At 44.1% G+C, this 135,550-nt stretch overlaps 27 protein-coding genes and 2 pseudogenes across 32 annotated transcripts; 16 read left to right on the top strand and 13 right to left on the bottom strand.

Moving 5' to 3' along the window:
• Positions 1-2,445: 2,445 nt before the first annotated feature.
• Positions 2,446-8,735, bottom strand: LOC127784111 (O-fucosyltransferase 6-like; annotated as a pseudogene).
• A 2,065-nt stretch (positions 8,736-10,800) lies between these two features.
• LOC127784142 (uncharacterized) lies at positions 10,801-19,543 on the bottom strand. 3 transcript variants are annotated; one of them, XR_008019446.1, is made up of 13 exons: positions 17,723-19,543; positions 17,524-17,631; positions 16,568-17,428; positions 16,445-16,491; positions 15,275-15,486; positions 14,444-14,562; positions 14,159-14,368; positions 13,382-13,639; positions 13,125-13,257; positions 12,664-12,821; positions 11,828-11,970; positions 11,427-11,707; positions 10,801-11,125 (listed from the first exon to the last, which is right to left on the bottom strand). XR_008019446.1 is itself a non-coding variant. In XM_052311337.1 (12 exons), exons 1-12 carry the CDS (start codon positions 19,256-19,258, stop codon positions 11,039-11,041), a joined length of 3,813 nt encoding a protein of 1,270 aa, XP_052167297.1. In that variant the 5' UTR covers positions 19,259-19,543; the 3' UTR covers positions 10,801-11,038. The 3 variants fall into 3 exon arrangements, 1 of the variants encoding a protein (XP_052167297.1); XR_008019445.1 differs by having other exon boundaries at positions 11,427-11,970; XM_052311337.1 differs by lacking the exon at positions 11,828-11,970 and having other exon boundaries at positions 11,427-11,510.
• A 648-nt stretch (positions 19,544-20,191) lies between these two features.
• On the bottom strand, positions 20,192-22,452 carry LOC127785057 (F-box/FBD/LRR-repeat protein At5g22660-like). 2 transcript variants are annotated; one of them, XM_052312478.1, is made up of 4 exons: positions 22,374-22,452; positions 21,407-22,257; positions 21,123-21,278; positions 20,192-20,673 (listed from the first exon to the last, which is right to left on the bottom strand). In XM_052312478.1, the coding sequence occupies exons 2-4, from the start codon at positions 22,232-22,234 to the stop codon at positions 20,449-20,451; spliced, it is 1,209 nt and encodes a 402-aa protein (XP_052168438.1). In that variant the 5' UTR covers positions 22,235-22,257; positions 22,374-22,452; the 3' UTR covers positions 20,192-20,448. The 2 variants fall into 2 exon arrangements, with proteins under 2 accessions (XP_052168438.1, XP_052168439.1); XM_052312479.1 differs by having other exon boundaries at positions 20,556-20,673; positions 21,050-21,278; positions 21,407-22,437.
• A 6,981-nt stretch (positions 22,453-29,433) lies between these two features.
• Positions 29,434-31,375, bottom strand: LOC127784135 (probable cytokinin riboside 5'-monophosphate phosphoribohydrolase LOGL9). The gene is made up of 5 exons (XM_052311327.1): positions 31,059-31,375; positions 30,834-30,931; positions 30,683-30,713; positions 30,261-30,575; positions 29,434-29,747 (listed from the first exon to the last, which is right to left on the bottom strand). Exons 1-5 carry the CDS (start codon positions 31,284-31,286, stop codon positions 29,616-29,618), a joined length of 804 nt encoding a protein of 267 aa, XP_052167287.1. The 5' UTR covers positions 31,287-31,375; the 3' UTR covers positions 29,434-29,615.
• A 7,594-nt stretch (positions 31,376-38,969) lies between these two features.
• On the bottom strand, positions 38,970-44,882 carry LOC127784134 (nitrate regulatory gene2 protein-like). Its single transcript, XM_052311326.1, has 4 exons — positions 42,751-44,882; positions 42,523-42,668; positions 41,707-41,930; positions 38,970-40,573 (listed from the first exon to the last, which is right to left on the bottom strand). Exons 1-4 carry the CDS (start codon positions 44,381-44,383, stop codon positions 39,814-39,816), a joined length of 2,763 nt encoding a protein of 920 aa, XP_052167286.1. The 5' UTR covers positions 44,384-44,882; the 3' UTR covers positions 38,970-39,813.
• Positions 44,883-62,563: 17,681 nt separating this feature from the next.
• Positions 62,564-65,562, top strand: LOC127785329 (uncharacterized). The gene is made up of 7 exons (XM_052312763.1): positions 62,564-62,790; positions 62,876-63,008; positions 63,714-63,817; positions 63,914-64,085; positions 64,178-64,318; positions 64,400-64,494; positions 64,589-65,562. Exons 1-7 carry the CDS (start codon positions 62,684-62,686, stop codon positions 65,265-65,267), a joined length of 1,431 nt encoding a protein of 476 aa, XP_052168723.1. The 5' UTR covers positions 62,564-62,683; the 3' UTR covers positions 65,268-65,562.
• A 127-nt stretch (positions 65,563-65,689) lies between these two features.
• LOC127785330 (auxin-responsive protein SAUR36-like) lies at positions 65,690-66,413 on the bottom strand. Its single transcript, XM_052312764.1, has one exon. It carries the CDS (start codon positions 66,285-66,287, stop codon positions 65,835-65,837), a length of 453 nt encoding a protein of 150 aa, XP_052168724.1. The 5' UTR covers positions 66,288-66,413; the 3' UTR covers positions 65,690-65,834.
• A 771-nt stretch (positions 66,414-67,184) lies between these two features.
• Positions 67,185-67,969, bottom strand: LOC127785035 (auxin-responsive protein SAUR36-like). The gene has a single exon (XM_052312456.1). It carries the CDS (start codon positions 67,734-67,736, stop codon positions 67,308-67,310), a length of 429 nt encoding a protein of 142 aa, XP_052168416.1. The 5' UTR covers positions 67,737-67,969; the 3' UTR covers positions 67,185-67,307.
• Positions 67,970-70,634: 2,665 nt separating this feature from the next.
• Positions 70,635-71,567, top strand: LOC127785033 (auxin-responsive protein SAUR36-like). The gene has a single exon (XM_052312454.1). It carries the CDS (start codon positions 70,912-70,914, stop codon positions 71,335-71,337), a length of 426 nt encoding a protein of 141 aa, XP_052168414.1. The 5' UTR covers positions 70,635-70,911; the 3' UTR covers positions 71,338-71,567.
• A 923-nt stretch (positions 71,568-72,490) lies between these two features.
• On the bottom strand, positions 72,491-73,494 carry LOC127785089 (auxin-responsive protein SAUR36-like). Its single transcript, XM_052312512.1, has one exon. It carries the CDS (start codon positions 73,067-73,069, stop codon positions 72,635-72,637), a length of 435 nt encoding a protein of 144 aa, XP_052168472.1. The 5' UTR covers positions 73,070-73,494; the 3' UTR covers positions 72,491-72,634.
• Positions 73,495-75,242: 1,748 nt separating this feature from the next.
• Positions 75,243-75,666, top strand: LOC127785135 (auxin-responsive protein SAUR36-like). Its single transcript, XM_052312555.1, has one exon. The coding sequence runs from the start codon at positions 75,244-75,246 to the stop codon at positions 75,664-75,666; it is 423 nt and encodes a 140-aa protein (XP_052168515.1). The 5' UTR covers position 75,243.
• A 430-nt stretch (positions 75,667-76,096) lies between these two features.
• On the bottom strand, positions 76,097-77,193 carry LOC127783836 (probable pectinesterase/pectinesterase inhibitor 32). The gene is made up of 3 exons (XM_052310988.1): positions 76,908-77,193; positions 76,481-76,811; positions 76,097-76,376 (listed from the first exon to the last, which is right to left on the bottom strand). The coding sequence occupies exons 1-3, from the start codon at positions 77,191-77,193 to the stop codon at positions 76,097-76,099; spliced, it is 897 nt and encodes a 298-aa protein (XP_052166948.1).
• Positions 77,194-78,773: 1,580 nt separating this feature from the next.
• LOC127785101 (auxin-responsive protein SAUR36-like) lies at positions 78,774-79,461 on the top strand. Its single transcript, XM_052312523.1, has one exon. It carries the CDS (start codon positions 78,971-78,973, stop codon positions 79,394-79,396), a length of 426 nt encoding a protein of 141 aa, XP_052168483.1. The 5' UTR covers positions 78,774-78,970; the 3' UTR covers positions 79,397-79,461.
• Positions 79,462-79,594: 133 nt separating this feature from the next.
• On the top strand, positions 79,595-86,186 carry LOC127783529 (auxin-responsive protein SAUR36-like). Its single transcript, XM_052310718.1, has 6 exons — positions 79,595-79,861; positions 80,089-80,163; positions 82,414-82,494; positions 82,571-82,639; positions 85,112-85,194; positions 85,496-86,186. The coding sequence occupies exons 5-6, from the start codon at positions 85,172-85,174 to the stop codon at positions 85,950-85,952; spliced, it is 480 nt and encodes a 159-aa protein (XP_052166678.1). The 5' UTR covers positions 79,595-79,861; positions 80,089-80,163; positions 82,414-82,494; positions 82,571-82,639; positions 85,112-85,171; the 3' UTR covers positions 85,953-86,186.
• LOC127783530 (auxin-responsive protein SAUR36-like) lies at positions 81,125-82,034 on the top strand. The gene has a single exon (XM_052310719.1). The coding sequence runs from the start codon at positions 81,339-81,341 to the stop codon at positions 81,759-81,761; it is 423 nt and encodes a 140-aa protein (XP_052166679.1). The 5' UTR covers positions 81,125-81,338; the 3' UTR covers positions 81,762-82,034.
• On the top strand, positions 83,758-84,186 carry LOC127783835 (auxin-responsive protein SAUR36-like). Its single transcript, XM_052310987.1, has 2 exons — positions 83,758-84,044; positions 84,183-84,186. The coding sequence occupies exons 1-2, from the start codon at positions 83,758-83,760 to the stop codon at positions 84,184-84,186; spliced, it is 291 nt and encodes a 96-aa protein (XP_052166947.1).
• A 1,297-nt stretch (positions 86,187-87,483) lies between the features above and the next one.
• Positions 87,484-88,227, top strand: LOC127785158 (auxin-responsive protein SAUR36-like). Its single transcript, XM_052312579.1, has one exon. The coding sequence runs from the start codon at positions 87,635-87,637 to the stop codon at positions 88,058-88,060; it is 426 nt and encodes a 141-aa protein (XP_052168539.1). The 5' UTR covers positions 87,484-87,634; the 3' UTR covers positions 88,061-88,227.
• A 3,577-nt stretch (positions 88,228-91,804) lies between these two features.
• On the top strand, positions 91,805-92,500 carry LOC127784266 (auxin-responsive protein SAUR36-like). The gene has a single exon (XM_052311461.1). The coding sequence runs from the start codon at positions 91,917-91,919 to the stop codon at positions 92,337-92,339; it is 423 nt and encodes a 140-aa protein (XP_052167421.1). The 5' UTR covers positions 91,805-91,916; the 3' UTR covers positions 92,340-92,500.
• Positions 92,501-93,752: 1,252 nt separating this feature from the next.
• Positions 93,753-94,518, top strand: LOC127784265 (auxin-responsive protein SAUR36-like; annotated as a pseudogene).
• A 1,140-nt stretch (positions 94,519-95,658) lies between these two features.
• LOC127784264 (auxin-responsive protein SAUR36-like) lies at positions 95,659-96,491 on the top strand. The gene has a single exon (XM_052311459.1). The coding sequence runs from the start codon at positions 95,771-95,773 to the stop codon at positions 96,194-96,196; it is 426 nt and encodes a 141-aa protein (XP_052167419.1). The 5' UTR covers positions 95,659-95,770; the 3' UTR covers positions 96,197-96,491.
• Positions 96,492-97,509: 1,018 nt separating this feature from the next.
• LOC127784267 (auxin-responsive protein SAUR36-like) lies at positions 97,510-98,306 on the top strand. The gene has a single exon (XM_052311462.1). It carries the CDS (start codon positions 97,643-97,645, stop codon positions 98,075-98,077), a length of 435 nt encoding a protein of 144 aa, XP_052167422.1. The 5' UTR covers positions 97,510-97,642; the 3' UTR covers positions 98,078-98,306.
• A 2,759-nt stretch (positions 98,307-101,065) lies between these two features.
• Positions 101,066-101,874, top strand: LOC127784262 (auxin-responsive protein SAUR36-like). The gene has a single exon (XM_052311457.1). It carries the CDS (start codon positions 101,229-101,231, stop codon positions 101,661-101,663), a length of 435 nt encoding a protein of 144 aa, XP_052167417.1. The 5' UTR covers positions 101,066-101,228; the 3' UTR covers positions 101,664-101,874.
• A 515-nt stretch (positions 101,875-102,389) lies between these two features.
• Positions 102,390-103,290, bottom strand: LOC127784263 (auxin-responsive protein SAUR36-like). Its single transcript, XM_052311458.1, has one exon. The coding sequence runs from the start codon at positions 103,028-103,030 to the stop codon at positions 102,605-102,607; it is 426 nt and encodes a 141-aa protein (XP_052167418.1). The 5' UTR covers positions 103,031-103,290; the 3' UTR covers positions 102,390-102,604.
• A 1,091-nt stretch (positions 103,291-104,381) lies between these two features.
• LOC127784619 (auxin-responsive protein SAUR36-like) lies at positions 104,382-110,802 on the bottom strand. Of its 3 annotated transcripts, XM_052311963.1 has the most exons (5): positions 110,613-110,802; positions 107,661-107,727; positions 107,528-107,582; positions 105,265-105,352; positions 104,382-104,956 (listed from the first exon to the last, which is right to left on the bottom strand). In XM_052311963.1, exons 1-5 carry the CDS (start codon positions 110,618-110,620, stop codon positions 104,500-104,502), a joined length of 675 nt encoding a protein of 224 aa, XP_052167923.1. In that variant the 5' UTR covers positions 110,621-110,802; the 3' UTR covers positions 104,382-104,499. The 3 variants fall into 3 exon arrangements, with proteins under 3 accessions (XP_052167923.1, XP_052167925.1, XP_052167924.1); XM_052311965.1 differs by lacking the exons at positions 104,382-104,956; positions 105,265-105,352 and adding an exon at positions 110,328-110,403 and having other exon boundaries at positions 105,359-107,582; XM_052311964.1 differs by lacking the exons at positions 104,382-104,956; positions 105,265-105,352 and adding an exon at positions 110,328-110,403 and having other exon boundaries at positions 105,359-107,727.
• A 239-nt stretch (positions 110,803-111,041) lies between these two features.
• Positions 111,042-111,572, bottom strand: LOC127785160 (auxin-responsive protein SAUR36-like). The gene has a single exon (XM_052312582.1). The coding sequence runs from the start codon at positions 111,513-111,515 to the stop codon at positions 111,093-111,095; it is 423 nt and encodes a 140-aa protein (XP_052168542.1). The 5' UTR covers positions 111,516-111,572; the 3' UTR covers positions 111,042-111,092.
• Positions 111,573-112,049: 477 nt separating this feature from the next.
• Positions 112,050-113,146, top strand: LOC127783834 (probable pectinesterase/pectinesterase inhibitor 32). Its single transcript, XM_052310986.1, has 3 exons — positions 112,050-112,335; positions 112,432-112,762; positions 112,867-113,146. Exons 1-3 carry the CDS (start codon positions 112,050-112,052, stop codon positions 113,144-113,146), a joined length of 897 nt encoding a protein of 298 aa, XP_052166946.1.
• A 2,798-nt stretch (positions 113,147-115,944) lies between these two features.
• LOC127784976 (uncharacterized) lies at positions 115,945-117,739 on the bottom strand (the record flags this gene model as incomplete). Its single annotated transcript, XM_052312406.1, has 4 exons — positions 115,945-116,080; positions 116,935-116,988; positions 117,369-117,418; positions 117,503-117,739. Coding segments are annotated over 4 exons (405 nt in total), but the record flags the coding sequence as incomplete, so codon positions are not given.
• Positions 117,739-118,554, top strand: LOC127784975 (auxin-responsive protein SAUR36-like). Its single transcript, XM_052312405.1, has one exon. The coding sequence runs from the start codon at positions 117,936-117,938 to the stop codon at positions 118,350-118,352; it is 417 nt and encodes a 138-aa protein (XP_052168365.1). The 5' UTR covers positions 117,739-117,935; the 3' UTR covers positions 118,353-118,554.
• Positions 118,555-119,696: 1,142 nt separating this feature from the next.
• On the top strand, positions 119,697-120,500 carry LOC127784971 (auxin-responsive protein SAUR36). Its single transcript, XM_052312399.1, has one exon. It carries the CDS (start codon positions 119,859-119,861, stop codon positions 120,372-120,374), a length of 516 nt encoding a protein of 171 aa, XP_052168359.1. The 5' UTR covers positions 119,697-119,858; the 3' UTR covers positions 120,375-120,500.
• Positions 120,501-135,550: the final 15,050 nt, after the last annotated feature.

Raw genomic sequence — 135,550 nt, 5'->3', positions numbered from 1 at the left:
GCGACGCGCGCGGCTATTAGCTGGAGGGCGTGGCGTCTACTAGTGGCAGCGCAGCGTGTGATTGTGTGAGAACTTTTTTTTTGGGTTTGGGCGGGGGGCAGGAGGAGCAGGAGTCGTGCCGAGCGCGGTGGGCTGGCATGGCGTCCGATGTTACGGATTACCTGGTCCCTCCCGTACGTGACCGCACATTCGCATCCATCCTACTACTGTGTGCCGTGATGACTGTTAAGCTGGGAGCGGCATCAGGATTGGGTGCCTTTGCTGGCTAATTACAAGCTCACAACGCCATGTACTACCAAATGATTAAGGGATGGTTCAAATTGGTTATTTCAAACCATACCACCTTTTAAATAAAGTTGTCTATCCATTTAATTTTTTTATCAATCTTTAATAAATACATAAGAAATTCAGTTAGAACTTGACAATATTACTAAATTGCTAAATCCTCGGAGGAAAATTTATTTTGGTTACGATCTGCATAGTTCGTAACTCTCTTTCTTCGTGCATGGCTTCAATGATGAATGGTTTTCACGAGTACTACTACTAGTAGTACTAGCTTTTTATCCCTGTGGCTCACAGTGTGAACCACTAGTTTCAGTAGTTACAGTGTGTGAAGCACTTGTTCCAGCACTAGTTTCCACATGATTCTCAGTTTCCTTGCTCATGCTCTAGGCATGACGCTGGGCGCGTACTGAAGAAAGTGTCGTCAAAAAACAAAGCACGGCAAACTGCAACCTGTCAGCAACTCAGCATTGCAAAGGATCCGAGGCACGCAGATGCGTCGTCAATAGTAAAATTTAACATCACGACCAAACTCCTAGACACACGGTCACAGTCACACACTTGACACGATGAACAAAACACATCCTCCCAGAACAACACACAGGTTATCAACTGGCTGTCGGGTTGAGCCTGAGAGAGTGATGAGAGAGATTCCTGGCCAAATGGGCCGTCCAAATCTCAAGGTGAACAGCATTGCAACGGTAGTATAGGGTGTTTTTAGATTAGGCGTAAAATTTTAACGTGTCACATTGAGTATTATATAAGTTGTCGTATGAGGTATTTGGGCATTAATAAAAAACTAATTACAGAATCCGTCAGTAAACTGCGTGATAAATTTATTAAGTCTAATTAATCTGTTATTAGCAAATATTTATTGTAGCACCACATTGTTAAATTATGAAGCAATTAGGCTTAAAAGATTCATCTCGCAAATTAGTCGCAATCTGTATAATTAGTTATTTTTTTAGTCTATATTTCATATTTTATACAGATGTTCAAACGTTCGATGTGATAGGGTGAAAAATTTTAGGGTGAGATTTAAGTAGTGAGTAAAACTCTCTCTTGGTTTTTCACCCGTCTCTTTTTTTATACTGCTCCTAGGACTAATGGTACACTTATCCAGCTCTCTCACAGATGAGATGAGATGACAGCTCTCGCCGTCGATCGATCACGCACACGGAGGGCTGGATATGGACGGCTCCTTGAACGAGCCACTTCGCACGTGACGGATGCCGACGAGGCATCGGGATCTTGTCTTTGGATGAGCCAGCTCCACTGGATTTGGATTCGGCCGACCCGGCAGAGCTAGCTACAGTTCGGACGAACAGATGAACGTTGGTGTTTGTAAAAATCGGTGAATTATATTACTACGAAATGTGAATTAGCCGTTTGAGCTTGATAGCGTCCCTGTTTTCGTCACCGAGCATACCCGTTATGGCCTTCACGGAGCACCAGTTATCAGGACAATACAGTTATCGTCGTTATCATGTACGATAACCTTCTCAGCTTTTAAAATCACGTACGGTATACTTCGCGGTATCCATCAAATTATAGGGTGGTGATAACCCCATCTCAAATGATGTGATAAACCCTGCTTCGTGCCGTATCTTTTATGAACACTTTAACAGGTTAAGCACTCAAGAGTGTTCAATTTTTTTTCTCTTTTTTTCTTTTTCATTTTTGGTTTCAGATAAAAAGTTTCTGGCTTCTATGATTGACATTTGAAAACTTGCTAATGCACTGTTGTTGATGCTCCTTTTGATTCTGTAAGAAAAAAAAGCTGCATTTCCATTTAGCCATTTAGGCGCTTCTGCTTGTTGCCAGAGTTGGGATCCTAAGCTAGTGGCCAAATGGGCGAGAGGTGAATGGAATCCTAGTAGATTGCAGGCAGCCGGCCAAGCATTTGTTCTCCAATTCGTTTTGTTCTCTGCCTGGCCTGACTCAAAGCGCTGAGCGATGTATTCTTGAATTGTAGAAGTACAACGTACTCCCCCCGTTTCACAATGTAAATCATTCTAGCATTTCCCATATTTATATTGATGTTAATGAATCTAGATAGATATATCTATGTATCTACGTATGCATCCATCACTCTCACATTTTTACAGCATTCTCTTGCAGAGTTGAACAAAAAAGTGAAGACTCTTTGACGACAGGATACTGTTGGCTCCTTTCTCTCAATAAATATTACAAAATGTTAGTGTCACGAGCCCAAGACAAGTTTACACTTTACAGTAGTTCGTCATAACAAAGAAAATGATTCAAGATGGGAGAAAGAAAACTTGGCCCAATGAAACTAAAAAAAAATGAATTAAGCTGCTGCACAAACAAGTTTCCATGATATACAAGCATGCTGCTACAAAGTGTGAGAAAATTACTAGCCGACGACGCTGGAGAGTGGAGACGCCAAAAAAAAAAAAGAGGCCAGCCTTATTGAGCTAGAGGCACTGCGGCAAGAGGTGTTGATGTACAGGTCCACCTCAAAAATCTATGTACACCAGCAACTGCAGGTCTAGCTACTTTCAGGCGTGAAATCCATCAATTGCTGGTTTGCTACCACACACAACAAGCGTCCGAGAAGTTAAATCTACATAACTTAGCTAAATGTCTTCTAGCTAGATGCATAACTGAATTAATCCGAAAGGATTTCCTCCAGCACAGAATCTACTCTGCTGGCCAATGAATCATCTTCAGCTTCCATGTCAATCATTTCTCCTATCCCTGAAGGATCATCTTCAGTATCAGGTCGATCCGCCTCTTCATCGGTATAGATAGGATATGTTGGCCCACCAATAGGTTTGTTACTTATTTCAGTGCTGTTAACAGTTTCTCGGTTACTTCTGGAATCCGATCCGACTACAGACTTTATGCCGGTCTTTTCGCATATACAGGCAGCAGGGTTGGCATGGAATTCACCTCTTCCAGGCGTAATTTCCATGGGCTCTCCAATGAATCCTTTCTGTATTGTTTGTACCTGTGAGGAGAATGCATCCCATGAAATATTTGACCTATTCATAAATAAGGGATAGAGCTGTTTAGCACTTGGCCTGATTGTTCTCTTGTGGCCAAAATATCTCCTGCAGAGAGCACCAGTAGATAGTTAGAGCTCGATGAACTAAAATAAATAAAATATCCAAATGGAAAGAATTGATGCATCACCTTCGCCCAACAAGAATTTTGGCCATGTTACCGTTGTTGTTAGTTACAAAAGCATCACTTCCATCACAAACAATAAAATCAATTGCCGCCATGCGAGATGAGTGTGCCAAGAATGGAGTCAATTCCTCTTCTGTGGATAATGTTTCTTTGGTATGGTAATTGGGGAAGAGCAATTTGAGGGGTGCTAAAGTGTCTTCCCCTCCATATATCTCACCGGAAGCAACATAGATATGGACATCACTTTTGTAGCCTAATGCCCTCAACATTAGCCCTACCTCCTCAGGGGTTAGTGGGCATCGACCTTGCCTCCTTCCTTTCTCTGGGTCGCCTATCTGAAATGTAGAACACAAATTGGTAACAGGAAACTTTAGCTCACTTCGAAAGTATCTGCTGCATGATATTGTTCATACATGCAAAGTTTTCCATCGCTTGCGAATGGAGCCTAGTTCTCTTTTCTCCTTTTCTCCACCACCATAATAACACCCAGAAAAGGCAAGCATGTCAGGTTCAAACCTGCCATCAGGATAGATGGTGCATGCTGAAAAAAAGAGCAAAATGATGCATAGTGCAAGAGGAAGAGTGTACATATGAAATGTTATTTTAGTCTCTACTTTCTCTTCAATTAATCAACCTCTATAATTTTGCTGTTCCATACTAATTCTAACAAAGTTAAGCGCACAGGTCGGAGCTGAAAACCACCTTATAATTTTAGCAACAATAGCAGTATTTTGGTCATTAGAAGTTGACACTTCATTGTGCAGCAAAAAGAATGGATCAAACAGGTTAATTTTGAACGATAAGGAAACCTGCAGATTGAGGACAGCTTTATCTAAGCATACCTCAGGTGCAGAGCAATAAAATGTCTGCTCTTCTCTCGCATTCGTTTTATTAACTTTTCACCCAATTCTTGTATTGGGTCAGTAAATCTCAAAGCATGATAGTTGACTCGGCAACGCAGTTTTTGCAGGTCCTTGTCCAGCTTATTTGAGAGCCTGTAATCATATTTAGTCAGGCGAATGACCTGAATAACCAGCGAGAAAGTGGTATGAGCTATATGGCTGAGGATTTTTCTGAACTTCAACCACAAAAAGAGCTAAAATACACAGAGAAGCATGAAGAACAAAATGCATGTATAAGCTATAAACACGGAATGAAAGCACTCTCAACTTCCAACATAGACATTCAGTAAAAGTTATCAAGGTTCGAATAGTATCCAAGTATCTGATCTAGAATGTGGAAAGGAACAAACGATAATTTCACATAAAATTAATATAGCCTAGTAACAAAGACTACTACAGAGTCACAGGGTCCACGACTTACATGTTTCTTCAGGAGTGCAGGTAATACACGGTTTAAGTAACATTTTGGAGTGCATTTTCGAGGGACGCGCATTTTATAAGGTTTCACAGCTTTACCCCCTTTTTCTGGAGGTTCTTTGATAATATTGACATCCTTTGCAAGAAATGAGATGAACCAGTTGATATCAAATATTTCAGAAAAGTTGCTGCAGCAGAGAGCATTCAGAAAAGAAGTTAATCAGTTCAACTAAAATATGCAATCACACATAGAGGATCATGAATTAAAATTTGGAGGTGCTCTATGCTTTTATACCTTGAATCTTTCCAGAAAGATCTTTGATCCAATTCGGGAACAACAAGCGTTGCATTTAAAATGCGTGCAGCGACAACAGCATCAACTATCTAGAAATAAGCAGATGTCATGATATATCTAATATGGAAAAAAAACATAACTACTTAAGAGTTCCAAATAAATGTAGAACCATGGCATTACTGCAATGCTGTTCAGTTTCATCCATAAATGGAGTGCAAACTACCAACTCCAAAGTTAGTAGCTTCAGAAACAAAGAGATTTGGTGTGGCTCAGCGTAATAGCTACTAAATTTCATGAACTTCACCACTTCTAGTTTATAATTCTAATTCATTGTCAGAACCTTGCCTAGTGTATACTGCATTTTATCAAAATAGAGAAGCTTCCCCAGTGCATGATAGTATACTTATACAAAAGAGAGAGATGCATCTCACCCCTGTTCTCTGCTGATTGAGACCTCCACTTGTAACAATAATCAAATATCGATCCGGCTGTGTGGTGACACTGGAATCTAGAAGACATTAGAAAGGCAATACCTTTAGGCAGAGGATAGAATCAACTCATTCCAATAAAAAGACGTTTCGACTATTTCCAAAGAGTAGCATGAATTAAGCACCGATACAAATAAAGTTTTACTTATCATTCACATATAATAAACGATTACACAAAGTACACAACATGTTTGATGTGCTATACAAAGTTTAGCAGTCAATTAGAGGCTTAGTGCAGAGAAATGGCTCACCAAGGAATTTTCCGCTAGAGTTACTGCAGCCAAAGAAGTTGCTAGCGAGCTTTGAACCCCATAGGTCAATTGGTGCAACCCTTTCATTCCTCTACATTTTGAGAAAAAATAATTAATTGATCAGTCATCTGTTATAAAAAATCAAAGCTAACATTCCCTACGCAGACATTTCAAGGCTTGAAGCCCATCCTACCTCTTCACTACTGCTACTTGACACAGTGACAAATGCTATAAACCTGTATGATCCAATTTACTAGGACATTTTTGTATTGAACCAATCAATATCCGAACTTATATTCTCCACAGATCAAATAAACACAAGTCTAAACAGCTCTCAGCTCTGGTATTGAATATACCGGGTTATAGAACAAGCACATGATTAAAATTAAACTCATTCATTAACAATCCATAACACACACACACACACACACACACACACAAAAAAAGCAATTCTAGCCGGAATGCCGGAGGAGCCGCCGCTCGTGAGGCCGTCCATTTCGCCTCCAGAGGTGTTCGGCTGTGGACTCGCGGATACAGAGCGAGAGAAAACATCATACCAAGGCACCAGGCTGCTTGGATGGAATGAGGGGCAGGGAGGGGGGGGGGGGGGGGGGGGGGGGGGGGGGGCGCCAGAGTTTCCGTTCATACCGGGCGGCGACGGGAGCTGCTGCTCCCGAGGGATCGTCGGGAGGAGGAGGCGAGGCCGAGGTGGTCGGTGAGCGGTGGCACGGAGAGGGAGAAGGAGACGAGCGAGACGGCGAGGAAAAGCAGGAGGAGGGCCGCGCCCGGCAGCGCAATGCGGCGCGGGAACTGGTGCTGGGGGTGGTGCTGGCCGCGCCGCCGCCACTGGCCCATATCCGGCGGCCGGAGAGCTCAGGGGAGGAGCGGGGCGACGACGACGGCGACGAGAGGGTCGCGGGCGGCCGCGGTGGCGCCGGCGACATAGATCAGAGGCGGTGAGCGTCTGTCGGGAACGGGCAAATTCTTATATGGGCCCAACTTATTTGGGCCTGAGGAGCCCGCAATCCCCTTTCGGCCCAATGTGGCATTCCCTTTCCGGGCCTACATACATGGGCCCCACGGAGGCAGATTTTCAAACTTTAACCCGTAAATCCATTACTGGACTTGAGAAATTACTACTAGCATTTTTTTTTGAGAAATTACCCCTATGAAGGCACACATGGCGTCGCCTACCACTGAAAAAATAATTAGCCGTAAATACGAGCACCCATGTCAAATCTAGGATTTGAACCCGGGTGGGCTGGTTTCACCACAAGGAACCTAATCAGTTGAGTTATGCTCACTTCGCTACTACTAGCATTTTGACAGCGATTAATATAGAATAAAACAAAGTATGGAGTAGCAGATAAAAAGGATTTAAATCATGAGACATATATATATTTCTTAATGTTTCTACGGCCTTCACAGACTAGGAAGGCACAGGCTTGTACCCGAACTCACCACCTATCTAAGTCAAATTTCTCAATACAGACTGAGATCTTGAAAAACAGTTTCACCAAAGCGATAAATCTTTCATCACGTTCTCCACATTTGATTTTGACAGTCTTAAGGCGATGACACTTAAATGGCAATATTTCCCCATACGAGTACGAGAAAGGTGGTGCTTTTTCCTTGCAATACTCGCACTCTTTCTGCAATATAACAAAACCAAATGTTTCATTTAGTACTAAACAACAGTTGTAAGCTCATCAATAACACAACCATCAGAAAACACACATTGCTTAGTTGCCCTTGCACGGTTATAAGACGCAGAACAATTTACGTACCTCACGAAGTTCCACACAGAGCTCCTCTAATATTGGTGATTGCTTAAGAACACAACGTAGTGGATAAAGGTCAAAAGCCATGCACCAGTCACCAAGTACCAAACATTTCAAGTTGTTGAAGACCGGGCATGTCAGTAAGCACCCCTCGAGCAAAGCCTATACACCCAAAAAAGAGAATCAAAACCTAATTTTAGGTTACCTATTGTATCAATGACGATAAAACGAACAATAGTAGTCTAGACATAAATGAAAACCAACTTAAGATGAAATAGTCAGAGTAGTTTGTGCAAACCTCTCGTAGCGGAGCTATCAAATTTAGGCTTCTAGCATGTGAAAGAACACCAAGGATATTATACTCAATATGATGCTCACCGCTTAAGTCCTCATCTTCATCTTCGCTTAAGTCCTCATCTTCAGAATCTTCAAGGGGAAAACCATACACACTGACAGAAGCTGTTGTTAAGTACGGTAAGTACTCCAGTATCGGTGAGCTCTTGCATTCTACGCCATCAAGGCACATCATCAGAAGATTTGGAGTACGGATCCAAAATTTACAGTCCATCATACAGTTGACGATCCGCAGATGCTTGAGTGAAGTTGACGAGATCTCTGTGAACTGGATATTAACTTCCAAAAGCTCCAGATTTTCCAGGGCGGGGCACCCGCTGTTTAATGTCCCAAAGTGACAATCATGTAACACAACATGTTCGAGCACCACCTTAGTCAGATACGGAGAAGCCAAGATGAGATCATGGCAACCATGGATGAAATAATCCCTGACGCTCAGCGTATTCAAGAACAGGGACCTTGCGTTTGACAGCATAGTTGAGCCACGAGACTGCAGAATCGTCAATCCAGCAAGAACGAAGACGGAAAGAGCGCAGGGGCACGCTGTCGTCTAAGAGATGCAACGCGTGGTCCGTGAACCTGTCGAACTGGGAGGCGTCGTGGAAGTCACTTACGTCGATGTCGAGGTAGGGCATGGAGACCCAGAGGTTGCGCCACCGCCGCGACAGGAGGCTGGTGCGGGCGGCGTCTGGCGCGGGCAAGAACGAGAGGACATGGTGTACGAGATCATCGGGGAGGCAGTCGAACCCGCTGGCGCTGGCGCTGCCGGCCGACGTGATCGCGGACTCGCTGGTAGGCGGAGACGCCATGTTTGCTCGTGGGCGGCATTACGTCGAGCACGTCGCCTCCATCTGTAGATGGGAAATTAGCAGGAGAGAAAGGAATGGAAATTTTGTTAGAGTGGGGAGGAGAGTAGGAGACAGAACCAATCAATCGAGAAAACAGATAGGCTTTCCGTGTACGTAGGGCAGTATTGTGGGCTTTCCTTTCTGGCCCAACATAGTGGTTTATTTTACTATGTCTTCGTCCCACGTGGTAACGATGTGGTGCTTACGTGTCATTTTAATTCGGAAAAAAAAAACTATAGGGCCCATGTGTCAACCAGCCAAGTCAGCATGGGACCCACATGGACCCCCACATGTCAACAACAAACCCTTATTTACTCCCATCTATCTACCGGCCGAGCCCGGACATGGGCGGCACAGAGAAGGGCAACAACAGGTGGCGTCCGATGGGAAGAGAGATGAGCTAGCGCCTGGTGGTCTCCTTCCTAGATGCGGCCAATGGCCTCCTTCCCCTTCTTCCCTCTCCTTCCCCAAATATGGTGGGTGGCAATCGTTGTCATCGATCTTGCCGACATGGCGCCCGACGGAGTGGGCGGCGAGATGACATCGACGGCACTGGACCACGCCACCTCTCCACTGCCGCACAGCCTCCCGAGCTCAACGAGGCCATGGTCGATTCTGGAGCGAGCAACGAGACTGCTTCGTGGTTGCCCTTGACTAAGAGCCGCCGTCTTGCTCCTCTCCCACGCTTGGAGGTGGCGACGAGCATGTTGGAGGTGGTGTCAATGACGACGGATTTGGACTTGGAGGAGCTGTCGACCTTCCAGAACCCCTCACTGGTCTCCCCGCCTCCCCCCTCTCCGCACGGTGAAGGTGGTGTCAACGACAACGAATTTGGACTTGGAGGAGCTTGCTAGCCTCCCCGCCTTCTCCCTCTTTGCGTGGTGTAGGTGGTGTCGGCGACGGTGGATTTGGACTTGGGAGGAGATCGCCGGGCTCCCCGCCTTGTCCCTCCCCACCCCCTAGCGGGGCGACCCTATTGACTTCGGCTCACCGGCAGAAAGAGGAGAGGTAGAGAGGGTGAGGTGGAGGAAGTGGGACCCACTGTCCTATGGGTCACACTATTTTTATCTTTTTGTTTGATTGACATATGGGTCCCGCATGTTTTGTTTTATTTTTTATTTTCAATTTTTCTCCTAGTGCCACCGCCATGTAGGCAGCATGTTAGTCAAATCGGGGGCAATACTATTGAGGGATCTCGTTCGCAGTGGTTTTGTAAGTTGAGGGATCCGTTTTATTTGGTATTTGGGTTGAAGAACAAAAATCGAACTCGCGGACCTAAAATGAACTTATTCCTACTGTAAATCTCTTAACTTTTTTTAACATACCACTATAAATGATTTCTGGTCTTGTACAGTGTACACCACTATATAGTTACAAATGAGCATTATTTTGTCTTCTATCACTTCAATTAGGCTTTTTTCTCAGTTATTGTATCATTTAGTTCAGCTGCGACCGCATTACGTTCCAGGCACCTTGAAAATGAACGTTATACAATGTACAGCAAAGAGATTCCGGTAACCAGCCATCGTTCAGCTGAATAACACTATATTAGCTAAATCAGGGAGAATGCATGCATTAGCATGGGAGTAACAACTTGTGGTTATATATAAGATAAATTGAGAAATCACGCTCAGCAAAACATGCTCTCAAATAAAGGGCATATGATAGAATCATTGCTAATGAACTATGAATCTCCGTGCCTTTTTTTTCCCCAGCTATTCATATCTTCTGTTTTAAGATGGAAGCTGCTCATATGATCTAAACTAATAAATTAATTACTATTGGCAGTAGTGTGAACAAGGCTGACACTGAGAGCTAGCGTTAGACAAACAAAAAGGATGTGTTGAGAAACAAACACTGTCACTTAAAAAACAGTACTACTAACGCATGGCTATTAAAGAGGAGGCGGCAAACAATATTTTCTCTCGAGCTAATGAAACGCTACTTGTGAGCTAATGAACCTTAGGCTCTAATTCGACTGAAACTCAGTTAAGATAAAACGACTGAATCCAAAAGCTTGCAGTAACGTAAGTACAATTCCAACATTTCATAGAATTTCCAAGGAGCAAGGGAAAAATTCAATATTTTCTTTCAACATATTTGCCAATCTTGTGTCAGGGAAAAGATCGATGAAGAAAGCGGTGTGTGATTGGCAGCAGTAACGAAACTTGACGATGGTGTATATGTACTAGTATATACTGTATACAAGTTCTCTGTATGTGCAAAGGCAGAGGAATTGCCAGATCGGTGCAAGGGTGTCATAGCTACTTGATGACCTCATAGACAAGGACTTCAGGTTGGATGTTGATCTCCCTGTAAAGTTCTAGTAGCTCTCCCCAGGTATCTACTGTCTGCAAATGGGCAAACGAAATATTCAGATCGGCATTAGGAGAAGATTAGGATTTCAAATTCAAAGTCTACATGGCTCAGTTATCGAAAGATATTTTACGAGTTATTTTATGTAGTAGTAACTAGGTAAGGAAAACTCTCGTGTTGTACAATAATACAGCTAGGTTCACCATGACAACTATTATTTTCACAACAATATGTATTCTTGTGAAATATGGTGTGGGAAAGTAGCCAGAGTGGCATATCTACGAGTTCAGAGTCAGAAACGATGAAAAATTATGGTTGGGAGGGGTAGTTAATTACCTTGACCGTCGTAGTGTCATACTTGAGCCACTTGTCGTCCTGGTCACGAGCAAAGCAGACATAACCATGCTCAACGTAGCAAATCTGCGTGGTTGGACAGATAGCAATGTTAAGCTAACTGTATGCACATGAAGTAGATTTTCAATACATGATTAGGCTTCTATAAGCAGATAATCCCACAACCAGTCTAATGACAGGATGTGTTGAAACAAAGTAGCAACATAATGTGTAGAGATTACAAAACATGGTTGAGGAATGGTATGCCGATGTAGCCGTTATCTCTGCAATCGATGCATTCAAATTGATGAGACAAATCGTTATAAGATATGGATGGAAATAAGAGTACTCCAAATATAGAAATGAGAAGAACATCAGGCATTTAGTTGGTCCCACAAGATTACCTAGCCATGGTACTTCTCCAATGCTTAATCAATGATATGTTCCAATTTAAAGTTCAGCAATATATCGAGATGACAGTCCATAGAAGTAATAATCCACTGTGTTGCTTCCGCTCCCTAGTATTCGCTATATGGACTATATATTCCTGCTCAAATTCTAGTCTTCAAGTCACACATAGGATTAATTGCCACACTCACTGCTAACATTTGGCAAGTTGCAGTGAAACATGTTAAATTAATATGTAACAAGCTACTGCCAAGGTATAATGGTGCCTAATCACTTCGACTTTTCACCTTTTAGAAAGTTGATAAAGGTTTATTAGAAAACATGGAAAACGAGAATGTGTTCAGCTGCCAGTAATACCATTTCTCTGAACACAAATTAGATAAGTACCATCTCTAATATCCTGAACACAAATTAAATAATACTCCCTCCATCCCAAAATAGCCATATTTCTATGTGAAAATATAAATAATAACATTTCCTAGAAGTATTACCTATTTTTTTTCTGAAAATATAAAAAAAAATAAACACCTCTGTATGCTCTCTTTGCTCAGTATCACTACCCAAAATCTGTGACAACTAAGAATTTAGATACAACCCAAACATCTCAAAGAATCCAAACACCACCAATAGTCAAGAAACAAAATAGCACCTCAATGTATAGAAATGCTGCATAAAACTCCTGAAAAGTATGCAAAACAATCAATGCACAATGGTTTATTGTTCCCCGTCTCTTCCGGATTACCTTAGTACATAATAATTATTTTGCGAATTATTGTTTTCAGTCCAGTGACAGTTCAATTCAGGACAAAAAAATGATTTATTGTGTACATACCACTGAGGCAAGACGGTACTTCGTTGCAGAGTGACCACCTATGTGAGGAAGTGTAACACCTTTGTAGAGAAGTGTAATGTCAAGGGGAGACCCAATGCCAAACAATGCTTCAGACAAGATAGCCTGGCTTCCATCGCTACCCAGCCAATCCTTCATAACTGAAACATGGTAGCAACAAGTTACACAATAAAAGGGGCATATGAAAGTAACACATGCAAAGCAATTAAAGGTGAATTTACATTTGTTTCACGTTGGTTTTGCTACTTCTGAAGGACAAGTATCTCACCTATTGCTTTTGTTGGGAGAAGGGTTCACACGAAGCACATTACTAGGCTATTTACAACATATTCTAACTTGCAACAAACAGAATAGGTTTGTTTCAAGTGTAGTCTCTGTATAGGGTGGAGAAAAAGAAGTGTGTAACATTACATGCAAGGCACTATTTAAACAAGAAAATTCACCTATTGTGAAGAAGTGTGGTCCCTTTGAAAGAAAACAACCAATTTGCTTGACACTCCCAGAACAGTTATTGCATCTTCTCTCCCAATCGGACTGATAATCCATTAACATTGGAAGCTCATCAAAGCAATTGATCTGAAGAGGACCAAGATAAACTCTGTCAAGTGTCAATACTTAATACATTCAAGAATATGCTTTCACGTCATTATATCCACTAATAAAATGTTGAAAGACTAGGAAAATACAGTGTGTGACACACCTTTGTGCTATGAGGTGAACTTGCGTCAAGTTTATGGAAAAGCAAAATATATTCTTCCCCAAACCACTCTCCACATCTGCAGCTCATAAGTTGCTTCAATCTTGTCCCAAAAAGACCAAGTGTGTACCATACACAATGTCTGCAGGGTGCATCTAATACAATTCTCATTGAACCAACGCACACAGAATTCTCAAACTTATCCAGACTCCGAAGAATAATAGCCATTATTTCAGATGCAAAATTTCTTCCAGCCTGCAACTGACATATTGCCCCAAGTTTAACCTTGTGAAGAAGGAAATATTTTTATGCAGCATCAAATATAACTAGAGGAAGGATTCAGATAAGTCTCCTAGGGTATTCCAACACTTCTAATTTATTTTTTTTAAAAAAAACTCAAGAAGAATACAAGTGAAAAGCGTGAGAGCAATACATCCAATTTTTTCATTCATTTTTTTTGTAAAATAACATCAACATGCAAACATAAAAGCAAAAAAAACTAAAATAAAATTGATTGCCAACATTGAAAAGGAAAATAATTAGTTTAAAGACATGGTTCTTGAGGTTAGAAATGTTCTGTTTTATGAACTGGAAACTATATTAAATCCATATTTAGCTAGAGAATAATCATATAGGTCTACAATAACCATAAATTAAGGGAAAAAATATTGGAAAAAGGTAAGGAAGATAAAACAAGATAAATTAGCAGTTAATCTCCTATGATGCCAATTGTTTGAATGAATTGGTCTATGAAGCTATAAGATGGTATTAAACACGTACCGTTTGAAACATATTGCTATCATTTACGATTCCACACAAAGTGGTCTTCACATCAGTTAGCAAAAGAACCGTCTTAGAATGTTCATTTTTCTCCCATGCAGAGAAGATCCTATATAATTTTTCAGCAATGCAGAGGTCCTCATGCACTATGTCAAAGGTAGATCGCCCCCTTAGAAATTCATTCCGGAAGTGCCTCAAATTCCACAGTAACTGTACGTGTTTACAATGAATTAGAAAAAAAAAAGTATACGGCAATGTATAAAGTCTGGTACAAATTTCAGCTACCTGTATTATCACATTCAAGAAATACAGATCTTCATCAGCATTGTTCTTTTTGAGATCATCAATGCTTTTTTGGTAGCAGGAAATGCTTGCAATTTCCTCAGTAGAGTGGTCAAATTTTCCTATTATAAGATTGCCAATCAGAAAAAAAAAATTATCTTGCTGCATTACTGAACATAATTCAGAATCGCTAACAGAATGTCTTAGTCTAAGAAACAAATGACTATACTTTTCATAGTAAATGGTAACATTACAAATATCATCATTTTTAATGTCCTGAAGCCGCTGTAGTACGTTTGGTACAACAAATGCACAGAACAAAGAAGATCTAAATCCATTAAAGATGGGTTGCATTGAAGAAGGTAATTACAAGAAAGCAATAATAAGCTCGCTGATAACAATAAAATGACATCAAAGTAAAACATAATATAAGGACTTTTCCTGTCAAACCTAGGTGGGGTCAATAGGTCAAATGGTCTTGCCCTCTAGGTAATGCAAAATGTTGCCTACAGTTTACCTGGATTAGACTAGATACTAGATAAAGAACATGTGCAATGGATCTGTAAAGACATTTCACACATAAGAGAGCGTTGGCAGTTAGATTAAGTGAACATGCATCCTTCAATTTCAATCAACTGTGCCGAAATTCCAGTAGCTTAGACAGTTTGTTTTTTATAACACCAAACTAAAATAAAACCAAAATGGAACCAAGTTCACATGACATCGATAATCTATTGGTTATCTGCTAAACTGGAATATTGACAGCACTGTGCTACAGCTAGAATTTCTACACATGTAGCAAAGTTCCTTTCGTTTCAAATGAAATATATGTACCTAACAAGTGTGAAGCAGTGTTTGCTGCACTGTAAATTTGGCCACTTAAACTGGGTAGAGAAGTTCTTTTCAGGCTGTCACATTTTAGATCTGCCTCCGTATTACCTGGTGTTGCATCCAGCTCGTTTCCATATTCCACCATTTCAGTTGGTGAATTTGACTTATTTTCATTTACTGTGGCACCATAGTCCTCATCTTTAACATGTGCGTCACTGCACCAAGGAAAAACTTTTGAGCTCTTGTACGTATTGGAGAAACAAAAAATGATAATCAGTAACGATACTAGCTATTTTTATGAATCTATCAGAGATCACAAACATGAAGGATCAAGAGGACCCAGACACAGTAAAAACACAATGATATAACGAGATGCAGCATTTTTAGATCATAAAGATGATATAAAGAAACGATGGTCTCTCACACGCGTGTATTTCAAAATGTAGACTGAAGAAATAGTTGTCATGCTGATCTCCAATCTCTATAAAAAACAAAATATTTCTTTATGTTGTCACAGAATTATGCACCATCACTAAATCGGGTATAGAATTACAAGATAATGAGGAAAAACAGTTCACAATGTTCAAAATACCTAGTAGCTTTCTAGACGGAAATTGACTGACACACCTCTCCTTATTTCTAAAATACTTGTTAAATTTTATCAGAGTGATGCTAATTTACAAGCTGACAATATGCATTCTTAAGTGGCTTACACAGTATGTATTCTTTAGTAGCTCACACACTGATAATAACCATCATCAGTTGCCCTTTTCTCTATTACATGGATCATTTGCACGTGCAAATGTGGATCTTAAAAATCCCATCATTCCATTGGTTTCTGAAACACATGCCCAACTGACATAGCATGTTCCCTGCTAAACAATATCTCCACATAACATGTTTCTATTTACTAACTATTGAAGTAGCCACATTACATGCACTTGTTCATTCTGAACATATGCTAACTTTAGAAACAACAGGGAGGTTTTCCACAAATAAAAAATGGGGAAGTTACATGGTTCAGTAAGTGAATCATTAGTGAAAAAAATACAAGTTTGTTGACATATTGGGCAATACATAAAAGAAAACAGATTGACAGTGGACAGTTATTAACTGAACTACTCTAATGGAACAATAATCCTGCTTGATAACTAAAAAAAGAAGCATTCATACCTTTGTTTATCAATTACATCTGTTGATGTGCCGTCTGAGCATGACAGCTGAAAGGAATTTCAGATGTTAGCACTTCAATTAAAGTTACTTAGCAAATACTATAAATATAGGAAAATAAACAACCGTAGTGTTCTCTGGTTTTTGGTTGGCTTCATCTTCCTGGACCTTGTTTGCCTGGGAGAGATTGGAGCCATCTTTGATATCAGAATTTCTGTCAGGGGCATCGGCAGTGTTAGGAATTACTGCATCCATATCATCAGCATTGTTTTCAGGAGCATCGGCAATGTTAGGAATTACTGCATCCATATCATCGGTATTGTTTTCAGGGGCATCGGCAGTGTTAGGAATTACTGCATCTATATCATCAGCATTGTTTTCAGGGGCATCGGCAGTGTCAGGAATTACTGCATCCATATCATCAGCATTGTTTTCAGGGGCATCGTCAACATTAGGACATACTGCAGCATCTCTGCCCTGGGCATCATCAATGCCATGACATACTGCATCAGTATTAGAAGCATTGCTACTGGAGGCATCAACAACATTAGGATGTATTGCATCAATATTAGCAGCATTGCTGTCAGATGCATCAGGAACATTGGGACATATTGCATCATTGTCGGCAGAATTGTTGTCAAGGGCATCATCGACATTAGGAAGTATTTCATCAATATTAGCAGCATAGCTGTCAGGTGCATCAGGAACATTGGGACATATTGCATCATTGTCAGCAGAATTGTTGTCAAGGGCATCATCGACATTAGGAAGTATTTCATCAATATTAGCAGCATCGCTGTCAGATGCATCAGGAACATTGGGACATATTGCATCATTGTCAGCAGCACTGTTGTCAAGGGCATCATCGACATTAGGAAGTATTTCATCAATATCAGGAGTATCAACATAAGGAAATACAACACCAATATCAGCAGCATTAACACTCTCACTGGCAGCCTTTTCACTCATGCGTTGCAGAAACCGTTCCTGTAAAGATAGTTGTAGATTTGTAGATCAGTACATAGTAAGAGTGAACAGATGGATAACTACACATAAACAAGAGCCTCCAGATATAAACATACCCATATGAAAACCATCACATGGGGTAAGATAACTACACGAAAATCCAGAACAGAGATTTCAAGGAAATCATGCCACAAGTCCCGGATTTCAGCACAAGCCTCATTAAACTGCAATGTGAAAAGTTTAGGCCAATAAATATAATTGTCAGAGCGAGAAAAATGCTGAAACAAGACCATGCAAAAGGGAAGATTGTCAAACCTCGGTGCTTAAAATGTCTGCGGGGGCATTCTTCAGCTTTAGCTTGATCTTCTCAAGGATTTTAATTCCTTCTGTGCATTTGTTCTCTCGTATTTCAGAAAATGGCCTTTGATCAGTTACGGCAGGTGGCAGAATCCTTTTGAAATGGAAGACATATTGCTCCTCTGAATCTTTATAGACAGTCATGTCATCCGAGAAATGATCACCCCGAGATGTATCGGAAATCAAGTTTGGATCTAAAACAGACAGCAGCTTCGGCCAGACACTCCCTTCCGGGTGCTTGTTGCGCATGTGTTGCAAGAGCGCATCAGTGTTCGGGATCTTCTTGCCAACACAATAGGGGCAAATCCAATACCTCCATGACCCGCTTTTCTGGACAAAGCTGAGTGCCTCAGACACGATCTTTGTAGCCTCGTCAATTTTTTCATTAGTGTAGTGTTGAAGCATCGAATTGAGTCCCACTGATAGAACACTGTCCCGCTCTTCGATTGTTAAGGATTGCATGTGATCTATGGCCACCACGTCAAGCTTCTTTTGTAAACGTCCAAACTCTTTGCGGATAGAAGCCACCCTATCTTCAGGTTTCTCTCCGAGCACAGATTTAACAGGTACGTCATCATCCCACGGATCAGCAGGCCACTCCATGGTGCTCGCCCGGATGCACTCAACTGTCATAGGAATATACATGCCCAGGAGAAACGAGAGCTTGGCGCGGAACATGGCGAGCACAAGCGAGGTCTTGAACTGACTTGCCACCTTGTCCAAATCGGCGAGGATGCGACTCAGAAACGTCCGGTTGTCGATGCCCGGGGCCATGCCTTGAGCGAACTTGAGGCGGATGTACGCGTAGATGAGGTGCGCGCGCGCCGAGTAGGGGTAGCGCAGGGCGACCTCCTTCGCTGGCTTCACCGCCTTGGCCACGCCATCGCTGTCGGCGTAGTCGAGCACGGCGCGGACATCGCCGGGAATGGACCTGTTGCGCACGTAGGACAGAATCTCGGGGCGGCGAGCGAGGGCCACCCTCCTCGCCTTCTCCACCCTGTCCCTGGAGCTGGTGGTGCCCAGGGCGTTGTCGTACGCGACGTTGTTCTCCGCGGGGTCGGTGGGGAAGGGGATGGCCAAGGCGCGTTCGATCTCGGGCTCCGCCTCGCCGTCATTGAAGCATCGGAGCCGCGCTAGCGCCAGGCGGACGGCGATCTCGACGCAGTTGGGGGCGAGCCGCTTGGCCTTGATGTAGAAGTCGCGCGCGGTGTTGCAGTGCGCCTCGACACCCTGCCTGTCCTTGGCGGCCATGGCGCGGGAGGTGGCGTGGTAGTGGAGGAGCCCGGCGAGGTGTGCCACGGCCGCGGACTCCGGGTGCTTGGCAGCGAGCTCGTCGACGCGGGCGATCGCCTCGTCGTGGCGGCGCGAGCGATCCAGCAGCAACGCCTCCCTGGCCTCCTTGCGCGGGCTGCTCGCCTCCCGCATAAGGCGATCCAGCTGCTCCGCAGCCTCGGCGTCCTTGCGCTGCTGCGCTTGGGATGCTCCTCTGCGCATCGCGCCGTGGGAGACAGCACGCAGCCGCAGGCGAGGTGTTCGTGGAAATGCCTCGCCCGACGCGATCGAGTCGGAGCCCTTGGAGGAGGAGGCGGAGGCGGAGGCGAGCGCGAGGTGTTCGTCGAAATCGCCGCAGCGGCGAGTCGGCGACGGGGAGGAGGTGGAGGTGGAGAGGAGGCGGCGATGGGGAGGAAGGTGGTGGAGAGGCGGTGGCGGTTGGTGGAAATGCGGGCGCGGAGAAAAAGAAGGAGGTGTTTCGGACTTTCGGTTTTTGCTTTTGCGAGCCGTTGCGTTCGGGGGGGGGGGGGGGGGGGGGGGGGAGGGCGATATTTATTGGGCAAGAAATTCGGTGCTGATGACGATTTTTTTTTTTTTTTTTTTGGATTTGGATATATACTCCGTGGCTAACTCGATGTAAGCAAGATTGACACCATAGCGAACGTGAGAATCTTGCGTGTAAATCACGTTTTGATTACCATATGCTAGTTCCCTCTAAAAAAAATTACCATATGCTAGTTTCTCTGATTGCTAGTTGGCATCCCAAGTTGTGTAATACAGTAATTATGTTTTTTGGAGTAGTAATTATGTACGCAGTTTTGGGGATTTTTCTGTAGGCACTTTGCTGACACGTACATATGTTTTTTTTTCCTTATCTGTTCCTGTCGCAATGGGTAGATTTTTCTGACAAAGGATTTGTATAAGTGTGAGATTTTTCTGAATTGGTAGGATCTAAAAGTCGATCTTTATAATGCCCTGCAATTTCTGTGTTTTCGTGTACAATCTTGAATGTGGAGTGGGTACAGATACTTTTGGACTGTTGAATGTGTTTGCTTCTATGAAACGATCAACCAATCTCCATAAATCAAACCAAAGTCTTAATTATCATATAAATCACTTTGGATCATAAATCAAACGAAAGTCTTAATTATCATGGCGCCAGGCATCTCCATGGCAACAAAATAGATATCACAAGCCCGCAAAGTAGCACGAGCTCCTGCCAGTGCTACCAAGGTTGTTTACTACTCCCTCCGTCTAAAAAAACTAAACCTCATATTAGACGTTGACATATTATAATATTACGAATCTAGACAATGTATCAATATCTAGTACGAGATTTAGTTTTTTTTGGACGGGGGAGTAGATGAAAAGGATACAAATCATTAGACATTTGCCAGGTTTTTCTGTGGCCTTCAAAGCTCAGACGAATCGGGAGGCTGAGCACTAACCCACTGCCTATCTATGTCAACTTCCTCAATACAGACTAAGATCTTGCAAAACAGTTGCAGCAAAGCGACAAATCTCTCATCATGTTCGGTACATTTGATTTTGACGGTCTTCAGGCGATCACACCAAAATGGTGATATTTCCCCATATGAGAAAGCTGGTTTTCTGTTCTTGCAATTCTCACACTCCTCCTGCAATAAGGAAAAAAAAAAGTTCCATTAGGTCCATGGCAGGGGCTAAGCGCCAACATGAGCTTATACCACATCTTGTTTAAAGTGTACAGTTCTCCCCTTTTATTTTCGTTCTTAGACACCGTTTGGATAATGGAAAGGGAAATGATTTTCCACCTATGAAGGGGTAACTTTGAATCCTAACCATCCATTTTCTCTAACTTATTTCATCCTAGCCCTTGATTCATTTCCCAATACCAATCCACTCTTCATTTCCCATTATCCAAACATAGCCTTAGGGGTTGTATTTTTCTCCTGCTTTATTTAATGATTTTCATTAAAAAAAACCAATCGCCAAACTAGAATAGAAACAATAGCCATAAGCTCAGCAACCAACCATATATCACAAACAAGCATTGGTTTGTTGCCCTTGCACGGTTCTGGAGTAAGATGCAGAAACAATTATGTACCTCCCCAAGTTCCACACAGAGCTCCTCTAACATTGGTGACTGCCTAAGGATACAACGTAGTGGATAAAGGTCAAAAGCCATGCACCAGTCACCAAGTACCAAGCATTTTAAGTTGTTAAAGACCGGGCATGTTGGTAAGCCCTCCTCAAACAGAGCCTGTGCACCCAAACAAAAAGAACAAAACAAATTATAGGTTAGATGTTATATCAAAATGGTAAAAAAAAAAAAACAATGGTAGTCTAGAAACAAACTTAACCTGAAATAGTTAAGGAGTTTGTACAAACCTCATATAGTGGAGCTATCAATTTTAGGTTTCTAGCATGTGAAAGGCCATGAAAAAAATGCAGCTCAGTTTTGACATAATGTTTAGGATAGAAACAATGGTATACACTGACTGAAGCAGTCATTAAGGATGACAAGTTCTCCAAGACCAAAGAATCATGTCCCAAAGGACCATTGACATTTACGTCGTCAAGGCACATTGTGAGAAGATTTGGAGCATTGATCCGGAATCCATTGTAAAATAAACAGCTGACGATCCGCAGATACTTGAGTGAACTTGACGAGATCGTTACTGAGTAGAAGGTCCAAACATCCAAAAGCTCCAGATTTTCCAGGGCAGGGCATGCATCGATCAATGGCCAAAACTGGCCATAATCAAAATCAAAATGTTTGAGCACCACCTTAGTCAGATATGAAGAAGCCAAGCTGAGGCTGGCATCAACAGAGCTACACAGTTCCGCACGCCCAGAGTACTCAAGCACAGCAACCTTGCGCTTGACAGCATGGTTGACCCACAAGGCAGAAAGGTAGTGTAGGGAAGAACGGAGACGGAGAGAGCGCAAGGGCACGCTGCTGTCCAAGAGAGGCAACGCGTGGACCGTGAAATTCTCGAACTGACCGTCGTCGCGGAAGTCACCTACGTCGACGTTGAGGCGAGGCATGGAGGCCCAGAAGTCGCGCCACCTCCGCGACAGAACGCTGGTGCGGACGGCGTCCAGCGCTGGCAAGAAGGACAGGACGTGGTGCACTAGATCATCGGGGAGGCAGTCAAACCAGTCCTTGCCGCTGGCACCGCCGGCGGCCGACGCCATGTCGCTCGTGGTCAGCATTCCGTCGAGCACGTTGCCTGCACCTTTTGTAGATGACAATAACACAAGAAGTAATTCTGAATCTCAGATCAAAGGAGGAGACGGGATCAATCAATCGAGCAAGGTTAATCGATGAAACAGATCGGACTACACCGTGTACCCAAATATAGCAGGGAGGAGTGCGCTCGATCGGCGTCGGGAAGGCGCGTCGTTCGCGGCGGGTGGCGGCGGCGGCGGCAGGGAGCGGCTCCCGTAATAGATATGGACCTCACCCGAGGCGGAATTTCTGCCCCAGCCCAACACATTATGGGCCGCACGTAGGCACAGTCCTGTTTCGGCCCAACACGATTGGTGCCGCACGGTCTGGTTACAAGCCCAATAAGAAAGGACCACGGCTGAGCCCAATTAGTCCATAGTAGGCCGCGTTGATTCCTGAACGGAGCATTCGAGTTTTTGTACAAGCGACCTACTCCACGGCTTAGTTGGACGGAGCATACTGGGTTCGGAGTTTTTGTACAAGCGAGGTTATTTTGTAGTCCGTCGGTAAAAATAAAAAAAAATATGTGTCATGATTTTTTTTATTAGAGAGTGTTAATAATTTACATACTATACTCTACAAGGTAAGCATGTTAAGCAAAGCAACTCTGCTTTGAACTAAACACCTAAATAAATACTCGAGTCCACTCTCCACTCCCTCTACGCTCTCCTCTAATCCCTGCAACAAATCCTCACCATCACTCTCTAAATCCTTACACGGATGGTGTGAGTGTGACGACCAATCGTTCCGTAGAAATCGTGACACGACAAACCATCTCCTCTTCTTCGTGTCCACGATTCTTCCGTACAAAGATGTCGCCACGCCCCGCAGGACGGCCACGGTGGCGGCCATTGCCTCCGACAAGGCCTTCACTGCCGGCGGCGTCTCGTTTTGAGCCGCTAGCGAACGCTTGCCGGCCACGACCTTCTTCTTGGCGTTCGACGCGTTCCTGGTCACCTTCGTCAAGCAGCGCAAGAGCCGCTGCGCCTCCGTGCTGGCGAACAACGACGTCCCGGCGGCGTCTCGTGGTCTCCGGCGCCGCGCGGACGTGCTGTTTGGGGGACGCGACGGCGTCCGCGGCGAACGGACGCGTCGAGCGCCTCCTCCTCCGCGGCTCTCCTCCACGGCGCGTCGTCGCCGTCGCGGCGGCTGCTAGTGGTGGAGGGGAGGCGGACGAGCTCCTCGACGCGGCCGTACGCGCCGCCGAGCGCCACGAGCGCCGACGCCGCCGGGGAGGAGCACGACGACGCTCGGAGCCTCTGCAGCTCGTGCAGGGCGGTTGGTCGGCAGGGCGTTGCGGCCTGGGCGCCGTGACCTCCTGCAGCCGTGCCGGCGAACAGGTTTCGACATGTTTTTGCGTTGGTTTGCGTTGCTGTGTGTCTGCGAGCGACAGCCGAAATCGAACTGAAAGTTTTTATGAACGTGGTGTGCCACCAGAACGGAAGTAGAAATGTAGAATGCGGGTTTGCGGGAAAGTAATTTCATCCAAAACCAATCAAGTAGAAAAAATGTTGTTATGATTTCATCCAGAAACATAACAGCAAATTTTTATGGAGTTTCTGGTGAGAGTTGTCAGAATCTGGGACATTTTGGGCACTCATATTTCCCTTTTTCTTTTTCTTTTTTTGGGTGGCACACATTAGCATCGGCGTTGCATCCAAGCAATGCCTAGGAGAAGGAGATGGAGATGCTTGCACATGTGTGCTCTGCACCAGGTGCCTGAACACCGATTTCAACTCTGCCGTTGTCCAGCTCCGCGCAGGCGCAGCTGCTACTCCATGTGAACTCCCCTAGCGCAAGTGCGCAACAACGTGTCGCATCGGCGCGATCCGTGTGGAGGGCGACCAAGCCGAACCGCCAAATTCGCGTACGTCTCGACCGTGCGACGCGGCTGCCGCGGCCACGGGAGGCATGCAGGCGACGAAGCAGAAGCAGAACGGATATAGTACTATCAGTGGCGCACCTCCACTCGATCCGGTGAGTCTGCGACTGATTGCATGCGTATTACGAATCTTGTGACGCGATGCACGCACTCTGGTGAGCACCAACTTGGCGGTAGTACCCGCTGGTCTCAGCGCTGGTTGGTTGGTTGGTTCGCGACTTCGCGCATATCTATGCATCGCGTGGCGTCTGCTCCGCGCGCTCTATCAGTCGATCACGGGTGCACGGGTGCATTGCGACCTGACAGGCTAGCTTGCACGACGATTTTTAACCAGGGGAGAGTAGTACCGCATTTCTCGATCTGCTGTCATTTCCTTCCGTTCCATTAAAAAATCAATTTAATACTGGATGTAATATATTATAATTTTATAAATCTGAATAAAGATATATTCTGATTTGTAATGCTATAATTTATAGATTGGTTTTTATAGATTCGTTTTGTATGAAATAGAGAGAGTAGCGACTATCAAGAAGCAGCGGAGATTCAAATATTCCTCAGCACACGTACTTCATTCTCTTGCTAGTGGGCTTGGTGCAAGGTTACGATGTCCCATGGGCTAACTACAGCACTATATATACCAATTTTCGGCCCATCAATCTTCAGGCCTTTATGGAACATCTCTGTTTGTTTTTTTTTTATCTCCTTTCGATTTTGCTATAGATTTGTCGTGTGATTTTTTCTCTCAGATTTGTCATTTTTTAGGCCATTCGATGTGTGCGAAGATTCGTGCGCATATATTGGGCTGGGAAGTGCGAACCCGCATAGGATTCTGTTGGGCCGCGTGTACCAGCGTCGATCGGTCAGTCTCACTTTTTTTACGCTCTGAAAAATTGACATGCGTGTTGTTCTCTCTCCTTCTCTCTCGTTTGAAACCAAAATACAAAATTACAATCCTATATAACTAAAATTACATTTATAAATTTAGTTGATATGATATGTAAGTGCACTGTAATTTTTATAACAACCATGTGTAAGTAAAAATGTATTTGTATTTTCTCTAAAATGTAAAATTACAGTCATATATAACTAAAATTACATTTTTAAATTTAGTTGATATGACATGTAAATGCACTGTAATTTTGATAACAATGATATGCAAGTAAATATGTATTTGTATTTTCTCTAAAATGTAAAATTACAGTCATATATAACTAAAATTACATTTGTAAATTTAGTTGATATGACATGTAAGTGCACTGTAATTTTGATAACAATGATATGTAAGTAAATATGTATTTGTTATTTTCTTTAAATTGTAAAATTACAGTCCTATATAACTAAAATTACATTTATAAATTCAGTTGATATGGTATGTAAGTGCATTGTAATTTTGATAACAATGATGTGTAAGTAAATATGTATTTTTTATTTTCTTTTTGTAGTTCGTTGGATGTAAATCTAAGGGTAGAAAAAATTTAGGTGATTTCTTGTTAAAAATCACTCGACAAATGGATAGTCATCCCATCTCCTTTTGTTTTCAAGGCTAAAGCTCATTAGCTCTCGCTGCGCATGTCGCAGTCGCACGTACGTACGCAAAGTGCGCCATGCGCCATGTATAGGAGTACGTATGCTAACTGCGCTAAGCCAAAGCCCCAGCCTGCCTCTCCACGCTCTTACACGCGTGCATGGGATCGGGTGCGTTTTCCGCTGCTAGTTTCAGATCGAGCTGCTGCACCTTGCTACTAGCAGATGAGAGTAGGAGTACGATCACTCGAGTGTGCATGTACCTGCAGGTCATATGACATGTTCGTGTCGATCAGCAGCGTGAAGGCCGGGAGCCCGGGCCTCGTCCCGTCGAAACAAGCTAGCGACTCGTGTCGTCGTCGTCGTCTTCGTCGTCACGGCGCACATATAGAAGGTACATACATACTGTTGGATTGGAGAGCTGAGGTAGTACTAGTGCTAGCCCCAGCTCGCTCTAGCAGCTTATCTTGATCTGCTTCTGCTCTGCACACTGGCCTGAGACGACTGACCGTCTAGATCGCCATGAGCCAGCTGGTATACCTACATCGATCCATCTACATGCAGCGAATGTTTGATCCGATCCAGTCCGTATTTATGCATCAGTGAACTACTAGTGGTCCACGACGTGCTGAACTACTAGCTATAGGTGATCAATGATCATCTTCGTGCCGCGGCCATACGTACATTGCATTTCGATTTGATCTGCACCAGTAGACACTAGCTATATAGTAGGATTGTCGTAGGACAACTACATTTAACTCTATACTTCATCCATTCCGAAAAAAACAAATCTAGAATTGAATGTGACATATATTATAGTACAAAAAATCTAGACAAAGATATATTCAGATTCGTAGTATTAGGATATGTCACATCTAATGTTAGATTGGTTTTCTATGGGACGGAGGGAGTATGTGTTATGTGCTACTAGCAGTTACTATATATATATGGAGGGGATAACATATTGCACTTTGCTTTGGTTGGTGCAGTTTGGTTATTGCAGCTAGCGCTGCATGCATGGCTGGCTCAAATTGAAGGCATGCAGTAGAGCACTAGCATGCACAAGCTCGTCTCTGGTCTTGCGAACATTTCGTGCATGGATCGATGCAGGTCGATCGTTGTTTGCATGCATTGGCGCATTCATGTATAACACTGTGCGCGCGCGTTTATTGGGAGCGAAACAGAGACGATTCATGACTCGGACAGATGTACTCTAGCTATATACTATATGCGTGGGACACGCGTAACGTGCTCCACCAACATGTACAGTGCTCGAATTATTGGTGTCAGATCATCGAACACATCAGCTAGCTCATGCACAGTGCATTGACGTACACAACCGATCGAGCACTATACGTACGTACACAGTACTCCATGGAGACATTCAGTTTGTACACCAGGCGCCAGCACGTACGGTAATTCGTACGTACGGTGCATGGCGATCGATCGATCGGTGGCCTGTTAATATCGGATCGGATTAGGTCGACGCCATGATTGACAACAGCAGCGTGCCATGATTGCAGCAGCTAGAGTCGCAGAGAAGATAAGAGATGCTGCTGCTGCTGCTACTACTCGTCAGAGTCTCTTAGAGCTCGGCATGGCATGGCATGGCATATTGGCAGATGAGCTAGTCACAAATGTGTGTTACTGCGTGCAGGGGCGCTAGCTAGCTACTAGTCGTTGGCACGAAGTGCATGAAATGCCAGCAGCAGCAGCAGCGACAGTAAAGACCCTGGCGGAGCCCGTCGAATTGAATGGAAATTTAAGCAAGCCAGCCGGCGCCCGGATCAGCTAACTAGCTAGCTAGCGCTGGACGGACGGATTGATCAGCCGACGAATTTCCTAAATCTTTCCAGTAAAACATTGTACTTTTGATCCATGCGGCCGGTTTACCATGCTACAACGATAGGCGATAATATATATTTTCGGCTAGCTTAGCACACCGTCCCAATTACTACACCATATATAGGGTACGTTTAGTTCACGCTAAAATTAAAAATTTGGTTGAAATTGAAACGATGTGATGAAAAAATTAGAAATTTATGTATGTAGGAAAGATTTGATGTGATAGAAAAGTTGGTAGTTTTAAGAAAAAAATTGTAATTAAACGAGGCCATAGCGATGGCTCAGCTGATATCGGATCTGACTGATTGACCCGTTGAATTGCATGGGCGCAGGGCATGCATATACTCTCTCCGTTCTAAAATGAATCAACTTATGAAATTTAAACTTTGTCCTAAAATAAATCAACTTCTACCTTCTAATTCACTTTTGGTTCGCAAATCGAAAAATTTTATTTCTTTAATACTCCTTATCTACTTATCCACCAATACTAATTTGCTATTAATAAGAAGTATTTTGGTCATTCAGTCTTCTATTTAATTTTGTCTTGGGAAATTAGGTGGTTTTTTTTTTTTTTTGACGGAGAGAGCATGCAGTAGGTGACCTCTCCATTCGTACAGTTTAGTTACTGATCACCCGGTTGTACTGTAAACCCCCGGTTATCCCGGTAACCGGCGCCGTCTGACCGATGGTAAACTAAAGTAAACCTAGCCGTCGTCCCTGTGAGGGCCCGTTTAGCTCCTAAAAATTTTCTCAAAAACATCACATCGAATCTTTAGACACATGCACGAAGCATTAAATATAGATAAAAAGAAAAACTAATTGCACAGTTATGAGGGAAATCGCGAGACGAATCTTTTAAGCCTAATTAGTCTATGATTAGTCATAAGTGCTACAGTAACCCACATGTGCTAATGATGGCTTAATTAGTCTCAAAAGATTCGTCTCGTGGTTTCCAGGCGAGTTCTGAAATTAGTTTTTTCATTCGTGTCCGAAAACCCCTTCCGACATCCGGTCAAACGTCTAATGTGACACCTAAAAATTTTCTTTTCCCCCAACTAAACACACCCTTAGTCTGTGCACTGGAGTACACATCTCCTCGATCTTCTCGATCGAACACGTGTTCCTCCGACATTTTGGACTATATCTTATTCCAACGTTTGCACATATATATATATCCAGCTGGTTTGAGTCGCTCTCGAGAGGCATTACATTACAACTCCGTGCATGCCTCACGTGATCGTACTCCCTCCATCCCAAAATATTTAACGCCGTTGATTTTTTTAAATATGTTTAACCGTTCGTCTTATTAAAAAATTTAAGTAATTATTAATTCTTTTCCTATCATTTGATTTATTGTTAAATATATTTTTATGTATACATATAGTTTTACATATTTCACAGAAGTTTTTAAATAAGACGAACGGTCAAACATGTTAAAAAAGTCAACGGCGTCAAACATTTAGGGAAGAGGGAGTATATGATACTACCTCCGTCCCAAAATAAGTGCATCCGTGGATATCCGTGCCCAATGTTTGACCGTCCGTCTTATTTAAAAAATTTGTGAAAAATTTAAAAATATTTAGTCATACATAAAGTACTATTCATGTTTTATCATCTAATAGCAACAAAAATACTAATCATAAAATTTTTTTAAATAAGACGAACGGTCAAACGTTGAACGTGAATAGTGTAAAACTGCACTTGTTTTGGGACGGAGGGAGTAGTGCTTAATTAATTACCATCCCCCTATACGTGTGCTACGGAGCAGATAGTACACTATACAGATTAAAGCGACACGCTCGATCGATCGATGTATATGTACAGAACTGCATCATATATATATATATATATATATATATATATATATATATATATATATATATATATATATATATATATATATAGAGTACATGCAGCCAGACCAGCTAACAATAAGCAATAACCAGAGCACGTACATAAAACACTAGCTAAAGGCAGATAATTGAGGAGTACAGAGTACTTTTTTTTTTTAGAATTCGTAAGTACGTACTAGGTACCTGTTCCTCCTCTGCACCCTCTCGTTGATGATCTACTTAGTCAACCAGATTAATTACTAAGTAATTCAGATCGAGAGATTAATCTGCAATAGCTAGCTGGGCGTGGAGCGAGGAGCTGTAGCCGACGACCTGGACGGCTGCCTGCTGCTCGATCTCCCAACGCAGCTTGGGCGTCTCCGGGTCGCCCTCCTGCTGCACCGGCACGTACTCCTGCAAGCACAAAACAAGTCAAAACACTGGTCATGTTTGAATCAGCTCAGCTTGGAAACAGTAACTAGCTATAGCTAGCGGATCAGGTCAGTGGACCGATCGCCGCCGTGTTGTCCAGGGAATCGAAGGACAGATATATCTATCGAGAAAGCATACGAGAGTCCACAAATAGCCAATTACATCAAAATAATACGACTGTACTGAGAATACTCTCGACTGGCCTACGACTATACGATCGATGCAGAAGAAGAAGATGATGATGATTGATGGATGGAGATGTGTATGGTGATTGAATTTTTTGGTAACTTCGCCCCCCTACCGGCAAGCACATATCACGTCAGAAATTTCAGTTTTTTTAATTTGATTAAAGTTTATTCAAATTCATTCAAAATTCTTAAAAAAGGGTCAGCCAAAAAAATATCGAAATTCCAGATATTTCGGGTTTTTTATCCCCGCGACAAAAATCACAATTTTGAGATTGCTAAGCCTGGATATATATATATATATACATACCTCGAGCTTGTGGACGAGGGAGGGGGCGTCGGGGGCGGAGACGAAGAGGTGGCGGTGGGAAGGGGGGATGAAGCCGTCGGCGACGGCCTTGTCGACGAAGGCGAGGAGGAAGTCGTAGTAGCCGTCGACGTTGAGGAGGCCGACGGGCTTGGCGTGGATGCCCAGCTGCGCCCACGCGATCACCTCCACCACCTCCTCCAGCGTCCCGTACCCTCCCGGCAGCGCCACGAACGCGTCCGACCGCCTCGCCATCTCCGCCTTCCTCTCGTGCATGCTCCCCACCTCCCGCACCTCCCCCACCGTCTCTCCCGTTACCTACACGTACCTCATCATTAATTTCTACCATTTGATTACCTTAATTAATTATTAGCTAGTCAATATATATGACTGAAATTAATGAGCTGTTGAAATCAATTCTTTACCTCCTTGCCCATCAGAGTGGTAGGTATGACGCTGCATGCATCAAGAAAGAAATCGATTAAACATTGCCGGATTGATCATTGAACAGACAGAGTACGAGCTAGCTAGGCAACACGAGGAGAACGAAGAGAGGGGGTGTCTATGTGTACGGACCCAATGACGTGGCCGCCGCCGTTGTGCACGGCCTCGGCGACCTCCCCCATGAGACCCAGGCTGCCTCCTCCGTACACCAAATCCACCTTCCTCGCCACCTACCAGTTAATTCATCGTCTTAATCAGTTAATTAATTAGCTAGTTAACTAGAGCTGATTGATCGAGCTAATGCATGAATTGATCATGATCAACATGGAGAGAAATTAATTAATCACGCATATATACCAGCTCCTTGCCGAGCTCGACGGCGGCGTCGCGGTAGCTGCGCCGCTTGCCGGAGCTGCTCCCGCAGAACACGCAAACCCGCCGGAACCGGGACTGATGCACGCCGCCGTTCATGTCCGCCGCCGCCGCCGCCGCCGCCTCTTCCATCGATCGATCACTCTCGCTAACTACTGCGGGCGATCGATCGATCGAGGTGAAGTGTGAAGTGTGTGGAGAGGAGATGTACATATGGAACAGCAAAGCAAGCGCGGGCGGTGGAGTATATAAAAGCCTCGATTTTTAGGGTGGGACCCACCCTTCGCTCTACTACGACCTCGATGAATTCACGCAGCAGCTTCCCCTGATTAAAAAAAATGGAACTCGTCATTAGCGGCAGCAGCAGATCGGATTCTATTTCTGTTTTACTCCTCTATTTAATTACATATATATATGTCCTAACACAATTGGCAGTACATTATATTAATTGTTCTCATGATGGAAACGAGCACACGCACGAATTGATTACTTTGATCAAAAGCAAGCAGCAGCACATTGCAGCTGCTTAATTAACCTCCTGTAAACGTAAAATCCAGAGAAAAAAAATTACTCCACTACTTGGAAAAACTTTTTACAGGACAGGGGAAAACGTGGGGGAAATCAGTTGACAATGGTGGCCAATTAGGCAATTACCAGCCTTCTCATACGTCTTTGTTTCTTTGTCATCTTGTGGCTATATATGCTCCTACTACTTGATGCACATATCTGTCAGTGGACTAAACTTTAGTTAATTAACTTTAATTAGCCGCAAAGATTTTGCATGCGTCATGCCAATATGTGTGCCATATATAAGCTATGATGCACTAAACAAATAATAGCACTACGTACTGGATGACACTCGTTTATTCGCTCATAATTTCACATGTGAGTTTCATGTGTCTTTCCTGGTTATGATCGCCTTTCTTCTTCTTTTTTTTTTTGTGAGGCACACTAATTTCAACTTTTTTAATTAGGCCTCGTTCATGTTTGTACTACGGTAATATTTTTATAGTGGGTATATCGTACTAATCAATCTTAGTAGGGACCTTAAGGACGATTTTGGCCCGGTTCGAAATGACTTTTACAAAGTTTTATCCGTGTTTACAAGTCATCGGTAAGATCACAAAATGAGATGTTCTGACCAAGGGATCGATGATCATTTGGCGATCGATCATTCTCTTGCTCAGTACGTAGTACTAGTAAGGCTAGGACGACAAAACAGCAACATATTTGAAGCTGTTGTTTTCTCTTCGAGCTCTTGAATTCAAACCAAATTGATTACGGTGTCGTACGACAATTTAAGCAGTACTACATGCATATCCAGGCCGGCCCTAATTAATTTTGGACGACAGGATTAATTTTTGGCCTCATTAATTGCTTCATTTGTTCTCTGTTTTGCCCGGACCCCTACCCGGCAGGGCCTGCCAGAATTGAAGCCCCACTTCTCTCTGTACCGTACTGGAGTCTAGTACTGTACAGCTAGCTAGCTCCATACTCTACGTACGCCTGCTTGTCGTCTTTAATTTTGCATCTCTTTTACCGCTCTTTAGTGTTGCTGACTGCAGCCAATTGAGTTATGAAGGGTGTGTCGAGTTCTTAAAAAAAATTGAAAGTTTAAATAAAATTACGAGTTTAAAAAAAAAGTTGTAAGTTTATGTGTGTATGAAAGTTTTTGATGTGATATAATGTGATAGAAAATTGAGAATAGGGAAAAACTAAACACGGCCTAAGGGCATCCACAATGGTTATCTATAGGCTCTCTATAAGAGATCCATGTCAGCATATTTTCCTACTTGGAAGAGATTAAATGAAGAGAGAGAGCAAATCTATCTACTAACTTAGAGATAGTCTATAGAGAAAAATAAGGCAATGGATTAGAGAGCTATAGATACCAATGTAGACATACCATTGAAGTGGTTTACTATTAATCTAGTCTATTGCTGAGATGTACATGTTTTATAGATAGCACCTTACTTTACCATTGCGGGTGCTCTAAGGAAGTTATTAACACACACAACTATATAAAGTACATGCCAGCCGGCCGGTCAAGTATCACTACTAATGTCTAGAGCTAGTATAGCTAGTCGCCAGCATGCATCTTGTACTCCCTCCGTCCAAAAAAAGACAAACTCTGGTTTTCGTGGCTAACGTTTGACCGTCCGTCTTATTTAAAAAAATTATAAAAAAAAATAAAAAGACAAGTCACGCATAAAATATTAATCATGTTTTATCATCTAACAACAATGAAAATACGAATTATAAAAAAATTTCATATAAGACGGACAGTCAAAGTTTGACACGGAAACCCAGGGTTTGTCTTTTTTTAGGACGGAGGGAGTATGTATGACTGTATAGGAGTAGTAGTATATATGAGTAGGAGTATATAGCATGCATGTAAAGACTGTTTCTCACTCTAGGATAGAGCTGTTAAAATAGCTCGAGGCTTACGAACAGCTCAAGCTAGGCTCGTCATGGACCAGACTTGAGCTCTAAATGAGCCAAGCTTGAGCTTAAGGATTTACTAGTTTTGCCAAATCAAGTCAATATGCAAGCTTATAACGAGCTTGATTATATATAACTTTAGTACGTGGAGTATTTATCTTGTTTTTTTATAAACTGACATATTGAATAGATATTAGTATGTACCTACACGATAAATTAGCATATATTAGTAGCATATATTTATCTTAGTACCTTTTCTCTTCTTTTTATTAGTGTGATTAACTAGAAAATAAATTATTTTATCAAAAAATTATTCTTACATATAACTACTCACTACTCTTTCTGTTTTAGATTATTAGTCATTTTGACTTTGATCAAAGTCAAACTACTTCAAGTTTAATAAAGTTTGTAGATAAATATAGTAATATTTACAATACCAAATTAATTCTATTAAATCAATTATTGAATTTTTTATAATATATTTGTTTTGGGTTGAAAATGTTAATACCTTTCCTATAAATTTGATCAAACTTAGAGTAGTTTGACTTTTACTAAAGTCAAAACTACTTATAATCTGAAACTGAGGGAGTACCAATTGGTTGACAACCTTGCAAGGTTGACAACCAAGCCCAAACCAAGCCTACTTACAAGCTCGAAGGTTAAAATAAGTTTGGCTCGAGAACAAAAACCTTGCATGTCAATATATTAGAAAAATAGTATTATATATCAGTGACACGTTGAGATGATTACTGGGGTAGGAGCAGCGGCGGAGCCACCGTCCGGCTAGCCAGGGCAGCCGCCTGGGCTCACCGACGAAAACTCCATTAAATTTTAATATTGGTGATGAAATTTCTATAAAATATTACTTCCTCCGTTTCACAATGTAAGTCATTCTAGCATTTTTCACATTCATATTAATGTTAATGAATCTAGATAGATATATATGTCAAAATTAAATGTGGAAAATGCTAGAAAAACGGAGGGAGTAGTAGTACAAGCTTGGCGATCGATGGATGGAGTGTTGATGAAGCAGGCAAGAGCTAGCATTAGTGCATTAATATTACATGTGCTTTTGCTTGTGGTACTAGTCGTACGCACTCCTACAATTGCAATGCAAGGCATGCACAAGTACAGAACGGAACAGTACGTAACCCGTTAAAATTTACAGTAGCGGCATATATTGTTTCACAGCAACGAGCAAAATGGAGTACTACTGATATACAGTCGGTCTGTCACTGTCAGGGTCGATCGATCGAGCGATGGAAAATAGGAGTATATACAGCGGCAGAGCCAGTGTGTTAATGCACTGTATGTATTCCTGGTGATTGTTCCTATCCCTATACTACACGCTCCTAATAGTAGCTTGTACCAGTATGCAATAATAAGGATGTAGTAGGAGACGATTTGATTGGTGAGAAGTGAGTATATACGGTACGTACATGTGTAGGGATGCAAATGCAATCTAGCTCTAGCCTATCCAATTGGGCCGTCTCTACATGAGTAATATAACCTCATGTTGGTATATATATATAGACCGTAGACGAGAGGGATGGCAAGCATTCATACATGGTGCAGTTAGCAGTACCAGCTACATGTTGGAGTAATTTTGGAGGGGAAAAAATATATATACTGCAGCTGGGAGCCTGGGATGGATGTGGAACTTCTCTCTAACACACACACACTCTCTCTCTCTCTCTATATATATATATATATGCGCGCGCGCGCGCGCTCGTGTGTTGCGTTTTATAAAATTTAGTTTATTCTATCAGTTTTTTATTGGTTGGTTAATTTTGAAGGGAGGTTGGGTGGAAGCGCCGGAGTGGTGGGGCGGTTTGTTTTTCACCATCTCTTCGTCCGGACTTTGGAGAGATGTAATACATTCCAGTACTATGAATCTGAATATAAAGTTTGTCCAGATTTATAGTAATATAATATGATATGTCATATCCTATTAAAATTCTTTATATTTTGAGACGGGAAGAGAGTAATTAAGTTCAGTAGTACTGCAACCTAACGGGATAATTTGGCGTGATTGATCACGTTGCATCACTGCATCACATCCTTAATTAACTTTAGCGTAAGAATAAGGTAGTAGTGTACCATCCCAGATACGCAAGCAAAAGCAATGGGGGTTGACTAAAATAACGCACGCTGTTCATCATAGCGACAAAAATGCATAATATATATATTAGAGAAATTGAAAATGCATAATATATATGACAAAAATGCATAAACGGGATTCCAATTGCTAATTTTGCCTGGTGCACTATTAGGGGAGCTTTGGGGCTGGATATGTTCGTTCAAATTTCTGGGGTTTGCGTCTCAGCTTCTTTTTTTTTTTTTTGAAAAGGAAGGCAAGAAATTTGCCTTCAAAAATCAAAAGTCTAGGCTACTGCATGTTATTTGTGGTTGCTGCAGTTTGCTGGGCGTGGTGGGTAACTAGGAACGATTGAGTGTTGAACTGCTGTTTTGTTCTGAACTTGTGTTTCGTTTTCAAGTGCCAGATAACGAAAAAGTTACCTGATGTCAAAAAAAGAAAGCATAATATCGTGTCGCCGATGAGTTGCATCACCGCGTTGGTTAATTGATTGACAGAGAGTAACAGATAACGGATCGATGGATGGAAGGGCCCATCGGTTGGTCTAATAGGCTAAATAAAAAAAATCAAAATTTAAATTCTCGAACTTGGTGTAATAAGCTAAAGCAAAAATCCAAAATTTTAAAACTTAATTTTAAAGTTGGTTTTAAGATATTTTCAACGTAATTTCTGTTGGAATTAATAGATGGGCTTAGGCCCATTCGAAGATTAATTCTTTGGAAAATCACAAAAGGCCACCTCATGGGATGGCATGCATGTGGAGTTTAGTACCACCTTGCTTATTCTAGGAGAAGGGGACCTCCTTAAAAGGGAGGATGCCCTCCTAGCCACCTGAAGCATGTGTGGTGGAGAGAAGAGGGGAAACACGCGCGCTTGCTCGCCTCGCCTGGCAGGCGACGTGTGCGCACGACTTACGCGTCGAATGGTTCGCAAAATTGGCTCCTCACTCTTGCGCAGATGCAGCCTCCTTTTACAGTTTTGTTTTGCCGCAGGAAATTCGGATTTGTTTTGTTTTAGAAACATTCCGAAAAATCCGGTGCGTGAAAACGGCGTGGGCACCCTGATCAAGCGACCTATCTCTATATAAACCGAGTCGCCGCCTTCACGCAACACACGCGAAATCAATCTAGGGTTTGCCTCATACTCTGTACTGCGCCGTCGCTCGTAGACTACTCCATCCCGCTTGCCGGCGTGCACCAGCGATCAGGAGAGCAGGTCTCCGGAACCTCTGCCTTCGACGTCCTGTGCTGCCTCATACTCTGTACTGCGTCGTCGCTCGTAGACTACTCCATCCCGCTTGCCGGCGTGCACCGGCGATCAGGAAAGCAAGTCTCTAGAACCTCTGCCTTCGACGTCCTGCACAGGGAGAAGGCGGCAATAAGGTTTTTGGGAAGCGCTTCACGTGACTGCTCCCTGTTCGTCCACGACGGCTCGTCTTCCTCTCCGGTCGCGTGCTGCGCGCCTTCGTCGACGCTCGCAACCGCGAGTTGCCGAGCAACCGGTCTTTCCGCCACCTCGGTACGTGTTCGATATGTTGCGCATATTTGATCTGTTCATATTTTACTGCTTAGTTTAGATGTGTAGATCTAATGATGTATTCAATCTAGTTTACATCTGCAATGTCATGATTTATTTATGAAATAAATTAAATCATTATGTGCTTATAATTTCATCAATTTCTTTGTAGTATTAGCTTTTAAGTCGCTATAAATAAATATATAAAATTTTTATCTATAAAATAAATTTTTATTCTCTGTTTCTTACCCCCTCCGTCCCATAAAAATTGCATTTCTAGCTCCAAGGCTTTATCCCACAAAAATTGTATTTCTAGCCATGTGGGGCCCAACCAATTGATTCATCTATATAAGTTTCCTTCCATACCACATAATTTGGGCTGCTAATGCTTGTAATTTTATTAAGTATGCTAATTATATGGGTTAATTCTCTCAAACTTCCTTTTAATCATTTGTATATATGGAATGTGTGTATATAGTAGGTTCATTAAATAAGGTTATTGTGGTCATCTTCTAATCCTAATATTTTGTCCTAAATTAGCTAGAAATGTAATTTTTATGGGACGGAGGTGATAGAGAATACGAGCCACCGAGGCTCGAAGATGCATGGAAAGTCCGGGCATGGCGCGTGTGAATGCGAATGCGAGTGAATGGTGGAATGGATGCTGACTGCGTGAGCACCTCGATCAAATTACTTGACGTGTCCAACTTGATCTCCCTCTCACCTCCGACCAATCACTCACCTTCCCTTGCCCCTGTGCGTGCGTGTACTGTACGTACGTATGGGGTACGTGTTGCCGTTGGAGGTCAATTGCCGGCACATCTGCCGGGAAGGGAACAGTAGTAGAGATAGCTAGGCCCGATCCGAGACCGACCGACCGAGTGGACGAGTTAGGTCCGGATCGCGTGCGTACGCCTTGGCCTTTTCGACGGAAAGCTGCGTTTCTGCAGTGGTAAACCTTTCCAAACTCCTCCAAAAGTCCGAACCACGCGGTGTTTTTCTTTCTTCTCCGGTCGCTAGCTGTGTTTTCCTCTGCGTTCTTCTTTGCCTCACCTGTGATGGGATCAGGTGCACTTACCATTTTCGGCGCGGTTACTGGATCTCCACGGTAACTGTGAAAACCGCACGATAACCACGAGACATACCGTGATTTTAAAAACTGAAAAGGTTACCGTGCATGGTAACCACGGTAATCGCGTGGTTTTGTAAACCCTGGATGTGATGTGATCTATCCCATGCAGCTGCTGGTTCGTTGGCCACAACTTTGGGGGTTTAGTTTGGTTGATTTAAGCCCAGAGCCAGTTTGTTCTTGGCTTCTTGCCACACAGCTGGCCCGTTGAGCCAGTGGTGCGGTTTGGTTGGATTCAAGGCCTCAACTGCTCTGTAAGCCCATTGATGCTGCTCCTCTCATCACTCCCAACATTGGAGGTTTCACAAGTGGTAGTAGATCATTCAGAAAGGCTTCAGCTTGTTCATCTAATTCCAGTTTTTTTTTTTTTTTGAGAAAGGCTTCAGCTTGTTCCTCTGATTCCAAAGGTGCAACAGCCTCAACCAGAATACTGTGAACCACCTTGACCAGTGACCATCATGCTACAGTTTCAAAGAGTCAAGACTATAGGAACTAACCCATTTCAAAAAAAAAAAAAAGGGTTCAGTACAGCAACCAACACGGCATTGTTAGCAGAAAAGGGAAAAAACCATAGCGCAATAATGGTCACAACTTCACCACAATTCCAGATGAACGATCTTATGGAACTGCTGCACCAGTTACACCAACACAAGCGGCTTTCGGGATTAAAAGAGAGAGAAAGAGAGAGAAGCAGAAACAGGCAAAGTCGATGGGGGAGAAATAGAATAAACATGACACAAAAAAGGGGGGGGTTTATGAGTTAGCCACCAGCTGTACAGGGATACAAATGAATTATATGTATAATAAATAACGGAACAAAAAAATCCAACAGTTAGTGAACTGCAGAACGGGGTCAGGGCATCCACTTTTTTTCTCTATCCTACAAGCTCATCATCATCCATCACTCCCCTGACAGGTGAACTAGCTAGGCTGCAGCCTCCCAGCTGGGAGGGAAGCATCTCCCACAGCATCAGCTTTGGTTCATCCCATATCGCATTGCCTTCAACTATGTACACTGGCATGCTAGCATTGTTGCACTCTTCCAGTGACTCTTTCCCTGAACCTGGCAGCATGATCACATTTGACTATTTCATATGGATGGATACAACTTCATGAATCTTGGACTCATGATCGGAACATTTTACTGCTCCATGCTTAGACCATGCATTTCGTTTATGCAGCTTACATCTTCCAACTATTTACTGGGATTTCCCAACATTGAGTGAATCTTGTCACTCGCCACTTCAGATTTTTCTTCCCCTATCGGCAATGTCTTGTGATTCAGCTATTAGCAAAATTGAGTTCCTGGGCTGTATGGCATGAGGAGTGTTGCTCCAATTCAAAAAAACACAATCTAGCAAGTCTCCATTTACGCCACAGGTTTGTCTGGCAGCCCACAGCCCTGGGTAGAAGCTATTTCATGCAAGGTGCATCACTTGCCACTTGAATTGTGACGCTGCCATGCAAACTATAGTGCTCATCTGAACCACTGCAGTCAGCTCCTTTGCGTTAAAAAGGGCTCATGCCCTCATGTAACATGGAAACCACGAAAGGAACTAGGAAACTCTGCAACTCTCTTGGGCAACGCGAGCTTTCTCTTCTTCAGCACGCAGGTGGAGATCCTTGTAGGTGTTTGCAGAGTTGGCAGTGAAGTTCTCCATTGCTTCAAAAATATTCTTCAGACTTAGTTGCAAACTACCAGTATCACCATGGGAACCTCCATCTTGTAAGGCCTGTGCTTGTGCTGATAAGGATACACCACTCTGATTAGAAATGAGCACCAGCTTCTTATTTTGTGCTTCCAGAGCCTTGCGCATCGACTGTTCATCCCTTTCCATCACCCTAAGGTCCTTGTCCATACCTTTATTAGCCATAAGACCTTGTCTTTGCTCTGACCTGTGCCTTTCCCAGAGGCCAAGAACATTAGATGCAAAGGCCTGCATTGCCTCAACTACTTCCTTCTCAGATATCCTCCCCACACCAACTGCCCAATTGTTATATATGACAAAAATAGGTGGCGCTCCTAGCCGTCCAGGAGAAAAAGGAGGCACACCATCATCAGTTACCTCAGGTTCATATGTGACTCCTTTCCTCAACCAGTCATTTAAAGTACCAACGTAGCTTTTTTGAGCATTCACCCATGAGGCAAAAGAGGCTATCCAATCCAAATGCTGAAGCTCTAGGCGCTTGATCAAGTCCATGTGAGCTTCACCAAACTTTGCACCGTCTATCATGGAATCTATGTTTTTAGCTTGGGATATGGCATGCAATTGGATCTGATGGCATTCTAACATAGTGCTCCACATCCGCATCAACCTGAAAATTATTATTTTTTAGTTGAGAAATGATCCATAGCAAGTATCAAAGCCAGCACTCAGACAATCAGAGAATTCTGGGTGCAAACAAAGATGCATAGGTGCTAACTTAGTATCTTAACAGCACACAACCCAATGTATATACAAATTTCATTGGGCTGGCTGCTAATAATAGGATAGAACAGTATGTAGAAACACAACCACAGAAAGACTAAGCAAATGGCAGCCAATCCTTTTGGCACATAACCACAGGCAGGTAATTATCCTGGCAATCCAGCCATCCAAAAAATGGTCCAAGCCCATGACACGCCTCTATGAAGGTGCTAAATTTAGTGATAAAAAATGAATAGCATTGGACCATCAAACGCCCCTATGAAATGGCAGCATAAATGACTACTCTTCCAATTTTACAGGTGGGGTATGCATATGAAATGTATAATCCTCGAACGGGCTTACCTTGTGAAAATACAAATTTCACGACAAACTTATGTTGCAGCACAAAGGTGAAAATACAAGTTTCACGACAAACTTACGTTGCGGCACAAAGGGGCTACATGGCTACATGACCATACGCATCAAATCCAGCCGTGTGTTTTAGGATTTTAAATTGGCTAAGTACAAAAATTAAGACTACATAAGAAAACTACATGTAAAGTGATAGGTTCTATACCAGTTCACACTATTTATATCTATGTCTATAGGCCATGGCTGCTACCTGAAGAATGCAATGCACCCCTAAACATGAGCTTTCTGCAACTAGAGTTTCTCAGAAAATTCACCATACCGTAGGTCTGATGAGAATACTTGACAGAATTAACTAATTCCTGTCACTAAAGATCGTTCTGCCAAAAAAAAGAACACCAAACAAAACCTTGGACAGTTGGGCAACTTATTTTTCCACTACACACAACTCATCCTTAAAATTACAGTCAATGGAACTAAACAATATTTTAGAAAAAAAAAACCACAGATAGAAGTTAATTAGCTATGCAGAAGCTAAACATGCTAATAACTGTAGATAATAGGTTTAGAAAATCATGTGCCAAGAAAAGCAGAATACAGACAGCAGATATTACTTTACTATGTGCTGCTAACATATGAAAGTCAAAGTTGCCATAAGGGATAACTGCATACCCTTGGATGAGCTCACATGTTTGCGGCCATAACTCTTCATCCCTCAGCTTACTTATCTTGTCTGAGATAGTGTTGACAACCTGAATTGCTATGCTTATCTTTGTTGATAGCTTCCTGATGGATCTTTCAGTAGCCTCAAGCTTATCAGCTTCTGCACCTTTCTCATCTAATATTTTCAGCTCCTCACGTTGCCTGTCATACAACGCCCGCATCTTCTCCTCAGCCTGTAATACGCAAACAATACTTGAGTAAGCCCAATCTAAAATTGGATAAATGGAAAAATGCATAGCATTTAAATCGTGGACCCATAAGGATGACGAAATAAAAGCATTGTGTTACATGCCATACTAAATTCCTAGGAGTAAGAACAACAAACTAGAAGCCAAAAGCATAAAGCCAATAAGGTATGAAAACAGAAGAGATCGATTCTTGTGGAGGGAAAACATGGTGGCAGCAGTCATTCGAATGAAGGCCAATATTTCCCTATAACAAATAGAAAAACTTATAACTAAGTATTAGAGTAGACATATCCATCCAGAAATGAAATGCAGTTTTTCCTGATAGCTACTTGATCCACTAAAACATTGAAAAGTCACCAACCAAACAACGTTTCTTCCTTTAAAAGAAGCTGGAATTTATAAAAAGGATCAGCCAATATCATAGAGAATGGACAAATCCAGATATTCACTGGACTGGATTCTGCACTACCAATCAGGATCTACCAACATGCAGGTGTAAAAAAAGGAAAGATAACATGCTCAAAAGAATCACATGAATCAAATCATTCCCAACAAATTCCAAGCATATATTACATACCTTGACTTCCTCAAGAAGCTTTTTTTCCCACATGTACAGTTTCTGCAGTGTTGAGGAAAGATTGCCACACCCCATCGCCTTGTCTTCTTCAAACCGCAGGAACTCTTCCTCCATTGTTGGTATCCCGCAAATCATCATCGCAGACACTATATTGGCAATTGGGGGTCAAATTAGAACTCATATTTGAAAACTGCAAAAGAATAGCATATGAGATCTGACTGTACGAACCTTTGAAACCTGAACTCTTCGGGTAGTAAGGCATCTTCCCAACCTCAAGCATCTTGGACACCTCAATGGCAGATTTTGAGGCACGCTCGAATTGAGTCCTGATCTCCAGCACCACCTCAGCATCATCAAAGTACGTCTTCTCCGATCCTATGGGCGGCAGGCCTGCGACATGCTGACGAGGCTCTGACCGCTGCACCTGTTCTCCCACAACACTCTTCTCCACTACATGGACATCATGCTCCTGGTTGCTCCCGCTACTGCTCGCTTCCGATAACTTGGATTCATGGGGCAGTTCATCCCCGGTGCTGCTCCTACCACCTTCCTCTTTTGCCATCTTCCCCTTGCCACTGTACCCATTGGCGGCGTGCTTCTCATCACCATAAGCTTCCTTAACCACCTCCATATCCTCATCCTCCAAATCTGGTATGCCTTCCTCCTCACGCACATCCTTGGAACTTCTGCTGGGAGTGTATGACGCTTGAGCAGCAGTTGGCTGCTCATAGTAGCTCTCATAGGTTTCAAATGGGTTCAGGAAGTCCCAAGTAGACACCCTCGGCGGAGATGGAGGTGCCGGTGGCGTAACCTCCCCGCGGGAGGTAGAAGGTATATCGGCCGGAGGCGGAGGAGAAGCACCACCATAGTAACCACCGTACGCATACTGGTTGTAAGAGCTCGAGCCCTGCGGCGGATAACCATACCCACCGCCATACCCGCGTGGGGGTGCTTGAGGGTTGCCTTCTCCGGCGTAGTAGTGGACCCTGGCATCGGTGGCCTGCAGCCGGTGCTCGTATGAGACGGACGGCGGAGGCGGCTGGCTGCGCGCATAGCTGATGTTGAAGAAGCTTTGGCCATAGCTGCCCATGCCGCCATAGGCTGGCTCATAGCCGCCACCGCTGCCGCCATCCCCAACTCCCATGCCTCCATATCCAGGCGCATAGCCGCCGCCGCCGCCGCCGCCGCCGCCGGCTCCGCCCATACCACCATACCCTGGGTCATAGCCGCCGTTGGCAACGGCCATGCCGCCGCCGTAATCGGGGGCGGGGCCGTATCCATACCCGTATCCCGAACCATAAGGCGGAGGAGGAGCATATCCGGAGCCATACGGTGGTGGTGGCCCCATCTGCGGCGGCGGAGCCACCGGCGGCGCGGCGGAGCGGACGATCTCTGGGCGGCGGTGAGCGGGCGCGTCGCCCTCGTCGTCGGAGTGGAACTTGATGTGCCCGCCGCCCTCGGAATCGGAGTCGTCGTCCGAGAAGTGGATGTGGCCGCCGCCGCCGCCGTCATCGGGGGCGGCGGCGATTCGTACCTGCTTGGCGACGGGCGGCAGCGGCTGGGCGGCGGAGGAGGAGGCGATGGCGGGGTTGGCCGGGACGGGGGAGGCGGTGGGGAGGTTGTCGCCCTTGCGGTGGGCGGGAAGGCGGAGCGTGGGCTCGAGCGGCGGCGGGGGCAGCGACTGGACGCCGCGGAGGAAGTCGTGGAGCACGGCGCCGACGGCGGCGAGGGATTCGGCGTAGGCGCGGTGGGTGTCGGCGAGCGCGTAGCGGTGGCGGATGGCGAGGGCGAGCAGCTCCGACCTCTCCCTGCAGTGCCGCACCGCGTACTCCTCCTCCATCTTCGACTGCCCGCACCCCATCGGAATCAAACCAAACCAACCCAAAAACAACAATAAAAACGACCTAGCTATTCACAGCCGCCGCCTCCGCAGCAGCGGCAGCATGGCGGCGCAGATCTGGGCGGCGGCTACTCCTCCTCCTCCTCCGGCTCCGGAGATGGCAGGCGAACGAGGAGGAAGAAGAGGGGATCAGTGGGAGTGGTGGTGGCGAGAATCTTCTCCTTTTGTTGGTGTGGGTGCCAGCGGGGTGCGCCTCGTCGCGTTGCGCCACCAGCTGCTGCTTCAGCTTCTTCCACCCCGCGGTGAATCCCCACCCGCATGCCCGCCGCAAAGCTCTCGCGGCGGCACAGCGCGGCGCGGGAATGGATGGATGGATTCCGGCGTTGGCAACGGAGGTAGTAGTAATAGAGTGGCTAACTAGGTTAGTAGTACTCCTACTCGACTACAAGTAGGAGAAGGAGGAGGAGGAGGCTTGTAGGGAGCACGAGGTGAGGAGGCTGGTTTTACCGGAAAAAAATGGGTATTCGGGGGAGGTGGGGTTGGGGTTGAGAGGGGAGGGGGGGGAGGAGACATCCGTACATTGACGCCTGTCGACGGCGTGGAGGGCTGGATTTACTTTGGAGGGGGGGGGGGGGGGGGGGGGGCACCCGTTCTTCACTTCCCTCCCTCTTGTTCTTCTCGCCTCCTTTTCTTTTTCAGTTTTTGTTTGGGTTTCACCCTTTTTCTTCGTCTTAATCGGCGTTTTTTTTTGGGGGGTTTTGTGATGTGTGTTTTCTGGGCTTTTCTGTTCGGTTGAGTTTGGCTGTTTCTTTTTCTCTTTTCTCTTTTTTTTTTCTTGCTGGGATCGGTGCCTCGGTGACGTGGAATTTTGGTGTGGGGTGGTGGAGTGAGGTGTTGGGGGTGATTAGATGAGGAGGATGACATGGTTTGCGGTGTGGTTTCTTGTGTGATTATCTGTGAGGTGTGATGCGTGTGCTTTTGTTCTCAAGCTTTTTCACGGTTTGGTGCCGAGGTTGTGATCTGGTTTTGGGGGTTTTCGTTTTGATGCTTCAAGGATAGAGATTCATGTGAAGATGCTACGAGAACCACGTTTGCGAGTGTTTCTCCTGTGAATTTTGGGAACCATGTTAATTCGCAAGTGTTTCTCTTGTGAATTAGTGCAAACAAGAAAAGATACGATGGGACAGTCTCTAGTGAATTTCATGGCTATGGTTTGTGAAAAATTTAAACCACAAAGTATAAACATTTCGGATTCTGTGCATAACAATAAATCAATATGTACAAGCATAGAACACCAGTCATAAATTATTAGTAACACAAATATGAACAAGTTTTTTTCCATGTAAAAAAAACATACCTTACTAGAGCCCATAACGTCATGCTTGCGTATCAATAGCGACCGAGATTTACGAATACGGAAAGGGGTATGCACCTTTCCTCGCACTCCTTGAGTCTTGATGTAAGCGATCTAGAGTAAGTCAATACATCCTCTTGATAACTATAGCGATGGTCGCAAACGAGGGATTGTAGGAGGAAGGGGATAACCTCATCGCACAGATGAGGGAACGTAGGAGGAAATGGTAGTCTCATCGCACAGACAAGGGAGCGTAGAAGGAAGGAGGCAATCTCGGCATGGACATCGGAGAGCTAGCGGCAGCGCAAATACTACATTGGGAGGAGGATATGGAAGGGGGATCTCAATTCTATCGAGAGAGGCGGATATGAGAGGTGAGCGAAAGCCGAGCGGAATAAATAGAGTGCTGCAAAGGATATCAACCCATCAGATGTACAATAGCAATCCAACGGCGTGTAGTTGAAGAAAAACATAACACGCAATTTTTTGATTTTGAGCGAAACAAAAGTGAGTATTGTGTTGATCCTTCACATGTAACTGCAACACATTTAATTTACGTAAATGTTAATATGCGCCTAGCAAAAGAAAAAATTCAATTCATAGATAGCTGAAGTAAGGATGTTCACATGAATTATCTTAACTGAGTAGAGTTATCACAAAAGCAAACGACTTTATTCTTAAAATGTAGTAAATTCAAGGATAAGAATCACCCCTTAATTTGATATTGTAAAAATGTGATTACTCATAGCTGCGGGCAGGCACGTGTTAATTTTTAAATACTTGGGTTCGTGGAATATAACCACAGGAAAACATAGAGGCTAATCAACTGCTAGCCAATAGTGCCGCAAGCACCAAGACAAACCATAGGCTACAGCAACCGCAATCCCGCTCGCCGAACAACCGCACATATTATTTCTTAACATTCTTGTTTTAAAACATCAAAGTATAATAAACAGAGAATATCACTCAAAATCCAAGTATCGTGTACTAATTTATTGGCCAAACGTATGGAATGCTTAATGTGCCATCCTTCACAAAATTGTTGCTTGATTGGCCAAACCGGCTCGTTCAAATAGAAGGAGAACACATGGCACTACCTCCATAGTACTGTTCAAGGAACGTCACACAACACATTGCTAAAATTACAAATGTGCGATCTAATTATGAAACTAAAAATACAGGAACACAACTTTTGCATAGCTAGTACTACTACTACTACCAGCCAGCATAAAAATGAGCAATAATTGGCAATCCAATCCCAATGGACAGATCACCTGTAAACTACTCGCAACCATGCATATACTACTATATACTTTTGCTCTGCTGTTGGTTGAAAAGGCATATGATCTTTTTTGTTCGACCAGCCGGCTGATATAACTATATAAGAATCCCCCATTTCGATCGAAAAGGCAAACAGCTGCTGCTAAAACACAGTGTGTTACAGCGACAAACGCACTTGACAATGCCGGGCTACCATTCAGCATCGCACGACGATCAGCTACCGGGTCGCGCCAACCAGCGAGTTTGCTCACTGGTCGTCACTAGTAGTACTCCCCTGCAAGGCTGCAATTATGCATTCGATCTCCAAGGGTAAAAATAAAACACACACACACACACACACAAAGAACTTCTCCTGATCTCAAATGATTATCACCATTGACCAATAGTATCATTTTACTTTGACCTCCTATGAATTTTAAATAGTTACTAGACCATTGACCAATACACTGTAGGATTATATTTAGGATACATAGTACTTTGTGGACCTGTTCATTTTGATGTCATTTTCAACCTTACCTAATTTTGTTAAAGTTACCAGAAAAATGGCTACATTTAGTTTGCTGCCAAATTTTGGTAACTATATAAGAAATCCTGCCAAAATTTTGGCAATGCTAATTTTTGGTAAGGTTTTTTTTGGCATCAAAGTGAACAGGCCATGTATTTGTTACAACATGGAATATTTTGAAGTATTTATATATTTTGTGAAAAAACAAGTTTTTCAAGTTCAGAAATACTAAGAGTGCGTTTAGTTCACACCAAAATTAAAAGTTTGATTGAAATTGCAACGATGTGACGAAAAAGTTGGAAATTTATGTGTGTACGAAAGTTTTGATGTGATGAAAAAGTTGGAAACTAAACCAGGCCTAAAAACTCCAGTAGGACTATGGGTGTGTTTAGTTCACGCTAAAATTGGAAGTTTGGTTAAAATTAGAACGATGTAAAAAAAGGTTAAAAGTTTGTGTGTAGAAAAGTTTTGATGTGATAATAAAATTAGAAGTTTGGAAAAAAAAATTTAAGAACTAAACTCGGTTTATGTTTGGAAGTACATGGAGAAATGTCGCCGTTGAAATGGCAGTGACTTTTTTACCGCTAGTCCCATGTTTATTTTTACAGTGGACTAGTACTCGGTTACTCCTAGCTAGGGCGGTGTCAGTCAAAAAAAGGGCTTTTACTCTGCAGTCTCCGTGGCGAAGGAAATGCCACCATAAATAGGCGGCAGTAGTAGCAGCAGTCAGTGCTGCAATCATGGCCATCCAGCTTGCATTGCACAACACATACTCCCTCCATAAAAAAAAAAAATAAATTCTGATTTCCGTGCCAATGTTCGACCGTCCGTTTTATTTTAAAAAATTATAAAAAAATTTAAAAAGACAAGTCACATATAAAATATTAATCATGTTTTATCATCTAACAACAACAAAAATACAAATTATAAAAAAAATTTATATGAGACGGATAATCAAAGTTGAACACAAAAACTCAGGGTTTGGCTATTTTTTAGGACGGAGGGAGTATACACTGTGGTAGGAGTTGCCGATGCGATGCAGTGTGCAGACGCGGTAGAAAATGATAGTGGTAACAGTAATAACGGCCTCGCTGACTCGGAGGCGGTGAATGTCGAACCGTTTCGACTCCAGCCCCCTCTGATCGAATCGGCAGAAATGAAAGAAAATGAAAAATAAAAAGAAACATAAGATTCTAAAACAGAAATATAAATGCAAAATAGATCATTATAAAACAAAGAATGACTGTTTTGATTTGATCGCATGAAATACGTAGAAATCGGAGAAGGGAGGTAGACTTAAAAAAATTATCCAAGAGATTAGAGCTATTGCTAAATTTTCTTTAAAATAACTCTCGAATTGTCCATTTCATAGGGATTTATTCAATTATTTGCTTCAAAAGTCTTTATAGGATTTTTTTATAGAATTAAAATCCTTTAAAAATTTATATATTTTTTCTACAGACCAAAAGGACCATCAACTCTTGGCAGTAAAAACGAGGCCTCTCCTTGTTTGTTCCATGGTTATAACTCAGTGAAGAAAAATAAATGAAGAAACCAAAAATAATTTATATAGAAAAAAATTATATATGTGTTTTAGCGATTTTGAAGTAAAAGCGAAAAAATAAGAAAAACTCAAAATCAATCATCTGAAAATTAAGCTTCGGCTGCGACGGATAAGTAAAAAAAAAAAACAAACGAACGAAGTTGGTGACTAGAGTGAGTGAAAAACTGAAAACTGATTCGAGCGGTGTATAGTTGCTTTGCGTATACCCAGCTGTCGATCTCTTGAGTTCTCTACGTACGTACGTACATGGCGAAGGGAAGAAGCGTATGTCCATTTCTACGCCGTCGAAATGCTGTTGGTGTACACTAGTAGAAAGTACAGATGAGATAGAGTACGAAGCGTATTTATACTTGCTGCTGCGACTCACGAGTGGCACAGACGAGCTGTGCATTAACACAGGAGTACACCAGCCAGTTGGGCTTTGCGATCGGTGCAAGCTCATTTGTATAATTGCATATTCAGTTCAGTACTTGCTTGACCAATAATACCGAGAAACTGCAGCTCAATTGACTTATCAGCTACTACAACCAAAACATAAAATCTTAAAACTTAATTCTAAAATTGATTTAAAGTCATTTTCATGAGCGGGATGTTTATAACTTTACGAATATTAAGATACGCTAGTCTAATTTATTTGAGATGTGCTTATCTATCTTTATATGAGCGAGTGTGTATATCTGCCTTTATACTATATTTAGAAAACATAAATAAAAAATTTTAACTTATAAATTATTTTTAATTGTTTTTGTGCGGTGGTTTTTCTTTTATATTTTTTTATTGGTCCGTCTATGTTTCAGAAGAGAGGAATAGGGAAGATAAACAAAACCAGACGAGCTATTAGCGGTAATAAATATTATTTATTTTAAACATAAAAATAGATTAAAATTATTTTTAAAACTACTTTTTATAGGAAGTGTTTTTTTAAAAAATATACTCCTTCCATCCCCTAATATAAAGGATTTTAACCTTTTGCTTCGCTGTTTGACCATTTGTCTTATTAAAAAATTTTGAAATTATTATTTATTTTATTTGTGACTAATCCTTTATTATCCAAAGTATTTTAAGCACAACTTTTCGTTTTTTGTATTTACATAAATTTTTTAAATAAAATGAGTGGTCAAATAGTGCAAACAAAATATCAAAATCCCTTATATTAGTGTACGGATGAAGTTTTGAAAAACGAGATATGTTTTAGCTGCGTGAGATCTGAGGGTCAAGAGGGATATGACCTGAGACCCAGCATCAAATGATTTGAAGGAACAAACTAACCAACATTCCTCACATCCTCGCTGCACCACGTGACCACGAATCATTCTTTCGTTCGCGCACTCCCATCGATCATCCGGTCCGTCCACCGGAATATAAAAGCCGGCATCCCTTTTCAAAAAGGAAAGCTAAATTAATTTAGCTTTTTTTTCTTTGTGGGGAAAATTAATTTAGCTTTGGGTGGTGAAAGCCGCCAACCGGCGAGGAATTAATCCCTTTTTTGCCATGCTAACCAAACATTAGGTTTGTTATTCATCGTGGTAATTTTCTACGGTCGATTAAAGTTCTACTACTACTCCTTAATCAGGATAGAGGATAGGCAGTGGTGGAACTAGCGATGTTATCGAGCCCATATGATTAAAGACTATTTCTTGATCGTCGGCAAAGATATTTTCTAACGTATTATTTTTTGCTAATTAATAATGTAGATGTCAGTGATGGAGCCCGAATAAGCCTGAAAGCGGATAGATTGATCAAATGATTTAGTACATATTGGGCTTGTATCATTACACACCAAATTACCCTCTCTATTTTAAAACATATGATGATTTTTTTTATCAAACTTCTTAAAGTCTACCGCCAAATTTACAGAAAAATAAATTGTACTCCAACTTTTACCGTTGGACACACAATCGACAGTTTTGTTCCCTGCAAAAAAAAAAATTGTTGCTCAAAGAAAAAAGACATGGGAAGATGGAACAAACTCTCTATCCTATTGTCTGCTCAAATGACTCAAAAGTCAAACCAGAGTATGATCTAAATGCTGAATTATTTCCTTTCTGGACTCCTAAAAACCGAACAGATTCAACTTTCAAGTGTATAATACACGCAAACTAGCGTTGAAACTTGAAAGTTTGCAGTGGCCCATTATAGCTGTAGCTAGCAACTGCCGTACGGAGCAGTAGTTGTTCAATCGATTTCAGAGAACTCTATGCATTACATGTACCACATGTCGCCTGGAACTTGTGATAAGTTTAGTTGGTTTGGTGTGAGAAGAGAAGATTCTTGTCGATGAATGGAGAAAGAATGAGATCCCCAGGTCCCTATCATGGATTCCACTTTGAAGAAAAAATGAAATTCTCTCAAGTCTGAATCTTTTTTTTTCCTCTCTTTAACTAGTCAAATCAAACTGAGGCTGTGTTTATTTCACACTAAAATTAAAAGTTTGGTTAAAATTGGTACGATGTGACAGAAAAGTTGGAAGTTTGTGTGTGTAGGAAAGTTTTGATGTGATGGAAAAGTTGGAAGTTTGAAAAATTATTTTGGAACTAAACACGGCGTGAACATGACCCGGCTGAAGTTTCTTCTCGCCAACGAATGACCGTTCTTGATATGCAAGGAGTTTTGATTTGATTAATCTAATCCTTTTCTTTTGGGAAAGTTGAAGAGAATACCAGAATTTTAGCCGGATAAAAGGTAGAAAATAATATGGCCTTTTTCTTCTTTTGTATGAACTCCATTTGAAAACAGATATTACAGGTCCACTGTTTTAGAAGCATTTTAGAACTCCTCTCGTCGAATTACAACGAATCATGCCCAAGGTTTTCGGATCTGAAATCGAAATTAAAAATATCACACAATGATGAGTGCATCAGGTTTTGGGTGTTCATGACAGATTCATCCTGCTGTTATAGTATTGTTCTCTGTTCCCTGTTTGCACGTGATCGAGGATTAATTTAATTTTTTTAACCTTTGACAAAGGCATCTTAACTACATCAACTGGCGCCATATTTTAATTTGCCAATGCTGTACTACTAAATATTCTGAACTAACTAGAAGTCCAAACTTTCACTAAAATATACTACAGTATTGAGGTATGTATAGCTTCCAAAAGAATAAAAAAGAAATGGAAAATTCCAACTTGTTCTGACTGCACATGTATAGTATTATGTCATAAACATTTCTTTTGTTCTGGCCAGGAGGCGACTTAAGCAGCTAAACTCATTTCTAATTACTATGCATACGTCATATACAATGTGCACTTATGTCTGTACTTCAACTTGGACCAGATACGCCTGTAGAAAAATATAAGACCTGCCTGATCTGCTTTGTGCAATCAGATATCAGTGTTTCCAAGTCAACCAGGAGAAACAGATGAAGTCTTCTCCATATAAAATATAAAACGCAGACATGTCTGTATTAATTAGCTACTGTCTGTATTAATTAGGTACCCTGAAGTGTGTTTTAGCTATCAACATCAGATGCATTTTTTTTTAATTTCGGGTTCTCTCACTTGGATAATTTAGGTTCAGGCCCCATGAAAAAAAATTATAACGCACCAAAAACTGATGAAGCAGACTTTTTTTTAAAAAAAAATGTTTTTGCTGAAGAGAGTGCTTTTCAGTGAGATTTCAGAAATATGAATTCACATGAATTGGCTCATTTACTCTACTATTAACTTTGGACAGAACGAGTAGCCTCCAGGAGTGTTAAGAGACGTCAGGAAGGAAACGAAGAACATCAGAACATTTCTTGTACTGAATCCTAAACTTTTTAGGATTATCTGGAACCCCTCTTGCTTTTCTGGAAGCAATTAAAGCTTTATATCTTGAACTGATCGAAGCTGATGTGTATGTTTTGATCTGATTATTTTTTGACTCATCGATCTACCTTTATACGTCGGATGAACAGACATCCAATCTATCTATCTAGATAAGATGTCCATCACCGAAATGTATTTATCTGATCACTAGAAAATAAAAGGAAACCCAAGAAGAGGAATGGAAACAGGAGAGCAAAAGCTAGCTAGCAGCTGAAGATCATCCTCAGCTTGTAGTGCAGAAAACAAAAGGAAGAGCTGAATATGACCTGGAGTCTGATCCCCTACGTGCCACCCTGCTCCATGCACTGACAAAAACTTTTCATGAATCCAGCACATATACAAAAGCATTGATCGATCAGTCCATGTGTACAGCAGGATGCTAGTACTGTCATGCAATCCAAAACATTACAAAAAAGGTTCATAAATACACTGATCTATCATCTACCCCATTGCCATGGTGATGGTAGTATGGCTCCAATCCATACAGTCTCTTTTTTGGCTGTGCAAAGTTCAGTTTACTGAATTGAATGCGTTTCATCTGCAGGGTGCATTTGTGCAAATGATTGATGAAGGGGACCCCTCCTTAGCTTTGTGTGTGATGTGGTCCGGATCCAGGTTCTGAGTGTGAAGTTGGTCACAATTGTCCTGCTGGCCCAATAGTTTTCTGCCGAGCTGGCGCGCGATCCGACCGTCGGATCGCGCATGGACGGTGAAGATGGGCATGATGGGGACTTTTCATCAGATCTGCAGGGCTTCAATGCAGGATATATCTGGGGGGCACTTTTCTTTTGGCTCCTTTATTTTGAAATCAAGTGCTTCTCAATCTTTTTCATACGGTTGCACTTGTACAAGTACCTTCCAAAATGTATACATGCCACTTGCTTGTACACTCTTCCAAGGTATTTGATGGTCTCTCTGCACATGGCTCCTCAAGAACTTTTCATTTGCTTTACCACCAAAAAGAGGGGGAAACACATGGTGTGATCTCTCAAAAGAACAAACTGATAAGTGCTGTTAGATTATTTGTCTCACCTGGAGTGTGAGATAACACCTTGAATCAATCACAAAGCATCATGCGTGGAACTTGCTATATGTGCTAATTGGTTCTTATTTCCTATTCATGATGCTGTACTCAATGTTGATTAGTAGCTATGATCTCATATCCATATTGACACAGCAGGAAATTTCTTTGGGCAAACACTTGCTTCACAATTACACAAAAAAAGGAAGTCATACAAAAGAGTTTTGGTGGATCAGGTGGGACTACCTTAATCAGCAACTTAAGAAAGAGAATCAACATGGAAAGAACATAGTATACTGTTAACAGCATTCTCCAAGGATCTTCCTTTTGGCCAAGAAACATGGTAGTTGGGCATTTCCAGAAATGTCAGAAGAAACATAGCTAATGAAAATGTCTGGATTAAAGCTACTTAATTGATGAGCAATTACATCATGAGAAAAGCCCTCTTTGTAGTTTGTCTATACAGGAGATTGCACTAATGGAAAGTACTATAGGTTATGACTTAATTTGGCTTTTACATCTATGGGAGTAGGTTGATGAGACAGACTGCACCTCAAATCTGTGGCCTCCTTTCCAACCTTTCCTCTCTGGTTTCTTGGTTTGGATTGTGCCGTTTTATTATGGGACAAAAATATGTCATACTTTTTTTTTTGTTCCGGTAGTTCATCTACTATATCTACTTCCACAAGAAAACTCGACAAAGTGATTCATTATATCGGCCTTTTTTGATGTAGAAATTAGATCTAGAGGTGCTTTCTTCTATGCTTTTTGGCAGGCCTTTTGTCAACAAGACAAACGGTTTGGTGAGTAAGTTTTCATCCCTGTCATTTTCTTATGCTTAGAAGATGACTTGGCAATGACAAGGACATGCTGTAAAGCGGCTGGTAATTAACTTAATTAACTAGCACATGACATAAGAACAGAGGGTTTAGATCTTGTTGATCTCTGCTAGCTGCAGGCATATTAGTTAAGGGCATGTTCTTTTCAGCCATTTCACCGAATTATTGTCGCATATTATTTACTCCACACCTAAAAATATTCTTTCTCAAAAAGCTTTCTTGTACGGTATAGCTTGGATCCTTTGTTTTAAGCCATTATCAAGTTTATTTAGTAAAATATTTAATTTATATCTATAATAGTGTAGATGATCCACTACAATAATCTGGTGAATAATTTGTTTTAAACTGAACCAGAGCTGATTCCAAGTGCCATCAACATGCATGCTGGAATTAAAACATATTCCCCTCCATTTCACAATGTAAGTCATTCTAAAATTTTCCACATTCATAACATCAATATGAATATGGGAAATACTAGAATGATTTACATTGTAAAACGGAGGAAGTATCACATTGTTGAGAGGGGAACTGAAGGACAGTTGCATCTGAAAAATGGTACTATTTAATTAAGAGGATCGATGCATGAATGATCACTGTCCTGCGATCACGCATGCCTGCATGCATCTTACTTCATTCCCGTTGGCATTGTCTTGTTGCATACAGACCTACGTGCTTTTGTGCTTCCATAGTTCCATGACCAGCTAACCAATTGCACGCGCATCAGATCTACTACTAGTATTGTTTCATGCCTAATTAATTTAACCACTCCCATTAGGCCATTACTGGATGTAAAAGAAGAAAGAAAGATCTGATACTACTACTCGATTGCAAATGGAAGACAAACAAATTAAAGCAATCATATCTGCTCCATGTTTTGATGGATGGACGGCCGGCCGGCTGGTGATCAGATCAGATCAGTGGAGCAATGGGTTCTTGATATAAAGAGGAACAGTGTAGTGGAGCAGTGTAATTGGGTTTGGGTTTGGTTGGAAGAGGATTTCTTGGTGCGTTGGGAATCTAGCTAGGGCTCTGTAGCTGCATAAACTGTCCATGGAAACTCTACTGTACAACTGTGCTCGATCTCCCATTCTGACCAAGGATTATGTTAGGTGGTGATCGTGCAACTCCCGGTCCAGTAGGACGGTGAGTTATCAGCTTTGGTGTTTTGTTTTTTAGAGTTTGGACTGGGAAGAAGAAGAATGTAGAGCAAGGATTTCGTCATGTGTGTGTCCATCTAAAACTCAACTTATCAATATTTTGTTGGAATGCATAGAAGGAAGTTGCTTAATTAAAGAGTCCTTTGTGAGCAGGTGTAACCAAATAACTTAGCTAGTGGGGAACACTAGCTAACTGCAAACCAGTAACCTGAGCTCTAGCCTCACTAGTTCTCCCTCTAACGTTTTGCTAAATTAGGCCTACACCCTCTATCTATACCGATCAACAAGAGAAAACATAATATAGACTAGGGATGAAAAATGTGACGAAAATTTCCGACCGATCGAGCGATGTTCTGGTAAAAGAGGTACCGTTCATACAATTTGATTTTTTCTATTTTTAGAGTGCCAGAACGTAAACAAATAGGACATGACTGACTAAAACTTAATGGACACAGAAGGAAGCACAAATTTTGACAATTTGACCCTTAAAAAAACTAATTTTATAAATAAACCGTCATCAAAACTTATTTCGAAAATGACCATTTTTTTCAGTGCCAAATCATCTGGCACTGACCTTAGACACCTCAATGCCACGTCAACTGGCGCTGAATGTCGTGCCACCGCAGATGGGAGGCTAAGTCAGCGTGCCAACGCACATTCAGCGTCACGCTATTTGACGCTGAGATGTCTAAGTTCAGCGTAACACGATTTAGCGCTGAACAAAAAAATTATTTTTGAAATAAGTTTTGGCAGCGGTTCATTTATAAAAATAGTTTTTGCAAAGAGTTAAATTGCCAAAAAATTGTGCAGAAGGAAGCGGATCCCCTGTCTCTCACCGCCTGTAGCAGAGAGAGAGAGAGAGAGAGAGAGGTCGGACAGTGATGTCTCAAGGCTCAGGACCGGTTACCCTCTTCTTTTTCGAACCTGTAGCCCTGTGAAGATAGATGGCGAAACACAACTTAATTGAATCAAAGGCCATAGATTTGAATGGTTGTTTTGAGTTATTTTCGTCCAAAAGATGACTACAAAACCAGAAATTAAATTGAGTAATTTGTGTCAATTCGGGAATCGGGATGCATGGGCCGTTGCCATTGGGAAGGATTGTTGGCTAATTGGCTAGTACTAGTAGTTGGGTCCCTCTCGAGCCCCAACCAGTAAAACAAAACAAAACAGCAGAGAGGACAAGAAATCCTGTGGCTCATGTGGGGGCAGGAATATAATCGTCCGCAAATGCATGCATGTCCCTCCCCGAGTTCCAACGCCCTTGCCCGTAACCAACCTTTCACCCAACCAATTTTTTTTTTTTTTTACAACTACAACAATGCCGATCCATGCGTACAGTACACTAACACTGCGTGGTTTATGCATGTGTACCATGCAGATGCAGTATATATAGCACTACTACCCCGTTTTGTATACAAACTGCTGCTTCAATCAAACGAATCAACATACACAATGATCGATGGGTCATGGGTCGATGCTCCTCCGTGCGTGCGGGAACAGTAAGGGAGTGTTTAGATCACGGGTGTAAAGTTTTAACGTGTCACGTCAGGTATTATATAGGGTATCGTATGGGGTGTTCAAACACTAATAAAAAAACTAATTATAGAATCTGTCAGTAAACCGCATGACAAATTTATTAAGCCTACTTTCATTTGCAAAATGTTTACTATAGCACCACATTATCAAATCATGGAGCAATTAGGTTCAAAAGATTTATCTCGTAAATTAGTCGCAATATGTATAATTAGTAATTTTTTAGCCTATATTTAATACTTTATGCAAGCCTAAGAAAAATGTGTTCGGAACTTATAGTTCTCAACCCTCTTTCTTGTTTTCCGCGCGCACCGCTTTTCAAACTTCTAAACGGTGCGGTTTTTGCAAAGAAAAGTTTATATAGAAAGTTGCTTTAAAAAAATCAAATTAATCCATTTTTGAAAAAAAATAACTAATACTTAATTAATCATGTGTTAATGGACTACTCCGTTTTCCGTACGGGAAGATGGGTTCCCAACCTCCAAGTAACTAACAAGCCTAAGAGAAAGTTTAATAGTATAGCCCACTATTAGCTCTAATTCATCTACAACCGATCTAATAGCCAATTCACACAATAGTTGCTTACTATACTATTAATATATAGTCCCACATGTCATACGTATATTGCGTCTTAAAGTTTGTGCTGTAGCTGACTACATATATGTAGTTCGTTGCTCTTTTATCCTATCTTTTATCTCATTAAAATATGTTTATAGCTGACTTATAATATGCTATTGTACATGCTCTAATCAGTTTTGCGCCGCCCCCGGGCCGGTCGAATCTGTGAGAAATACCACCGCATCTGAATGCATGCATGCATGCATATGCCTGCACCTGCAGCATGCATGGCATGCGTGCGCCGATCGATGCAGGTGCAGTGCAGGTACGTGTGTGCAGCGCTGCGGCACGTGGTGGGCGGTGGCCTCGCTCGCTCGCTCGCTCGCACGGATGCACCCGCGCGCGCATCGCATTGCACGATGGATCGCGCGCGGTACAACGCGTTGGGGCCAAAAACCCAAACCCAAGAAGTACCCAACCCACAGCAGCACAGCTACGTTCATTTGCGATGCGCGCACTGCACTACACGTACATGTACACACACAGTGACACGCACAGGGAGAAAGAAAATCAGAGGAGGGGAGGAGATGACGACGTACCACTAGATCTATTTGGCACAGCTCCAGTTCGAGCTCTATCTCTTCTAGAGTTGGAGCGCAGCCAAACAGGTTCATCTCAACCAAAAAGAGAGCAGAGCTGGGTGGAGCTCTCTCACAAAATGAACTACTCCATTACAAACCTAACTCCTGAAGCTAAATTTAAAAGTTGGAGCTAAATTTAGTACTACCGCGCACCATGCAAGATTTCATCTCACACGTCAAAATCGTTGTAGCTAACGCATTATTCCAAATATATTATACTACCCCGTAAAAAAAACAAACCCTAGCTACGAATTTAGACACACATATATCAAAGTTTATAGCTAGGATTAATTATTTTTTTTAAGACAGAGAAGGTATATGCTTAATTTGCTTTCGGTTTGGCCCTGCCTCACACGACAGACACGCATGATCATTGGAATAATATTATTGTTGGAAACCTTCGCACTGCTACATCCGTCACATAATGAGTTAATCTAATACTAATATAATACGCCACATTCAATACTAGATTAATTTATTTTATGATAGAGAGAATACCTCTCTCGCTCTCTCTGTCCCACGTAACAAGTTTAGGAGGAACACAAAAAAATAGTAAGGGAAGTCCCAACCAGAAATGGTCAAAACATGTAATAAATCAGTCTATATATATACTATGACAGCAAACCAAGAGTTAGAAAATGCACCACACGGTATGTAAACCATCTATCCTGTCGAACTAGTCGTGCCAATTGCCAAGAAGATAATAAATAATGTATAGAAGGTTGGTATCGAATTATTGTCTGAATAGCGGATTGTGGATAGTGGACGCTAAATTTCAATAGCATAATTTCAAGAAATTACCATAAATTTAGATTGTATATCAATACTAACATTAAGTTTCACTTAAGATTTAGAATACATACATACTTACTCTTACAAAGATTAAAAATGTGCACACGATTCTAAGTTCCACTATCGATATGTGAAGAACAACGCGTTTAAGTGTTATAGCGGCTCAACAAAGTCAATAGCAAAAGCTATTATAACGATCTTAAATCGTTATAGTCATCGCTAAGTTGCAACACACTATTCTTAGTCCTACCATATAACGGTAGTGGTAGTGGCGGTATGTCACTGCTATTGCGGCCGCCTACGGACGCTATGTAATGCTTCATCCGTTTTATAATGTAAGTCATTGTAGTATTTTTCACATTCATATAGTGATTTTAATGAATCTAGACATATACATCACTATGAATGTGAGAAATGCTATAATGACTTACATTGTGAAACGGATGGATGGAGTAGTAGTATAGCTTGATTGCCATGCTACCGAGCGGGCGCCACGCATATTCGTACAGCTGATGAGAGCTCGGCAGCCAGCCGGCAAGGGGATCGTGGCCGTGCGACGCCGGTGCGCGCGGCAAGGAGGAGGCCGGGCGAGTGTGAAGCAGACCAGACCAGACTAGACAGGGGAGGACGTACGTACGTCGTACGTACTACATGCCCTGCAGCAGTTCACAAGATTCCTCTTCAGGGCCCGGATCGGAGTATGCAGAGCACAACTCACCGTACAGTTGCTCCACGCCGAGAAAAGCATCTCTCGATCACCTCCGTCCCGGCCATGTGCCTGACCATGGCCGCCACACTATTTTCTCTAGGTAGGAGTACCTGGCCTGTGCCGCCACTACTACTCCAGGCAACTGCAGCCACCACACATTCGTGCTTAATTTTAGTCCTAAGCCGAGTTTAGTTCCAAACTTTTTCTTTAAACTTTTAACTTTTTCATCACATTAAGGCTATGTTTACTTCACATCAAAATTAGAAGTTTGGTTGAAATTGAAACGATGTGACAGAAAAATTAGAAGTTTATGTGTGTAGGAAAGTTTTGATGTGATGGAAAAGCTGGAAGTTTAAAGAATAACTTTAGAACTAAACACGGCGCAAATTTACATCGTTCTATTTTCAACCAAACTTATAATTTTAACTTTAACGTGAAACACATCCTTATTGTCATCCTACGTGCACTACTAGTAGGAGTATCACAGACTCACAGTATCAGGAAAAATGGCTTGACGGAACGACGGTTGTTAAGTGAATTCTCCGTACTAGTTGTACTCTGGATGGTCAGATCGATCGATGAACAAGAGCGGCAGCAGCAGGGTAGCGGCACGTTAAATCGAGATCTAGACACGCAAAGCGAGGAAGATTGTCGCGGCCGGAAACAGCACATTCACAAAACCCTGTGTGAAAAGACGCGGATGCGATTTTTCTTTCTCTTTCGGTATTGTGGGTGCACAAAGTTTCATGCTTGCTCGCTGTTCGCCACGTACGCGACCCGGATCCTCTGCGTCTGTTTCCATTCGGTCTATTTTCTGTTCCTCTTCGGTGGCCTTTCTACGGATATGCACTGCATTTCTATATATTCTGGGATGATGATCTCGAGAGAAAAATAAATAAATAAAGGAACAAGCTTTGATTAACAGAAATGCATGAAATGTATTGCCTGCCTTTCACTTAAAAAAAAAACCCTTCAAAGTTCAAAATATCCCCTTTTCTGCCAATGGAAATGCACATCTTTTGTGTTGGTAGCAATTAGCATAACCATTTGCACCCTTCTAGACAGACTGCACAACACGACTTCTTGAAGCTTTGAGCAGCAAAGGCACTTATTTACCTTTCTCTTCTTTTGGTGCCTTCTAGTAAATCCATAGTCCGAAAGTGCCGGCTCGTCTACACCCACCAGTACTCCTAGATTATTGATACAGAAAGGCAATCGAGCGAGCTGAAACTCTGAAAGCCTTTCTGAAACTAACTTGTGTCGCGATCTGTTCGTCTCCTTGCAACCTCTGAATCACATGAACACCACTGCAGCTATCTGCTTGCTGCCTGAACCTGATGAGAGAAGAAAAAGTGCTGAAGAGAGGTAAACCAAGTAGTAGGTCATGTGACCTTGTGTTCATTCAAGCTCAGTAACTTTCTGTTTACAGCTGCTACAAAAGGCCTTTATAGCTCACAGTTACAGCCCCCTCCAGTGTTTGACGCAGAGCTTTGACTTGACCGCATCTTGATTCAGATGGCCGTACTCTGCCTCTACTCAACACGGGTGTTGTCCTGATGTTGTCTGAATTCTCTGGAAAAGGGTCGAGGAGTAATTAAAACTGGATCTCCTGGAGGCCAGCTTGAGTGACCACAAAACATGAGTAATTAAAGCTGCATTGGTTTCTTCAGGCATAACTGTACTGTATTTTGTGACATTTTGGAGCTGTAGTATAAAGTTTCATGCGTGGTCTGAATTGTTCTAGCTTTAATCTTTATGATGAGAAACTTAAGCCTTAAGGTCGTCGCACATGCGTGATTTATTTAACTGAAAAGAAATCTAAAGGCACGTTTGTTTGCTTGGCTTCAATAGCATAACTTTGAGGTTGCAGATGTGTTCAGATTCAGTCAGTCAGAAGTTCAGAAAAGGGTGGCTTTGGAGATTCAGAAAACAAAAGGCACTCATGTGCTACGAGGTAGAAAACCGTTGCAGCATTGGTACGAACCAAATTCAAATTCAGTGCAAAGTTGGAACAAACAAGACACAAACTGAATGTAACCTGCAGAATACTACTCCGTACTCAGTACTGTCAAGAACTCATTCAAAAAAAAAGAAAAGTAAGCGTCATGGACATGCTAAGCCCAATTGTTGGATGGCCCACCCAATTCAGTGCAGTCCATGATAGTAGTTGGGCCAGGCCGAGACCATTTTACAACCCCGAGAACTGGTGGGGCCCACTCCAACGGGAAACTCACTGGGCCCCGCCCACCACCCCGCATCTCCCGACCGACAATCCGGCCCCACCATCCAGACACCCACCGTGCGGACACAAGCCCATGCAACACGGCAAGCACTAGTCCGTCCGTGTGGCTGACATCCCGGGCCCACACACCCGGCGCCTCGTCGAGGCGCATCTTTTGCCGAGTCAAAGGTGACCGTTGCCAACGGCCGGTGCAAGAAGAGAAAGAGAGAGAGAAAAAAAAAGAAACAAAACCCGAAGCCCCCATCTCTTCTTCCTCTTCCCACCTTCGCATTCGCCTCCGCCTTCGCCTTCGCACGCAGTAGTAGTAGTCCACGATGATGGCCACCAAGGGGTCCAAGTCGCCGGGGCGCGCGCTGAGGAGGATCGCCGGCGCGGCCGTCGCCGCCGTGCTGCTCCGCGGCTCGTTCAGCGCATCCAAATGGTTCTTTTCTTCTTCTTTTAGTACTTTTTTCTTCTTCTTTTAGTGTGGTGGTGAGGTGATTGTGGGTTGGTTTGGATGTGGGCAGCAAGACGGAGGCGAGGATGGCGGCGGCGAGGATGAAGCTGCTGCGGAACCGGCGGGAGGCGCAGGTGCGCCAGATGCGGCGCGACATCGCCGCGCTCCTCCGCGACCGCCAGGAGGACACCGCCCGGATCAGGGTAAAGGATCGTTTCTTGTTTCGGCGTTGTCCTCCAAATGTGGTTGCGTTCTGATGTTCCGATTAGTCTTTAGGGGGATTTGCTTTGATTGGCGTGCTTGCTCCATTTGGGATTTGGGAGGAGTTGAGCTAGGGCTTGGGGAACAGGAGACTTTCAGAGTTGGAGAGTTCCTTGGCTGCGGATTTCTGCGAATCAGAAACTATGATTATGTTCCATTGCTAAACTCGTGGTAAAAAGGGCAAGGAAGGTTATTTTGGCGTATAATGATGAGTTCAGTCATTTCATTTGGACAAAATGAGGAAACAAATTAATAAGTTGGTATCTTCAATGTGGAAGAGATTGACTGCCATAAATCTGACGTTTCCTCATTTACTTAGCAGTTATTCAATTCAGATAAGGAAACTTCTTCAATACGCTTTAATTCCAAAGTAATTGGATACTGTTAATAGCAGGTTTTCCTATGCAGTAGGATCCTACAGTAAAACTGTTCTTTGACCTCTGAACTGTTAATCAGTTTTCACCTTTCATGTTTAGCTCTTCAGATTTCGAATATAGGGAACTTATGGACAGATAAGTACATAAGGTTTCTCTGTGATATTTACCGTTGCAGATTGGAATATGTGCGTGGTATTTCTTGAGTGAAAAAACAACATGCTTATGATGCTGATCATATTTCTCATGAAGCTATTTTTGGGCTTTTTACAGGTTGAGCATGTCATTAGAGAACAGAACATTATGGCAGCGAATGAGATCATTGATCTTTTCTGTGAGCTGATTGTTACACGCCTTCCCATCATTGCAAAGCAGAAGTTTGTACTTTGGAACTTGCTTGTGTTATCAATTTTGCATGTTCTGAAAACTGGGTTGTAATTGTGTGCTGTATCGCTGTCAAACCTTTTCTTTAGGGAATGCCCAGCAGACTTGAAAGAAGGTATCTGCAGTTTGATTTTTGCCGCCCCAAGGTGCTCAGAACTCCCTGAACTCGGTCGGATCCGCGATCTTTTTGAAAAGAAGTATGGCAAAGATTTTGTTTCTGCTGCAGTTGACCTACGGCCAGATGCTTGTGTTAATAACCTTGTAAGTTTCAACATTTATGTTGTTCACAATCCGTCAATTGTGACTGTTGCATGTACTATCTTCTCACATGTTAACTTTCTGTCCTTCTGAAGCTAATTGAGAAGCTATCAGTTAAGAAGCCATCTGGGCAAACTAAGCTGAAGATTCTCAAGGAGATTGCGAAGGAGCATCAGATCGATTGGGATATGACCGAGACTGAGCAGGAGCTTCTCAAACCTTCTGAAGAGCTGATTGTATGCCACTGACAATCTTTTGTGCATACTTGTATTTCCATGCATGACACGTTGGGTTGATAGGTTTTGTCTACTTTGCAGCAAGGACCAAACACATTTGTGGAAGCTACCAACTTTCCAGTGAAAACTACTATGTCAGCAGCACGTGCTGTGCAAATAAATCCATCTAATTACAGGTTTGTCAGTTGTTTTTAGGCATATATAACCGATATATATATAATGTGACCTATGTGGACCTGTGTAACTATGGCTTCTTGTTCTTACGTGCAGTTCTGGATACGCTGATGAATATGATGACGAGCGTACGATGCAATTCAAAGATGCTGCATCAGCTGCTCGAGCAGCTGCAGAATCTGCCAATAGAGCAGCTTCTGCTGCCAAGGCGGCAGCTGATCTTGTCAATAAGAAGACCCATTCATCTGATGAGGTTGAGGACCGTAGAACTTCTTTTCATGAATCTAGTCATTCCAGCAAGAGACAGTCAATGAGCAACTCTAGTAGATCGTCCAGGAAGGAAGATATAGTGGCCTTTGATGAATCAAACCCCCAAGGGAGGAGGACGTCCCGCACAGGGAGCTCCATTGAATCAAACCACGTAGAAGATAAAGAAGACACTGAACAAGTGGAATTGAGTGCCAGGAGGATGCGGAAAAGGAACATCCGTTCTACTCGGAAGGTACACTCAGAGATAAAGTTTGATGATTCAGAGGGATTGAATTCAGAGACAGAGGATGAAAGTGATACGGAGATACAATCCATTGAAAGGCCAGCTCCTAGAAGTGAACCTTATCCAGGAAGTCGTCACTCCGAAGACGAAGAGAAAGAAAACCATGAATTACCTGATTTGCCGAAGGCAAACCTTAGTTCTCGTGTTCATCCAAATATGCCTCTGGACTACGAAACTCTTACTGCACGCTTTGAGGCGCTCAAATCTGGGAAGCTCCCATAGTGTGCAATTGAAGATGTAGCATATAATGCTAAATTTCTGCTACTTCTACAAAGAACCATATGATATACCAAATACTAGTAGGTTACTTCCAGTACTCTAGGGCCTTTTATTTTGGTGAACTGAAAGATTTGCTGTTTCAAACTGCTCCTACATTCATATTTTTCAAGTATATATATGTGTTATCTGAAGTGAGAATTTGAGGCACCTACTGTAATCTGCAGAGTGCTGGAAGGTACTCCTGCACTATTTGTAAATTGATTTACATCCGAAGAAAACATTAGCCCCAGTTTCTGAAGAAATTAGACCCCATGATCTGCTTGTTGTCATTCAAGAAAATGAAAAGGATATGACTTGTAGGTGTTGGATTGGCAGGTTTCTCCCAGTTTCACTTCAGCTTTGCCAGAATTTTCAGAGTACAACTTTGGACTCAGTTAATGAGGAATGCGAACCATTTTATTATGATTTGATCATCTGAGAGATTGTACAGCTTCCTTTTCAATTCTATCTACGTCTGAACTACTCTACACACAATACTGCTAACTGTCAAACAAACAACAGTTGGCAATGCTAGTTACTGCAAACAGCAACTTGCTGACAAGCTCCCAGAGATGGTGTCACACAGCTTGCATAGTGGCACGGCATCACCATGGAGCTTATGAACGCCTTCTCAACCTCTGCCGAAGCGTTTCTTCCGAGCAAGCACAACACGTACTCCATCACCATGGCGTCACACGGCAGCGTGATCTTGCCGTCGCCGGAGAAGCCGTACTCCTCCCGAGACATGGTCAGGAGCTCGCCCAAGACCGCCGTGCCGAGGTACGCCAATGGCACCTCGAACCGCGCGCCGTCGGCGGTGTAGATGGCGCAGTGACCCTTGCCGGCCACCGCCGTGGAGCAACCTTGGGCTTCTTCCGTCGCCATCGCCGTCGACGACATTGTAAGCCTCTTCCTCCCCAGTGCTGCCATCCTTCGCCATTTCTTTGCTAGCTGAGCAATCCTCTTGGCGCTGATCATGGCCATTTCTCTTCCTTGAGTTTGCTAGAATAATTGAAATGGAAGCTTGAAAACTCTACCTTGAGTTTGCAATGCTTGTGTTTGTGGATGGATGAAGTGAGATGGTGCTTGGAGGCCACTTTGCGTTGAATTTATAGCTGGAGAGGATGGCATTCAGTCTAGTGCATGCCATCGACCCATGATTGGGTAAGGGGACAAGGCCATGAGCTTGGTTGGTGCAACATTGCAAAGAAGATCATGGCAATGTGATTGAGATCATAAATTGCTGTAGCACCAACTGTGAGCTGTGTCCTGTGCTGGGTAGTGGGCACACTAGAATGCACCGCCCCACATTGACATGTTCAGTGAATCAGTGGCACTGGGACCCCATGATAGTGGCAGACAGGCCTTGTGCACATATCTTGGGTTTAGATTTTTCTTTAACTAAGACCAGTTCCAACTATTGATGGACGGGTTCCATGCAATTAGGCATCTTGTGTTGGGAGAGTGAAAGATTAACTACTTATGATTAGTTGATTGAGGGATCAATCATTTCACAAGGATTAGGGAATTGATAGAGCCCTTTCTTCAGTTTGAAATAGGTTCGGCTGGAGAACTGCCAATGTCAAGCAATTACCATATTCGGCCCACACAATATCTAGATTTGCACTAATCATTACAGTATTTCATTATAAGATCAAATATGGTTATTAGTGTCTTATCTAGTTATCTTAAAATATAATCAGACTTCTAAATGGCTTTGGTGAATATACTACTATGTACTCTGATTCTCTGAAGACTTCAATTCCTGATCATGTCCCATGGTCTGAACTATCTTATATAGTAGTAGTTCACAGTTAACTGTATTAGCCATCGAAAAACAAAAGTTAAGGGCATTGCAAATTTGCAAACGGATGCTAAGTAGTAGGTCAATTAACATTTCATTTCCATTCTCCTGTACCGAACCACTTTACATCAAAATTGCACGGGACGTGCAAAATGCAGAAACAAGCAGTGCAACAAAACTCTGAACATCTTCAGAAACCTTTAGCTACAAACTGCAAACTGACGGTGCAACGCCACAGGTGGCACCATGCGGCCTGAATTCTGGCAAGGCATCGTCACCACGGAGCTCAGGAACGCCCTCTCGACCTCCTCCGACGCGTTCCTCCTCAGCAAGCACATGACGTACTCCATCGCCGCCACATCGCAGGGCAGCGTGATCCTTCCGTCGCCGCCGGCGAACCCGAACTCCTCCTGCGACATCCTCAGGAGCTCGACGAACACCGTCGTGCCGAGGTACGGCAATGGCACCTCGAACCGCGCCCCGTCGGACGTGTACACGGCGCAGTGGCCCTTGTCCGCCACCGGCGAGGTCGTGCTCGTGCAGCCAGCGTCGTCGTCTTCCCTGGCGGTGGCCGTCTTGACCCTCTGCAGCTTCCTCGCCAGCTGAGCGAGCTTCTTGGAATGAATCATGGCGGCTGCTTGTTATGCTCTTGCTCTTCAGATATGTGTTGCTTAGGAAAAATGTCTAGCTTGTGAATTTGTGAGTGAAGCACTGACTGAACCGATGGTGTCTTGATCGCTAGATAGCTCGGGATCATGGGCTCATGGCTATATAGATGGTCCATATGTCTAAGGCATTTGGTAGGGGACAAGGCCATGAGCTCGACGTGTGCAATGGTGCTTCGAGAGGGAGGCAGCGAGATTCAGATTAGGTTTTTGCTGGGCCATCACTTGCTGCTGCAGTGGACTAGTGGCTGGCTAATCAGATTTATTTGCAACTCTCCAAATTTTTATTTGTATCATGAAAAACTCAATGGAAAACAGGCTGTGCTAGCACAAATATGTTTCTCAAATGAAAGTTTAAAATTAAAATGTACGTACATAGCTTCAACACAAAAACATGTCAAAAGAATCAACACACATGGCCTGACATTCCTCTCAATCAGAGAAAATTAGAGGGAAAATACGTCATTCTAGCAAGCACAGGGTATATTACTATTTATGGATAAGTATATTCTTCTTGCCTAAAAAGTTGTACTTTGAAGCTCAGCCACAGCTAGAAACATCATATGCAAATGCAACACATGCAGAGGCCCCCGCGTCGTCCTCCCTCACGGGCGACACGGGAGGCGGACACCGCCGCCGCCGTCGTCCGCTCCCCCTCCTACCTCTGCTGCCTCGCCGCCGCCCGAGCGGCCGCGTAGCCACAAGGACGGCGGCGGCGGGGCTTCGTCTCTCCCTCCCGTCGGCGGTGGGGGCACCGACGTGGCCTGGGGCACAAAGACGGCGGCGCCGGCCTGCCCGGGCGGCTGGCGAGGTGAAGAAGGCGGCGGGGTGGAGGAGGTGGCGGCGGGGTGAAGGAGGCGGCGGGGCGGCAGAGGATGCAGTGGCGGCGAGGGCGTTGGAGGCGAAGTTGGCAGCGGGGTAGAGGCCGCGACGGCGGGCTCGCCGGCGTGTGGCGACGCCGGATCTGGATCCCCTAGCACCGGATCCGGTGCTCCCCCACCTGGATCTGGTCTCCCCTGCGCTCCCCACGCGGCGGAGGAGTCCGACGACTGGGAAGGAGGAGCGGCTGGCTTCGGTGGCGATGGCGTGGGCGGCGCCCGGTGGTGCGGCGGCGGGCGAGGCCGACTCCGTGGCCGACGGAGGAGCGCGGAGCCCATGCGACGGCGGCGGCTTTGGCTGGCGCAGCACTGGCGGGGCGGCTCAGCCAGCGACGGCACAACCCGGCACGGCACGGTGGCAGTGGTGCGTGGCCGGTGGAGGCCGGTGTGGTGGCGGCGATGCACGACAGGCGGAGGCCGGCACAATGGCGCTGGTGGTGGCGGGGTTTGCTGGCTGCTTGTGGCGGAGGGCGACGGCGCAACAGCTTCTTTAGCGGCGGCGGTGGTTTGCGGAGACGGCGGTCGGTGTCGGCGGCTGGTGACAGCGGCAGCGGTGACGGTGGCTGGCTTGCGGCAGTCGTGTCTGTGAGGCGGTGGCGAGGTCGCCGGATGCGGCAGCGGCTGGCGACGTCGTGCAGACGATCGCCGGCGACAGCTAGTGGAGGTGGGGAAGGAGTCGGGTGCGAGGTGTGGATGGCGACAGGCGTTCGGCAACAGCGGCTGCGGGGGTGGTGACCGTGTCTGCGGTCACCGGAGGCATGACGGCTTCGGTTGGCTAGTCGAGGGCGTGGCAGACGACTACTTCTGGCTGGCGCGGTATTGTTTGGAGGAGGGGTCGGAGACCGGCTTGGCGCAGAGAAGCGCAGCCGATGCAGTGGAGGCCGGCTCGGTGCGAGAGGCGCGGTCGGCGGAGAGGGAGGCTGGCGTGGCACGAGAGGCGCGGCCGATGGAGGGAGGCCGGACTGGCGCGAGAGGTGCGTCCGGTGGAGGAGGCCGGCTTGGCGCGAGAGGCGCGGCCAGCGGTGAAGGAGGCGACCTCGGTGTGAGAAAGAGTTGCCGGTGGGTGTGGCGCGGTCTTCGGCGCACGAAGGCTGGCCGGCGGGGGGCGCCGGTGCTGGGGTCCCATATGTCGGCAGAGCTTGAATGGTGGTGGAGCATCGGGGCACCAGCCGTGGATTCGCAAGAGGGTGGTTGCCGGGCGAAACAGTCTTGGCTCCTTTAAGCCCCGACGGATGGCGGCGGCGGTCTTTCCATCGCTTCTCTTCTTGAAGACGTCGTTTTGGCATCCCCTAGGGGGCGATCTCGTCTGGGTTCTTTTGTTGGTCTAGCGGCAATCGGTCACGCTTAGCGGCGGCCGGTCCGGTGCTTGCCTTCTCCTGGGCTTGTGTGTTGGCGCTGTCGATGTGTGGGTGGTGGTATATTTTTTCCTTTTTCTTGGTTACGACCCTCCAGGGTTGTAATCTTGTAATTTTTTCCTGCTCTATCAATAGAACTTCGCACCGTCTCATGCGAGTCGTTCAAAAAAAAAATGCAACCCATGCAGACCGACAAGTCAAAAACGACATCTCGATCCTGGAAACATTATTCGAATGATTATTCAGGTATACAATAAATCTTATGATACAATACCCTTTTAAAAAGGAACATACTCACATCAATAATCTAGATGTGTAGTAGTACCTCCAAAAGAAATGAAGTGCAAGAAAGAACAACTAAATGAACACCACATGAGATGCTGGAGGAAAAATCAGGCCATGTGCTAGACTTCTTCTTATGAATGTTCAGAAACAACATATTAGGGATTTAGTGGCGTGAGCAATGCATGTTCCAAGGCTGCATTCAGATCACCACAATCTCTAGATAGTATTGAATCTAAGAGCCACCGGTAGTCCAATAGAAACTGAAAACAATGGGTCCAATTCTCATGTTCTTCTCACGCGGCTTGTTCGTAACGCTGTTCAGTATGGCAGCCACAAAAATGATTGAAAGCAACTGGCTCCTACTGCTATCGCTTCCAGCAATGCACTGAAAACTTGCTCACATCACAATCTGACCCAAATCAATCATACCGCGACATCGCATGCGCCGATCCCATGGCCTTGTCCCTTGCTAACTCATCTCAATGCCATCTATAAATTCAGCATCAGGCAGACTGAACACCATCACATTTCATCAGCTCATCCACAAAGCAAGCATTGCATCACACCTCATAGCACATCTCATCAGGTTTCCAGCTGAAAACCCAAGACCAAGAACCAGCCATGATCAGTGCCAGGAGAGTTGCTCAGCTGGCCAAGAAGTGGCAGAGGATGGCAGCACTCGGAAGGAAGAGGCTCACAGTGAGAGCCAAACAAGATAAAGAATGCTGCAGTTCCATGGCAGGCAAGGGCCACTGCGCCATGTACACGGCGGACGGGAGCCGATTCGAGGTCCCGTTGGCGTACCTCGGCACGGCGGTCTTCAGTGAGCTCCTCCGGATGTCACAGGAGGAGTTTGGTTTCTCGATCGATGGCAGGATCATGCTGCCTTGTGATGCTGCTGTGATGGAGTATGCCATGTGCTTGCTCAGGAGAAATGCTTCGGTTGAGGTGGAGAAAGCATTGCTGAGCTCCATGGTGGCATCTTGCCACTACACTGGTTCTATGGTGCCAACTGTTGGAGTCAATCAGCAAATTTCCTGCTTGTAGATTGATGAAGAAGAGCAAAGTCTTCTCCTGTAGTTGCATTATATTCTGTGTCATGCCCTGATCAGTTTAGGATAGTTAGATGTAGTTAATAGGAAGAGGAAAAAAATTGCCATGTAAGCCTTTCAATCTTGAAAGCAATCAAGAAATTGAATAACCATTTTCCCCCCTTAAATTGATGTTGAATTGTACTCTATGTTACATGAAAATTGCTGATTGCACACAGTATTCAGGATCAACAAATGTCTGTACAATCTATTCTAGGCTTCTAGCACTTCTGATAAAATAATGAACAAATGAAATGATTAGGTGGCATGGCAAAGACAACATTTTCAACGATGACTTTTATTCCCGAACGCGCAAGAGCTTTGCACGCCAACTACGATAATCAGACAAAAACTTCACAAGGCCATTAGAAATCAGAAATAATAAGGACTGAAGTACTTAAAAAAAGACGCGAAATGACCTAATATTAAATAATTAAAAGGGGCGAGTCTTCGAACCTAGGTCGTCTAGCCCACCACCTCGTGGAGCTAGCCGGAAGACCCAGTTCTGTAAAAAATCACAAAAATGGAAGGACGCAAAAATTTCCAACAGTAATAAAAGACCAACTTTTCGGAGAAAAACATGTGCGGTGATGTTAGTGCTATCTGAATAAAATGTCGCTGAAGCTATTGTCACAAGATAAAAGAGATTATAAATTGTGAAATTTTGTATTACCATTGTTCATTGGAGTTGGCTCAATGAGCACTATATTGTACTCCCTCCGTCCCAAAAAAACTCAATCTAGGAGGGAATGTGACCCCTCGATAACGAATCTGAACAAAGAGTAGTCTCCTCCTAGATTGAGTTTTTTTAGGACGGAGACATGAAAAGACTCTAATACCCCTAGACACATATACACTTAACAGCTATAACCTTTCAAGAAGACATGCGTCATCCGTCAAAAGTTCAGTCCATTTTTCCTTCACAATTTTCTGTTAAATTTCCCATACCATGTTTTGCAGCTGCCATCAATCAAGTTAGATCTATGAATCACACTGTTCAGCAACTTGCACAAAACGATCAGTTAACGTGGTCGCTTGAATTCCCAACCAAACATCTGTACACTGAAGCCCCAGGTTAAATAAAGTACTAAATCAATTAAATCAAATTCTGGTTATATGTCATAATGTCATTCAATGTTTCATTTCCAATCTCCTATACTGAACTACTCTTTTTTACATCAAAGAGATTGCACAAGACGTGCAAAATGCAGAAACAAGCAGTGCAGCGAAACTCTGAACATCTTCAGAAACTTTTAGCTACAAACTGCAAACTGACGGTGCAACGCCACAGGTGGCATCGTGCAGCCTGAATTCTGGCAAGGCATCGTCGCCACGGAGCTCAGGAACGCCCTCTCGACCTCCTCCGACGCGTTCCTCCTCAGCAAGCACATCACGTACTCCATTGCGGCCGCGTCGCAGGGCAGCGTGATCCTTCCGTCACCGCCGGCGAACCCGAACTCCTCCTGCGACATCCTCATGAGCTCGACGAACACCGTCGTGCCGAGGTACGGCAGTGGCACCTCGAACCGCGCCCCGTCGGCCGTGTACACGGCGCAGTGGCCCTTGTCCGCCACCGGCGACGGCGAGGTCGACGTGCTGCAGCCAGCGTCGTCGTCTTCCCTGGCCGCGGCCGTCTTGATCCTCTGCAGCTTCCTCGCAAGCTGAGCGAGCTTCTTGGAATGGATCATTTTGGCTGCTTGCTATGTTCTTGGTTTCTCAAGTGTGTGTTGATTGGGAAGAATGGCTAGCTTGTGAATTTGTGAGTGAAGCGCTGCCTGAATGTGTGTTGATTGGGAAGAATGGCTAGCTTATGAATTTGTGAGTGAAGCGCTTACTGAACCGATGGTGTGTTGATCACTAGATAGATCGGGATCATGGCTCATGGCTATATAGATGGTCCATGTCTAAGGGTAGGGGACAAGGCCATGAGCTCGATGTGTGCAATGGTGCTTCGAGAGGGAGGCAGCGAGATTCAGATTAGGTTTTTGCTGGGCCATCACTTGCTGCTGCAATAGACTAGTGGCTGGGCAATCAGATACGTACTACAGTAGTTGCAGCTGGACTGGGCAGAAGCATCATCGTGCAGCCATCCATGGTCCAGCTTTTATGGAGGCTGTTCCATTCTGGTCAGCTTCCTGTATCAGGAAATTGGTGAAATGGATTAGTTCAAAGGCAATCATTTTCTGAATGAGTTGACGACTACTCCAGTTCTTGTGATTTCAGATTTTCAGTTAGGTGAAGTGGTAGTGTCGAAGGGGACAGAACGCGATGGTTCAGGAGTAGTCTTTCCTGGCAGATTCAGAGTTGCATTTGCATTGCATGCTAGGTGTTGGTTAGCTAGCTACCAGCCTACCAGTGATTTGATTGTTGCGACACAACTTGCACGGCAGCTCCATCATATCTCCCCGATTTCCCATCGGTGGTCTGCATGATTTGTAGCATGGCACATGTCGCAGACCATATCTTGGCATTTTGCGGCAACATTTTGGGAGTTCATGAGGTTGCCGGTTTTAGCAGGAAAGTTCAGACAAGGTCGCTGCCCCTAGTTTCAGACTTTCAGTGAAGCACCTTTTTCTCCGGGAAGTTCGGCCCCGTTTGAGATAGATTTAGATGAAGATGAGGTGTAGGCACGTAAAACAACAAAAATCCATTAGCATATGATTAATTGAGTTTTTAATAATTTTAGACTTAAAAAATAAATTTATTTAATATATAAAGCAATACATAAAGTTTTCGTACGAAATATAACGTTTGGTAGTTTTGAAAACATGCTAATGAAATCAAGGTAGATTATGTATCTTAATCAGAAAATAACGGGCCTTAGAGTATTGTACTATTGGGCCAACTTGGACAGGGTAAAATATGGGCCGCTAAAATAGTTTCCCGTGTGGGCTGTGAATTGAGATGTGGGCCAAGCTGCCGCTTTGTCTCGAATCACCAATTCCCTCCTATTGGCCCACTAGCGCGCGCCTTAGAGCAGGTACAATAGCAGGCTATAAACCTGCTGCAAATATATTTTAAGAAGATAAATGAAGAGAGAGTAGAACAGCGGGCTACAGATTTGTAGCCAGCTGTAGCACGGACTCCCAGACGCAGTGTGTGTATGACAGGTGGGACCAGATATTAATAATGTTGTATGTAACTATTGTATAAATGAGCTGTTAGATTGACTACAAATGAATTGGAGCTATTAGTTGGCTATACTATTAAACTTGCTCTTACGGATAGACAGTCCCATCCATTTTCAGATTCAAAACCAGGGGCAGAGCAAACACAATTCTGACAAACAAACCATGGATTGCTTCAACTAATCATTTGCATGCTGCATAATAACTGCAATTAAAACCGACCGATCCAGAGCAGAGCATTGTGCATGCATGCAAGTTGCCTGCATCAACCACCGTCTTGAACACGAGCTAGACAGATTCACAAACAGTGTGGGCTCTACAGGCTTCTCATGCAACCAACACAGTTCAGACTTCAGACAGGTCAGGGACCCTGTTCCAAGGACGGTGCTTATTGCTTACTGTACAAATCATCCCAGCAAGTTGCTGACTCCATCACTCACCGCTCAAATGTTCACCAAACTCCCGGTCCCAATGGAAGTCAGATCAAAACCTCAATGATCTAGCAAACTTGCACGTACAAACACCACTCATGGCCATGTCTCCTGGCCCGTCACTTTGGTGATAGCTACACTTGAATCTTTGATCTTTTCTTTCATGCAACCTTGACCTATAAATTCATGGTCAGCTGAACACAACCACTTCATTCACAAAACAAGATCATATATCAGAATCAGATCAACAAATCGGAACCACCAGCTTAGCCTGGCTACGGTTTCAAAAAACAAATCGGAACCATGATCCACCCAAAGAAGCTCGCTCAGCTGGCCAAGAAGTTGCAGCAGAGGATGGTGTCATCCGGCGGTGGCCGGCACACGGCAGGCACCACCGGCGATTGCTGCAGCACGGCGTCGTCGTCTCTCGCCGGCAAGGGCCACTGCGCGGTGTACACCGCCGACGGGGCGCGGTTCGAGGTGCCATTTCCGTACCTCGGCACGCCGCTCTTCGGCGAGCTCCTCGCCATGTCTCAGGAGGAGTTTGGCTTCGCCGGCGACGACGGCAGGATCACGTTGACGTGCGACACGTCGGTGATGGAGTATGTCATGTGCTTGATTAGTAGAGATGCCTCTGAAGAGGTCGAGAGGGCGTTGTTGAGCTCCATGTCAAGTTCTTGCCACAATGTCGGAGTAATCAGCCATCAGTTTTCCATTTGTACATAGATCCTGATGTAAAATTTAGGGCTATTTAGATGAAATGAATCGTTCAGATGATTGCAGAAATTAATGTCACAAATTCTCTTCTTCCACGCATGCCTGAAACTCTGAACTCGTTGGTTATGTCGAGGCAACGCATCTGCCAGGAGAAATTCTGGCCTCATCATCCCCGTGCCTTGGCTAAAAATCCTGACATTTTTGATCGATCAACATCGAAATTTCATTTTTGATCGATCAACATCGAAATTTCCTTTGTTCTTTATTTCCTTTTGGGAAAACTCATGCATGAAAGGAATATATTTAAGTTGCATAATAAAGATTAAGTATAAATGATCCACTAGTTAAACCATGATCTAGACATAAATTAGTATTAGTATTAGCATAGATTATCTACTGGACCTAACTTATGGTTAAGCTTGGAGTATTCATTAATTGATCAATGGCTGGGCTCGAAGTACACCCCTGTCCCCGGAATCCACTTGTCCCCCTGGATGAAGTTCTCCACCGTGTACTTGGCCGCCTCCGATGCGTCTTGGATGACGTGGAAACTAGTCCACTTCACGCGGCCGCTGACGTCAGCACCATCCCCGGTGTTCTCGTACTCTCCATAGTAGACGTTGGACACGTCGGTCCTCCCTTCCCATGGCAGCCATCCCTTGGGATCGATCACGTCGGACATGCCGCACTCCATGAACACCACGCGCGAGAACGGCGGGCTGTCCGGGATCGGCTGCCACGGCCGGCGAGGTAGGTCTCCACGCCGCCGGCGGGGGCGCCGCGGAGGAGGTCGTCGTCGGCGTAGATGTTGCAGTCCTGGAACGAGAAGCCGGTGGCGCTGGCCGCCGTGGCGAGGGACTGGGCGGTGATGGTGTTCTGTTGGCCGCGGAGGGGGAGGCGGGCGACGACGTCGCAGTGCTGGAAGACGGTGGTGGCGTCGCCGAAGATGAAGTCGACGGTGCCGGAGATGCGGCAGTCGCGGTAGAACTGCCTGTTGCTCTTGGCGTACAGCGTGTCCTGGTACACCCTGATGCCGCAGCGGTACAGCGCCGAGGCGTCGGAGTTGGACAGCAGCGCCACCGCCTGCTCGTTCTCTGCTCCGGCCGTGTTCTCGATGGTCAGATCAATGGCGACGAAGCCAATGCCATCAACAGCTGCACACATATATACATTGTTACATTTATTCACAAAGAAAATGAGACATAATGTGTACAATGTACATTTGAATCCAAGAAGAAAATGCCACTTACTGACGGTGCCCGTCTTGGACGTCGTCGAGACGCCGCCGCCCACGCTCTGGTTCCCGGTGATGATTGTAACATCCATCCCGTCTCCAATCAGCGTCAGATTCCATGTGTTCTGGCCGATGGTGATGAGCTCGTTATAAGTTCCTTTCTTGATGTATATGACATACCTCTTGGTGCTCTTCGACGGCGCGGCTGCGACAGCGGCGGCGATGGTGGTGTAGTCGCCTGAGCCGTCTGCTGCGACGACGGCATCGGCGGCGGGCGGCGGGTTGCTATCCAGGATAGCCATATGATCACGAAGTTGCTGATGGATCTCTTCTCTAGCTTGGTTTGGTTGTTTGCAATGCGGCGGATTGTGTGTTTTCTGGTGTTGATCGTCGATGAAGCTAATGATGAATCTGGACTTGATCGATGTGGCTTGACAACGGATCCTGTGGCTCTGAATTTATAGGTTCCGGGTGATCTTCAAATGGAAAATTAAACTACGAGATGAACTCCAACTCAGTTTGACAAAAAGGGAGAGTGACCAAGGCTAGCTAGCTGATCTATGTTCGGATGGATAGGCCAAGACAGGAAAGATAAGCCTCAAGCTTTCTAAGGCTATCTTTGTTTAGACTTATAAGCCAACTTATAAGTCGAAAAGTCTAAGCCAAAACAAACAAGCAGCTTTTTCATTAAGCCAAAAGCTAGGTTGGAGAAGTTTTTTTTGGCTTATATGAGATAGATGTATGACTCCACCACTAAACTTAGGACATTAAGGCCCTGTTTCTTTTAGCTTGGGATTATTATAATCAAGATTATTGGGAGTAAGATGAAAGAAACAGACAACTTATTGAAGTAGCTTTATTATAATCTGGAGCCCAGCTTATTATAATCTGATAAGCTCATTTAGGTGAGCTTTTTCCAGATTATTGGGAAAAAAATTACCCACCATGCCACCCCATTCCCTCTTTAGACTTACAAACCCAATAATCTAGACTCTAATAATCTAGGAAAGAAACAACTAACCACTTATTCTACTACAGATTATAACAATCTAGCTTATAGTAATCTGACTCAATAATCTAGATTATAATAATCCCAAGCTGAAAGAAACAGGGCCTAAATCCACTGGCTTATAAATCATATAAGCCAATAAGCTGACTTAAAAGTCTAGGCCAATAAGCCTAAGCCTAAACAAAGAGGGCCTAAATTCAATCTGGCATTTGCCTTTATTTGCATATCATTTCCATTTTTTACAAACTCTGTAACTGATAGACCGAGAAGAGGACGCTTGGCCGACCTTGAATCGTTCGAGCATAAACCTCAAGCTTTCTAGTTTTATTTTGACACTTCCCTTAACTAGTGTATCATTTCCGTTTTCACGCATTATCTAGTTTTTAATTTTATTTTTCAGTTTTACGAACAGCGGCAGTTTGAAGCATACACGATGCAGACGACCCTTTCCTTCTTAACACAACTCGCCAAATAGGAGTACTATGTATGAATCCTCTCAAATGTCTTTGTTTCCCGCCATTTTTTTGGCCATCCCGGCATTGCCATCAGATGACGTCATGGTTCAGCGATTTCAGGCGTCTTCTTTCAGTGTCAAAACCAGGGGCGCCAAAACATATTCAGACAAGAAAACCATGGGTTGAATGAATCAGTTCCTCATGCAACGACACAATTCAGACATGCGTAGTGATAGTGAGGTCCCAGACTCTGGGCCATGAAGGACGATGCGATCGCCAATCATCCCAGCAAGTTGAACTCACTCCATCTCTCACCACTCAGCCTTTCACCAAACAGCTGGTCCCATGGAAATCTCATCAATATCTCAATGAAATGTGCAACGCTGCACATACAAACATCACTCATGGCATTGTCTCTCCTGCCCATCACTTGTGGTGATAGGCTGTCAGGCTGATGGCTACACTTTAACATTACCTTCATCAATCTTCACCTATAAATTCTTGGCCAGCTGAACACACCCACTTCATTCACAAACAAGATACTAGCAATCTAAGCATCCAATTTCAGATCAACCAGACTGCATCTAGTTTAGCCAAAAAGCTAGCAAATCAACCATGATCAGTGCAAAGAAGCTTGCTCAGTTGGCCAAGAAGTTGCAGATGAGGATGGCATCAGCCGGTGGTAGCCGACAGAAGGCGGTGGTCGCCGCCGATGATTGCTGCAGCACGGCGTCTCTATCCCTCGCCGGCAAGGGCCACTGCGCGGTGTACACCGCCGACGGCGCGCGGTTCGAGGTGCCATTGCCGTACCTCGGCACGCCGCTCTTCGGCGAGCTCCTGACCATGTCCCGGGAGGAGTTCGGCTTCGCCCGCGACGACGGCAGGATCACGTTGCCGTGCGATGCGTCGGTGATGGAGTACGTCATGTGCTTGCTTAGCAGAGATGCCTCTGAAGAGGTCGAGAGGGCGTTCTTGAGCTCCATGGCGAGGCCCTGCCGCAATATCGGAGTAATCAGCCACCAATTTGCTGTCTGTACTTAGCTCATTAGCTCCTAGCTCCTGATGTAAACTCATCCGGATGATAATACAAAAGTAGCACAATTTTCCTGTCGAAATTCTTGCTTTCGTGTCTGAACTCTGAACTCAAAAAGTCTGAAATCTGAATTCTCAACTCGTCAGAGTCGAACTCCTGTATTGATGACCTTCCGATCAGAATCGCACGGTGCAGATCGATTCGAGCGGAGAAGTCTCAAGTCTGGAGTCTTTTTGCAGATAAGCCACTCGAGTTACCCAGAATTATCTTTTCATCCACGACGGTGAGGGTTAGTGTTTGCTTGCTCTCGCCGCCGCCGCCGGCGGCCGCCGCTGGGACTCCGTTCCCCACAATGCGGCCACCGACGTGGAGCCCGCCTGACGGCGGCGATGGGCGCGGCTTCAGCGTACGCGGAAGTGTGCTCGCGGCATCTCATCGTGTCGACTCTAGCGCGCACCTCTCCCCATGTTCTGGTGAGGGTTTTGGATCGAAATGAATGCTCTAATCGGTAGAAAATTTGATCGATTTATATTGTTTATTTGTAACGGTGTGTGTAAATATTTGTCGATAATTTGCTGATTTGTTGTATTGCACCTGTTTAAGCTTGGGCATATAGTGCATACTTTCTGAAATCGCAAATTAGGATTTTTCTAATAGAGTAATAGTAGTTCCCCTAATTTTCTTTTTTTTCTTCTGTTAGGTATTAAAATGCAGAATCAGATGGTGATATATGATAAGGAGAGATTATGCACTGGAAGTCCCCTTTCCATTGCTGGTAAGTTGTTGTTACCTCTCAAAGATGTCTCCTTTTCCCCCCCAATTCATGCTTGATTTCAACCTAAGTACACTTCATGGTCAGACTCTGAGTTTCTGACATGCGATGTTACAGACAAGGATATACTCATTATTGCTATTTGTTTCCTTCTCCACAGCAATAGTCGCCTTCAGGGTTCTACTCCTCCACTATATTTCAAGTCTGTTTCAGACTGTCCTATATAGTTCACTACAAATCCTGTTCATTACTCTCCATCCTGCTTTGTTGATATATTAGGAAAGTCTCCTATCTATATTTTATGAAAAAATAGCACTTCCAAAGTTTCCTATATTTCGCTTTAAATAAATCAATTGTCCTATTTGATAACGATGATGGCAACTTAGCTGTGTTGAAACCTGAAACTTGAAACCAGTCAATGCCCGGAAGAAACTATACAGACCAAGAAGCATGGACAGAATCAATGATGAAACTACGAACAGAAAACTTTAGATGTTGCAGCAAGTTGCAAGGATTGAACATCTGCTGGCGATAAATCGTCGTCAGATAACAAGGATTATTCAAAACCATCCTCTTTCAGTGCCAAAACCAGGGGCAGCGAAAAATTCCAGCTGTCAACGAAACCATGGATTGAATTAATCATTTGCAACTCACAAGACACGCATGCTACAAAAGCGGAACTAAAATGGACCGATCCAGATTTCCAGAGCAATGCCCTGGACACACAGGTTGCCTGGATTAACTACCGTTCTGAACACAAGACAAGCCGTGTGTGTGGGGGCTCTTTCAGTTCCTCATGCAACAAACACGATTCAGATGTATATAGTGATATGGAGGTCCCAACTCCCAAACACTTGGCCATGGGCGATGCTTACAGTAGATCGCTAATCATCCAGCAATTTGCATTGGCTCCATCACTCACCGCTCAAATGTTCACCAAGCAGCCGATCCCATGTCAGTCTAATCAAAATCTCATTGATCCAGCAACCTTGCACGTACAAACACCACTCACGGCCATGTCTCCTGGCCCATCACTATCTTTCCTTCTTCAGTTTTCTCCTATAAATTTTGGCCAGCTGAACACATCCACTTCATTCACAAACAAGATACTAGCAATCCAAGAACCAAGCCTCTGATCAACAAAGTGCAGTTGATTTCGCCAAAAACAAGGCAGAACCATGATCCATGCAAAGAAGCTTGCTCAGTTGGCTAGGAAGTTGCAGCAGAAGATGGTGTCAGCCTCAGCCGGCAGTGGCCGGCACACGGCAGGAACCAGCCACGATTGCTGCAGCACTGCATCTCTTGCCGGTAAGGGCCACTGCGCTGTGTACACTGTCGACGGGGCGCGGTTTGAGGTGCCATTGCCGTACCTTGGCACGGCAGTCTTTGGTGAGCTCCTGACGATGTCTCATGAGGAGTTTGGCTTTGCAAGCGAAGATGGGAGGATCACGTTGACATGCGACACATCTGTTATGGAGTACGTCATGTGCTTACTTAGGAGAGATGCCTCTAAAGAGGTTGAGAGGGCGTTCTTGTGCTCCATGGCGATGCCATGCCACAATGTCGGAGTGCTCAACCTTCAACTAGCTGTTTGTACATAGCTACTCATGTAAAATGTAGGATTACTACAAGAAAACTAATTATTCAGATCATACAAAAATACCAGCACTTTCTTTCTTGTCTGAAGTCTGAACTCGTTGGTTCTTGGGTGTCTGTACATTCTGGAAGAGGTGAGCTCCTCTGTTGAGGACCTTCCGATCAAACATCGAATGGTACAGATTGATTTGAGCGGAGCATTTGCAGAAAAAAGGAACTAGAATTACCCTGAATTACCTTTTCATCCATCAAGGTGGTTCTTTGAGGGCCACTATTTGCTCTCAGCTCTCACCGCTGCTGGCCATCATGGGGCTCCGTCTCCAGCTACCATGATGGATTCTTCTGCTCCTCCCTGGCATTTGGGGAGCCCGATTGACGGTGGGCTGGGTGGGGTGTCAGCGTCCGCGGAAGTGTGCTCGTGGCATCTCATCAGCTCGACTCAGGTCTAGGGCATAGAAAACGATTTTGATCAATTTAGATTGTTTATTTGTAGCGGTGAATGCAGAGATTTGTCGCTGGTATGCTGATTAGTTGTATTGCACCTGTAACCTGTTTAAGCTTTGGGGTATATAGTGGACGCTTTCTGAAATCGCAAAGAAGGATCTCTCTAATAGAGTAATAGTAGTTCCCTAATTTTCCTGTTTTTTCTTCTTCTAGGTGTTAAAGTGCAGGATCAGATGGTGATATATGATAGAGAGAGATTTTATACCTGAAGTGACCATCAGACATACCCAAGATGTTAGTATGTTACTACTATGAGCATAATGGAGAACTTCTGCCCAAAAGACTGAAGTTTTAGGACTGTTGCCTACAGGTTATTTGCTGTATACACGCAGAATTTCATCGTCTTCTGACGAACCAAAGTTGCTTCTTTCCATTGCTTGTAAGTTGTTACCTCTCAAAGATGTCATTTTTTTTTTTCAATTCATGCTTTGGTTTCAACATACATTCATAGGTTGATTCTGAATTTCTGATGCGGTTTCCGAACAAGGATATACTCATTATTGCATCTCAATATGTTTTTTCCTTCTCCCTAGCAATAGTCGCCCTTACGGTTCTACCTCCGCACTAGCTGAATGTTTATTCAGTCTACTATACTCAAGTCTGTTTCAGACTGTACCACTCCTATATAGTTCACTAAAAATCCTATTCATTACTCTCCATCCTGCTTTATTGATATATTAGTAAAGTCTACTATTTATTTTTTATGACAAATTAGCACTTCCAAAGTATTTTGCTAAAAAAATATCAATTGTCTTATTTGACGATGACAACGACTTAACTATCTTGAAACCTGAAACCAGTCAATGCCCATAGAAACTATGCAGACCAAGAAGCATGGACTGAATGAATGATTCAATGCTATGACATGCTGCATCTGAAACTACAAACATAAAACTCTAGATATTGCAGAAACTGGAAACCAGGCAATGCCCACGGAAACTATGCAGACCAAAGAACATGGACTGAATCAATGATGAATGGTATGGCATGCTGGTGAAACTAAAAACAGAAAACTCTAGATATTGCAGCAAGTTGCCTGGATTGAACACCCATATGATCAAGATGGCTCGGATAGGAGCATCCAGTCTAGCTGAGGGTTCTACCAGTTCTGGGCACCACAGTACAAAGGGGACATGACCATTTGGCTGGTTGGTCCATAGGTTCTGATGCTTAAAGGCTACCTAGTTTTCAAGTCAGTACTACAGTACATCGCCAATCATCAAACTAGTTGCAGAGGCTCCACCACTCAGCTAACAGCCGGTCACATTAAAATGTCCTCACCGTCTCCTACTGCAACAATTACGCAGCAACATTCATGGCTTTGTCTCCTCTGGTCCCGCCCTCCACTTGGGTTGCCCATGCACTGGCCTCTCTTCACCTATAAATCCATCGCCTTCTCAACACAACCACTTCATCTGCAAACAGCATAGCAATCTAAGCATCTCTAATTCACACCTTCAGAACAAAAGTTCATTTAGCGAAGAACACAACAGAATCATGATCAGTTCAAGGAAGCTTGCTCAATTGGCCAAGAAGTGGCAGATGATGGTGGCATCCAGTGGGCGGCAGACTGCAAACATCGATGGATGCTGCAGCACAGCCACAGTGTATGTTGCAGATAAGGGCCATTGCGTGTTGTACACCACTGATGGGGCAAGGTTCGAGGTTCCACTGATGTACCTCAACACGGTGGTCTTCTGTGAGCTCTTAAGGATGTCTCAAGAGGAGTTTGGCTTCACAAGCGACTACAAAATCACATTGCCCTATGATGCCGCAGTGATGGAGTACGTGATGTGTTTGATTAGGAGAGACGCCTCTGAGGAGGTTTAGAGGGCACTCCTGAGTTCCATAGTTAGGCCATGTCATAACACTAGTTGTGTGGTTCCACCAATGAGACTCAATCAGCAATTTGCTGTTTGCAGATAGTATGTATGGTTTTTGTTCAGTCCGATGTAAATTATCAGGATTATAAGATATGAGACAAAGATACAAACTTTTCCTAACAGTCCAGTTCAACATTTTTTTCCCGAAGAGTATTTTCCGCTGATTATTCTTATCAATATCGTTTTCGCTGTTAGGTGTTACAGATATGATGCGAGCAGTTTGCTAACTGAATTATCCATTGATGAATTTTTAAAGATTTTCTTAATGTTGAATAAAATATATATCTAGGAATTTACGTGGCAAACATTGATGAAAATAAACGACGATAGGGGCTTCACAATTGTGTTGGAGCCACTCTTTTCTTTCCTTTATTATTTTCTTTATCCTTTTTTCTCCCCTGTAAGTTTTTCATCCAATGGATGAAATTAACAGCTCTCATGCTATGTCTCAGAAAGATATATGATTGACTCAAGTCTTATTGATAAACTTGGTCCAGTAGGACCATCCTAACTCAATGATAGCACCAGCGAGTCTTAGTCCTGGAGGTCATATGGGAAAAGAGCAATTTTACGGTCCTTGAGGAGGTACCATGAGGTACCAAAAATTTAGTGTAAAATTTGGTATCTCACAGTACCTAGGTACCAAGAGATACCAAATTTATAATAGAAAAAGTGGTACCTCATGATATCTCCTCAAGAACCGTAAAATTGCTCTATGGGAAAAAGTATAGGAAGAAACAACGAAATGGAGTTCACATGAGATGTTGCTAGCCAAATAGTCCATCTTCTAAACAGGCAATGTGACATTGTTGAGAAAATTCTTATTTTTTTAGACCACTGAATGCATTTAATCTGGCAGTTCAGGAAAAACGCGTTATGGGCATGAAGTCCTCTCAACCAAGGGCCACTTTTGGATATTTTAAACATGATACAATTAAATACCTAATATATTTGATATCTCATTGCAGACTCAGAAATGGCACTGACCCTGAAATATGGACCCAGGCTACATGCGGTCCTCATGAGGCATGCGTCTTGGACACCAAAACAGGTCAGTATAGCCACACAATGTGGTGTCCATACATCCACGAACTATTTTTGTGGTATGGCTCTCAAGCATGTACTTAACTGATGGCCCTAGAGAAATCTAATCAGAACCACATTCCTGGCCTTGAAACATTGCATGTTCTGAGCTCATGGCAGTGTCCTTTGCCAGCTTGCACTGATAGTTGCACTTAAACCTCATGCCTCTCTTTCCCCTCACCTATAAATCCATCATTTTAGAACCACCACTTCATCCACAAGCTAAACACAACTCCTAGCTGAATACCACCTCGTACAAAAAATTTCAGGCAAGAAAGAAAGAGAGCAACCATGATCAGTGCCAAGAGACTCGCTCAAATGGTGAAGAAGTGGCAAAGAATGGCAGCCTTCGGCAGGAAGAGACTTACATGGACGGCGCCCAAAGCAACCGATGAATGCTGCAGTTCTGTGGCAGTGAAGGGCCATTGCATCATGTACACCGCCGATGGGAGGCGGTTCGAGGTCCCGTTGGCGTTCCTCGCCACGACGATCTTCGCAGAGCTCCTCAGGATCTCTCAGGAGGAGTTCGGCTTCACAAGCGATGGAGGGATCACATTGCCTTGTGATGCAGAGGTTATGGAGTATGTCATGTGCTTGCTCAAAAGAAATGCATCAGAAGAAGTTGTCAGGGCATTCCTGAGCACCATTGTGAAGCCTTGCCACTATGGGAGTGGCTTTGCACAATCCTTGGGATTTGTCCAACAAGTAGCAGCTTCTAGCTTCTGACAAATTATGTAGAGTTAATCTTTTTCATTTTTCTTCTTCTGAATGATGTAAATATGGAGACATGAAGTCAGAAATAGAAATTGCAATTATTCACATCAAAGGAACAAGTTCGTTCTCTGTTTTTTTCTTAACTGAAGTTGTTTGTTACTCCTGAGTTCTGGAAGTCTGTATGTTTTCTAATCAAAGCTCAGGTTATGTGGCCAAGGAGTATTTTTTTATTGCATAAGAGATGCTGTACATGCTTTGGACTAGACCAACGATATGGTATATTGATTCGTGCAGGTAGTTCAGAAATTTCTGGATACTATTGTACAGGTGAAGATAGAAAAATGATGGAAGCAAACAGTCAAGGAAAGCTATCCAGAGCTACTGTGCTAGCAGTCAAAATTTGAAACACAGCTTGCCAACAAGTCATGTTCAGAATGTTCAGAACCATGTATGGATGTACATTATCCTGAAATCCTCCTTGGCCTAAAAATGCAGATAAAAATAATTGAAGCTCTGAATCCTTGGTCGTCTTGCATTCCTAGGTGATGTAAACTGTAACATGTTCGGATAGGAACTGGAACAAGTAATGCCGCAAAATTACGATCTCAAAATTTAACATCTTAAATGGAAAACAGGCCGTGTAGTAAAAAAAGATCTCAAAATGAAAGTTTAAATGAAAAATAATGTACACTGATTCAAGAACAAAACATGCCAAATGGGTAAACACAGATGGCCTGGCATTCCTCTCAATCAGGCAAAAGGAGAGGGAAATATGGCATTCTAGCAAGAGGTATATTACTTTTTATGGATAAGGGTTCTTGCCAAAAATGTTGTACTGAGAAAGCTCAGCTACAACAAGAAACATCATATGCAAATGCAACACATGCAGGCTGAGAAGTCGAATGCGACATCAGAGCCGGCTTTCTTCAGCTTCTAGAAACGTGATTCAAATGATTATTCAGGTACAATAATCTTACGATACAATATCCTTTCAAAAAAGAAATACTCAACAATAATCCTCCAAAAGAAATAAAGTGCGAGAAAGAACAAAATGGACACCACATTAGATGTTGGAGGGAAAAAAAGGGGAAATCAGACCATGTGCTGGACTAGACTTCTTCTTATGGATGTTCAGAAACAACATATCAGGGATTTAGGGGTGTGAGCAATGCATATCACAATTCCAAGGCTGCATTCAGAGCACCAATTTAGGTAACTGAGAGCACCACAAGCAGTATATAGTACTGAATCTAAGAGCCACCGGTATTCCAATAGAAACTGAAAATGATGGGTTCAATTAACATGTTCTCCTCACGCGGCCTGTTCCCAACGCTGTTCAGTATGGCAGCCACCCTTTTTTTTTTTATTTTGAAACGAAGTATGGCAGCCACGAAATGATTGAAATCAACTGGCTCTTACTACTATCGGTTCCAGCATGCACCGAAAACTTGCTCCCATCAAAATCTGATACAAATCAATCATACCGCGACATCGCACACACCATTCCCATGGCCTTGTCCCTTGCCAACTAATCTCAATGACATCTGTACTGCGCCTCTGCTCCATGGCCTATAAATTCAGCATCTAGCAGACTGAGCACCATCACATTTCATCAACTCATCCACAAAGCGGGCATCGCACTTCATAGTACATCTCATCAGATTTCCAGCTGAAACCAAGATCAACAATCAACCATGATCAGTGCCAGGAGACTTGCTCAACTGGCCAAGAAGTGGCAGAGGATGGCGGCACTTGGAAGGAAGAGGCTCACAATGAAAGCCAAAGAAAATGAAGAGTGCTGCACATCTGTAGCAGGCAAGGGCCACTGTGTCATGTACACAGCGGACGGGAGCCGATTCGAGGTCCCGTTGGCGTACCTCGGCACTGCAGTCTTCAGTGAGCTCCTCAGGATGTCACAGGAGGAGTTTGGTTTCACGAGCGATGGCAGGATCATGTTGCCTTGTGATGCTGTGGTAATGGAGTATGCCATGTGCTTGCTCAAGAGAAATGCTTCAGCTGAGGTGGAGAAAGCATTGCTGAGCTCCATGGTGGCACCTTGCCACTACACCGGTTGTATGGTGCCAACCGTTGGAGTCAACCAGCATATTTCTTGCTTGTAGTTTCCTGAAGAAGAGCCAAGTCTTCTCCTGTAGTTCTATTATATCTGTATTATACCTGGATCAGTTTAGAACAGTTAGATGTAGGTAATAGAAAGAGGAAAATTGCCATGTAAGCCTTTCAATCTTGCAAGCAATCAAAGAAAACGTCCAGCCAACATATGCTGTCATTTTTTCCTTAAATTGATGTTGCACAGAGGAATGAATTGCATTCTCTTATTGAAAGGACCTTGATGTCGTCTAGAGAGGGGGGGGGGGGGGGGTGAATAGGCGATTTTTAAAATAAATGCGGAAGCTAAAACAAAACAGGGTCGGATTGTCTGATATCAGGTCGGATAGTCCTATGTGATCGGATAGTCTGAATTGAGATCAGACTATCTGACCTGCACAACAACAATACAAACAAGAGAACAACCTAAGAGATCTAGATTCAATCCACAAGCAAAGAGGTGAGCTCAACCAACAACAATATTAGCATGGCACAAAGCAATGCAACAAGAAGGTAAAGAGAGTGAGGATATCACCTAGATTTATGCGCCGATGTATTTCCCGGAGTTCAAATCCTTGAGGGGATTCTAGTCTCCGTTGAGGGGCTCGCAAAGAGCCGGGTCTTTTTCAACCCTATCCTCGTGAGGTTGCACAAATACACTCCTCCTTCCACTAAGGGTATCTCTTTCCTTGCGGAGGCGAGATCCGGCCTTCACAAACTTCTCTTGGCCAACCACACGTAGATCAGTGGCCCAAGAACGACACCTAGCCGTCTAGGAGTCCTCAACCTCCAAGAGTAATAAACACCACACAACTCTTGGACAAATCCTAGTGCTCAAGATCAAAAGAAACACATACTAGACTCCCAAACTCCAAATCCACACACAAAGATCCAAGTCACAAAGAACAAGGGGGATTTGAGATAGAGAGGGAGAGAGCTCAAAGATCCAAAGCACTTAGCACAAAGCTCAACCCAAAACAAGATTTGAATGAAATGAGTTTGGGCGACCCTAGAAAAGGGGTTGGTGGGGGGTTTATATAGATCCCCACAAAATGTGACCGTTGGTGGGGAATCTTTCAGCCCACGTCGGATAGTCCGATATAAGATCGGATAGTCCGATATTTTAAACCTCCAAGGCAACAAGAAACAGAGAACGAAGTTCCATGAAATTTCGGACTTTCCGAGACATCGGACTATCTGATGTTAAATCGGAGTATCTGATATTTTAGAAGCAAAAACTTCGTCCTCAAACAGAGACTCAAGTTCCATGAAATTTCGGAGTCTCTTTATCATCGGACTATCTGATCCAACATCGGATACTCCGACACTTAGAAAAACTCACTCGAAAGGATTTTTCAAACAAAGACAAAGAGTGAAGTTCTGTGAAAAATTGGATAGTTCGATACATCGGATAGTCTGATTTCAAATCGGATAGTCTGATGTTGCTCAAGTAAAAATGCAATAACTTTTTACTCCGAACTCCGATTTCGAAGATCTTGGACTCTATGGAAAGCTAGTTTCGTGGGCTATCAAACCCAACATAAAACATGGTCCAAAACCTTCAAGAGATGTTGAAAAACTTGCAAAGAAACCCGGTGTAAGTGTTGTGACAAGTGAAACAACTCGGGATTAAAAATTTTGGCTTAGGTTTTTCAACTCACACAAACATGAAGCATTTTGAGCACTAGTATTCAACCAATTATATGCATGTGGTATCCCTCTTAATAGTACGGCATCCTAAACTCAAATTTAAAAAGCAAAGTTATACCAATAGGAGTACCTTCACACCATATTGATTCTTCACTTGGAGGGTTACCAACGTCAAAGTCATTTGATCATCGGGAAGATCTCATCTTCTTGATCTTTGACATTTCATCTTCCATTTCTCAAATGATTAATGTGGATAATCCATGGCTTCAAATGGCCTCGCACAATTCATCACGACACAGTCTTCACTCGCCCTTCACCACCGGTTTTGGTTCGTCGGCGCCAAGCCCCTTGCTTGCCCTTCACCACCGCATGGTCCATCGCAACTGAGTGTCGCTTGCGCTTCACCGTCTTGCCATAGGTAGTCACTTCATACCCGCATCTTCAATATCTTCTCTTTAATTCTCATCCATCGATAAGTCCATTTCCTAGCTTATTCATCGGACTAATCACTTGCTTATACACTCAATAAGTGCATTAGTCCCTTAATCGTTTGTCATCAATAAACCAAAACCCACTAGGGGCATAGATGCTCTTTTACTTATGTTACATGAAATTGTTTACTGCAGAGTATTATCAAAAGTGTCTGTACAATCTACTATGCGCTTCTGATAAAACAAAAATGAAATGGTAAGGTGGCACAATTTTGAAATAATGACTTAAGTAATGTAAAAATCAGAAATAACAAGGACTTGAAGTAATGTAAAACTCGTAATTAGGTCGCACAAACAACATTAACATTGAATCGTTGGATAAAGATTTCAGAGGGCCATTACAGATCAGAAGTAATAAGGACTTTAAGTAATGTAAAAATCATGACAGACGGAGACCCAATTATTTTCAATCAGTAGTAAAAGGCCGACTTTTGGAGAAAACCATGTGATGATGCTTAGCTGCTATCAGAATAAATATTAAAATGTTGTTGAAGTTATAACTTTTTAAAGAAGCCAATGTGTCATCCATCATAATCATAAGACTGGTCATTTTTTTCCTTCACAATTTCCAGCAAAATTTTCCATACCATGGTTTGCACCTGGTTGTAGACCCATAGGAAAGCCCAGCTTCCCAGGGAAGATGCCGAGAACTCAATGCCACATGTGATGCTACGAACCAGGCAGCCCATCAATCAGAATTATGTAGGCTGCACTGTTCAACAGTTGCACACAATGATCAGTTAATGTGGTCCTTTTCACACCAAATCAAAATTTTAAGAGGTTATTCAAGTCCAATAGAGACAACTTCTCATCTGTTAATTGCAGAACCAAGTGCTACCCATCCCTGTCATGCAGTCTCAGTTGTGTTGCATTTCAAAGTACAAAAACAGGAAGCCGCAATCAATCTGAATTCTGAAATATTTATTAGCTCCAATAAACACAAGCAAATAATTTTTACTCCCACAAAATATGCCAAGCATATGGAAGCAGAGAAATGGGCTCATTTTTTATAATATTATTCCATCATTTCAATCTTGGAAGGTCTTGTTCGCCAAAGAAATTCTTCTACATCTGTGTAGAATGAAGGATCCTTTAAAGCAATCTGTTTTTGATTGGTTACAAACTTTGTAGCTTTAAGATCTTGCTGTATGTAAACCTCTGTAAATATTTTCTGCTTTAATGAAAATACACTGCTACGCAAAGCCCTGGCAGTTTTCCAAGTCAAAAAAAATATGCCAAGCATGATGGAATCCGCCAATAAAAAGCTGGACCAGAGGTGCCCTCACCATACTTCTCTGCTATTATCTCATTGCACAATAGCTGATGGAACTGCCCCTCACGCCGTCACAACATGGACCCAATTAAACATGGGGTCCTCGTGTTCCTCATTCACTAAACATGTCAGTATGTCACTCTGGCATCAAGTGCATATAGCGGTGTGTGCAGAACTCAACCACTAAGACATGCATGTAGCAAACACTTGTCCCTATCAAAATCTAATTCAACCAGTTGCACTCAGCATTTGCATGTTGCGGTATCATGGCCCTGTCCCTTGCTGATACTTCTGGCCAACCTAGACACTCGCACACCATCATTTCCCCCATCTATAAATTCAGACTAGCTATCTCAATATCATCAGTTCATCAGCTCCTCCAGAGACAGAAACTGAGAATCACACCTTATAGCATACCTATTCAAATTTTCAGCTGAAAAAACCAGCCAACCAACCATGATCAGCGCCAAGAGACTGGTTCAATTGGCAAAGTGGCAGAGGATGGCAGCCCTTGGAAGGAAGAGGATCATGGGAAAGGCCCAAGAAACTGAAGAATGCTCCACTTCTGTAGCAGTCAAGGGCCACTGCGTCATGTACACAGCTGATAGGAGGCGGTTCGAGGTCCCATTGGCGTACCTTGGCACAGTGGTCTTCAGTGAACTCCTGAGGATGTCCCAGGAGGAGTTTGGCTTCACAAGCGACGGGAGAATTGTGTTGCCTTGTGATGCTGCAGAAATGGAGTATGCCATGTGCTTGCTCAAGAGGAATCCATCGGTCGAGGTGGTGGATGCATTGCTCAGCTCTATGCTGATACGTTGCCACTGCACTGGTAGTATGGTGCCAACTGTCGGAGTCAACCAGCAAATTTCCTGCTTGTAGCTTCCTGAAGAAGAGCCATATGGCTTGCCCTGTAATTGTACATTATTATGTATTATATCTGGACCAATTCAAAACAGTTAGATGTAGCTAATAGGAAGAGGAAAATTGCACTGTAAATCCTTTCGATCTTGCAAGCAATCAAGAAACACGCAGTCAGCATATGCATCCATTTTTTCCATTAAATTATTGTTGCATACAGGTTAACAGTATGATTGCACATATTTCATACGAGAATTGCTGACTGCACAGAGTACTCTCACAACAAGTCTGTACAATCTGTTCTGCAGTTCTGATATAGTAGTGAGGAAATGAAATGATCAGGTGGCACAAACAGTAATAAGACCATTAAGAATCATAAATAATGACTGAAGTAATGTGAAATTAACAGAATGGAAGGAGATAAATCATTTTAAGTCAGCAGTAAACAGCTGATTTTGGAGAAAAAACATGATGTTTAGCCTCTACCATAATAAAATGTTGTTGAAGATATAACCTTTAAAGAAGGCAGTAGCCAGTAGGCCTGAACATGCTCAAAGGCATAAGAGTACTCCATTTTTCTTTTCACTTTTTTCATCTAAATTTTCCACACCACTGTTTGCTGCTGGTTGTAGACCCACAGGAAAGCCCAGGGAAGATGCTGAGAACTCGATACCACATGAGATGCTGCAAATCAGATAGGCCATCAATCAGAATTAGATAAGACACACTGTTCAGCAAGTTGCACACAATGATCAGTTAGCGTGCCCCCTTTCACACCTAATCAAATAGTTAATCAGGCTATACAAGTACAGAGTACACACGCAAATCCAATGGAGGCGACTTCCCATCTGCTAAATAAAGACTACTGATTGCTGAATCATAAGTGCTAGACATCCATGTCCTGTAGCCTCCATTGTGTTGTACTGTGAAGTACAAAAATAGGATGCCCAATCATTTTGAAATATTTGGATTGTGCAATAAACATAAGGAGATAATCATTCACTCTCATCAGAAGATGCCGAACAAAATGGAACACATCAATACAAAGCTGGACCAGACTACCAGAGGTGCCTTCACCATACCTGTCTGCTATTATCTCATTGCACAATAGTGGATGTAACTGCCACTCACGCCACCACATGTTGAACCCAATTAGCATGGGGTCCTCATGCCCCTCATCCACTAAACATGTCACAATGGCATCCGGTGTGCTGAACTCAACCACCAAGACATGCATGCAGCAAACACTTGTCCCCATCAAAATCTAGTTCGATTAGTTAAACTCAGCATCACATGTTGCAGTATCATGGCCCTGTCCCTTGCTGATACGCCTGACCGACATCGACGATGGCATGCTTCACTGGCATGATATCATTTCCCTCATCTATAAATTCAGAGACTAGCTATCTCAGTATCATCAGTTGATCAGTTCGTTTGGAGTCAGAAACTGAGCATCACACTTCATACCATAGCTATTCAAATTTCCAGCTGAAAAAAACCTACCAATCAACCATGATCAGCGCCAAGAGATTGGTTCAATTGGCAAAGAAGTGGCAAAGGATAGCTGCCCTTGGAAGGAAGAGGATCATGGCAAAGGCCCAAGAAACTGAAGAATGCTCCACTTCTGTAGCAGTCAAGGGCCACTGCGTCATGTACACAGCTGATGGGAGGCGGTTCGAGGTCCCGTTGACGTACCTTGGCACCGCGGTCTTCAGTGAACTCCTGAGGATGTCCCAGGAGGAGTTCGGTTTCACAAGCGACGGCAGAATCGTGTTGCCTTTTGATGCTGAGAGATGGAGTATGCCATGTGCTTGCTCAAGAGAAATCCCTCAGTCGAGGTGGTGAATGCATTGCTCAGCTCTATTCCAATGTCTTGCCACTGCACAAGTCGTATGGTGCCAACTGGTGGAGTCAACCAGCAAATTTCCTGCTTGTAGCTTCCCGAAGAAGAGCCATAAGTCTTCTCCTGTAGTTGTACTCTATTCTGTATTATATCTGGATCAATTCAAAATAGTTAGATGTAGCTATAGAAAGAGGGAAATTGCTCTGTAAAGCTTTCCGATCTTGCAAGCAGTCAAGAAACAGCCTGACAGCATAACCAAACCATTTTTTCCTTAAAACTTTTGTTGCATACAGGAATGATTGCACATATTTCATATGAGAATTGTTGACCGTACAGAGTACTTTCAATACTCAACAAGTTTCTGTACAATCTATCTGCGGTTCTGATAAAAAAAATAGTGAGGGAAATGAAATGATCAGGTGGCACAAACAGCTGTTTTCAATGGTCAATCGTTGGATAAAGACTTCAGAAGGCCATTAGGAATAAAAAATAATGACTGAAGTGATGTGAAAATGACAAAATGGAAGGAGGCAAATGAATTTAAGTCAGCAGTAAAAGATTGATTTTGGAGAAAAACAAGTAATGATGTTTAGCTGCTACCAGAATAAAATGTTGTTGAAGATAGATCCTTTAAGAGGTCACTAAGCCAGTATCCAGTAGGCTTGAACATGGCATCCATCATTAGTTTAGGCCATTTTTCCTTCGCATTTTTCAGCTAAATTTACCATATCATGGTTTGCTGTTGGCTGCAGACCCATAGGAAAGCCCAGCGAAGATGCTAGGGACTCAATGCCACATGAGATGCTACAAATCAGATGGACCAAACTGTTCAGCAAGTTACACACAACGATCAGTTGATGTGGCCTCTTTCACACCTATTCAAATTGTCAAGCAGGTTACATAAGTACAGTGTACACATGGAAATCCAATGGAGACGACTTCTCATCATCTGCTAAATAAAGGCTGCTGACTGCTGAACCATAAGTGCTAGACAACCCTGTCTTGCAGTCTCCGTTGTGTAACTTGTGTTGTATCGCGAAGTACAAAAATAAGATCACCTAATCATTATGAAATATTGGGCTTGTCCAATAAACATAAGCAGATAATCTTTTATTCTCAACAAAAGATGACGAACAAAATGAAATCCACCAATAAAAGGCTGGACCAGAGGTGCCTTCACCATGCCTGTCTGCTATTATCTCATTGCACAATAGCTGATGGAACTTCAACTGCCCCCCACGCGTTGGACACAATTAACATGGGGTCCTTGTGCCCCTCATCCACTAAACATATCGCTATGGCATTCAGTTTGCAGAACTCAACCACCAAGACTTGCATGCAGCAAACGTTTGTCCCTATCAAAGTCTAACTCAATCAGCTACACGCAGCATTGCATGTTGCGGTATCATGGCCCTGTCCCTTGCTGATACATCTGACCTACATCGAAACTGGCACGCCATCATCTTCATCATCTATAAATTGAGAGGCAAGCTATCTCAATACCATCAGTTCATCAGCTCATCCAGAGTCAGAAACTGAACATCACACCTTGTAGCATACCTACTCAAATTCCCAGCTGAAAAACAAGACAACAAGCAGCCGACCAACCATGATCAGCGCCAAGAGACTTGTTCAGCTGGCCAAGAAGTGGCAAAGGATGGCAGCCCTTGGGAGGAAGAGGGTCATGGCAGCAGCTCAAGAAACTGAAGAATGCTCCACTTCTGTAGCAGTCAAGGGCCATTGCGTCATGTACACAGCTGACGGGAGGCGGTTCGAGGTCCCATTGGTGTACCTTGGCATGAGGGTCTTCATTGAACTCCTGAGGATGTCCCAGGAGGAGTTTGGCTTCACGAGCGATGGCAGAATCATGCTGCCTTGTGATGCTGCAGAGATGGAGTATGCCATGTGCTTGCTCAAGAGAAATGCCTCAGCTGATGTGGTGAATGCATTGCTAAGCTCTATGCTGACATCTTGCCGCTACACTGGTAGTATGATCCCAACTGTTGGGGCCAGCCAGCACATTTGCTGTTTGTAGCTACTGAAGTCATGCATGTTGAGGCCCTGATTCTGATTCCTTTATGTGGCTTACCTGGAATGGTCCAATGTAAGATAGTTAGATTAACAAAAGGAAAGTGAAATATGCTATGTAAAGCCATTTGATCTTGCAAATAATCAAGAAGAAACGTGGCCAACCAGCAGTTGCAGCCATTTTTGCTTACATTTAAATTGCCTATAATAGTGAATGCCACTCTTTTCGAAATTGCAGCATGCAGAATGCATGGCAAGTTTCTCTGAAATCTACCATATAAGATTCTCACCTTAAGAAATATAAGCTGCTGTTAGAAAAGTGAACAAGTGAAATCATCAAGTAGAAGAGCATTTGTTTTTATGATGAACCCTCAAGATAAAACTTACAAAAGCCCTCAGGATGACAAGGGTCAAGGAAAACAGATTTCATTGACAATATAAGACCGGATTTTCGAGTATGAACGAGTGAGGTTTAACTGTTGACATATAATTCTACACCCTGAAATGGTAAAACTGCATATAAGAAAATTAGGCCTGAAATGCTCAAAAGAAAATTTGAAAGCATAATAAAAGACATGTCCATAGTGGTTCTCCAAATGGAAAACTGAACTGTAGCGTTTCCATTTATAGTAATAGAAATGGGAGAGGGTTTCCTTCTCTTTCTTTAAAAAAGAAAAAAAAAGACGATTCACTAAATGGTCTTCAGGTTGGCAGCTGGTTGTAGGCCCACAGGAAAGTTCAGAGAAGCTCACACCACATGCAATGTACAAGTCGGTAGGTCATCAATCAGAATGGAGATGGGAGATGGGGACTGTTCAGTAAGTTTCATACTCTGCATTTATTAACAAACTGCCTTTCAGACTTAATCAAACTGTCAAGAACATACATAAGCACATTGTGAACTGGCCATACCCATGATAATGGCCCTTAAATTGATTGCAACTCACGGTGATACACTGCAAACTGCGAAGTACAAGAACAGGGTCCCTGATCATTGTGAAAATGATTGGTCTTTTGATTAACATATGCAGCTTATCTTTCACTATCAGCACAAGACTTGTCTGCCAATATCTCATTGTGTAGTACCTGAGGAACTGACCTTCACACACTGGACCCAATTTGCATGGGGCCCTCGTGCCACTTATCCGCTAAGCACGTTATATGGCGGTGCACTGTTATGTGCTCACCACACATCAAACAGTTGGCCCTAAAGCAATGTCAAATCTCGATCACCTTGCCTTGATCAGACTGGAACATCGCACATGATGTGCTCATGACCTTGTCTCCTTACCCAGCGTTTCCAACCATGCCTAACTTGGCTGGATACCTCCTTCTCTCCAACTATAAATCCATGGCTAAGTGGCCTCCAAACACCATCACTTCATCCACGAACAAAGCACTGCAACTCAGGTAGAGGTTTCCAGCTTCCGCCCTCCAGAAAAAAGAATCAACCATGATCAGCACCAAGAGAATTGCTCAACTAGCAAAGAAGTGGAGAAGGATGGCAGCCAAGGGAAGGAAGCGGCTTACAATGATGGCACCACAAGAAGCTGAAGGATGCTCAACAATGGTGGCAGGCAAGGGCTACTGCATCGTATACACCGCAGATGGCATGCGGTTTGAGGTGCCACTGCGGTACCTCGGCACGATGGTCTTCGGTGAGCTCCTGAGGATGTCACAGGAGGAGTTTGGCTTCACGAGTGATGGAAAGATCACATTACCATGTGATGCCATGGTGATGGAGTACGTGATGTGCTTACTTAGAAGAAATGCTTCAGTAGATGTCGAGAAGGCATTCTTGAGCTCCATGGCGATTTCGTGCCACTATGCAAACAGTACGACACCGTCTCTGGGAGTAAACATGCAAGTTGCTATTTGCAGCTCCTAGTAGTCATTTGTTAAGCACTCTTGCATGTAAAGTAGTTCTAGATAGAAGGAAAAAGTTGTACATTCTCTCATATGACAAAATTTGGCATCTGCCACTTTGATAACATCAGTATGTGAATCCAATTTTATCTGGGAAGGCTGAAGCCAACTGAGGAGAAACCAGGTCAATCACAACCGACAGTCATAATTCATATTATTTTCTATTGCATTTCTTTAAAAAATACAATGAGTCTGCAGACAAGAAAAAGGATTATATACTAACTGTCACATATTAGCACATACTAGAACAGATGTTTCTGAACTTCTTTTAAAAAAAGAAGATGAAGAGAGGAAACTAAAGCCAGCACATCAAGGTTCACAACTTATGGAAGGCTCAGAGGAGGTGCAGGAAGACTCCAACTCTCTAATAATGGATTCAACATGACACATTACAAATCAAGGAGACCAATCAAAACTGAGATATGAAATTTTCTGGAAGTTAGCTTAAACCCAATTGAGGGACACAATCCTACCCCATGTCCATGGCATTAATCTACACCAAATGAAATTAGTACTGCTAAACACAGAAGTTTCAAGTACTAATTAGTCCCTGCACGCACAAATCCAATGAAGTGTACTCTGCTCTTCTCCTTCTGCTCAGGAAAATATGCACATGGGGATTATAGGAAACACAGATGCTTCGCAGAATCTTTGGGAATACAACATGCAACTTAAAACACATTGTGGGGGTAATTACTTGGCATTGGCAACCTCCAACCCTTTGGCAAAAAAAAACTTTTTTTTTCTATGCCGATTAACGCTTAGATATAGAAAAAAGTAGAACCTTTTGGGAGATAGCGATCACAGCCAGAATATCAACAAAAGCTATAGTATTAGATGCATCATGCATAATATCCTAATTTCTTCATTGGTAAAAAATAAATATCTTCAGGAACTGCGCACTTTATGCCCAAGCTAAAACAAATGTACTAGAACAAGAGGGTTTTTTTTAACTTTCTTGAGTAACAACAAGAAAACTCCGAAATCTCTAACCATGGCTGCAAGAACTTTCTCGAGACAAACAACTACCACAAGCAAATTTGCTTTCTTTAATACACTACCGATTTGGGCCTATTCGGTTGGGGATTCTCACCAGTCACCAGACTGTGGGCATCGATGTCACAGCAGACTCCACCGGCGAGCCTGCCTAGCGAGCGCCCAGGCGGCCGCGCGAGATTCACCGGCGCTAGCGGCCGCCACTTCCGCCGCCGCCGGCGGATACTTTTTTTTTTTTTTTTTTGACATTTGCGGCGGATACTTCGAATCTTCGATATGGGTACAATACTTAAATGAAGGATACTTGGTGTTTGGATGAGTGACTAACTTTAGTCTATACTAATTTAGAGTATTAAATATATACTACTTACAAAACTAATTATATAAATGAAAGCTAATTTATGAGACAAATTTTTTAGCCTAATTAATCCATAATTGGAGAATATTTATTATAGCATCACATAGGCTAATTATGGATTAATTAGGCTCAATAGATTCGTCTCGTGAATTAGTCTAAAATTATAGATGAGTTTTATTAATAGTTTACGTTTAATATTTATAATTAGTGTTCACACATCCGATATGATAGAGACTTAAAAGTCCATCGAAACAGGGTCAGAGGGTCTAACCATAAAAGCCCAAATCCTCTAACCCGTCTCAATCCGAACCGTCCATATTAATCGATCAAAACAGACACGTCAATGAAAGCTGCTAGAATTGAATCCACTACGAAATCTTTCTAATTTCTTCAGAACTCACTAGTAAGAAACAATAAGAATGCATGCAATATTTCGGCATATTTTTCCGTTGTGTCACAGAACCAATTGATCAAACAAAATCGTATACTATACATCATGAACAGATGAATTATGTGCAAACAAGAACTGATTGTTGAGACCCGGCATAGTGGCAAGAACTTGACATGGAGCTCAAGAACGCCCTCTCGACCTCTTCAGAGGCATCTCTTCTAAGCAGGCACAAGACATACTCCATCACCGACGCATCGCACGGCAACGTGATCTTACCGTCGTCGCCGGCGAAGCCGAACTCCTCCCGGGACATGGTCAGGAGCTCGCCGAAGACCGCCGTGCCGAGGTACAGCAATGGCACCTCGAACCGCGCCCCGTCGGCAAATGGCTCCAAATGGAAGCAATCTGACTACCAAATGGCTCCGGCAGGCAGTCTTACTCCGTTCGTCAAAATCTGACTTGGATACAGACAGTGATACCAAGTTGGAGTCTTTTTGAATTGATACCAAGTTGGAGTCTTTTTGAATTGATACCAAGTTGGAGTTGCTGCACTGAAAGTCTGAAACTAGGGGCAGCAACCTTGTTTTAACTTTCCTGCCAAAACCAGCATGAAACTCCCAAAAGGTCGTAGGACCATTGCAAAATGCAAGGAAAATGCCAAGAAATGGTCGCCACTACATGTGCCATGCTACAAATCATGCAGACAACCGATGGAAATCGGGGAGATGGAGCTGCAGTACTGCAAGTTGTGCCTGCAACAATCAAACCACTGCTAGCTAGCTAACCAACACCTAATAGGCATGCAATGCAACTCTGAGGCTGTAAAGCAGAGAAACGAACCCTGAATCTGCCCAGGAAAGGGCACTCCTGAACCTTCGCGCGGCGCCGTGTCTCCTTCAGTCCTTCGACACTACCACTTCACCTAACTGAAATCACAAGAACTAGTAATAGTCGTCAACTCATTCAGAAAACGATTGTCTTTGAACTAATCCATATCACCAATTTCTTGATACAGGAAGCTGACCAGAATGGAACAGCCTGCACGATGATATGCTTCTCCCAGTTCAGCTGCAACTACTGTAGTACGTACGTATCTGGTTGCCCAGCCACTAGTCCACTGCAGCAGCAGGTGATGGCCTACCTCGCTGCTGTAGTACCTAATCTGAATCTCTCGCTGCCTACCTCTCGAGGCAACATTGCACAAGTCCAGCTCATGGCCTTGTCTCCAACCAAATGCCTTACACATGGACCATCTTTCGTCTCGTCTCGTCTATATATCCATGACGATCTAGCTATTAGCGATCAACATACCATCCATTCTTCCTGAGCAACACACACCTGAAACCAAGAACATAACAAGCAGCCGCCATGATCCATTCCAAGAAGCTCGCTCAGCTTGCGAGGAAGCTGCAGAGGATCAAGACGGCCGCCAGCACCAGGGAGGACGACGACGCCGGCTGCACGTCGACCTCGCCGTCGCCGGTGGCGGACAAGGGCCACTGCGCCGTGTACACGTCCGACGGGGCGCGGTTCGAGGTGCCGTTGCCGTACCTCGGCACGACGGTGTTCGTCGAGCTCCTGAGGATGTCGCAGGAGGAGTTCGGGTTCGCCGGCGGCGACGGAAGGATCACGCTGCCCTGCGACGCGGCGGCGATGGAGTACGTGATGTGCTTGCTGAGGAGGAACGCGTCGGAGGAGGTCGAGAGGGCGTTCCTGAGCTCGGTGGTGACGATGCCTTGCCAGAATTCAGGCTGCACGATGCCACCTGTGGCGTTGCACCATCAGTTTGCAGTTTGTAGCTAAAGGTTTCTGAAGATACTCACAGTTTCGCTGCACTGCATGTCTGCATTTTGCAAGTCTTGTGCAATCTGTATGATGTAAAAAAGAGTAGTTCAGTGTAGGAGATTTGAAATGAAACATTGAATGACATTATGACATATACCAGAATTTGATTTAACTGATTTAGTACTTTATTTAACCTTGGGCTTCAGTGTACATATGTTTGATTACGAGTTCAAGCGACCACGTTAACTGATCGTTTTGTGCAACTTGCTGAACAGTGTGATTTATCGATCTAACTTTATTGATGGCAGCTGCAAAACATGGTATGGAAAATTTAACAGAAAAATGTGAAGGAAAAATAGACTGAACTTTTTCACGGATGACGCATTGCCTTCTTGAAAGGTTATAGTTTTAGCGACATTTTATTCAGATAGTAGTAAACATCACCGCACATGTTTTTCTCCGAAAAGTTGGTCTTTTATTACTGACTTGGAAATTTTGGCGTCCTTCCATTTTGTGATTTTTTTTACAGTACTTCAGTCATTATTTCTGATTCCTAATGGGTTTTATCTGATGATTCATGGTTGACGTGCAAAGCGCTTGCGTGTTCGGGGAAAAAATCATCGTTGGAAATGTTGTCTTTGCCATGCCACCTGATCATTTCATTTTTCACTATTTTATCAGAAGTGCTAGAATTCTAGAATAGATTGTACAGACACTTGTTGATACTGAATACTGTGTGCAATCAACAATTTTCATGGAACATAAGAATTTCTTTATGCAACATCAATTTAAGGGGGGAAAATGGTCATTCAATTTCTTGATTGCTTTCAAGATTGAAAGGCTTACATGGCAATTTTTGTCCTCTTCCTATTAACTACATCTAACTATCCTAAACTGATCAGGGCATAACACAGAATATAATGCAACTACAGGAGAAGACTTGGCTCTTCTTTATCAATCTACAAGCAGGAAATTTGCTGATTGACTCCAACAGTTGGCACCATAGAACCAGTGTAGTGGCAAGATGCCACCATGGAGCTCAGCAATGCTTTCTCCACCTCAACCGAAGCATTTCTCCTGAGCAAGCACATGGCATACTCCATCACAGCAGCATCACAAGGCAGCATGATCCTGCCATCGATCGAGAAACCAAACTCCTCCTGTGACATCCGGAGGAGCTCACTGAAGACCGCCGTGCCGAGGTACGCCAACGGGACCTCGAATCGGCTCCCGTCCGCCGTGTACATGGCGCAGTGGCCCTTGCCTGCCATGGAACTGCAGCATTCTTGATCTTGTTTGGCTCTCACTGTGAGCCTCTTCCTTCCGAGTGCTGCCATCCTCTGCCACTTCTTGGCCAGCTGAGCAACTCTCCTGGCACTGATCATGGCTGGTTCTTGGTCTTGGGTTTTCAGCTGGAAACCTGATGAGATGTGCTATGAGGTGTGATGCAATGCTTGCTTTGTGGATGAGCTGATGAAATGTGATGGTGTTCAGTCTGCCTGATGCTGAATTTATAGATGGCATTGAGATGAGTTAGCAAGGGACAAGGCCATGGGATCGGCGCATGCGATGTCGCGGTATGATTGATTTGGGTCAGATTGTGATGTGAGCAAGTTTTCAGTGCATTGCTGGAAGCGATAGCAGTAGGAGCCAGTTGCTTTCAATCATTTTTGTGGCTGCCATACTGAACAGCGTTACGAACAAGCCGCGTGAGAAGAACATGAGAATTGGACCCATTGTTTTCAGTTTCTATTGGACTACCGGTGGCTCTTAGATTCAATACTATCTAGAGATTGTGGTGATCTGAATGCAGCCTTGGAACATGCATTGCTCACGCCACTAAATCCCTAATATGTTGTTTCTGAACATTCATAAGAAGAAGTCTAGCACATGGCCTGATTTCTCCAGCATCTCATGTGGTGTTCATTTAGTTGTTCTTTCTTGCACTTCATTTCTTTTGGAGGTACTACTACACATCTAGATTATTGATGTTCCTTTTTAAAAGGGTATTGTATCATAAGATTTATCGTATACCTGAATAATCATTCGAATAATGTTTCCAGGATCGAGATGTCGTTTTTGACTTGTCGGTCTGCATGGGTTGCATTTGCATATGATGTTTCCTGCTGTGGCTGAGCTTCAAAGTACAACTTATTAGGCAAGAAGAATATAATCATCCATAAATAGTAATATACCTTGTGCTTGCTAGAATGCCGTATTTTCCCTCTACTTTTCTCTGTTTGAGAGGAATGTAAGGCCACGTTTGTTGATTCTTTTGACATGTTTTTGTGTTGAAACCTTCATTTGAGAAACATATTTGTGCTAGCACTGCCTGTTTTCCCTTGAGTTTTTCATGATACAAATAAAATTTGGAGAGTTACTTGTTCCAGTTGCAATTTCCCTTGTGTTGTTTACATGATTATATCACCCAGAAATGCAAGACGAACTAAAAGAAACTCTGCACTTTCAGGCAAAGGAGGGTTTCAGAAAAATGTACGTTCATACAAGGTTCTGTGCATGACATGTTGCTTCATCAATTTTTTTTTTCTTCAACTGGTATAGGACTATGCAGAAATTTCTGAACTACCTGAACGAATCATTTGCCATATTCATTGGTTAGTCTGAAGCCTGTAAAACATCCTTTACGCAACCAAAAAAACATTACCTAAGCAATGATTATCACACACCCAGAACTGGAGAACTCAGGAGTCACAACAATTTCAGATAAGAAACAGAGAGAATGAACAGTTTCCTTTGATATGAATAATCACAATGTCTATTACTCCCATCATGTTTCCATATTTACATCATTCAAAGGAAGATAAAAGGAGAAAGATTAGCTATACGTAAACTTTCAGAAGCTAGAAGCTGCTACTTGTTGGACAGACCCCAAGGATTGTGCAAAGCCATTCCCATAGTGGCAAGATTTCACAATGGTGCTCAGGAATGCCCTGACAACTTCCTCGGATGCATTTCTTCTAAGCAAGCACAGGACATACTCCATGACCTCTGCATCACAAGGCAATGTGATCCCTCCATCGGTTGTGAAGCCAAACTCCTCCTGAGACATCCTGAGGAGCTCTGCGAAGATCGTCGTGGCGAGGAACGCCAACGGGACCTCAAACCGCCGCCCATCAGCAGTGTACATGATGCAATGGCCCTTCACTGCCACAGAACTGCAGCATTCATCGGTTGCTTTGGGTGTCGTCCATGTGATCCTCTTCCTCCCGAGGGCTGCTATTCTTTGCCACTTCTTTGCCATTTGAGCGAGCCTCTTGGCACTGATCATGGTTGCTCTCCTTCTTTCTTGTCTGAAATTTTTTGTATAAGGTAGTATTCAGCTATGAGATATGTTTGGGTTGTGGATGATGAAGTGGTCGTTTCTAAAATGTTGGATTTATAGGGATGAGGGGAAAGAGAGGAATGTGGTTTAGGTGCAACTATCAGTGCAAGCTGGCAAAGGACACAAGGCCATGAGCTCAGAACATGCAATGTTTCAAGGCCAAGCTATGTGGTTCTGATTGGATTTCTCTAGGGCCATCAGTTAAGTACTTGTTTGAGCCATACCATAAAAACAGTGTGTGGATGCATGGGCACCACATTGTGTGGCCACACTGACCTGTTTTGGTGTCCAAGATGCATTGCCTCATGAGGACCACATGTAAGTTGGGGGGTCCAACATGTCAGGGTCAGTGCCATTTCTGAGTCTGCAATGAGATATCAAATATATTAGGTATTTGATTGTATCATGTTTAAAATATCTAAATTTGGCCCATAGTTTAGATGCATTTTTCTGAGTCTTCATGCCCAGAACGCGTTTTTCCTGAACTGCCAGATTAAATGCATTGAGTGGTCTAAAAAAATAAGAATTTTCTCAACAATGTCACATTGCCTGTTTAGAAGATGGACTATTTGGCTAGCAACATCTCATGTGAACTCCATTTCGTTGTTTCTTCCTATACTTTTTCCCATATGACCTACAGGACTAAGACTCGCTGGTGCTATCATTGAGTTAGGATGGTCCTACTGGACCACGCTTATCAATAAGACCTGAGTCAGTCATATATCTTTCTGAGACATAGCATGAGAGCTTTTAGTTTCATCCATTGGAGGAAAAACTTACAAGGGAGAAAAAAAGGATAAAGAAAATAATAAAGGAAAGAAAAGAGTGGCTCCGACACAGTTGTTAAGCCCCTGTCGTCGTTTATTTTTCATCGATGTTTGCCATGCGTAAATTCCTAAACATCTAATTTATTCAACATGTGTGAAAATCTTTCAAAATTCATCAATGAATAATTCAGCTAGCAAACTACTCAAATCATATCTGTTGCACCTAACAGGGAAAAGGATGTTGATGAGAATAACCACAGAAACCAACATTTTTCAGAAAAAGGAAATTGCTGTACCAGTCTGCTAGGAAAAATTTGTATCTTTGTCTCATAATCTGTAATCCTGATAATTTACATAGGATTGAACAAAAAACATATAAACTAGCTGCAAACAGCAAATTGCTGATTGAGTCTCATTGGTGGAACCACACTAGTATTAAGACATGGCCTAACTATGGAGCTCAGGAGCGCCTTCTCAATCTCTTCAGAGGCATCTCTCCTAATCAAACACATCACGTACTCCATCACTGAGGCATCACAAGGCAATGTGATCTTGTTGTTGCTTGCAAAGCCAAACTCCTCTTGAGACACCCTTAAGAGCTCACAGAAGATCGCCGTGTTGAGGTACATCAGTGGAACCTCGAAGCGTGCCCCATCAGTGGTGTACAACACACAATGGCCCTTGTCTGCGACATACGCTGTGGCTGTGCTGCAGCATCCATCGATGCTTGCAGTCTGCCGCCCACTGGATGCCACCATCCTCTGCCACTTCTTGCCCAATTGAGCAAGCTTCCTTGAACTGATCATGGTTCTTCTGTGTTCTTGGCTAAATGAACTTTTGCTTTGAAGGAATGAAGTAGAGACGCTTAGATTGCTATGCTGTTTGCAGATGAAGTGGTTGTGTTGAGAAGGCAATGGATTTATAGGTGAAGGAAGAGAGGACAGTGCATGGGCAGCCAAAGTGGTAGGCAGGACCAGAGGAGACATAGCCACGAATGTTGCCGCGCAACTGTTCCAGTTGGAGACGGTGTGATATTGAGATTTAAATGGGACTGGATGTTCACTGAGCGACGGAGCCACTGCAACTGATTCGATGATTGGTGATGTACTGTAGTACTGACTTGTACACTAGGTAGTGTTTAAGCATCAGTTCCAATGGACCAACCAGCCATTTGATCATGTCCCCTTTGTGCTGTGGTGCCCAGAACCAGTAGAAACCACAGCTATATTGGATGCTCCTATCCTAACCATCTTGATCATATGGGTGTTCAATCCAGGCAACTTACTGCAATATCTACAGTTTTTGGTTTGTAGTTTCATGTGCAGCATGCCATACCATTGAATCATTGATTCGGTCCATGTTTCTTGGTCTGCATGGTTTCTGTGGGCACTGACTGGTTTCAGGTTTCAGGTTTCAAGATAGCTAAGTCGTCACCACCATCATCAAATAGGACAGTTGATTTTTTTCAAAAAATATAATATAGTAATAATATATCAATAAAGCAGGGTGATGAGTAATGCACAGGACTTATAGTGAACTATAGGACACTCCGAAACAGACTTGAAATATAGACTGCATCCAATGTTCAACCATTGCGGAGGATTATAACGCTGAAACGACCATTGCTAGGAAAAAATCATATCAAGATGCAATAACAGGTATTTCCTTGTTTGTAAGATCATATTTCAGAAACTCAGGATCAGACCATGAAGTTTATGTTGTATTCAAGCATGAAAGGAAAAAAAAATCTTTGAGAGGTAATTACAACTTACAAGCAATGGAAAGGAGCAACTTCCAGCCATCAGAAAATCGCAAAATTCTGCATTTCTACACCAAATAACTTGTAGGCATTAGTTCTGTAAGCTTTAGTCTTTTGGGCAGAATTTCTCCGTTCTGCTCACTAACATTTGTCTGATGGTCAATTCCAGCGTATAATCTCTCTTTAGAATATATCGCTATCTGATCTGCAGACCTGCACTTGAAAAAGCAGAATTAGGGTAACTACAATTATGGCCATCATTTTCAGAAAGTGTGCACTATATGCCAAGCTTAAACATGTGTGATACAAAAAATCAGAAAACCATGAACTAATCTTTGCAAATAGCGCTACAAATAAACAATATAAATTGACAAATTAGAGAGTCCATGTTAATCGGAACGCCCTCAATAGGAGTTTGCCTTTTTAGAGCACATACACCCAAGAATCAATTCAGAGTTCAGACAAGAAAACAAGAATTTTGACAGGAAAAAAATGCTGTTTTGCATCATCTGAATGATCTGTTTCTCGTATATAATCCTAACATTTACATCAGGAGCTAATGAGCTATGTACAAACAGCAAGTTGATGGCTGAACACTCTGACATTGTGGCAAGGCCTCGCCATGGAGCTCAAGAATGCCCTCTCAACCTCTTCAGAGGCATCTCTCCTAAGCAGACACAAGACATACTCCATCACTGACGCATCGCACGGCAACGTGATCCTGCCATCGTCACCTGCGAAGCCAAACTCCTCCTGAGACATCATCAGAAGCTCGCCGAAGACCATCGTGCCGAGGTACGGCAGTGGTACCTCGAACCGTGCTCCATCAGCAGTATACACCGTGCAGTGGCCCTTGCCGGCGAGAGAGGATGTGCTGCAGCAATCGTCAGTGGCGCTGGACGTGTGCCGGCCACCTCTGGCTGATACCATCTTCTGCTGCAACTTCCTGGCCAACTGAGCAAGCTTCTTTGCATGAATCATGGTTCTGCTGCTTTTTTTTTTCTTCTTTGGCTAAACTAGCTAGATGCACTCTGTTGGTCTGAGGCTAAATGCTTTAGATTGCTAGTACTATCTTGTTGTGAATGAAGTAGATGTATTCAGCTGGCCAAGAATTTATAGGTGAAAACTAAAGAAGGAAAGCATAAGTGATGGGACAGGAGACATGGCCATGAGTGGTGTTTGTACGTGCAAGGTTGCTGGATCATTGACATTTTGATTAGACTCCCATGGGACCGGCTGTTTGGTGAACATTTGAGCGGTGAATGATGGAGCCAATGCAACTTGCTGGATGATTAGCAATCTACTGTAAGCATCATCCATGGCCCAGTCTGGGACCTTGTTATCACTATATATGTCTGGATCGTGTTTGTTGCATGAGGAACTGAAAGAGCCCACACGGCTTGTCTTGTGCTCCAAACAGTGGTTGATCCAGGCAACTTGCGTGTCCAGGGAATTGCTCTGGAAGTCTGGGTCGGTCCGTTTTAGTTGAACTTTTGTAGCATGCATTCTTGTGAGTTGCAAATGATTGATTCAATCCATGGTTTCCTTGTCAGCTGGAATTTTTTGCTGCCCCTGGTTTTGACACTGAAAGAAGATGGCTGGATAATCCTCGTTATCTGACAATGATTCACCACCACTGGGTGTTCAATACAGGCAACCTGCTGCAATATCTAAAGTTTTCTATTTGTAGTTTCATCTGCAGCACGCCATACCATAGAATCATTGATTCAGTCCATGCTTCTTGGTCTGCATAGTTTCTATGGGCATTGACTGGTTTCAAGTTTCAGGTTTCAATACAGCTAAGTTGCCGTCATCGCTATCAAATAGGACAGTTGACATTTTCTAGCGAAATATAGGACACTTTGCAAGTGCTAATTTTTCATTAAAAAAATATACAGGAAAGTTTCCTAATATATCAATTAAGCAAGATGGAGAGTAATGAACAGGATTTTATGGTGAAGTACAGTCTGAAACAGACTTGAAATATAGACTGCATTCAACGCTCAGCTAGTGCGGAGAACAGAACCTTGAAGGCGAGTATTGCTATGGAGAAGCAAAAAACATATTGAGTAGCAATAATGAGTATATCCTTGTTTATAAGACCACGTGTCAGAAACTCAGAAAGTCAGAATCAGACCATGAAGTGTATGTTCAAATCAAGCATGAATTGCAATTTGGGCTAGATTTAGTTACCTAAGTTGCACATTGGACTAGGCATTGACATATCCTTTCACTTTGGACAAGATTTATTTAGCAAAATTTGCACTTTGGACTAGTTTCCCCCACATGTCAATGACTAGAATATCTTTCTTCCTCAACCTGACTCATCCTAAGACTAGTGCCCGTCTTCCCAGCACATGCACGCGGCACACGAATTTCTCTCCTCCCTCTGCATGGGTGTTCTTCTCATGAGGTGCTGCCTGGATCCCCCCTGCCCCCATATTTGCCAAGCCCTTTCCTCACAGGTGCTTGAGCACGAACTTGCGGCCGTCAAACCCATGCCAGTGCTCACCAGTCACCACATTCAAACTCAAGCACAGCACTCAGTCTCGAGCTCAGAGCCGATGATGCAGTGATCAGGCTCGAGCCTTGGCTGTGGTGGCGGTGCTGGTGCCTCGCCGGACTTGGTGGCAAGGAGAGACCAACATGGTCGAATATAAAACAAGTGGTAAGAAATTCTAGTCAAAAGTGAAAACATGATACAAGACCTAGTCCAAAGTGCAACTTTGGTTAAAAAAAATAATAATAATAATAACTAGCTCAAAGTGCAATTCACTAAAAAATATGATATCTGTGAGGTAATAACAACTTACAAGCAATGGAAAGGAGAACTTCCAGTGCAAATTCTCTATTTATCATATACCACCATCTGGTCCTGCACTTTAATACCTAGAAGAAGAACAAGTAAAAATTAGGGGAACTAATCCTAATCTGCCATTTCAGACAGCGTGCACTACATGCCCAAAGCTTAAACAGGTGTAATACAACAGATCAGCAAACCAACCACAAATCTCTGCATACACCGCTACAAATAAACAACGTAGATCGATCAAATTTTCTACCGATTAGAGAATCCATTTCGATCCAAAAACCCTCACCAGAACATGGAGAGGTGCCCTAGAGCCGACACGATGAGATTCCGAGCGCACACTTCCGGCGGACGCTGACACCGCGCCCATCGCCGCCGTCAGGTCGCCTCCACGGCGGTGGCCACATGGTGGGGAACGGAGCCCTAGCGGCGGTCGCCGCCGCCGGCGGCGGCGGCGCGAGCAAAGCAAACACTCTTCGTGGAGGAAAACGTAATTCTGGGAAATTCGAGTGGCTTATCTGCAAAAGGACTCCAGACTGCTCCGCACGAATCGATCTGCGCCGTGCGATTTTGATCGTAAGGTCACCAATAGAGGAGTTCGCCTCTTTACTAGTGATGATACCCAAGAATCATCGAGTTCAGAGATTCAGAGGTTCAGATTTCAGACTTCAGAAAAGAAAGGAAGAATATTGGCAAACTCGTGCTATTTTTTTTTGTATCACCCGAATGTTTCGTTTCTTGTAATAATCCTAACATTTTACATCAGAAGCTATGTACAAACAGCAAATCGGTGGCTGATTACTCCGACATTGCGGCAGGGCCTCGCCATGGAGCTCAAGAACGCCCTCTCGACCTCTTCAGAAGCATCTCTGCTAATCAAGCACATGACATACTCCATCACCGACGCATCGCACGGCAACGTGATCCTCCCATCGTCGCCGGCGAAGCCGAACTCCTCCCGGGACATGGTCAGGAGATCGCCGAAGACCGCCGTGCCGAGGTACGGCAATGGCACCTCGAACCGCGCGCCGTCGGCGGTGTACACCGCGCAGTGGCCCTTGCCGGCGAGGGACGACGACGCCGTGCTGCAGCAATCATCGGCGGCGACCGCCTTCTGTCCGCTACCACCGGCTGACGTCATCCTCAGCTGCAACTTCTTGGCCAACTGAGCAAGCTTCTTTGCACGAATCATGCTTGATCTGCTGAGTTTTTGTCTAAACTAGCTGCAGTCTTTTGATCTGAAATTGGATGCTTAGATTGCTAGTATCTTGTTTCTGAATGAAGTGGGTTTGTTCAGCTAGCCAAGAATTTATAGGTGGAAGATTGATGAAGGTAATGTTCAAGTGTAGCTATCAGCCGACAGCCTATCACCACAAGTGATGGGCAGGAGACAATGCCATGACTGATGTTTGTATGTGCAGCGTTGCACATCACATTGAGATCTTGATGAGATTTTCCATCCGAACATAGATCAGCTAGCTAGCCTTGGTCACTCTCCCTTTTTGTCAAACTGAGTTGGAGTTCATCTCGTAGTTTAATTTTCCATTTGAAGATCACCCGGAACCTATAAATTCAGAGCCACAGGATCCGTTGTCAAGCCACATCGATCAAGTCCAGATTCATCATTAGCTTCATCGACGATCAACACCAGAAAACACACAATCCGCCGCATTGCAAACAACCAAACCAAGCTAGAGAAGAGATCCATCAGCAACTTCGTGATCATATGGCTATCCTGGATAGCAACCCGCCGCCCGCCGCCGATGCCGTCGTCGCAGCAGACGGCTCAGGCGACTACACCACCATCGCCGCCGCTGTCGCAGCCGCGCCGTCGAAGAGCACCAAGAGGTATGTCATATACATCAAGAAAGGAACTTATAACGAGCTCATCACCATCGGCCAGAACACATGGAATCTGACGCTGATTGGAGACGGGATGGATGTTACAATCATCACCGGGAACCAGAGCGTGGGCGGCGGCGTCTCGACGACGTCCAAGACGGGCACCGTCAGTAAGTGGCATTTTCTTCTTGGATTCAAATGTACATTGTACACATTATGTCTCATTTTCTTTGTGAATAAATGTAACAATGTATATATGTGTGCAGCTGTTGATGGCATTGGCTTCGTCGCCATTGATCTGACCATCGAGAACACGGCCGGAGCAGAGAACGAGCAGGCGGTGGCGCTGCTGTCCAACTCCGACGCCTCGGCGCTGTACCGCTGCGGCATCAGGGTGTACCAGGACACGCTGTACGCCAAGAGCAACAGGCAGTTCTACCGCGACTGCCGCATCTCCGGCACCGTCGACTTCATCTTCGGCGACGCCACCACCGTCTTCCAGCACTGCGACGTCGTCGCCCGCCTCCCCCTCCGCGGCCAACAGAACACCATCACCGCCCAGTCCCTCGCCACGGCGGCCAGCGCCACCGGCTTCTCGTTCCAGGACTGCAACATCTACGCCGACGACGACCTCCTCCGCGGCGCCCCCGCCGGCGGCGTGGAGACCTACCTCGCCGGCCGTGGCAGCCGATCCCGGACAGCCCGCCGTTCTCGCGCGTGGTGTTCATGGAGTGCGGCATGTCCGACGTGATCGATCCCAAGGGATGGCTGCCATGGGAAGGGAGGACCGACGTGTCCAACGTCTACTATGGAGAGTACGAGAACACCGGGGATGGTGCTGACGTCAGCGGCCGCGTGAAGTGGACTAGTTTCCACGTCATCCAAGACGCATCGGAGGCGGCCAAGTACACGGTGGAGAACTTCATCCAGGGGGACAAGTGGATTCCGGGGACAGGGGTGTACTTCGAGCCCAGCCATTGATCAATTAATGAATACTCCAAGCTTAACCATAAGTTAGGTCCAGTAGATAATCTATGCTAATACTAATACTAATTTATGTCTAGATCATGGTTTAACTAGTGGATCATTTATACTTAATCTTTATTATGCAACTTAAATATATTCCTTTCATGCATGAGTTTTCTCAAAAGGAAATAAAGAACAAAGGAAATTTCGATGTTGATCGATCAAAATGTCAGGATTTTTATAGGCAGGGAATTGTTTGAGAGTAGCAGCAACCAGTAGATGCAAAGTCGCAAACAGCAGTTGGTAGTTCTAATGGGCGATCGATCGCCCCCCTCCCCTCCTCCCCCTCCCTCCCTGGTCCCTCCACCTGGTTTTTTTTTACCGCATTACTTTCCTATTTTAGTAAATTTATACACCTAAAGTTTATACACCTCAAGTTTACACATTTAAAGTTTAGAGACCAAAAATTTATAAGTCAAAAGTTTATATATCCGATTTAAATTTGAATTTGAATTCAAATATTTTTTATATATAGTATTTCTATACATCTAAAGTTTATAGACCTAAAGTTTATAGACCTAAAGTTTATAAGTCAAAAGTTTATATATCCGATTCAAATTTGAATTTGAATTCAATTTTTTTCATATATAGTATTTCTATACATCTAAAGTTTATACACCTAAAGTTTATATACCCGATTCAAATTTGAAGTTGGGTATATAAACTTTTGATTTATAAACTTTGGGTCTTTAAACTTTAGGTGTATAAACTTTAGATGTATAGAAATACTATAAATAATATTTGAATTCAAATTTAATTTTGAATCGGATAATAAACTTTTGATATATAAACTTTGGTTCTATCAACTTTAGGCGTATAAACTTTAGGTGTATAAATTTACTAAAATAGGGGAAAGTAATACGGTGCCAAAAAAGAAAACGTGGAGGGAGGGAGTGGGGAGGGGTGGTGATCGCTACCCCATTGCGGTAGCGATCGATCGCGCATTAGTGTTTCCGGCAAACTGCACGCAAATTCTTTAGTTTTAGCGTTCGGAAATAATCAAACGAATTCGCTAGCGATTCAAATACAGTACGAATCTGGTGGCAATTCGACCTAGCCTTTCAATATGGGCTGAAATTCACCGTCTCCGTGGAACGTATGGGCTTTTGTGGCGGCCCATTTCCTCTGTTCGGGCCAATAAAGTCCAGAATATCTCCTACCGCGAGTCCGCGAGATGTGTTGCCGCGACGTTCAGAGTTGAGAGTTTCAGGCATGGATGAAAGGCTACTGCCAGGACAACTCGTGACGCTAATTTTCTGCATCATGGATCTTATGTAATGTACAAACAGCAAATTGATGGCCGAACACTCCGACATTGTGGCAAGAACTTGCCAGTGAGCTCAAGAATGCCCTAGCTCTCGACCTCTTCAGAGACATCTCTCCTAAGCAGACACATGACATGCTCCATCACCCAAGCATAGCTCGGCAACGTGATCCTGCCATCATCGCCTGCGAAGCCGAACTCCTCCTCGGGCATGTTCAGGACGAGGTACGGCAATAGCACCTCGAACAGCTCCCCGTCGGCGGTGTCATCCCCATGTCGTCCTTCTCATGGCACTATCAGTGTCACAGTGTCAGCTCGAGTTCATTCATCTGCAAACGAATCATGGGCGTGCTTAATTGTTCTTGGCTGCAAGCCTGCAAATGATTAATTCCAAACCATAGGCTTGCTTTGTCTGGGCTGTAGTTCTGTACTACGTGTTGCACTTTTGTTGATATGAGGCTGAATGCTTAGAGTTATGCATGGTATGTTGTTTGTGAATGGAGTGGATGTGCCAGGACTTTATAGGTGAAGATTGAATAAGGAAAGATCAAGGTTTAATTAAGTGTAGCTACCAACACAAGTGATGGTTAGAAGACAAGTCCATAGATGTCACTATGTCTGAAACTCTCTGAATAGTGTTTGTTGCATGTGTTCAGGCTTCAGAACACGGCGGTGGTTGATGCAGGCAACTTCAATTCGATCGGTTTTTAATTGCACTTTTGTACGCAGCATGCCCAGGGCATTGCTCTTCATCGGTGGGTTTTACTTGCAACTACGATTAATTTCAATCCATGGTTTCGTTGTCTCGACTGTACGTCAGAAAGGGTTCGGAGTTCTAATCTCCGAACCAGCCGAATTTTTTTTTCCAATTAATCCATGCCACTCAAAGCTCATCCAGCCAGGCACACCATGCTCATGTCATGGCGCTGTCAGTGTCAGCTCAAGGTCATTCATCTACTGGAGTATTAATCTGCAAACGAAGCATAGGCTGCAACTTGCATATATGTCATGGTCATTACTCTGGATCGATCGATCAGTTTTAATTGCAATTTTGTAGTAGTCTCTGTAGCATGCCCAGGGCATTGTTCTCCAAGTCTCGATTGATCGATTTTGCTTGCAGCTATATGTACATGTATCATGCATTTCTTGAGAGTTTGCTAATGATTAATTCCATTCTATGGTTTAAGTCTTGAGAGTTTGTAATCGCGAGAATAGGGTTAAGTCCTTGTTTTCCTCTTTTTCCTTCTTTTCTTCCTAACCCCCCTTTCTTTTCTTTGTTTTGCCTTTTGTGTAAATTTTATTTCTCTTAATACAAAAGTGCGCAATTCTTTTACGTATTTCCAAAAAAAATTCCATTATATGGTTTGCTCTACGTGAGTAAATTCGGATTCCTTTTTGAGCGAGGGCAAAGGGGGTCCGGAGTTTTAATCTCCGGCCCCCAAAGGCCGATTTTTTTTCTCGTTTTTTTCTTAGCGAGGGCACGGGGATGATTAGATATAGATTGTCATTATCAATCAACAAGAAAAAGTGCCAGATGCCGGATGTGATGCGCGCTCCCGATTTACTGCGCCGGCGGCTGGCCGTCACGCTCAGTTTGCCCTCTTTTTCTCGTGTCCCATCCAAAACTGCCAGCAACAATGCAGACTGTCAGGTCGAGATCATACTCCATCCGTCCCCAAAAAAAAAAAAAAGGCAAACCCTGATTTCCGTGTCCAACGTTTGACCGTTCGTCTTATTTAAAAAAATTATGAAAAAAATTAAAAAGACAAGTCACGTATAAAATATTAATCATGTTTTATCATCTAACAATAATGAAAATATGAATTATAAAAAAATTTCATATAAGACGGACAGTCAAAGTTGGACACGGAAACCCAATGTTTGCCTTTTTTTAGGACGGAGGGAGTAATGTACTCCCTCAGTTCCAAAATATAACCACTTTTAAAATAGTGCTTAGTCAAATAATTTTAACTTTGACTTTTGATAGTGAAAAAGTTAAAAAGGATCGATCATGTGAGAATGATAGTTACTAGATTTATCACTAAACAAATTATGCTACTCCATTTATTCAAAATAACTTATTTTTGTAAATACTGTTAGTCAAGATGGCATCTCAAAGACTGTGTCGAAGTTTAAAAAAATACTTATATTTTCGGACGGAGATAGTGCTAAGCTAGCAATCTCTGCAAAGGAATCGCCTGTCAGAAAACAAGAGTACGTTGTTGATCACTTGTCAGAAACACAAGAAACCCCGCGCCATGGCCATGATCAGCTGAGCTCGCTGCTGCCAACAAGCTCACCCGGATGGGCGTCTGGCCAATAGCACATCTTTGTAACGCTACAATACTACCATCTTCGTCCCAAAATATAAGAACATAGAACCAGATGGGACATCCTTTTCAGATTCATAATATTAAGAAATGTCCAATTTAATTTTATGTTTTTATATTTTGGTACGGAATGAGTACATGATACTTACAAGTTGATTTGGATACATGAGTGCATCTTGCATCTGGTATTGTGATACCCTGTCCTGGATGACCAAGCAAATTGTCAGGCGATAGCAAAATACAGCCTTGAAAAAAGTTGCACACAGGTCACTTCAATAAAACTAGGGACAACAACCTGACTAGACTGAACTTTCATGCTAAAACCGACGGCTTGACGAATACCACCAACTGGATGTAGACCAATTGGAAAACGTACGGAATATACCCAACCAACGACAATAGATGTCACACGTGCGATGCTACACAAATCAAGATACAAACAAACTGCTACAAACTGAGATATGGAAACTGTCTGTCGAGCAAGCTGTGTTGCGTGCAAGAATAAAGGCACTCCAAACCACCGCCCATATGCGATTGCAATTTCAAGGGCAGTGACTACACAGCAAAAGGCAGGAAAACGAACCCTGAATCGATCTGCTCAAGAAGATTCGACGAACCTTCGTCTTCAGATGTCTGCAATCAATCACAGGGAGAAAAACAGTTAAGGTTGTCAAATCATTTTAGAAATGATATGATTGCTTTTGAACAAACACGAACCAGCTTGCTTATCTCCAAATATCTTGATACAGGAAGGTGAGCTGAATAGTTAGTGAATTTAGCACATCCATAAAGGCTGGACCTTGGATGGTTGCATAAAACCTCTGCCCAGTTCAGCAGCAGACTGTAGCATGTATCTGATAGAACAGCTACTAATCCACTACCATTGCTTCCCCAGTGGCCCCAGCAAAATTCTAATCTGAATCTCGCTGCCTCCCGTTGGGGACACCATTGCACGCATCAAGCCAATGGCCTTGTCCCCTGCAAATGTTTATTAGTCATATAGAACGAGATGTAGACTCTCTCTATGCCTATATATATTCTTGAGATTGCAAGAAAGACACCATCACTGAGTCCAAAAAGTCACAAGGCTAAGCATTTCCTAAGCAACATACCTTAGATTCTGAGAACCAAAGAACAACCAGAACCAGCCATGATACATTCCAAGAGGCTTGCTCAGCTGGCGAGGAGGCTGCAGAGGGTCAAGACGACGGCCGCCAGGGAAGACGACGCCTGCTGCACGACTTCTCCGGTTGCAGACAAGGGCCGTTGCACCATGTACACGGCAGACGGGAGGCGGTTCAAGGTGCCATTGCCGTACCTCGGAACAACGGTCTTCGGCGAGCTCCTGAGGATGTCACAAGAGGAATTCGGGTTCGCCGGTGATGGGAGGATCACACTGCCCTGTGATGCGGCCGTGATGGAGTATGTCATGTGCTTGCTGAGGAGAAATGCATCGGAGGATGTTGAGAGGGCGTTCCTGAGCTCTGTAGTGATGTCTTGCCAAGATTCAAGCTGTGGAGTGCCACCTGTGGCCTTGCACCAACAATTTTCAGTTTGTAGCTCCTGAAGATATACAGAGTTTTGCGCTGTTTACTGTCCTTTTTTCCCCCTCTTGTCCAATAGTAGTGAAAAATAGTTAATACACGACAATGGAAATGAAGTATTGGCAGACCAGCATTGAATAGTATAATATACTTCACATATTCTTGTTATGTTAATGGCATTGAGCATGACTGCATGAACTAACATTAGGCCATAGAGAATGAGGAACCGATTCATTTCAAACTCAGGCTTTAATGTACAGATTTTACACCATAGAAGCTAAGGGGCGCAATTACCATTTAGAGGTGTGCTGCTATGCTAAAATGAATCACATCTACCCCCGAATAAATTGTATTTGTTAATGGAATGCTGATTGGTGCACAGCAAACTACTAACTGCTTTACAAGTTTGCTATTCTACAGTTTTCTTATCTATGCAGTTCTTTAAGAATTTCATATATAGTGTGGAATCAGTCGTTACAATATCTGAAGTTGTTCTTCAAAATGCAACAAACCAATTAGTCAGACAATATATACCAGCACAAAATACAAACATGCTGTATGATTTGCATGCTGATATTCCATTTTAGAGTATGTTCAGGTTATCGTTGGTAACAACCACAAATAATATCATAGGAAAAAGTGCAGATACTATGTACACCAGAAAGTACGATCGCCACCAGAACTTGACTGAACCCAGAATACAGTGTGTGCAAAAGGAACCTCCACTTGAACATAAAATTGGCTATATGCTGAAGTTGGATAGCTGATAGGCCAATAGTCTGCCAAGAACAAAATGCAGGGAGAATCTATGGATTGTAAACCACAGAGATTTATAAATCAAAGAACCAAACAGCAGATATGGAAGTGATAAAGGAAACAAGATAAAGGCAGGATTGCAGGAAAAATATATGGTCTTGTAGACCACAGATCAGAATCAAGCGATGAACAACAAATCTTAAATGAGTAAAAAGCGCCAGATGCCAGATAAATTGATTTATTTTTAAAGAAACTACGTTAGGCTGTGCAGTCAGGTTAGTTGCAGCGGTGAACCAAATATAAAACAAGAACCCATATCAATTTGAGATCTCTTACTTGGACGTTTAGTATTTTATCAGAGGATTTCAGTACTTAACAAACCTTGGGAATAAAGTTTGAAAACCAGCTCACTTCTCTGTGCAGTAATCCTGAAATAATTCTTGATAAAATGTTAAAAATGCATTCTGTCCACCTCAATACAATGTATAACCCGTTACAAATGTAAAAGCAATAAGTAGGAAACTGGCTACCATAATGAGAAGGATAAGAATGACAGAGAGGAAAGATAAATAGAGCGGACCCCAAAGTGCACAAGTAGGCTAAGAAGCAAAGTGGGAATCGAATTCAATCATGAAGAACGAGATAGCAACATTTAGGAAGATAGAGTACATGGCTTTGTCTCTTGCTAAATAGTCATATTGATGGCTACACACATCAGTAGCTTATGGCTACAATTTTCCATTGTATGCTATATAAGTTCATGAAACTAGTACATGCCACTTCAAACCATCCATAAACTGAAGCACCAATACACTCACAACAAAAGCTCATCTCATCAGAAGAAACACACCATGATCAATCCTAAGAGGCTAGTTCACCTGGCAAAGAAGTGGCAACATATGGCAGCTCTTGGGAGGCGGAGGCTGACGATAACGGGAGCAACTAAAGAAGTCAACCTACGCTGCTCATCAGCCATCGCAGATAAGGGCCACTGCATCATCTATACAGCTGATGGAGAGCGATTTGGGGTTCCATTGACATATCTGAGTACAACTGTGTTTGGCGAACTCCTAAGGTTGTCTGAGGATGAATTTGGATTCACAGGTGAGGAAAAGATCACACTTCCTTGTGAGGCAGCAGTGATGGAGTATGTGATGTGCTTGCTTAGGAGAAAGCCCTCGGAAGAGGTGGAACAGGCTGTTGTGAGCTCTGTCGTAATGCCATGTAATTACAAGAGTAGCACTAGCATGGTTTCAGTCAATCTTAGCCAGTCACTAGCTATATTTTAGCTACTGAGAAGCACTGTCTTCATGATGTGTGCTCCTTTTTGGTAAATCTTAATGAAATCTAGTGTGTAAATAGATGTATATACCCCAGTAAACAAGTAAAGAAATGTAGTTTTGCAGTTGGTTCAATATTCCAGTATTGATTTTACTTAAGCAACATTCCACTATTGATAATTTGGAGCAACAATGAGGCTATTGTACAGACATGAACTACTTGGTCGGATCAATCCAGGGTTCAAGATCCTATTGTACCAGCGCGTAGTAAATATTTTAGCAAGGTTCTAAACAACTTTTATAGTTTTCCCTCTTAAATTACTCCAGTGAAGGTGAGCAATCCTATGCTATTGAGACTTGAGAGACATGGAAAATGCTGAAAAAAACACCATGGGTCACCTTAGGAATTATCCCCCTCTTAAAATGACTGAAATGAGAAGTAGTTCACTCTTCATTCAAACACATCATATGACAGTATACACATGAAGATATACCTTTTTCATTAAAAACACTCCTTATTGATGTCACAGAAAAAGTTTCCAAATGTAAGATCATGTTTTACAATATGTGAAACCAATGTAAGGCCTGAAAATTGAGAATACGTTTTACCTCATATAGTAACTTACAAGTGACAGCGGTAAATCATGGGAGCTTTCAGCTGACGTATTTAAAGATTTAAGATTCCCTGAAGGGCTGAATATAACTGCAGGCATAATTTTCTCTCACTTATCCAATGGTCCCTGACTCCACAGAAAGAATTCAAAATTAGATTCCATAAAAAGCGCTTCCCACTAGACTCCACAGAAAGTACTACATAGACAGGACCTACTAAGCTACTATGAAACTACCAATAATAAACATAACAGGAGTAATGCGATCATTATCCTCTACTCAGGTGAAGAGATTAGAGGTATCCAAGTGTACCACTAAACATCCACACATCCATGCACAGGACAGTATTTACACCATGGCAGGTACAATCCTTGATATGCTTCAGTTTCAGGGCAAGTCAAGAGTTGACTCGTTGAGCTTCATCCTCTGTAATACTCTCTCCGTCCCAAAATATAACAATTTTTAGCACTTAGGATTTGTCCCAAAATATAACAACTTCTCCACCAACATTCCCTTCCCAACCAACCACTTGTCCCAAAATATAACAACTTCTCCACCAACATTCCCTTCCCAACCAACCACAACCCACCACCATTCACTTTTTCTACCTACCTCCACTTCTCAACCAATCACAACGCTTTTCTATTTAATTTTACCTGCTTTCTTAATAACCGTGTTCAACTCTAAAACTCTCTATATTCTGGGACGGAGAGAGTACATGAGATAAAACTCAATAGCAATATATAAATTTTGAAAAACCTATACAAAAATGAGTGAATACATAATTATATACAGTTAGGATTTTGGCATTAGGCCCCTGATATGATGCAAGGCACCAGCTCTGCAACTCTGAATGTGAACAGAACTGCTAGCTCTATAGTAGTAGTTTCAGTGTAATAACAATTTTCGCCGGGGAGTGTAATAACAATAAGATGCATGTTCTAGTCTTGTGCTTGAACAAGGTATACTATACACACAAGGCAACTGCCTAACAAAGAAGAAAGATCAAATAGAACCACAGCCAGAAACTCATAGAAGCCATCTTAAACAAGCATATGACATGCACAAGCATAAAGAACACGGAGAGAATGAGAATCAATAGTGAACACACTAGCAAAGCACCAAGTATTAAAACATGTTTTATTTAGTAGAGAAGCCATGACCATAAGAAGCATACCTAGCTTCAACAACTTCTCAGGTTGATAGCACATAACCAACTAAATCAAGTTTTACGTCATGGAAGGAACTGAAGCAAAATAAAAAAAAAAAGGTTGGGTTTATCGTGATAGAACCAATTTTGCCAAAGGCAACGCGAAGAGCTCACAAATAGCAGACTAGTTCATGTTTTCTCAACTCCTACGGCTAGTTATGTACCCACAGGGCACAGCTCCACCACATGTGAAATAGTAATGGCTTGAAATTAGAATAAGGAAATATTGCCCAGCAAATTAAATCATGCTGCCTCGGTGAGATCTGATTTAGATGCTCATGGCCTTGTCCTTTGCCAAACATGCCAGAGTGACCGAAACTTAACTTCCACATTATATATAAGTACAAGAAAATTACAACTGGCAAGTACCATAAATCACTTGAAATTTCTATCAAATTTCACCGCACAAATTCGGTCATGATACAATCCTAAACATATAGATCTAGTCCAACTGGCAAAGAAGTGGCGATATATAGCTACTACTGGGAAAAAGTTTACAACTGCTGCAAAGGATAACTACACACTCAAGAATTCAATTGCAGGAAAGGGAAACTGCATCATGCACACTGTTTTTTTTTTTTTTGAACTTCACCACCGGATTCTTTATTAATACCTGGATTCAGTGGAATCACGAATCACCTTGGCCCTTACAAACTCTGGGAGGGGGTCAACCCACACATAAGATTGATCCGGATCCCAACTCACACCAAGTCGAGCAAGTTCATGCGCAACATTATTACAAGACCGTGGCGCAAAATAGACTTCAAAACTAGGAAACTGAGATTGGAGAACCGTTTTTATCTCAGTGAAGATTGTAGCACCAGTAGCTAAATCATGCGAAGAGGACTTGATTGCCGACACCAACAAATCCGAATCAGACTCAATATCAACCACCGAAACACCTTGCACCAGAATGGCTAATAAAGCTGCCAGACACGCCTTTGCTTCAGCCGAGATAGCATCACTAACAAACTCCAAACGCCCAGCGCCCGCACACAAAGCATGCCCCACCTCATCACGCAGAACAAAACCCCATCCTCCTGTCTTGTGATCAGCATGAAAAGCACCATCAACGTTGAGTTTAAGTTTTCCCCTTTGAGGCGGTAACCAGCGCTTGATCTCAGTGTTTCCTCTCCGCTGTTCAACAGGCTTCAAAGCAGACAGCTCATGCAACATATTTTTCACTCTAAAGACTACTTCCTCCGGCGAGAAGCCGTGTTCCCCCGCATTGATCTTATTACGAGCAAACCACAAATTCCAGAGAAGCAAAACTACTTCCATACAGCACTCCTCCCGTAGTGACAGAATATGTCGAACCACATCCTTCGCTGAGTTCAGATTCATGAGGTCAAGCCGGATATTCTCTTTCTGTAACAAACTCCAACACAATCTGACAGGCTTACACTTTAGAAAGCAGTGCCCGCCATCCTCATCAAAACGCTTGCATACCGGGCATAGCGTGTCTGCATCAATTCCCCTTTATTTGATATTCATCCTTACAGGGAGACTATTATGTGCCAATCTCCACAGAAAGTGTTTCACACTCGGTATACATTGCAACCTCCATAGTTTGTCCCAAGGAAAGCCCTCTTCGTGACCAATACCTGAAGAATACTCACCTGTTTGTCTAACAGAGGTACGCTCTCGCTGATCCTCCAACACGTGGTATGCAGATTTCACAGAGAAGATGCCCCTTGTGTCATAGTGCCAAGCCGCAAAATCCTCCATATCAGTTCTCACCGGGATCGACAGAATATTGGCAACATCTTCTTCCCAGAAGATATCCCGCACCAAAGAAACATCCCAATCACCTGTATGCGGATCCAACAAGTCTGCAACTTTATTCAGAACACATCCTCCCCTAGGGGTGATCGGCCTCCGAGAGAATCCGGCTGGGATCCACGGGTCATGCCAAATATCAATTCTGTTACCATCGCCCACTCTCCAGATGAGCCCAGCCTCAAGAGCTTTTATACCTCGAACGATACTTCTCCATTAGTAAGAGATTCCCGGCCCTTCTACAGCATTCATCAACTTGCCATCTGGGTAATACTTCACCCTCAGAACCTGCGCACACAGGGAATCCGGGAAAGCTAGCAGTCGCCAACCTTGACGAGCTAACATAGCAAGATTGAAAAGATGCAAATCTCTATACCCCAAGCCTCCTTTCTTCTTACGTCGACACAACAAATCCCAAGACAACCAATGCATTTTGTTCTCCGTCTCCTGCTGCGACCAGAAATATCTGCAAATAATTGCACTAATCTCATCACATAACGTTTTTGTTAGATCAAAACAGGACATGGCGAAGGTTGGAATAGCTTGAGCCACAGCCTTTATCAGAATATCCTTTCCTGCCTTTGATAGGAGCTTTTCCTTCCATCCTTGGATCTTTTTCCACACCCTTTCCTTCAGATAGGCAAAGGTTTTAGCTCTTGATCTGCCCATATACACCGGGAGGCCGAGATACTTCTCATTCCTGGCTTCAGTAGAAATATCCAAAATCTCCATTACCATCTTCCTATCAGCTTGAGAGGTATTTTTGCTGAACATAATAGAGGACTTATCCTTGTTCACAATTTGCCCCGAGCAGCTTTCATACAAGTTAAGCACATTTTGCAGACACTGTGCACTCCTTTCATTAACTTTAAAGAGTAGCAGCGAATCATCCGCAAACAAAAGATGACTAACACTCGGTGCTTGCTGACAAACCTTTACTCCTGACAAATCCCCCCGTTCCTCAGCCGCATAGAGAAGTGACGAAAACCCCTCAGCACAAATCAAAAAAAGGTAAGGAGAAATTGGGTCTCCTTGTCTCAACCCACGTGACGGTATAATCTGGTCTGTCAAATCACCATTGACCTTAATACGATAAGTTACCGTCGAGACACATCTCATTATCAACTTCACCCATCCTTCTGCAAACCCCAAGCGCACCATCATTTTCTCAAGGAAGCTCCATTCAACACGGTCATAAGCCTTGCTCATATCAAGTTTCAAAGCAGCATAGCCCTCCCGGCCAGTACGTTTTGTTTGCATAAAGTGCGTCATCTCATAGGCTAGCAACACATTGTCAGTGATCAGTCGCTGCGGGACGAAGGCGCTCTGATTTGGCGAAATAATATCAGGGAGGATCAACTTCAATCTATTAGACAGAACCTTAGAAGCTAGCTTATAGACCACAGTACAGAGGCTGATCGGTCTCAAATCTTTCAGTCTTTCAGGACTCTGTACTTTTGGTATTAGCGTAACCACGGTGTCATTCCATCCCTGTGGAATATCCCCACCATTCAGAAAGTTCAAGACTTCTTTTGGCATACCTCACCATAATGCTCATTGGAGAGCTTTTGAGGATGCCTCAAGAAGAGTTTAGGTTCATAAATGCAAGGGAATCATACTGCCTTGTGAAGAGTCATGGAATATGTGGAGAGGACCGTTCTTAGCTCTTTGGTGGTATCGTACACTAGTTATGTGCACTTTCTCTCTTTACTGGTATCTTACACAGTTACACTAGCTCTGAATGCGATGTAACCAGTCATTAGAAAATCCTACTCAGAGATATGTATGCCTGTATATGTAGTTTACACCAAAGGGTACATGTAATGGTTATTTGTTTATAAGTTAAGATTATTTTTTAAATATTTCTTGATAATTGATATAAAAAACAAGAAATGGATCATCATTCAGATACCATAAGGAATACAGACAAACTTATACATAATAGCACAAATAGAGGCCTGGAACGTTGACCCTAGCTAAGAAATCATATAAATCAACAGAATTTATATGTGTATATGTTTAGTGAGAACTGGATAATTCCAGGCATAGCTCCTTCTAAAGTTTCTCCTCAATACAAAACTGAAGAGATTACAGCCAAGCAGCATTGAATTGACTGTAAGCCTCTAATTAGAGATAAGACTGTGACAGTGACACGGAGTGAGTCAGCTCTATCTGGGGTTATGCTGCAGGCCACAAATTACACTGATTGCAACCACATTAATGTGCAATTATGTGAAGGCTTGGCTAAATAGTAATGTCAGCCTCATAGTTCAGTTCTAAAGATTGAAGAACACTGACGAACGCTAAGTTAAAGCTCATGGTCTTGTCACTTGCCATGACCATATCTGATAAGAAGCTACCGAAAAAAATAACAGTTGAAGCACAACATTACTAGGACAAAGAGCTCCATACAATCCCATTGGTGTTTTCAGGACTTGGGGTGTGGTGTTGTATATATATTCTGTTCTCTATTTCAGTGTAATGAGGCAGAACTTCTTCCATTGATTCAAAAACAAAGAGCTGTCCATGCGATTTCGACTTGGGGATAATAAGGATCTAGAAACAAAAACGTGCTGGTCACTTGCAATTTTCATCATCATCTCTGGAGCCATCAGCCATCACACATTACATTAACAAGAACACGGAGGAGATCGCGAAGGGGCGCTTCACCCACCTAGTGGTGAGTTGGCGACAGGTACCTGAGGCACGGTGGGTACAGCCGCCGAGAAGGCGAGGGGCGGAGGCTCGCCATGACCGCGCCACTGGCGATGCCCACCGTGACCACCACCAGGAGAGCATCGGAGGCGTCGCGCTTTCGGCAAACCGCGATGATGCCGTGGAGGATCCCGGGGCAATGCCCATGCTGGGAGGTGCGGGCCGGTGGCGCTCTGCGTTCTGCGCCGCGCGGTGGTGGTGGTGGTGGTGGCGGCGGCGGCTGCGGAGCTCGACCGGCGACCGGTCGCCGCCGGCCGCGGTCTATTGCTGGGCTATAGCAGATGAAGAGGTTACGGCCCATATCGTAGCCAGAGCAGAAGAGATCTGCTTTAAGGCCCACTTGTGCCAACGTGAGTACGTAACCTGCAGGTGGGCCGGAACGGCCTGTTCCTAAATATTTAGCACCAGGTATGTTCATGGCCCGGCCCATATAATTTTAGGGATGAGCAAGTCCAGGGCTCATTAAACCCTCTCATCGATCGCATCGCGCGCGCGGCGGCGGCGGCGGCTTGAGGGGGTACGCGGCGACGCGCGCTCCCGGTGCGAATCGAGGCGAAGCTTCCTTTGCTCCTCCTCCCGGCTCCCGCCTCCCCGCGACGTAAGGTAAAGCCTTCTTCCAGCTCAAATCGAGGCGATATGACACCATTCACCTCCCTCATCATATCAGCACTGGTCTTTCATAAGAGATCCTAAATTGGAGGGAAGCAGAGATCTTTAAACGAGTAGATTAATTAGTGCTAAGTGATGTGAGCAGCATCACCAACAGCATCTTGATATCATTCCCTATGTGGTATTTTGAGGATTTTTTTGATCAAAAATTGCTTCCAACAGATTCCCTACTAGCTCTCCCAATCCTCCCGGTACCCAAGTCCTGGTTTTTCGTTCTCCAATTCTAGCAAATTGATTTCGCTCCCAATCCTTTGCTCGCGGCTGTCTCACGCGCACTTGGTGAAACGTTCCCATGCAACTCCTTTTGGCGACCTCATCTACCGACGGCGTCCTCTCCTCGCAACAGATCGGAATGCAGCAGGTGCTTCCCCATGGTTGCCGGGCGTCGGCTTTCTTCCAGGGAGCGGTGCATGGTATCGCGCGTCGACCGCATTACACCGATGGCTGGAGGAGGACAGCCGTTGCCGCTCCCCCAACCACCGCCGCCGCCTCGATTTAGAGCGCAACCATGATACGGCGTGAATCGGCCCGTGCTCTGCCTCCCGGCCAATCGTCGACTTCCGGTGTTCATGCGACAGAGGCCATGTACCAGCAGGCGCCCGGGCAGTCACTGGATCCCATCTCCCACAACACTTCCAGCGCCATTTTGTCCATGGCTTGGTTTGTTGGTGAAGAAGAGTTCCTTCATGGAAGCAATTTCAATAAGCCCTGTCCCCGATTCTGGATCATTGTTGTATCTCAAGTCTATTGTAATTGTGCATTATCTTATCCTGCTGCTGAATCTGATGTTTGTGGTTGAGTGGTACATTTGAACTCCATATTGATAATCAATTAATAATGAAATTTGCTAGCTTAGCAGTAACCAATTTTAAATTATTACAAATCAATAGCGATAAGTGTATGAAATGGAAAAGTTGCCCTTTTTTTATCTCTGTAGTTTGTAATAAGTCTGCAAAAAGCTCAATGTTTAGGTGTTCTGTTCTTACTGTGAACAGAGAGAAAATTATAGTGTCAAATTTATATAATTCAGAAATTATCTAACCCACTTGTGTTATCTGTTATTTATAAAATATGATGTCAGGGCTGATATGAACTGTGTATATTTAAATTTGGACAGTCGTGTCAAATTTATACAATTCACAAATTGTATAAACCACCTGTGCTGTCTGTTAGAGCTTGCATTTTCATAAATAACAGTAGTTGGACATGTTTTCATAAATGAGCATGTATTCATAGTGAATTTGGTGCTATGTATTGCTGTGGCTGCTTGCTGCTTGCTGCCTGCTAGGAGGCAATAAGAGAAAATTTGCTCTTTTAACTTTCTAGGCTGAACTTTGTAAATCCAAACTACTTCTGATATATATGTTATTTTGATATATGTTATCCTGACAAGTGACAATTCAGAAATTAATGTAAGGATTCAGGGATATGATTTGTGCATTTCATATACAAAAGCATATAGGAGTATGTATAGATTATAGTTTACAGAAGTATATAGGGATATGATTTGTTGCTGTTGTCAAACTTGATGCTGGAGCTGATGGATGCAGCTGGTTCTTGTTGCTGTTGCTGCTTCCTACTTTATACGGGAGCTGCTTGCTGCTGCAGATTTCTTGTTGATGTTCTGCTTACTTGTGATTTGCTGCCTGCCGGCAAAAGTCATGGATGAGTTGGGCGCTGGCGACCCTCTTCTCCGCCCGGGCGCGGGGAGGGGGGGTCCTCTCCTGGACCCCGCGGATGTCGGCCATCGAGCAGAATCTGAGGGGCCATGCTCTTGTTGACGTTCTTTCTGGGCGGCAGGAGGTCTCACCGGCCATGGTGGTGGAGGAGCTCCGTCGTTCCTGCGGCGTGCTCCATGACAATGTGTGCGTCGAAGTGACCAGACCCTCCGATTTTCTCATATCCTTCGCGCGCGAGGAAGACTGCACGGCGGTTCTTGATCTCTCAGGCCGTTTGGCTGCTGCTGGGGCGAGGATCACCTTCCGTCGCTGGCACCGTGCCATTCATGCCCGAAGCACCAAAATGAGACACATCGTTCGGCTGGCAATTGAGGGCCTCCCTCCCCATGCGGCCGAGCCTGAAGAGCTCAAGCAACTGTTGAACAAGGTGGACTGCCAGTTCATTGAATCCTTCCCGCCGAATGATGCCTGCATGACGGAAGTGCTGGCTTGGGCGGTGAACCCTTCCGCCATTCCCAAGGAATTTGCCCTCGACATACCTGAGTCGATGCGAGAATGGTGGAACGAGCCGGAGACCGACAATCCGGATATGATCGAGGTGCTCTTGGCCGAAGGGCCGCCGGCTCCACCGTCTGAGAAGCGTTGTCTCACGTTCGACCTTCTCCTTCACATCATGGAGGTGGTCGACTCGCTCCAGGAGCCCCGGGAAGGCTCTTCTTCAGACGACGACTTCGCACCTCCTCGCCGCCGCACTCATAACACCTTCCTCGGTCGCATCGATGGAACGGGGCCGGGGCCGGCGCTTGGTGGTGGACATCGCTTCACTGGTCCGGGTTCTGGTTCGGTGGGGGGTTTTCAGCGGCAGTTGCAGCGCGTGCCCGTTTTGCCTGCGTCCCCACTGCAGCTCCCCGCTCGGCCGGCGGTGGTGCCAACTAGCACACCTCGATGCGTTCCGGAGGGAGTTTCTGTGCTGGCGCTTGAGGCTTCATCCCCAGCTAAGTCAACGACTCCGCTCCTAGCTGCGACGGCATCGCCTCTGGCTACGACGCCGCCGCCCCCGGCTGTGCCTTTCCTGCCGCCGATGTCGAGTCCGGGGGGTGCTTCTCTGGTGCCGGCAGCCCCCACATCCTGGGATGCCTCGCCTTTGACGACTTCGCCGGTGCGCTGCCTGTTGTCACCGGCTCTGCCTTAGCTCTCTTCCCCAGGCTTGGCGGCTCTAGGCCCACCGTCCCCACGCGTCATTACTCACCCCTCGTCAGCCCTGGCATGCATGGTTGTGGCCCCGCCTGTCAGGGAGAGGGGTCTCCAAAGAGAGCTTTTTCCTGAGGAGCCATTAATGTCGACGCCTGCTTCGTCGTCACCGGTGCGCCCTGACGTCGATGCTTCATCGGTCCTGGCGCCCGCTGAGCGGGATGGAGATTTTTTCAACTTGCCAGGAGCGCGCCTCGCTCCCTCTTTTGTGTCGGCTTTGCTCGTCCCTGGCCCATTGGCTGTCTACCACCGCCGCTGGGAGCTCACTGGCCCGCGGGCCTTTCCTCTTTTTGGGCTGGGGGTGGAGTGGGCTGACCCACGGTCGCTCCCTGCCGACCCAGTCACTCTCTCCGCCGCGCGACCCTTCTCAATCTCCACCGCACGACAAAGCAGCTGGCAGCCCAGAGGCGGCTGTTGATGGGCCACGGCTGCTCCCCGCCGGCCCAGTCACTCCATCTTCACCGCGTGTCTCTGCTCTATCTCCACCGCGCGATGGAGTGGCCATCGATCCGGAGGCGTCTGCTGCCGCGCCGGCGGCCTTGGCCGATCTGGTGGAACCACCGCCTTCGTCGCTTCTTGGGAAGCGTCCCCGCCAGCCTCGACACCGACATCGCCCGTCCCCGTACACTCCAAGGCGGAGCGAGCGCCTTGCCGCCCAGAATGGTGGGAAACATATCCACACGATCACTAGAGCACAGCGGGTGGTGATGAAGAGACTCGGCGTCATCGAGGATGAGAACAAGGCGGACGAGCGGGATATCCTCCGGTACCTCGAGCTGTTTAAGGCTCCCCTGGCGCCATCTCATGTACAGGCGCTGGCGGCGCTCTGCAGTGTGGCGGTGCCGGCGGCGGCCTAAAACTGCGCGTCTACCGCAATGTTGAAGCTTATCGTTTCTCATGTCTTGTACTCTTTTGGTCTGGATGTAAGGGGCCTAAACCACCCTGGCAAGAGGTCCCTTGTAGCGGAAGTTGTTAGAACCTCTAGTGCTTCTATTTTTTGTTGTCAGGAGTCTAAATTAGATGTTCTAGATCGGTCCCTGTCGATTCAGTCATGTGGGCATGCCCTGGATGGTGTTGATTTCATTCCTGCTGATGGAACAAGGGGGGGGGCTGTTTACGGCTTGGCGGCGTGATCGCTTCTCTGTTTCATGTCTTCACAAGGGACGGTGGTCGCTTTCTCTTTGTTTCTCCAACCTGGAAGGTGGGGCATGTTGGACTCTCACCAATGTTTATGGCCCCCAATTGGACAGTGACATTGTTGTTCCTGGAGGAATTGCTGGTGGTTGGGCAGCTAGTGGTTGGGGCCTGGTGCGTGGTTGGAGATTTCAACCTCTTGGCCGCGGACGGTGATAAAAACAATGGGAATGTAAATCGACGGTTGATCAACAAGTTTAGGCACACCATTGACGCCCTTGAGCTGCGCGAGGTGTATCAGTTTGGGCGTCGCTATACATGGAGCAATGAGCAAGAACGACCGACTCTAACAAAAATCGACAAGGTGCTAGTAAACAGAGATTGGGAGGAATTTTTCTGTGATGCTCACCTGCAGGCGCTCAGCTCCTCTGCCTCTGACCACTGTCCCCTGTTGCTGGCCTGCGATCAGATGATGCATAGGCCGAGGAAGTTCAAGTTCGAATCCTATTGGGCCAAATTGGAGGGTTTCGAGGATGTGGTCCGTCAGGCGTGGGCGGCAGTGCCGGCCAGCTCCAACACACTCAGCAGCCTTCACTTCAAGCTGCGTGCAACTGCTGCTGCCTTACGGTCCTGAGGAGCCAAGCGTATCAGTGAGCTCCGTCAGCAACTCGCGATCGCCCATGAAGTAGTTTTCCAATTGGACAAGGCCCAGGATGATCGTCTTCTGTCGACTGGTGAAAGATCATTGCGGGCATCTCTGAAAGGTCGCTGCCTCGCGCTCGCCTCCCTGGAGCGCATTCGGCTCAGACAGCGTGCCCGCTTGCTTTTCCTGAAACATAGCGGCACCACGGCTCAATTCTTCTGCCTCAAAATCAATGCTCGTCGAAGGAAGAAGGCAATTCCCTCTATTTGTCAGGACGACATCATTGCAATAACTGAAGAGGACAAGCTTCAGGCTGCGTATGATTATTTTCTCAAAATTCTTGGCACGCCTTGCCCCCCGTCGGCATCCCTTGCCTTCGATGCGATCGGCTTGGCGGTGCATGATTTCTCTGATTTGGAGCGCGACATTACTGAAGACGAGGCGAAGAAGGCGATCATGGAAATGCCGAGCGACAAGGCACCGGGGCCGGATGGCTTTAGTGCCACCTTCTACAAGAAATGTTGGGAAATTATCAAGAATGATCTGGTGGCGGCTCTTAACTTAGCATGGAGATCCAATTCCTAGCATCTTCACCTTGTTAACACAGCCTCAATTGTCCTGCTGCCAAAGAAGGAGGAACCGAATCAACTGTCAGATTTTCGGCCGATTTGTTTGATTCACAGCTTCGCGAAGATTCTCACCAAGATTTTGGCTTTGCGACTTGCGCCGAGGATGGATGAGCTAATTGGGCCGACACAGTCTGCTTTCATCAGGCGCCGAAGGATACAGGAGAATTTTCTGTATGTGCAGGGGGTGGTCAAAAACCTCCACCGTTCTAAAACGCCAGCCATGCTCTTGAAGATTGATATTGCGAAGGCGTTTGATACTGTTTCCTGGGAATTCCTTCTTGATCTGCTCCGGCACCTGGGTTTTGGGGTCCGATGGAGGGATTGCATCGCGGCCTTGCTCTTCACCACCTCCACTTCTGTCATCATCAACGGCAAAGATACGCAACGGATCAGGCTTCCTCGTGGGTTGCATCAAGGGGATCCCCTCTCTCCACTATTGTTTGTCATTGTCATGGAAGCTTTGGCGGCCCTATGCGCAATGGTTGTGCAGCGAGGAGAGCTTTCTCCTCTTGCCAATGTACATCTACCGCTGCGTGGCTCGCTCTACGCCGACGATGCGGTGATCTTCTTCCATCCCTCCAGACGCGATGCGGTGACAATCAATTTTGTGCTCAAGCTGATGGGTGAAGCATCGGGTTTGGTCTCTAATCTGCTTAAAAGTTCGTTAACACCAATTCACTGCTCTGATGCGCAAGTTGATGAAGTAACGGATGTGTTGTCCTGCCCAGTCAAGTTGCTGCCAATTGTTTACCTCGGGTTGCCACTCTCCGTCAGAAAACCAACAGAGGAGCAGATTCAACCAATGATGGATAGGCTTGCAAAAAGCTTGGCTGGCTGGAAACCCAAGCTTTTATCCCCTGATGCCCGCCTAACGCTGATCAAACATGTCCTAATGGCCCTATCTCTTTACTTCATGTCAGTTTTGGAACTCCCTGTCTGGGCGATCAACGAAATAGAGAAGAAATGCCGGGGATTCCTTTGGAAAGGTGATGAAGAGGCGGCTGGGTCGTGTAGCCTTGTAGCCTGGGATAAACTCTGTCGTCCGTTCGAGTATGGTGGACTAGGGATCAGAAATCTTCGTCTGATGGGCATTGCTCTCCGTGCTAGGTGGATCTGGTTGCGCCGAACGCAGCCGGAGCGACTGTGGGCGCGTTTCGCGCCGCCGGCGGATAAGAAGACACTGCATTGTTTTGCTATCGGCTGCAAGGTGGTCTTGGGGAATGGAGAAGATGCTCTATTTTGGAAAAACAACTGGTTGCCGGATGGTGATTCAGTGGAAAACAGAGCACCTATCCTCTTCTCTTTCGTTAAGAATAGTGGAATGACTGTGGCGGCTGCTCTCCGTAATAATTCCTGGGTCTCAGATATCAGAGGCGGCCTCTCGGTTCAGGCGTTGGGCGAATATCTAGATCTGTGGGATGTGATAGCTGGAATCTCTCTTGACCCTGCTAGTCGGGATGAGATGATATGGAAGGCAGCTCCGGATGGTGTGTTCTCTGTGCGCTCAACCTATTCCCTGTTTTCGGCAGGCAGGATGAAGTGCCCGTTTGGCAAGATTATTTGGAAATCCCGTGCACCGGCGAGATGCAAGTTCTTTATGTTTCTCGCCATGCGCAACGCTTGCCTCACCGCCGACAATCTACAACGTCGCGGATGGAGCCTTGCCCAAGTGTGCCATCTGTGATCCAATGATGGGGAAACCTGTCAGCACATCTTTATGGACTGCGCTTACACCCAGCAGATTTGGGGTCAGGTGCGCACGCGTCTGGGCCTTTCGTGCTCTTCGCCGTCGGCGGATTTCACTGATTGGTGGCTTACAGCACGGAAATCTGTTGCTAAGGTTGACCGCAAAACATTTGATGCGGGGGTTATACTTGTAACTTGGTTGATTTGGAAAGAGCGAAATGTGAGGGTGTTCGATGGAATCGCGGCAACGGTTCCCGAGCTCTGCTCGGCCATGGGGGATGAATGGGAGACCTGGATGGCTGCAGGTCTTGTTAGCCCCATTTGCCACCCTGTAGCAAATTTTGCTGTGAGATTTTAGCCTTTTCTTTTCTTTTGTGTCGGTAATGGTGGTGCTCTGACGCACCGTGCAACCTTGTACATTCCTTTTCTTTCTCTTAATATACATCGGCCGGCTATTCGCCGGCCCGGTGAAAAAAAAGTCGTGCTTGCTGCTAGTTGGTGCTTTGCTGCCTGCTGGAATTGCTGGTGTACATGTTGAAAACTGGGGGTGCACGTGTACCGGTCGGGTTGATCTGCCGGCATGGTACTGCGTGGAGAGGGGCGACAAAGGGGCACGCGCGCGAGCGTGATCTCGTGAGAGCGAGGGGTGGAAACTGATTTCTGTTGAAAGTTTTCTAAGGGCCCATTTTTTGTTTTTAGGAAACCAATTATAGCTAATCTGTTGGAGGAATAAAAATTTTAACACCTCAAATCTTGTTTAGAATTCCCATAACTGAAATGTTGGGGATAGAATTTCGGGATGCTCTTGGTGATGCTCAAGTCGATTGCTGTAAAATTTGTAATACTCTCTTTCTCCTTAATACAATGTGGGCGGCAAAATAAAAAACATACTGGTCTTTCATATTTGTATTGCCTCCAAACATTTCAGGCGATGGAGAAGATGACCGTGGAGAAGACTTGGACCGACAAGGCCTCCGTGGAGTTCAAGAGGGACCTGGAGAAGCGGGCGGTGAAGGAGTGGACGGAGAGAGACTTCAGAGAGCTGAAGAGTACAGTGAGGATCATCGCCGTTACACTCGCCCTCACCTTCATCATCTTCCTCGTGAGCTTCTTCGTCCCCATGACCAAGACCTTCCAGATCCTGTGGTGGCAGTGGGGGCTGCTCTGTATCCTCACCT

This window comes from Oryza glaberrima, chromosome 9 (assembly GCF_000147395.1).
Source record: "Oryza glaberrima chromosome 9, OglaRS2, whole genome shotgun sequence".
NCBI lineage: Eukaryota > Viridiplantae > Streptophyta > Magnoliopsida > Poales > Poaceae > Oryza > Oryza glaberrima.
This window is presented reverse-complemented; position numbering and strand designations above follow the sequence as displayed.

Coding starts and splice junctions, on each gene's coding strand:
- LOC127784142 (XM_052311337.1), bottom strand. CDS start 19,258: ATGCGCAGAGGAGCATCCCAAGCGCAGCAGCGCAAGGACGCCGAGGCT. Junction 17,429..17,523: donor ATGTGATGGTTTTCATATGG/GTATGTTTATAT, acceptor CTATCTTTACAG/GAACGGTTTCTGCAACGCAT. Junction 13,640..14,158: donor ATAGCAATATGTTTCAAACG/GTACGTGTTTAA, acceptor GCAATATGTCAG/TTGCAGGCTGGAAGAAATTT.
- LOC127785057 (XM_052312478.1), bottom strand. CDS start 22,234: ATGCTGACCACGAGCGACATGGCGTCGGCCGCCGGCGGTGCCAGCGGC. Junction 21,279..21,406: donor TGATAGCTCCACTATATGAG/GTTTGTACAAAC, acceptor TTGGGTGCACAG/GCTCTGTTTGAGGAGGGCTT. Junction 20,674..21,122: donor TCTGTGTGGAACTTGGGGAG/GTACATAATTGT, acceptor TCCTTATTGCAG/GAGGAGTGTGAGAATTGCAA.
- LOC127784135 (XM_052311327.1), bottom strand. CDS start 31,286: ATGTACATCTCCTCTCCACACACTTCACACTTCACCTCGATCGATCGA. Junction 30,714..30,833: donor GGCGGCGGCCACGTCATTGG/GTCCGTACACAT, acceptor TGATGCATGCAG/CGTCATACCTACCACTCTGA. Junction 29,748..30,260: donor CCCTCGTCCACAAGCTCGAG/GTATGTATATAT, acceptor TTGTGCTTGCAG/GAGTACGTGCCGGTGCAGCA.
- LOC127784134 (XM_052311326.1), bottom strand. CDS start 44,383: ATGGGGTGCGGGCAGTCGAAGATGGAGGAGGAGTACGCGGTGCGGCAC. Junction 41,931..42,522: donor AGCTTCTTGAGGAAGTCAAG/GTATGTAATATA, acceptor TGCGTATTACAG/GCTGAGGAGAAGATGCGGGC. Junction 40,574..41,706: donor ACATGTGAGCTCATCCAAGG/GTATGCAGTTAT, acceptor AATAATTTTCAG/GTTGATGCGGATGTGGAGCA.
- LOC127785329 (XM_052312763.1), top strand. CDS start 62,684: ATGATGGCCACCAAGGGGTCCAAGTCGCCGGGGCGCGCGCTGAGGAGG. Junction 63,009..63,713: donor AGGACACCGCCCGGATCAGG/GTAAAGGATCGT, acceptor GGCTTTTTACAG/GTTGAGCATGTCATTAGAGA. Junction 63,818..63,913: donor CCCATCATTGCAAAGCAGAA/GTTTGTACTTTG, acceptor CCTTTTCTTTAG/GGAATGCCCAGCAGACTTGA.
- LOC127785330 (XM_052312764.1), bottom strand. CDS start 66,287: ATGGCCATGATCAGCGCCAAGAGGATTGCTCAGCTAGCAAAGAAATGG.
- LOC127785035 (XM_052312456.1), bottom strand. CDS start 67,736: ATGATTCATTCCAAGAAGCTCGCTCAGCTGGCGAGGAAGCTGCAGAGG.
- LOC127785033 (XM_052312454.1), top strand. CDS start 70,912: ATGATCAGTGCCAGGAGAGTTGCTCAGCTGGCCAAGAAGTGGCAGAGG.
- LOC127785089 (XM_052312512.1), bottom strand. CDS start 73,069: ATGATCCATTCCAAGAAGCTCGCTCAGCTTGCGAGGAAGCTGCAGAGG.
- LOC127785135 (XM_052312555.1), top strand. CDS start 75,244: ATGATCCACCCAAAGAAGCTCGCTCAGCTGGCCAAGAAGTTGCAGCAG.
- LOC127783836 (XM_052310988.1), bottom strand. CDS start 77,193: ATGGCTATCCTGGATAGCAACCCGCCGCCCGCCGCCGATGCCGTCGTC. Junction 76,812..76,907: donor GTCCAAGACGGGCACCGTCA/GTAAGTGGCATT, acceptor ATATGTGTGCAG/CTGTTGATGGCATTGGCTTC. Junction 76,377..76,480: donor GCCAGCGCCACCGGCTTCTC/GTTCCAGGACTG, acceptor GATCCCGGACAG/CCCGCCGTTCTCGCGCGTGG.
- LOC127785101 (XM_052312523.1), top strand. CDS start 78,971: ATGATCAGTGCAAAGAAGCTTGCTCAGTTGGCCAAGAAGTTGCAGATG.
- LOC127783530 (XM_052310719.1), top strand. CDS start 81,339: ATGATCCATGCAAAGAAGCTTGCTCAGTTGGCTAGGAAGTTGCAGCAG.
- LOC127783835 (XM_052310987.1), top strand. CDS start 83,758: ATGATCAGTTCAAGGAAGCTTGCTCAATTGGCCAAGAAGTGGCAGATG.
- LOC127783529 (XM_052310718.1), top strand. CDS start 85,172: ATGCGTCTTGGACACCAAAACAG. Junction 85,195..85,495: donor CGTCTTGGACACCAAAACAG/GTCAGTATAGCC, acceptor AAAAAATTTCAG/GCAAGAAAGAAAGAGAGCAA.
- LOC127785158 (XM_052312579.1), top strand. CDS start 87,635: ATGATCAGTGCCAGGAGACTTGCTCAACTGGCCAAGAAGTGGCAGAGG.
- LOC127784266 (XM_052311461.1), top strand. CDS start 91,917: ATGATCAGCGCCAAGAGACTGGTTCAATTGGCAAAGTGGCAGAGGATG.
- LOC127784264 (XM_052311459.1), top strand. CDS start 95,771: ATGATCAGCGCCAAGAGACTTGTTCAGCTGGCCAAGAAGTGGCAAAGG.
- LOC127784267 (XM_052311462.1), top strand. CDS start 97,643: ATGATCAGCACCAAGAGAATTGCTCAACTAGCAAAGAAGTGGAGAAGG.
- LOC127784262 (XM_052311457.1), top strand. CDS start 101,229: ATGATCCATTCCAAGAAGCTCGCTCAGCTTGCGAGGAAGCTGCAGAGG.
- LOC127784263 (XM_052311458.1), bottom strand. CDS start 103,030: ATGATCAGTGCCAGGAGAGTTGCTCAGCTGGCCAAGAAGTGGCAGAGG.
- LOC127784619 (XM_052311963.1), bottom strand. Junction 107,583..107,660: donor GAATTGACCATCAGACAAAT/GTTAGTGAGCAG, acceptor TATTTGGTGTAG/AAATGCAGAATTTTGCGATT. Junction 105,353..107,527: donor GTTGCTCCTTTCCATTGCTT/GTAAGTTGTAAT, acceptor ATCTCATTGCAG/ACTCAGAAATGGCACTGACC.
- LOC127785160 (XM_052312582.1), bottom strand. CDS start 111,515: ATGATTCGTGCAAAGAAGCTTGCTCAGTTGGCCAAGAAGTTGCAGCTG.
- LOC127783834 (XM_052310986.1), top strand. CDS start 112,050: ATGGCTATCCTGGATAGCAACCCGCCGCCCGCCGCCGATGCCGTCGTC. Junction 112,336..112,431: donor GTCCAAGACGGGCACCGTCA/GTAAGTGGCATT, acceptor ATATGTGTGCAG/CTGTTGATGGCATTGGCTTC. Junction 112,763..112,866: donor GCCAGCGCCACCGGCTTCTC/GTTCCAGGACTG, acceptor GATCCCGGACAG/CCCGCCGTTCTCGCGCGTGG.
- LOC127784975 (XM_052312405.1), top strand. CDS start 117,936: ATGATACATTCCAAGAGGCTTGCTCAGCTGGCGAGGAGGCTGCAGAGG.
- LOC127784971 (XM_052312399.1), top strand. CDS start 119,859: ATGCCACTTCAAACCATCCATAAACTGAAGCACCAATACACTCACAAC.